Genomic DNA, 144,179 nt, shown 5'->3' on the forward strand with positions numbered 1-144,179 from the left:
TAAGGAATGTTGTAGTTGCGTGCAAACACAAGTTGGTTCAAAATAACTAGTGGGCTGAGACAGGGAAGTGTTCTATCACCAATCCTGTCTACAATAGTAATGGATGACATCATGAGAACAGCAAAAGCAGCATATGGAGGAAGAGAAATGAACATGATGTTATTTGCAGATGATATTGTGATTTGGGGAGAAGACGACAGGAAGGTTCAAGAACAGTTGAATGTGGTGAATGGGAAGATCGAAGAATGTGGATTGAAAATAAGTGTAGAAAAGAGTAAAACTCTTGTTATGACTAGAGGGGAGAAAGAAGGGAAAGGTCAGATTTGACTTGCAGACAAGCCCCTGGAAGTAGTGGAAACGTTAAATACCTGGGGTGTGAATTAATGGAGAATGCTCGACTGGATGCTGAGATTAGTAAAAGGATTCAAGCTGGAAGTTGTTTCTATCATAGTGTAAGAAGCATGTTATGGGACAAAGATGTGCCAACAGAAGCAAAGGATACTATGTACAAGATGTATTACGTACTCATAACAACTTACGGAGCAGAAACTTTGACAATGACAAAGGACGAGAGTCAAATACAGGCAGCCGAAATGAAGTTCTTGAGGAGTATGATAGAGAAGAGTAGAAGAGACAAAATAAGGAATGAGAAAATCCGGGAAGAAATTGGAGTGGAAAAATTGAATGATAGAATAGAGAAGAGCCGACTAAGATGGTTTGGGCACATAAAGCGAATAAGCGACCAAAGAATGCCAAAAAAGGTGATGGAACTGCAAATCCAAGGAAGGAGAGGCCGTGGACGACCACGATTGAGATGGAAGGATACCATCCAATGCAGCATTATAGAAAGAAACCTGGACTGGGACACAGTGTTGGAGGAGGAGTAGTGGAAAGACCGAAGAAAGTGGAGAGGAACCATATTTGCCCCTACCCGGCTACAGCTGGATAAAGGGAAATGATGATGAATTTGTGAATAACTGTAGATAGGATATACACCTACTTGGATACTAGAGGTGTGCATTATTTGAACCTGAGACGGAGAAGATGTCGTCATTGCCGGGAAAAAACCTCCTATGTGTCAGAATTTGTGAAAATGAGATTTTAGCACCAAGAGATTCAGAATGGCTGCCACTACGAAGTGGCAAAACCTCCAATGTGTTAGAAAATATTAAATGGATTAAATTCCACAAAATATTGCACCTCCTATGTGGCTTAGCATTTTTGTTGCTGGGGAAAATCTCCTATGTGCTTGAAGGACACATAGGAGTATTATACCTTGGTCCACACTGTTCACTCTACCGGGAAATATCTCCTATGTGTTGAGTCGAACACGTTAGTGTTATACTTTTCCGCCTTCTGCTCGACAATGACAACTCTATAGGGATTGTTTACTCTGTATGGTGCCAGATTGAACAAGTAGACGTCAGATCTTTTTCTGCCGCTTCTACTATTATTGCTGCAGGAACTTTATTGTGAAGAGAAATGTTCAGCCGTGGAAAGAAGATTCTACAAATGGCATTGGAGATATCTACAAAAGATTATCAGTCAGACAAAGGTAAGTCAATTAATAAACAGTGATGAAAGCATGATGCATTGCAAATCTTAAAATACCAAAAACACAAGGGCTATCCCAACTCTATGCACATTTAAATAACAACTACTATGGATTGTAAGATGACAGTAGTATGATCGTTTTATTTCCTTTAATATACCGCAGGTGCATTTGTAAAACCCACAACAGAGACAAATCACTATGGAAATGACGACACCCCTACCATGGAAGAAATATTGGATGACGTAATTGATGTTACAAGTTCTGCAGCAGGTACGTATGAATTACGATACCAACTTGAAACACATGGATATCATAGAAACTATGTTCAATATGAATGTTGTATTATTGGTAAACAAATAGTCATGTGGCCTCTAAAATTTATCTACAAAATAATCCTCATTTCCCTTTCATCTAGAACAACTTACTGCATTCATAGCGGCGATGTCTGATAATGACTCTACCAGCACAGCAAGAAATGTGGAGGCAATGGAAATCGCCTGCCCTATAATAGGTATGTTTGAAGTTTTACAAGCCTTCTACTTAAACATAAAATTGTGACTAATACGAGTACAAAGCAATTAGTGTAAAATCTGTGACGTTGACAAATGGAGCCACACGAAGGATAAAAACTGTGTTCTAATATTAAATCATTTATTTCAGATTTAGAAGATCTACATGACATGTCTTCCATTAAGTGGAATGTAGAAGATCTCCAAAATAATACTGAACTCTCATAAAAATAGAGGGACACCGAAGACCGAAGATACGTCTAACGAAGGTACGAAAACTGTGAGTGAGGCGCTGGATCATTCCGAAATGTCTGTTGGTAATCCTGATATACGAAATATAAGCGCAGAGAAGAGACTCGACCACAAAGCAAAGGAAAAATCCCGTTCAAATAGAATCTTTGGCAAGCCTTACTTAGGCTTACAGCAAAAGGCTAAAGTAATCACAAAACAGGCAAGAAAATTAGGTAACAGATGCAAACATAAAGAACTTATAAAGAAGACATTCCTTTGCGGTACAATCAACGAGGAGCACCAATGTCAATTGTTCAAAGATTTCTGGCAGATTCCATCCTGGGCTGAAAAGAAGGCATACATCAGAGGGCTTGTCACCACTAGGAATGTTCTCAGGAGGCGCAAAGAAACAGCAGGCAACATCAAAAGAAAGAACGTAGGCCATGACATACATTTAACTAAACCTGACGGAGAAAGTGTGCGTGTTTGCCGAACATTTTTCATAAACACTTTGGGAATTGGTGAGGACAGTTACAAGAGATGGACACATGTAAAGGACATAGATATCAAGGATAATTTAATAAAAAACCACCTATTCAATACTTTCCACATGTAAAGGACGTCGAACATATTTCAACTTCTACTGGTAAGGGAGCAGATAATTCAGACACCGATGCCCGAAGCAGTCCATTGAAGAAACGTGCCCAAGAAAAGCAGGATGTACCTATGTCCATCAAGAAGAAAAAGAAAATTGAAAAATTGAAGACAAGAAGACAATTCGTGAGTGTCTTGGAGTTTTACCTAAAGTTCCCAGCCATTATTGTCGAAAGTCCACGAAAAAGGTATACGTTGAGCCAACTTTTCGATCAAAATTACATATGTTTTCAGTCTACAAGGAATGGTGTGACGAAAACAACAAATCTCCGAACTGTAGAACCCTTTTCATGGATACGTTGGAGAAGACAAAATTGATATTCATCTAAAAAAGACCAGTGCGACATTTGCTGTGCATATAAAGTTGGTCAAGTAGAAGAAGAATAATATCAAAAACACCTAAGGAAAGACGAGGCTCGGGAAGCGAAGAATAAAGCTAAGGAGGCCAGTACTGATTATCATGTTGTGGTAACAATGGATCTTCAGTGTTCTTTTGTGTCCTAAGTTGCTAGCATCCAAGACATACTACAGACAGAAACTTCAAGTACACAATTTATGATCTAAGAAACGGTGATGTTACACTTTATGTATGGCACGAGGGCAATGGTGGTGTAAGTGCAAATGAATTTACATCATGCATAGTTAATTTTATTGAAAATTTGCCACCTCCAACCAATAAGGTTACCTTAATTTCTGATGGCTGTAATTATCAGAATAGGAACAAGGTTTTAGCCAGCGCCTTAAGTAATGCCGCTAGATCTAAGAACATCACCGTGGAACAACTGTATCTGAAAAAGGGGCACACTATGATGGAATGTGATAGTGTCCATGCCACTCTAGAGCACTACTTCTCTCCACCAATTAATTCGCCCATGGATTATATAGCAAGAATGAGGCAAGCCAGACCCACGAAACCATACAATGTGAAAAGTGTCAACTTCAGTTTCTTTAGGATTTTGAGCATAAATCAAACCTCCCATCATTACGGCCTGGAAGAAAATCTGGCGACCCTGTAGTGACAGATATCCGCCAACTGCAGTACTTACCTGATGGAAGAATAAATTACAAATTGGAACACACAGCAGAGTGGGAAGAACTTCCACAAAGGAGGAGAATGAGTTTTCCAATTGGTGAACCACGCAGTTTGTACACTGCACAATTGCCAATCACAATATCTAAGTTCACTCATTTGCAGGAACTGAAGCAGGTAATTGAGCATGACCACCACTCTTTCTATGATAATCTCTCTGTAAAGCCGGACAAGTGAAAAGTTCCTAGAAGAGGACAGTGATCAATATGCACAGTATACATTTAATAAAATACAATTAGGAACAATTGATGTAATAAAATTCAGCTGAATAAACTGTAATGATTCATGTGTTTGAGTAAAACTTCAATATAATAAAAGCTCCATTCTTAAAGCAAAATCTCCTATGTGTAATTTCGTGGAAACCATAACCTCCTATGTGTCAACGTAATGAACAAAAATTATATATCTGGTGAAATAATTGATATTACTGCAGTTAAACAGTACAGGGTTATAAAAAGACAGGTACAGAAGGGAACTAGATTACTTCGATTATTATGAAGTTAAGTATTATTATATGAAATAGTTTTTTGTCTCTCCAGAAAAATTTGTTATTTTGCACATAGGAGGTTTTTTCCCGGCAACGACGATGTGCTTTACTACATACGCAGCCCCCATTACACATGAGTGGAACGTGCAACAGGGGTGATGGGCAACGCTCTCGAGACCGATTCTCGTGTTCTGCGAGCTGTGCAACGTCCCAGTAAATACGAATCCAAGCTTGATAGTTATCATCAGCAGTTCACACATGGAAACGTGTGCGACAATAAATTTTGTCAAAATTTTATGAAAGCACTGTATGTTGAACTGAGCTCCTTACCATTCACGAAAGTGAATACAGAATGCCAGTATCTTGAACTGTTCACGAGTTATGTCAAGTGGACTTAGCTGAATAACCCGTATAATTTGTTAATAATTGTTATTAGGATGTAATCCTATCTGGATGCCTCACAATCGTTGTCGGCAGGGTAGCTTCTTGTGATTCAGACCGGGCCAGAGGTGTTCTGTGACGATTCCTCTTCATTGATATTATGTGTTTGTAAGTGCTGGATCATCCCAGAAGTATTCCTGCCGATGTATTTTACTTTTGAATAAGCAACACAGTGGGCTGTGCTATGTGACATCTCTTAAAAATAAACGACATCCACGACTTACGTTGCGTTTCGGACATCGTCTTCAAGTTGTCGCGTACAATTCGACACAGTTCACATTGCACCGTCATATCGAAGTACCTACCTAATTATGACGCGAATACTCTACAGCAATTTAGATTGCATATTCCACTCATGCGTTATGGTGATTGTACATACAGCAAGGCGCATCTTGCCTCGTCTCGAGTTCGAATAATGTATGCTTCTAGTATCCAGTTACGTGTACCTACAGTAGCCGTCAGGTTCTGTACTTAAACCACTCATTGGTGTACCTACCAGTGCATACAATGCCTGAATGTGTATCCTTTATAATTAGCTATACTTCGCTAAAATAGACCTCGGTATAAATGAACGCCCTAGTCGCTTGTTGACACGTATTTACGAAAATGAGAAGGTCCGTGGTTGGCTATTCGCATATTGGGAATAAATAACATTCAGCTCCGACTACCTGCAGACCTACGACACGCTGCTCGCCGCACATTGTGGGAACAACGCTCTCGAGATTTCTCGCGAGAAATAATGCCTGCGCTAGTCTCGAGAAATCCCGAGACCTCTTCTCAGACTGCCCATCACTACTGCAGCCCATCCGGGAGATAGTAGGTTCGAATCCCACTATCGGCAGCCCTGAAGATGGTTTTCCGTGGTTTCCCATTTTCACACCAGGCAAATGCTGGGGCTGTACCTTAACCCTTTCACTACCAATTTTATTTTTTCATAATTTAGGTTATTTCTTTGCATTTACTGGTCAACGAACTTCCAGTTAGTATGCAATTTCAATATCTAATTCATATCTGATACGTTGTGCCTCCGAGAGAGGTGGGACATGTGTGTCCCACTGGTATTTCTGTGTGGGACATATATGTCCCAGTGGTATATTTTAAAAGATCCCAATCCTTATTTATAATACCACTATGTATAAGAATATGACATACAAAATATAGTACACAGAATACTAAATAGCCAAACTTAAAACGATGATGTACAAGATCAAATTATTAGGTTTAGAACACTTCACATGTAGGTTAGATTAGGTGCAACAGATCAAGCGTGATAAGGTGCAAAGTCGTTCTTGCACAGAGGGAGCTTACACATTGTACAGAGAATTTTGGTTCTTGTTTCTTTCTTCAGCTTTGAGCACCTCACACATCGCCTTCCACCAGCAAGTAATCTCCGACTTTCAACATCAATTTTGATGTCGAGGTAGGTCGCCCGGATGTTCTGTTCCTTTTTACTGTTGCATTTGCTTTGCCAACAGCCATCATTTGTTCTGCAAGGGGAATAATGTACTCCAGCAACAGAATCTTTTTATGCTTGGTTTCTTGATACAAAATCCAAGAATTGAGAACGGCCATCATGAGGTCCTTGAAGAAAACCTTTCTCCACCACTTTTGAGATTTTCTATCAAAATCGCATGTTCCAACTTTCCGATCTGATAGATCTACACCTCCCATAATTTCATTGTAGAATGACATTGATTCTGGGCAGGCAACTAGTTCTTTACTTCTATCTTTCTTCTTTTTTAGCACTTCGACTTTGTTTGCCATATGGCAGTTGCTAAGTACCACCACTTCGTTAGAATCCTGCCATCTAGCAGCAAGCATTCCAGAAGCATTAGCCAAATACTGACATTGGCTCCTGTCAATTTCCCTGCTTCTGAGGCTGTATCACCACCCAAACCTACCGAATCATTGTCACTAGGCATGTAATTTACATCTGCAACGACGCTGAATCTTCTCCACTGGTCTCTAAAAACTCTGCCAGTTGGTTGTCATTCGAAAAGACATCCTCCCAATGCCGTCCTTTTGAAGTCATCTTAGCTACAATAAACAAAAGATATTCTGTAAACCAGGTTATAAAATACCACTGGGACTATATGTCCCAACGAAGACTACCAATGGGTTATGTGTGTCCCATTGTAAAGAAATTAGATATAACATTGTACTAACCTGATATAATATGTAAGATGCAAGAAAGTGGTATTTATTATCGCTATAAGCACCTCGTGTATTACACAATGTACACAATTATGTAACCTCTGAGAATTGGCGCGAAAACAGTGAGCCGTATCGATAATCTCCCGTTTTATGAATAACACTTAGAACAAGTGCCATCTGTTGGAAATTTATGGCAATGCTATAGCGAACAAATATATAATCATTGGGACATGGTCCTGAGCTATTATAATTGAATTAAATCCCATTAGCATTGCTTGATACCCTTGCGGGACATATATGTCCCAGTGGGAGTGAAAGGGTTAATTAAGGCCACGGCCGCTTCCTTCCAACTCCTAGGCCTTTCCTATCCCATCGTCGCCATAACACCTATCTGTGTCGGTGCGACATAAAGCCCCTAGCAAAAAAAAAAAAAAAAACCACTACTGCAGCCCGCTTTTGCTGGAACCATGTGAAAAGTGCTTTCTCCAAATTTATGTACCTTCCTTCTTGCTGACGGCTGCGGTTTGTTGATTTTCAACCCAGTTTTAAGAACTCGTCCAAAATAACGTTTCTTTAACTGATGACTGTACATAGCGTGGTATAAGCAATCCCTAAATCTGAAGCAATTTCTGTTTTTGTTTTGTATAGATTAGTGTCCACTTCTCGTATGTTTACTTTTTCATCTAGGGTATAACTTTTACTTTTTATTGTTCTCCATGGCTAATCAAAAGCAACTGAATGACAAAACTACTGTTCTGTTCAACAGTAAACACCAGATACCGGCATCGTGGACATTTTACTTCTTCGTTGTTCCCACGAAAGAAATTCTGATATTCAAACAAATTTTCTGTATTTTCTTTTGTTTCCGCACCGAAAACGCTCACTTTGCTTGTAATGTATCTTAATCTTTCGCGGCATTGTGAAGGTAAAAAACGACGAAGGTAGAGGAGGAGCAAGAAAGAGAGTGAAGGGGACTCGCTAGGTTGGCTTTTGTTATGCAGCAAATAAGTAAGGGTCAAACAATGTCACTAGGCCAAACTCTCTTCTGTTTCAGCACCGAAACCCAACCGCTCTACTTCCGCCTACGCCGACAAAGAGGAAACTTCGTAAATACAGTAGTTTCTTTAAAAAAAGCACGTGTTCATTACAATTACGCACAACTCAGTTATATTTCACTGACTCCTAATACGTATAACAGCGATTTACATATAAACGGATTACGTATAAATAAGGTTTAATAAACGCTTTTAAATTACATTTTGGCGGGACCTAAGGGAAATTACGTACAAATACAAATTATGCAGAACAGAGTTACGTATAAAGCAGGTTCAACTGTATATATATATAGTCTTTTATCCAGTCTTCTCACGAACCTGACCAGTATTCAACCTTCAGGCAATACATACCGTACATATCCACTGGGTTTGATACACTGTACTTGTTATTTTGGTCTCGTACTGGATGGCTTAACACTGCTCTCTGTCCCATCCTGCATAGAAACTATGATATTTGTAGAGAAAGCAGAAGCAGCCTCATCGTGTACAGAAAGTGTGGATCTGCCTCCGACACACTGCTCTGGGCTCGATTTCTGGCTCATCCAAGGATTTAAATTGTGGATCAAAAGTTCACTAGCATCACAAGAACTGTTAAAATGACTGATATAAGCAATGGACCTGGTCAAAAAGGCAGACCATCTGGCTGGGCAGCAACTGTCTTGGCAGACCATGGCTCATACAGAGTGGTATGTGCAAGTTTTTACAGTGAAAGCAGAACAGATTGTCTTGGGAATCACTGGTTCTCAGTTCCCAAATCAACATAATTAAAATCTTTGCAGTCCGACTACTACTACTTCCTTAGGTTGAAGTGCTTTGTTAAATTTCATCTGTACAGCTGATTCCTTCAAGTGACTAGCTTCATCTTCCAGTTTCATACATACGTGAAGGAAATGAACCAGCATTCACAAATATGATTATTAGATTTCATTTAATAATCAAAACTGGAGTGTTGGTTTCTTTTAAACAAGGTGATATTAAAGAATGGGAACAAAATTATTATAATTCTCATAATATAATACAAGTTTATTACACTTAGAGCCAAGGTTGCCAACCATACTTCACGAACATTGTTTTCCCTACCAACTTATTTATTACAAGAGTAAATATTTTCAAATTATCACATTATTGTAGCATATAATGTTCATGACAAGCCACAAGCGCCAATTCAAGTGTCAGGCAAGATTGAAAAGTACAAAAAGAGGTACACGAATGAAGATTACAAAGTTTTCAGCACTGCAAACTTAATGCCAGGTAAGAAAGCACAAACATGACCGAAGATGGCAATGTAATTTCCGCTCAGCAAAATGATTTCAAACATAATTTCAGTTAGGTTTATTTCCCCCACTTTTTATCTAGTAACAGCAAAACTGGGAAAGTGAGAGGCATTATAATGGAGTGGAAAACAAACAATTTAAAAAAGAATATTACTAAATTTTTTATTTTATAGATCAACCATACAAACTTTGTTTGAAAACAGATTTTCATGATATTACTTTTACACGAACATATCGAAGTATACAGATCCCATTCAAGTTTATGTTTATGGTTTTGTTAACATAACACCACAATCCTGTCTACTGCTTTCAGAATAAGTCAGAATTTTTCACTGATTTGCTAACTATGCAACATTCCTTTTTAAGATCATAAAAATAAATCTTTATAAATCTGAAGTAATTAAAATCTACAATAATTCAATGTAGCCTGATGTCTTAATAGAAGGATCTGTCAATTAAAATCGAAGTATTCAACTTAGCAGTAGACAAGATTGCAACATCTTTAAGAACAACATAGATCGTCTTGTCTTCAGAGTGGGATCACTGAAATATCACAGCAAACATGCAGTTCACCTAAGAAGCTCTTGTAATGATCTAATTCAAGGATGCATTGCCACACATTTTTTGTATGATTCTATAATACCCACTTAAAACTCAATATTGGACAGAAGATAAGGTCTAACAGTCCTAGTAAGAAAAATCTGATTGAACATGCACTGAAGAATGCACACATTTTTCTTAGAATATAGCAACTTTTCTGAAGTTAATGCCTTCTGTATTGTTCTATTACAAAATATTTTCAAACCAAAAACCAGTTAACTACTGGAGTAAAAGCATACATTAACCATACTGGACCAAAGAAAAACAGACTGTGCACAGGAAATCAATTCATACAATCAATTAAAGAAGAGGATAAAATGCTACACATTTCACTGCTTTTTCAGACTAGAAGATGCATCCTTTCATTAGATAAATTTTGTGAATGAATTTTCAATGGCACAATGGAAGTATAGAAGGAAGAGTAATTGGATATCAGCACACAACTCGTATGTAAAAAAACCCTACGAAAAATGATCTCAGACTGGAGCAGCAATGCATATAACACAATTAACTTTGAGATACTCCCACATAATACAATAAAGAACATGTTCAGTGTTCTTGTTTTTCATACTGCAGTATCATTCAAGAATTTCTCCGAACTTCGTGAAACCCTTACAGTTCTACACCGAAGATTTCCTTCCACTTTTCTCACAGTACAAATAAAATCCACATGCCATCGTACGATCAATGTAGAGAGAAAAAGAATTACAATACAGAAGTCTATCCTGATTGAAATCAACATAAAAACCCACAAAAACAAATTGTCACCAGTTATTGTGGTGGCAACTGCTAAGTAGAGGTTCCATAAATCACACCAGGTCATTTCCTCTTTTTAGAAGTGTGCATAGTGAAAACTTTACAAGAGTGATTTTTTCTTCTTTGAAACAATCTTTGTATTCGTTATTTCCTAGCTGTATATTTCTAATACAGCATATGAATTTACAATTTCAGAGTAACTATCCAAAATATCATTCAAAGCTTCCCAGCAGAACTGCAATACACCACAAGGTGTATGATAAATATGTGGTTCATCATTACTGCTGCAGGGTCCATTCACTTGGAAATTTTTAAAAAATGTTATGTCCAGGTATTATTCCTTGATTTACTTTTTTGTTTGTACATTCCACTTGCAAACAAAATGTAATAAATTAATTTAATAACACTAACAAATATAATTCTCACATTTAAATATAAAAAACGTGCCCACTAGCATCAATTTTGAAGTAACTGATACACAAGACTGACATTTATATTCTTAAAAAAAATCTTTCCACATTTTTAATACTTCTCTAGGCATTTCATTAATCTCTCGTCTAAACAGTTGTTACTACATGGCTTCATGTATCATTAAAGCTACTCAAGATTTGCACAAGTTGTTACAGATAACAGTACGTAGTTCTCATTTAGAATGTTTGATGATTGACTATTTCAGGTAGATTTATACCTTTTCAATGAAAAGTCAACAACAAAATTGTAAAATAGTCCCAAGAACAAGTTAAAAAGAAACAGTATTTCTTTATCAAAGTTGAAACCTCAAGCAAACACTTCAGGATATTTCAATAACTTCCATGCTTGCATAATCGCTCTTACAGCTCTTTCCTCTGTGAAAACTAACTCTGTATAAATTTCTCTTCTAAATGGTACGTTATTAGCCACAGCAAGCTGCACCAACGTTTGCTCTAGTACAAGTGTGTTCCTTTAATCAAAGAACCTGTGTCCATGTATCTTGTCTAAGTACAGGCACATTTTACAAACATGCATTAAAATGACTAAAAAGAAATTTCTCCTCTAGTAACTAGTATTATTCTCATACTAGGGGATATATAACAACTTATTTAATCCTCTCAATGCTAACAAATGAAGTTGTGCATTGATCTCCAGAGCCGATTGTTTCTTTTAGCATAAACTTTTGAAATTAAATCATCATACACAACAGCTATTGTAGCAGTTGGAAGGTAGTAACTCATTTTTACTACGGAATGCAATAATTACAGATCAGGTAAAATATTCTGCTCCTGATCCTAACCCTGACACTGAATGCTGAACAATATAGTACTCAGCCGAGATGCCTGTGTATTTCATGTGGTCTCTGCAGAGTTGCTAGTTAGTATTAGGAATTACAATATAAACATTCTGCAAAAATCTTTCAAATTCTTGAAATATGGATGTACTTTTCTTCGAAACCTTAGCACGCAGAACTTCATAAATGAACCAAATGACTACACTAACAATCCTTTTTGCTAGTTACACCGACTTTATAAAATTATTTAACCACTTCTCTGTATGATAAATACTAAAGAAACTATTGATGCACTTCGATTCTTAATCAAATGCTCATGAGCTGAAAATGAAATGCTCGCTTGAGTCTATCTGAATAAAACTTGAAATTATGATTTGAGAAACAGGAGCAGTTTTACACATCACATGAAACGGATCAAAAAATGTTCCTACTATTGGGATAATGGATAGCGAAGGGAGGATAGCTTGTTTAAATGCGGTAAAAACTGTAACAGCATCCCAGCAAAGCCCCCAGGTTGTTGTAACTTCGTAATATTAAAATAAAAGCTGTAAATTCATCTCAAGGATGTATAGGAAATACACTTTTTAACAATTACATTACAATCACCAAAGAGGAGCACACCTTATATAAAAACAGAGATAAAATCATTAAGAGCCATCCATGGGAGATGAAGCCTGCAATTCTACTTCACTGATCCTATCAGGATCTTGTAGAAAGGTTTTCCAAAAAGAAAAAAAAAAAAATTACAATGGAACCAAATATCTGAACTTGGATATCACCAATACTGTTTCATCTACATGTTACTTTGGTTTCCAAGAACAAAAGAGAACCAACAAAATTTCATTTAGCAAATGCGATAGCGAATACCACAAAATGAAAGCTCAGACTACAAAATTTCTAATGAAGCATTGAGAATTATTAGCATGTCTCAATATCCAGGTACTATATCAATGATCTATGTCAATAGTATTTGAGGATAAGAAAGCTCACTAACATTCCGGAATGTAACTTGGATGAAACTGAATATACAATATGTAGCAACCTGGAATTGACCGTTATGATTCTTACTCACATTTCACGGACAGTGTTTCAACTGCTATCAGGAGATTTTGCTTTCTTGTTTACAAGAAAAATAAATAGTCACTGATTTCTAGCAATTCTGAGTCCGTTTCTACAGAGCTGCAAAATATAGAAACTGCCACACCTTCCCACATCTTACACAATTCCTAGAACCGTTTTGAAATAGTTCCGATTATACCTTCTTGCAACTCTGGCCTAAAATAAGTATTGTTTGAAATGTCATTCTCGCCGAGTCATTGTCGAAACAAAGGATATATCGAGCGAACGCTGGTGCAAACGAGGGCAAACATTCGCCGTGCCATTTCGGCTTCCTAACTAAAGATTCCTACCAAAAGGTGTAGCCACCATCACTGCCACCAGCAAGGAATGATCCTTTCTTCTGACTCAGCACGGCATTATGTCCAGCCATGGCTGCAAGCTGGGCCGCATTAGCAGGTACACCTGGTGGGGCAGGGGGCAGGACTGGCTGTGCAATGCCATCAAACCGTGCTCCAGCATCAAAACCATTCTGCAATGTGAGAAGCAGCAGCTAGAAACATTTCAATATAACACAACAAATTCATACGTTCTTAATCGAAGGCTATCAAAATTTTTTCAAGACCTTTAGTTAATCTCTATACTTGTAACATACTGACTTGCAAAACCAAGCAAGATTCTCTAATAACATTTTGTAAGTGTAGATTTTCATTTTTACATACAAACATGCAATATGTTAAAAAATGTTATTCTATAACAAGCTACATTCTCTGGGTACCTCATGAAAGGTGTAATCCACCCAGTTATATAATTCCCCCCCACCCCTTCCTAATCTGTATTCCTAGCTAGCGATTCACACCTTTTAACTATCTTTGTCAATGAACTCCTTAGGAAGAGGTGGTTAACATCTACATACAATTGGAAAGTAATTAAGAGAATTGTTTACTATCACAAGTATTAATAAGTGTGCACATCCTTCTGTCTGTGTTAAAAAGAATATTTTTTCCAATGCAGTCCACATCACGTTCCAGCCATCAATTTTCCATGAGAAAAAGCCAAATCTTTCCAGGAAATCGGGAGGAATGGTATGATTATATGCCAAGAAATGTTGTAAATGAAAATGCACTCAATCCCAAAAACTAAATCTATATATATAATAAGAGTTTTGTCTGTACATTGTTCAGAATTTGAAAAGAATGGTATTTCTGTATTGGTCATGTCCACAGTAACAAGAAAATGCATTTTTTACTTTTCCGTAATTTCTGTCTGTCTGTATGTATGTATACGCATCACGAGAAAACTGCTGAAGAGAATTTAATGAAAATCGGAATGTAAAGTCGGGTGATGAACCGCTACAATCTAGGCTATAAATTATTTTAATCACGCCGAGTGAAATGGTAGTTTAGGGGAAGGCCTGAAATTTAATTCTCAAATATTTATGTTATTAGTGGTCGTGTCTTAATGAAAATCGCTAGACAAAGATGGGAAATAAGTCGCTATAATACAGGTAATACACGCTGAGAAAAATGGGAGTTTAGGGGAAAACCTAAAATTTAATTGTCAAATATTTATTTTATTAGGGGTCGTATCTTCACGAAAATTGGTATGCAACGTTGGGGAATAGGTCGCTATAATCTAGGCTATCAATAAGGTTATTTACACTGAGTGAAATAGTAGTTTAGGGGAAGGCCTTGAAATGTAATCTATATATATAAAATAAGAGTTTTGTCCGTACATTGCTCAGAATTTGAAAATAATGCTATTTCTGTATCAGTCATGTCCACAGTAACAAGAAAATGTACTTTTTACTTTTCCGTAATTTCTGTCTGTATGTATGTATGTATGTACATGCATCACGAGAAAACGGCTGAAGAGAATTTAATGAAAATCGGCATGTAAAGTCGGGGGGATGAGCCGCTACAATCTAGGCTATAAATAATTTTATTCACGCCGAGTGAAATGGTAGTTTAGGGGAAGGCCTGAAATTTAATTCTCGAATATTTATATTATTAACGGTGCTATCGATAAATACTATATAACTTTAGTTATATAGAATTAAATTTCCAATCAATTATGTCTTATACATTTTTACCTACCGGCTCTGATAACACAGATACTAATGAATTTGTAGTTTTGTTGCCAAGTCCATATCAATGCCTAGCCACGAGAAAATGGGTTAACAGAATTTAATGAAAACCGCTATATAGAGTCGGGGAATAAGAAACTGCAGTGTAGGCTGTAAATAATTTTATTCGCCCGAGATGAAATGGTAGTTTAGGGGAAGGCGCCTAAAATTTAATTTTTAAATACCGGTACCTATGTTATTGGTGCTATCGAAAAGTCTCATAACAAAAGTTATCGACAATACAATTTCCGATCATTTATGTTCAATTCAGTTTTACTGTACCGACTATGATAAGAGTGGGGGAGGCCTACAATATCGAAAGCGCATAACACTGCTCAACAATAACTTTACATTGACCATTGTTTGTTACTGATCAACAATAACTTTACATTGACCATTGTTTGTTGTGATGTTCTTCGTTTCTTATGGTCCCGCTCAGCTCCGATAGATGGGATTACTACTGCGTACTGAGTATAACAGCCCGACTGAACATTGGCGGGAAATAGCTGGGGAGTTGGAAAACTGTCTTTAGCATGCCATTCCTCTGGTTCATGTAGCCTCCGTGGCTCAGACGGCAGCGCGCCGGCCTCTCACCGCTGGTAACCGTGGTTCAAATCCCGGTCACTCCATGTGAGATTTGTGCTGGACAAAGCAGAGGCGGGACATGTTTTTCTCCGGGTACTCCGGTTTTCCCTGTCATCTTTCATTCCAGCAACACTCTCCATTCTCATTTCATAGCATCTACCAGTCATTAATGTATCACTGGGAGTGGCGACCCCATTGTACTAACAGCCTATATATATGCTTCATTTATTACATCCCTGACCCCGGCCAATGACTGGAAAACAGGTTGTAGGTTTTCATTTTCATTTTCCTACATTTTCATACATTTTCTGATACTGGAGGTACGTAACACACTGGTTCATCATAGTATTCCCGTTATTTGATCGCTACTCTGACGCGCTGTTTTGAATGAGCTGTATGCACACTTACGGCAGAGGCTCACTTAGTAGTAGTAGTAGTAGTCGTAGTAGTATGACCTGGTCTAGAATTACTATTTAAGCCTATTTCAAATTATAGCAGTAGTATGACCTGGTCTACAATTACTATTTAAGCCTATTTCAAATTATAGCACCACAATTCACTAAATAACTCAAAAGTCAACCCTGAAAAGAGCCGTTTAAGAAAAGCTTCTTCCTCTTCACTTTCATTAAATTCTACATTCATTTCATTCCAAATTAGCAGTGAAGAGGGGGCTTCTCCTCTGGCTATGAGGAAGAAATTGCCTCTAAATCAGATAGGTTTTTCCGTTGCCACTGTAGTGAATTGAGATTTTCCGACTCATCAGGTAGCCTACTCCTCGGAAACAGATTAGTAAAAAGGCATAGTTTTTGCCCTGGGACTCTCCACTATTCGCCTTCCCCCCCCCCACTCCCCCCTGCACAGCAGAAAAAAGACTAAGAGTGTTCACGGATCAGAACTGTCTGCGACATGGTCATTCCAGCTTAGTACTGTTCATTAAAAGTGAGAAAGTGTGTGGTCTTTCATTTGATGGAGTATTTCATATGAAAGTATTGCTTTTAATCGTGCCATTCCTACTGACGCAGTTGCAATGACCTATGTCCATTTCAGTTGGAAAAACCACTAAGACAGTCTTTCTGAGGATGTAAAATGGCTGGTGGAGAGTGAGTGTCTGCCATTATAATGAAAACTCCCCAACCTGGTGGTGACAATGAAAATTCCCTAACAGTATTCATATGAGAAAAGACGTTTGGTGACTTCCCCGTCGCGTTTCTAGGGTAACGTTAAGAACTATGCAATTTAATACAATCTTGCTCACAAGGTGTACACTACCTAGCCTAGAATTCTATATACAATGTAGAATTCCGTAGCGAAGCACGGGTACATCAGCTAGTCTATATATAAAATAAATGTTTTGCCTGTACATTGCTCAGAATTTGATATGAATGGTATTTCTGTATCTGTCATGTCCACAGTAACAAGGAAATGCATTTTTTACTTTTCTGTAATTTCTGTCTGTCTGTATGTATGTATGTATGTATGATTGCACACGCATCAATAGAAAACGGCTGAAGAGAATTAATGAAAATCGGTATGGAATGTCGGGTGATGAACCACTACAAGCTCGGCTATAAATTATTTTATTCACGCTGAGTAAAATGGTAGTTTTGGGGAAGGTCTGAAATGTAATTCTCAAATAAGTTATTTATGTTATTAGTGGTCGTATCAATAAATACTACCAGACAACTAACATAACTTTAGTTATGTCTTAAGTTAGTAGTAGTCATGCAAGAGGTTATTAAATTTCCGATCACTTATGTCTTATACATTGTTACCATACCGCATATAATGGGTATATTCATGAATTTGGATTTTTGTTACTAAGTCCATATCAGCGCCAAGTCACGAGAAAATTGGTATGTAAATCGGTATGTAAAGTCTGAGAATAAGGAACTACAGTCTACGATATAAATAATTTTGTAGGACACCCTAATATCACAGAGTCCAAAGAAAACTAATGTGAAGGCCTGCAATATAGAAAGCTCAAACTTTATCAACAATAACATTACATTGACCATTGTCTGTTGTGATGTGCTTTTCGTCTTCTGTTTCCTCTCATCCCCGATAGATAGGATTACTGCAGCGTACCGAGGTTTTTTTAATTTGCTTGACGTCGCACCGTCACAGGTAGGTCTTATGGCGACGATGGGATAGGAAATGAATAGTGGTGTGAAGGAAGCGGCCTTGGCTTTCAGGTATAGCCTGGTGTGAATGGTGTGAAAATTGGAAACCACGGAACACCATATTTTTTATGCTTAACGTTGCACCGACACAGATATATCTTATGGCGACGATGCGATAGGAAAGGTCTAGGAAGTGGAAGGAAGCGGCCGTGGCTTTAATTAAGGTACAGTCCCGGCATTTGCCTGGTGTGAAAATGGGAAACTACGGAAAACCATCGTCAGGGCTGCCGACAGTGGGACTCGAACCCACTATCTCCCGAATACCATCTTCAGGGTTGCGCTCACAGCTGCGTGCCCCTAACCACACGGCCAACTCGCCTGGTCGTACCGACTGTAACAGCCTGCCTGTATATTGGTGGGAAGTAGCTGGGGTGTAAGATAACTTTCTTCTTTAGCATGCCATTCCTCTGGTTCATTCATTTTCTGATATATCTGGTACATAACACACTGGTTCATCATAGTATTCGAGCTATACAATCCCTACCCTGAGCCACTGATTGGAAAGAGTAGTGTGCATATTTAATGGAATAATGAAAGAGGAGTGTTCACGGCAGTCTGCGACCTGGTTATTCCAGCTCTGGAACTTTGGACTCTTAGATCGACACCGTAGTACTGTTCGTTGAAAGTGAGAAAGTGAGCGGTTTTTCATTTGATCGAGTATTTTATATGATAACATTGCTTTCAATCGCTACATTCCTACTGATGTTTTTGTAATGACCTATGTTGAATTCAGTTAGGAAAACCACCAAGTCAGTCTTTCTGAGAATCCCGTAGCGAAGCATGGGTTCATCAGCTAGTGAGGGAATAATTTTAAGTATGCAAAGGCCGAGTTCTGGGTTTTTTTCTTCTTTTACAACGAAACCAGTGTGGTGTGTGAATTTGTACATCAGTATAATACACAGGACGAATACATGGATAATATACAAGATAATGTCTCGCAGAAAGCACTGCTGGGGCTAGACAACTGTACTTGCTGGACATTCTGCCAAGGTTTAAAAAAAGTGAGACCGTCAGAATTTGTTTTTGTACAGGTTCTATAATATATGGAAGCCAAAGACAAGGTTATTGCAATTAAATGCACTCAAATGCTTACGCCACAACTGGAATCAAAACCATTTATGTGAACAGAAGGTTAAAAAAAAAAAAAAAAAACTAATGTGTGTGTGTGTGGGGGGGGTTCAACATCTATCCAGCAACTTTTCCGAACAGGAAAGCAAAGTTATCTGCTCAACAAACCACACTTTATAATAATAATAACAATCCTCAATAAGTGTACACATTCTTCTGTCTGTGTTAAAAAGAATATTTTTTTCCAATGCAGTCCACATGTAGCAGCACTCTTATGAATAGACATTCAATTAGTGGGGATAAGAATGTACTTTGATCTTGTTTCAGCAATACGTTTCTGACAATGAGAATAAGGTGAAATTGAAGGAATTTTACTTTCCTGGTCAACCTAACCTAAGCTAACAGTAGCACATTGTTAGTGTGTGTTACTCTTGAATTCATAGTTTTACTGTTTTGCAGATCTATGTCTTTCTGCATTCTTATTCATTTACAGCATGTGTGTATGTAATGTGTTTGCTTGTGCATATTATTAAACCATGGGTTCACTACGGTCAGAGTGATAAAGAATTCCAAACTCTTAATTCCTCAGTGAGCCAGAATACAGACAATTTCTGTGATTGAGTTAGAATGAAGTCTCCTGTCTGTGGATATGCATTGATGGTTCTGTGCAGAGAAAGAAATTTTTTTAGATATAGCTGTTAATTATTTTAGAGAAGATTGTGGCATGAATTTAAGCTTGTTCAGTGATGTCACGTAATATGTAACAGGGATTCTGTTGCAGACTGATGGGTAAGAGAAGAAAGTATGAAAAAACGGGTGGGGGAAACTTAGGAGTCAGTAGCAAAAGCACAGTCGCCGCACCAACTTGGCGCCTGTCTTATTAAACACAGACTGTACCCGCCGCTAACTGATCGATTAGCTGGTGCAGCAAAGCAAGATGCTTGTCATAACCGTTACAGTGGACTCGTGCTTGTCTGTGTTAGGTTTCAAGCAGCAAGCCATTTGTTAACCTTTAAAATGCTACCGCCACCATCCAAGGATGGAGATGAACCCTCAATGTTCAACTCGTCACCAGACAACGTTCTGGAGGAGTAGAGGGTCATGTAAGGCCTCCTAGATGCTTTCCTCCTACAAGGGAAGTGCGCTGGCTTTGGAGCAGGTACTCCAGCTTGCCCTGATATATACCCTCCGGATGGAAGGTATGTTTCCTTCATAGAAAGGGTAAGGGATCACTTAGGGAGTTTCTTTGTCTCTGCCTTCTGCTCGAGTTTAGACAGGCTACGAGAAACATTCCCAGCTCTAGTTGACAATGCTGCCTCCATCTGTTTGGTGATGAAACTTTGCCGCCCTCCCTTGGTGTGCCAGCTTATTTTTATTCATCGGCACAAGCTTCTTTTTTGGCTGAAAGTGGGATGCTCACCTTTTGGCCTTTCCTTTTCGCAGTGTTACTAGCTGGAGCCTTGGGCGCAGCAATCTTCACAGGTGTTGCTGGAAACAAACTTGATAAATTCTGTTCTGTAATGGTGAAGACTAGCGTTTTGCCAGGAGTATATGAGGAATTAAACTTATGGCGTGGTTCCTGGTATAAAGGACTACCCAAGGTCTTAATCTTCTGGATCTTCTTTTCAGTGAGATAGACAGGACAATTTCTATCCCTTAGAGAATGAAGACCAGGGCAGTAAGTGCACCTGCTTAGGGGTGTGCACTGCTCCGTGCCATGCACTTTTTTTTTTTTAGGCATGTAAAACACAGACTGATTTGAACAAGATATCATGTATCTGAAACTTTGGCAGTTACAGCAATACATGGGAGGAAGGATGATGTACAGTCTCTCACTGCAACAATAGGCTGTTTCCTTGACTTTCTCTAGTACCACCGACAACTTGAAGGAGACAATGGCTATGTCTTCGCCACTGACATGTTGCTTAATGTGCCAGACGTGTCATGTCACGGTTCTTTCAAGTCTTTCATCAGCTAATTGCCAGTGTTCAAAATCAGGTGATGGTGGAAGATCACTCCATGAATCAGATTCTGAGAGCTCTTCCACTCTGACAGGGACTGTGGCATTTAAAAAAAAAAAATTAACATGGTGTCGGCTTTCATGTTTTCAGACATTAACAAAACATAAGGTTCGGTGAAAGATTCGATGGTCCTAGGCATAGAAACACTTCTGTATACTGCTTTTGGTAATGGTGATTTGCCGCAAATTGTTTTTTCCATCGTCCTCGGGTCTTAATTGCTTTTATGGTTAAACATCCTGTTATTTTATTATCACAGAAATAGGCTTGCACTATGCGACATCAGCAACACCTTTCAACACTTCCGTGTTTTGTAACAAAAGCAGGCAACTTATTACCAAACCAAAGGTAACAGAACAAGAATTGAAAGCATACGCCAGGAAAGCATTCGGCAAAGACGTTATACTCATGGTCAAAAGTTGTAAACACGTCCTATCTCGTAATTTTTTCCATGAACTATCTTTTAATAGTCTCCTACGCAACATGCTGTACAAAACTTAAGTTTTTCATATTCGTGGGGAAAATGGAAAATTTGAAAACCAGAACTTCGAATTACGTTCCTCATCCATGATACAGCTATCCACAGCAGCACGTCAATGTGATGAAATTTCTTTTTAAGAGTTTCCTGAAGAGTACAGTTCCTAGTAAGACGCAAGCGCATAATTTCTTCTGAGGCAGTTGGTAAACTGTATTTTCTGCATTAAGGTGTGCAAGTTTGAAATGTTATTTCTTGTATTGGATTACCATTGCTTATTCCACCATTTTATTCGTCCAGGACTTCATTGTTGCAGAGCTGGTATACAACTGCATTCCTGGAGCGACGCCATTTCCTTCTAAATATCAGCCAATGGAATTGAGTCTTTACAATCGCAAAATGGAAAATGTTGCACAATTCTTATCTATATAAAATAAGAGTTTTGCTCAGAATTTGAAAGGAATGGTATTCCTGTAGCGCTCATGTCCACAGTAACAAGCAAATGCACTTTTTACTTTTCCGTAATTTCTGTCTGTCTGTATGTACACGCATAACGAGAAAATGGCTGAAGTGAATTTCATGAAAATCGGTATGTAAAGTCGGGGGATAAGCCACTACAATCTAGGCTATAAATCATTTCGTTCATGCTGAGTGAAATGGGAGTTTAGGGGAAGGCCTAAAATTCAATTCTCAAATATTTATATTACTAGTGGTCCTATCGATAAATACTACATAACTAAAGTTACATAGAATTAAATTTCCGATTATTTATGTCTTATACATTTTTACTGTAATGGCTAGGATGACACAGATATTCATGAATTTCGATGTTTGTTGCAAAGTCCACATCAAAGCCAAGCCACAAGAAAATGGGCAAACAGAATTTAATGAAAATCGGTATATAGAATCGGGGAATAAGAAACTATAGTCTAAGCTATAAACAATTTTACAGACCCTAGATGAAATGGTAGTTTAGGGGTAGGCGCCTCAAATTTAATTTTTAAATACCTATGTTATTGGTCCTATAGAAAAGTACTACATAACAAAAGTTATAGAGAATACAATTTCCGAACATTTATGTTTTATTTAGTTTTACCATACCGACTATGATACGAGTAGTATTTCAGAGTTGGAAGAAAACTAAATATGAAGGTCTACAATATCGAAAGAGCATAACATTGAACAATAACATTACATTGACCATTGTTTCTTGTGATGTTCTTTGCCTCTTATGGTGCCTTCAACTCTGATAGATGGGATTACTGTTGCGTACCGAGTACAACAGCCTGACTGAACACTGACGGGAAATAGATGGGGAGTTAGAAAACTTTCTGATTATGCCATTCCTCTGGTTCATACATTTTCTGATACTCTATTTCAAATTATAGCACCACAACTAACTAAATTCAAAATTCAACCCTGAAAAGAGCCATTTCTTAAGAAAAGAGTCTTCCTCTTCACTTTCATTTTGTTCCTAATTAGCAGTGAAGAGGGGTTTTCTCCTCTGGCTTGGAGGAAAAATTTGCCTCCAAATCAGATTTCTCCACCGCCAGTGTAATGAAATAAGATTTTCCGACTCATCGGGTACTCCTAGGAAACATATTAGTAAAAGGACATAGATTTGCCCTGGGACTCCAAAAAAAAAGAAAAAACGAAGAGTGTTCACGGATCACGGCTTGGTCATTCCAGCTCTGGAACTTTGGACTGTTAGATCGGCAGCGTAGTAATGTTCGTTAACAGTGAGAAAATGTGTGGTTTTTCATTTGTTCGAGTATTTCATTTGAAAGCACTGCTTTAAATCGCGCCATTCCTAATGAAGTCATTGTAATGATCTATGTTCATTTCAGTTGGGAAAACTACTAAGACAGTCTTTCTGTGGATGTAAAAAGTCAGGTGAAGAGCGAGTGTCTGCCATTATAATGAAAACTCCCAACCCGATTGTGACTGATGGTAGGCAAGGGTGAATGCTGAAAACTGTAACTGAGGAAGACATTCCAGCTATTCATTCGTGACTTTCTGAAGCGTTGTTGATTATACATGGATGTAAACTGGGAGCAGTTTGAGGTTATAAAGTGTCTGTAATTCGTAATACTGTGTATTGTTATACAGTTTTGAGAATTACCTTTCCAATGATAATGTCCCATTTCACATAAGTGTAATACTGTCAACACGAGGCTATCAAACTTGTAGCCGTAATTGTGACTCGCCCTGTAGAATCACAGCTGACGTTTTGATGAGTAAAGAAGAGATTATCTTCCGAGATTGTACGCCATCATTGACTTGTGTTATTAGTTTCTATTTCTGACCTTTAGAAAGGGCAGACTTCTTGTGTATACGGCATGCAGCTTCTGGTGAAATTTTGGGAGCTACGAACACAATTCGACTATGGCCTACATTCCCCGAAGATAATTGTTTCAAACAGTTGAACCTGTCCTAACAGACACCTTTACTCAGCGGACATCTCCCTACATATGGACATTTTTCCACGAAACATTTTATTTTACATATGACGTGTTAAATAAGCCTTATTTAAGCGGACAACTTGAATTCTGGACATTGCCATTAGTCTCGTCCACTTGTCTTAAGCGAACATGTTACGCATTCCAGTACACTTTCTTTACACAAGGCTATGTCATTCTTTCTCTTAACATCAATCTGCAGACATACTGGAAATCCTTTTGAATATTTGCATTATTCCGAATCCAAGGAAAAGAGATGAAACATACATAGGAATGCTGAAGTAGTAGTGAAGTTTCATTAGGGTCGCCTTGTGTTCTAATTTGTGTACATTCTGAGAAATCCAGTTGCCTGGGAATGCTACCAGTGACTTTACTCACAAGTTACCAAAGGATTTTCCAGCATATTTTGCATCATTCTATACGTAACTCAAGATTGTCGCTGATAAGGCCGAGGTCAGAACTAGACTAAGAAAAGACTTTCATGAGCCAATTGTTGAGGGAGAAATACCATTGCATTTCAATCGCCCCCGATAAACATGAGTAGGAGACAAGAAAAAATGTACTGGGAAAGGACTGTAAGAAAAGCTCCCTGAACAATTAAACTGAGGGAGAACACAATTAGGAAGTATAAAAATGACACTTTAAGCGAGTGGGAGGAAAACGGGTATTGAGGAATGAAAATAAAGTGGGAGTCAGTTTTCGTAGAAGTGAACATTGAGGTATATGAGCGGTTCAAATGTGTTCAAGCAAAGAAACAGTGAGTGGGCCAATGCTACAAGAAAAAGCGCGAGAAATAGCAAATAACCTGAAAGTTGAGGTTAAATGAATAATTAAATTGTATGTCACACTGGGAAATGTGCTAAATTTGTACACCCACCTGAATGATTACCTCCTGAAGCTGTAATGAATGTAAAGGCTGTCAAATCACTTCTAGTATATCACAGGCAAATATTTAGTTATAAACTATAATAATCAAAGTCAAGATGTATGCTTATATTTAAAGCGGATGTTCTTTGCCGTTAATATGATCGATTTAAGTTTTACAACCTTGTTTTAGCGGACAATTTTCCACAGAACTGGCGGTGTATGCAAAAGAGGCTCGACTTTATAAAACTGTAAACATCTAATTCCCTTAACTGATACTATGCCAATTTTATTTAATTTTCCTGCAGTCTTTAAACCTATTCACACATTATAATCTGTTAAATACAGAAAAATTCCATGCAAAATGTCATCACATTTAAGCAAAGTATTTCCAATAGAACTGTGTAATAAGTGGAAGTCTACAATCTTGATAAATCAGCAGTATACTTACAGGCACCATAATTGTGGGCCTGAGCTGGGCAGGCTGCATGCCAGGGTATGAATATGCCGCTAGTGATGGGTAGTATGCCTGCATTGGACTGTACGCAGGGTAGCCTAAGTATCCAGGATATCCTGGAGCAGCATACATTTGTGCTGCAGCTGCACTCTGGGCATACATCTGTCATAAAAAAAAAAAAAAAAAAAAAAAACCACACACACACATTAATAACATTTATATGAAGGGTCACTTCAAAAATAATGCAGCACATTTTTCCAAGTGAATTTTTATTCTATATCTTTCAATTTTTACAGTACATTGCTAATCACTATTCCTTTCAACTGCCTTATGCCATAAAGAATGGAATGACATAATGAAGCTGAGTTGGTAGATCACTTTGGCTTCAGAAGAAATGTAGGAACACGTGAAACAATCCTGACTTTACGTCTGATCTTAGAGGATCAAATTAAGAAAGACAAGCCTATGAACATGGTATTCATAGATCTAGAAAAGGCATTTGATAATGTTTAAGACCAAGCTATCCGAGATTCTGAAGGTGATCTGAAATCGAGAAAAAGGAATGATCTACAATCAGGACAAAAATCAGTCTGCAGTGATAATCTAAGGCTATGAAAAAGAAGCAGCAATCCATAAAGTGAGACAAGGCTGCAGTTCATCCCCTCTCCTTTTCAATAAAGGCAATAAAGGAAATCAAATAGGAATTTGGAAAAGGAATCCGAATCTTTGTTAAAACCACACCACGCAATAGAAAGATCGCAGCTGGCGTGTTATACATTGCTTAGATCCAACAGATTAAATAAGCCCTCCGGGGGTACCGCTGCATATGTTATGACCAGTCTACGTCCTAAAATAATATGTAGGTCTCCAGGTCTGTACGAGCGAAAACCTGAGTTCATGTTCCTGGAAATAACTATGAGTGAAGTAAAATGTCTTCTGGGTGTAGTATATAAGCCACCAAATGCGGGTTTTTTATGCGATCTAGAAACTCAAATACAAGATTTAGTCACTGATTATTCAAATATAATTATTATAGGCGATTTCAACATAAACCTTCAACGTAACTCTCCTCAGACTACCCAACTTTTAAGTTCTTTTAAAGCTTGCAACTTAACGTTTCTCCCTCTCGGTGCCACACATCACACAGACACATCACACACATTAATTGATCTCATTGCCACAAACCAACCTGAATTAGCTCTTCACCACGGTCAAATTAGTGTCCCAGGTATATCGCGACATGATTATATATTTATGGCCTATTCCAGTAAAAATCCCAAGTTCAAACCGAAAATAATTTCATATCAAGATCTACGACAAATTGATAAGAATAAACTTTTACAAGACGCAGTTGCAGTGCCATGGCATGACATATTTAAACTTAAAAACATAAATGACAAAGTGGCATGTTTCAATCAACATATGACTGAGCTGTACGATAGACATGCCCCTGAAAAGACGGCTCGAGTTTCGCGGAAGCCAGCTCCCTGGCTCTCAGATGGGATTAGAGCACTAATGGCTGACCGCGATGCTGCTTACAGACGAATCAGAAAACATTGCACTCCTGACAACCTACTTAACTGTAAGTGACTGAGAAACACGACGACCCAACAGATTAGAAACGCAAAATTACAACACGCTCAAATGTTTCAATAGCTGTGTTGTGAAAATCCATAAAGAGCTTTGGCATTACCAAAGGACGAGGCGATGACGAAATAAATATACCCCTGGAAAAACTGAACGATCATTTTTCATCCAACTGCACATTAAATGTAGCCCTGAAACAGGAAGCTCTTGACGGGAATTATGCAAAGTCGCGAACAGATAGAGAAAACTTCTGTCCAGCAACCCACTCATAAGTCAGGTTTGCTATAAATCGGATAACATCAACGGCGAAAGGAAATAACATAGGAATAGAGATGATAAACATTATTCTGGATGTGATATTACCTGCACTAGTTAATATAATTAACTCTTCCCTTGTAGACAGCACATTTCCCGAAGCATTGAAAGCGAGCATTATACGTCCTCTAAAAAAGTAGCTTCCCCTTCTGAACCATCTGACTACAGAGCCATCTGCATACTTTCTGCTTTATCCAAAGCGCTCGAGTTCATTGCTCATAGGCAAGTAACAGACTACATGACGACTTACAACTTACTTGACCCACTACAATCTGGTTTTCGTCAAGCACACAGTACTACAATGGCACTACTGAAAGTCACAGAAGACATTCGAGAAGCAATGGACAGCAAAGAAGTGACAGTTTTAATACTACTAGACTTGAGCAAAGCTTTTGATTCTGTTGACATTGACATTTTGCTCTCGAAATTGTATTCCCTCCATTTTTTGACCAGTGCCCTCCTTTGGGTGCATTCCTACTTGCATGGCCGTCGGCAGTGTGTTACAGATAGGTTAAACAAATCAACTTGGCGGTCCGTGCAGTGTGGTATGCCCCAAGGGTTGGTGTTAGGAAACCTTTTTTTCTATTCACATTAATGATGTCTCCCAAATCCTAACGCACTGCAAATACCATATTTACGCTGATGTACAAATGTACTTCCATACATCTCCAGATCGAACATTTTCGGCCATAGACAAAATCAATCAGGATCTGACATCGTTTTCTTCTTGGTCTTTGAGATGTGGTCTTACGTTAAACCCAGCAAAAACGCAAGCCATCATCCTTGGATACCCGAAACTACTCGCGAAGGTTAATCGACCAGAGATTCCATCTATAAGGTTATGTAATACTAACATACCATTAACGTCACCAGTAAAAGTCCTAGGCGTTACTTTCGATGATGTCATGGAAAACGCATATTATGAACATCACTCAGGAAACATTCTCTGCATTGCACATGCTGTGCAGGTACAAAGTACATATTTCCTGAAAAACTAAAAAAATTTTGGTAGAAGCTCTGGTTTTCCCTCATTTCGACTATTGTGACGTGATTTATAGAGATGCTGGGTGCAAGTTATTGAGCAGATTACAACGTGGTCAAAACGCATGTGCGAGATACGTCTGTAACCTACGGTACTATGACCATGTAACTCCTTCATATAAACACCTGTCTTGGCCCCGACTAGAAATCCATCACACTGTTCATACCCTATGCCTTCTTCATAAAATCCTTCATTCTTCACAGCCATTTTACCTTACTTCATATTTTAAATACCTATCTTATCACAGTCTTAACACTAGATCTACTAATAATTCCATCCTTGCTTTACCTACCCATAGATCTGCCATCTACAATAAATCATTCATTGCCTGCCGGGAGTGAAACCTCCTTCCCGAAAGTATCAGAGGGTTAAGCGCTATTCGCACTTTCAAGGAAGCTCTGTGGAGACATTTTATGCATCAGTAAGGTTCATCTTTAAACTTGATGCTGCTACTTACGACCATTCTATTGTCATGGATGTTCTGGTAGAAGATTAGTCTAAAATTCTTACCAGATCTGTTTTTCAAATTTTATTAAATTTTATGTACTACCTCTTTTTACACGTAGGATATTAGTTTTAAGAATTTATCCTTTTATTATACCTAATTTATTTCATCTTCATTTAACCTGATCACTTATCATTCACATATTACTATTAATTTAATTAGTATTAAATCTATTATTGTAAAGTGATACAATGTAATATATGCATATTTTAGTGCCTGGTTAGATGGAAGAGAAGGCCTGAAGGCCTTAATCTTGCCAGGTAAAATAAAACATTACTAACTACTAACCCAAAGAGAAGAAATCAAAACTCAGATTTGCTGATGATACTGGTATTTTGTCTGAATATGCAGAAGATCTGGAGAAATTGCTGAATGGTATGGACACTGTCTTAAAGGAAGTAGATGAATATTGTTACTTGGGTAGTGGAATAACTAATGAGGGCAGAAGTACATAAGCAGGACATAAAATGCAGACTTGCACAAGCAAGAAAGGCATTTTCTTAAGAAAAATTTGCTCACTTCAAACTTTGATATAGGAGTTAGATGTTCTTGAAGACTTTCGCCTGGAGCGTGGCATTGCATGGACGTGAAACATGGACGATAACTAGCTCAGAAAGAAAGAGAATAGCTTTTGAAATGTCGTGTTACAGGAGAATGTGGTGAGATGGGTAGATCGAATGACAAATGAGGAGATACTGAATCGAATTGGTGGGAGGAGAACAAGTTGGCAAAATTTGACCAGAAGTGACAGAATGATACGACATCTTAAGACGCCCAAGACTTACTCTGTTACTAAGGTAATGAATATGACAAACAGATTGGAGTAGATGTAGGATATAGTACTTAAGCAGAAATGAAAAGGTTAGCACAGGATTGGGTGGCATGAACAGTTGCATCAAACCAGTGGTGACCCAAACAACATAAACAAACCAATGAATGTCTGCATGGTAAAAGTTTGATCCAGCACATCTAAGCCAATGTGCAGCGGCCACATGAGTCATTGAACTTCATAATTCTTTCAACAAAGCAAGTTCTTCAGATTACCAACAAATAGTAATCAGAGGGGGGCAGGAATGTCTATGCTGTCCATCCTAATTTTTGAGCAATACAATTGGTTTTCTGACAGACATATGGTTGAGCAATATAAATGGTCCAAGAGTGAAAATTAATTTTCAATAATGGACCATTTGTGTTGGAATTACAAATTTACTCATTCAGAAACAAATATTTCAGGTTCCCTACAGGAATCGAAATCTCTATTGTATGATCGGGCATTGTTGTGCAACAGCAAAACACGACATCGCTGGGATAGAACAGGATTCAGTACATTGAAAAGTTTCTTCAGGATTGAAAGGTATGTGTTTGAATTAAGAACGGCTAACAATTTTCCTGTCAAAGTCACCACTCTGAATTTCCTTCTTTGAGGCTAATTTGCAGGATGATACTCCATTTATTACCTCTTTGCTCCTCATTAAAAATGGAGGAGCCTTATTTCATCTCCCCTCACAACCCTTGAAGGATAAGTCTCTCCCCACCATTCTTCGACAGTACCGAGAATTCATTCCACACAGTTCCATTTTTCTTGTCTGGTTTTGATGATGATGATGCTTGTTGTTTTAAGGGGCCTAACATCAAAGGTCATCGGCCCCTAATGGTACAAAATGAAAGAACAAAAATTGCAAAGGCATCCACTGACCAAAATTAAAAAAAATATGGCATGAAGAATGAATGGATGGACAGGAACTCAACAAAACACAAAACAAACAAAAACCAGTGGATCGGACTCAATACAGATCGAAAATAACATTACCAACCAAGGAACCACTTATAAAGCACAATGATGCTTGGTGTCTAAAGGGGGTGCAAAATCCACGTCTAAGGCCCCACAGAATGGTACGTCGCGAGTAAAATAGAACCATGGTATGTGTCATGTTGGGGTATTAATCAGAAGTAGCGAAGACTCACGGTGTTCCACAAAAGATGGTACTACTCACAAGTATTGCAATACGTACTAGTAACGCAGACCTATGGTGTGTCTCACACAATGGCCCAACTCAGAGTCAACGCAAACCGAGAAGGTTCCCCACCTAGGTGTACTAAACACGGGCGCCGGTATTCCCGTGGTGTTCCTCACATAGTGGGTACTAATCACAGGCAACGCAGACCCACGGTGCTGCTCATATAGTGGTACAACTCACAGGCTACGCCCAGACCCGCGGTGTTGCACACATGGGAACAACGCACGGGTACTGGAATCCACCAGGCCAGGCTTTTAGTGCTACTAATCACAAACCTATTTCGTACCGAATTTAGTGGTACTACTGGCAAGTACAGGCAACCTATGGTGTTCCCCGCGTGATGGTACGATTCAAAATTAGTTTCATGGTTCTAATTCAGTCAGCCCTTGGTCGCCCCTTTTAGTCGCCTCTTACGACAGGTGTATTCTACATGTGCGTCCCCCACCCGCAGGGGGTAGTGTGTTTGGTCCGCGAGAGGTATTTTATTTCCCTCAAGTCCGCCGGCAAGCCGGTTAGGACCCCCCTATCCGCCACGTGGGAGTATCACCTCTCCCCCTGCTACGCCACCGTAGTAGGTTCGTGGTTGTCTGGTTTTATGAGCAGCTGTGAATATCCTCAGCTGTTGAGTCATCAGTCCATACACTGGTTTGGTGCAGCTATCCATGCCACCTTATCCTGCGATAACCTTTTTATTTGTACTCACTACCTACATCCTTCATCTTCTCTAATCTGCTTATATTCATACACTGGTCTACCTTTACCATTCTTACCACCTACAATTCACTCAAAAACCAAATGAACAAGTGCTGGGTGTCTTAAGATCTGCTCCATCATTCTACCTTTTCGCCTTGTCAAATTCAGCCAATGATACAGATGTTGATTCCCATATAATGTCCAATAACGGACCAATATATTGGTATTATAAATTCAGCCAAATCGATTATCTCTTCATTCAAGATTCGATCTACCCATCTCACCTTCAGCATTCTTCTGTAATACCACATTTCAAAAGTTTCTATTTTCTTTCTCTCCGAGCTACTTATTGTCCATGTTTCGCTTCCATACAATGCCATGCTCCAGACGAAAGCCTTCAAAAACCTCTTTCTAATTCTTATAGCAATGTTCAAAGTGAGCAAATTTCGTAAGAAAGGCCTTCCTTGCTTGTGCAAGTCTCATTTTATGTCGTCCTGCCATTATCTTACTTTTAACGTTAAGAATTTCATATTTAGGTTCCGTATTGAAACAAGATTTACATCAAAGAAAGGACAACCATAGCCAACTTAGTCAACTTGAAATAGCTGACTTTATGTCTATCTTGAAGCTTTTAATCAATAACAACTACTTTACATTCGATAAAATAATATACAAGCAGGACGGCCTAGCCATGGGCTCACCAGCCTCCGGCATTTTAGCAGAAATATATCTAGATTTTTTAGAACATGCAAAAATAGACAATAATGCAACATTTAATAACATACATCTCTGGTCCAGGTATATCGATGATGTATTTATTATTATGGACCAACGCACTATAGACGCAGCTACCACTCTAACACATCTTAACACTATCGACACAGACATTAAATTTACACTAGAATCCGAAGTCAACAATACCATCAATTTTCTAGATCTCACTATCACTAGACTCCCATCTTCCTTTAAATATAAAGTTTATAGAAAACCCACACATACTGCTACGACAATACAACAGGACTCTACTCATCCCCCTAATCATAAACGGGCTACCTACAATAGCCTAGTACACCGAGCATTCAATATTCCTATGTCAAAATCAGACCTTAATAAAGAATTAAACACTATACGCAATATCGCATTTCATAATGGCTACAATAAGAATTTTATAGAAAATATAATCAGCAAATTCAGACATCGCCCAAAATCGAACCTAATTAAACAAACTACTAAATCAAAAACTTTTTCAACTTTTACCTATAACCGCAATATCCATAATATTACAAATATATTTAAGAAGCAGAATATTAACATTTCCTTCAGAACTAATAATAGAAACCTAGACATTCTACACAACTAACTCAATCAACCCTTCCGACCCCTTTGAAAAATCAGGTGTCTATAGATTTCATTGTAACGACTGCCTCAGTACCTACCTCGGACAGACCGGTAGATCGTTCAAAATTAGATATACAGAACACGTAAATGCAATTAAATACAGAAAATTCTCCGCAGTAGGCCAACATATACACGACTATAAACACAAATTTTATGGCATAGACCACGATATAGACATCATTGAAATAATAAATAAAGGTCCTATACTTGATCTCACTGAACAATTTTACATCTCACTTGATCAGTACCATAATTCAAATTTTAATCTCAATGATTTATCCGACAAACCTACGATTTTATTTGATACGTTTATCAAAATATTGAACAATCTTAAAATCCCCAAAAATCGATCTATCTTCAAAACAATCCATAATACGCTTACATATTACCCCTACCGCCGTCCGCGCCCACCCGATTATAGCCCCGCCTCCACCGCGCTCCCTCTTCCCCTCGCTCAGTAACTCCGCCCCTCCTCGCTTCCTTCTGAGGTCCGTCTCTTCACATTCAGCCTGTTAGTTCTACTCCGATACATCCACTACCAACTTGGCACCTGAGGTGAGTCCTTCATTTCGCTAATATTTCGCGAATTTTTACTTCTTCCGATTTTCTTATAACTTTAAATAGTATTTTATTTCTTATAGGTTCCGACTTGGATCAGGATCTTTCCAAATCATTCATGTATTCACAACTTACAACACAAGATCTTCAAGTACCACCTTAGCAAGAACCTCAGTTACTATTTCTCAAAATAATGTAAACCATTCCAGAATACAAATCGACATATCGAACTGTTCAACGGACATTCTAACTATCAACATCAATACATAGTGAAAAAATTAACTCATTTATTTCTGCTTGCATGGAACATTAATATAATTCTTCCATTCTTAAGTCCAAGTTGAAGCTCCAATCGAATTTTATTGTACATATTTTATGTGGAACACCATTCGACTAAATGTTTGTTTACTTTTTTAACGTGTCAAACATGGCTACATAACTTCAATGAATTGACTGGTCAAAAAGTAAAATATTATAGAATTAAGCCTACAATCAAATTTCACTATAGGCCCTAATTATATATTACAAGAACAATATTTCTTTTAACAAATTAACCGTTTAATTAGAAATATTAAGGTGTACACCTCATAGAATAATGACCATTCCCATTTTACTTACCTTTTATTTGTGTATATATACATATATACTATTTTAATCATATAATGTATATTTTTAATCCACCATTGTAATCACACCATAAGAATCATGATCTATACTTGTCTTTGTTTAATTATTCTCGGCTGATGATGACAGGGAATCTGTCGAAACCGGTACCGAAAGTATAAAAGTTGTGATGTTTTAACTGTAATGTAAAACTTTCACACAATATATAGTATTGAAAAGGTGGAAATATTGTCCTTTCTTTGATGATTATCTTACTACCCAAGTAACAACATTCATTTACTTTCTTTAAGACTTCATTTAGGGAATATATATTTTCCATATTACCTGACTTTGCTTGACTGCACTCCATTATTTTTGCTTTGGATTTATTTATTTTCATCCTATACTCCTTCCTAAGACTCTATCCATACCATTCAGCAGTTTCTCCACATGTTCTGTAGTACCAAGTTCCAGTTTGAGTGAAATTTTGGTTACAGTTAGATGTATGTTGTCCATAACTATATTGTGCATGGCACAAATTGTCTGATGTTTTTGTGTGGTGTAACAGTATAACACTGCAAAGAGATTCTTGAATTAGGACATTCTTATTGTTCTATCACCTCAGTGACACGAGAGAAACCTCCCAGTAGGGTGTATTTGCATATGATATTGTTATACATCCAGGTGTCTCCTGGGCCACAGACTAGGACTCTTCCTAGATGGCTGATTCTCTCACACCAAAAGAAGAACTAATCAATCTTAAAATGTGTTTTACCGGGCGAGTTGGCCGTGCGCGTAGAGGCGCGCGGCTGTGAGCTTGCATCCGGGAGATAGTAGGTTCGAATCCCACTATCGGCAGCCCTGAAAATGGTTTTCCGTGGTTTCCCATTTTCACACCAGGCAAATGCTGGGGCTGTACCTTAATTAAGGCCACGGCCGCTTCCTTCCAACTCCCAGGCCTTTCCTATCCCATCGTCGCCATAAGACCTATCTGTGTCGGTGCGACGTAAAGCCCCTAGCAAAAAAAAAAAAAATGTGTTTTAAGAAACGGCTCTTTTCAGAGTCATCCACGACAATAATATCCATAAATATTGAAGGCTTGTCAGCTGCCAAAGAAGAACTCTTACATAAACTATGCCAAGATCAGAAATGTGACGTCTTGTGCATTCAGGAAACGCATAGGGATGAACATCAGAAACGTCCACAGATTTCAGGAATTATTTTAGTTGCAGAAAGGCCATATGCAAAATATGGCAGTGCTGTATTTGTAAAGCCAGGTCTCCAAATCAGCAGTACTCATTATACTGAAGATAACAACATCGAAATAATCACTGTGGAGCTTAGCAACATGACCATTACATCTGTGTACAAGCCTCCAAATGAAAAGTTCTCTTTCTTGCCAGCTGCAAATTTTGCTGATGATGCTTGTTGTTTAAAGGGGCCTAACATCGAGGTCATCGGCCCCCTGCAAATTTTGGTAAAAACACGAAGTTAATAGAAATCGGTGACTTTAACAGCCGTAGTCACGCCTGGGGATACGCTGAAGAGGTTGAGAATGGAGAGATCATTTTAGGGGCTGAAACTCAGCAGCTTTCCCTTATTCACGACAGTAAGCTTTCCTCCTCCTTCAACAGTGGAAGATGGCACCGAGGGTATAACCCGGATCTTCTCTTTGTGAGCAACTGCTTTGTGCAGCAATGTTCTAAAGAAATGGGCTCACCAATCCCAAGAACACAACACTGGCCAGTAATATGTCACCTCTCTTTCGAAAGGCTGACTGGAAAAGGTTTTCCAGTATGTTGGATGAGAGGATAAAAAATACCCGAAGATTATGATAAATTCATTGATATCGTGAAATTCTGTTTACGGGCATCAATTCCCAGAGGCTGCAGGACACACTACCTTCAAGGTATAACTCATGAAATAACTGCTCTGCTGCACGATTACTATAGGCTTCACGAAGAAGACCCATTTAGTGAGCAAACTATTCAAGCAGCACAAAGTGTTCTTTCCTCTATCTCCCAAGCAAAGAAGGAGACTTGGATGAAGTTGATGTCTGAAGTTGATATGGGTAGGAGCAGTCAAGAAGCTTGGAGACTTAAGATGCATGGGCAATGATCTTTCTCAAGCTAACACACATGCCAATGTAACTGCAGATCAAATAGCACACCAAGTTTTGCTTAATGGAAAACCAAAACTTTCTATGAAAATAGGGAAGAATCGTACAGTCCGACAACTAGACAAGAACACTGAGTTATTTAAGAATTTCACACTAAGTGAACTGGAATTAGCTCTCAGAAAGTGTAAGATTGGGAAGTCAGCAGGACTCTATGACCTTCGAATGGAACAAATTAAGAACTTCGGTCCTACTGTGAAGTTATCACATGTACATATTTCAATGTGTCACTACACCAGTTTTAATTAATGTGTCCTTGCTCATTTGTTTACGATTTGTTTTATGGCTGATGACATTTAAATGTCGAAACCGGTCCCATGTTGAATAAATGTTGTGAATAACATCTATACAACACATAATTAGTATTGAAGAAGTTGAACCTTATAAATATCTCATCTCTGAGATCATAATAAGTATATGGCAAGAAGGGAGATGCAGAGAGCATAAATGCTGACTAGAAGAAATTAACCCGATGAGTGCTACGCCCGTCTATAGACGGGCTGATGCGGCCGGTCCACAAGTGCTACGCCCGTCTATAGACGGTGCGCAAGATTTTTTTTTTAGTTTCCCGGTTTGCTTTCGAGTGCGAATTTGATCTCTGACATGTTTTGCCATCTGTTGGGCATTATGAAGAACTATCTGATCAGAGATTATAGCTTCTGGAAGTAACTTACAGAGCTTTTTGTAGACTTCTGTAGAGTTCATCTGTGATGTAAACAAACATGGCAGAACAACAATCTATTTGATCTTGCAGCGATGTTATTTCGGTTCACAGAATCTTTCAGTTATTAACCACAGCGGAAAGTGATGGAGATGATCATTTTAAGAAACTTTTAAGCGATTTTGAAAGTGAAAGTGATATAGAGTGCCGAAAATACTGTATGTGAGAGAGAAACAGAGCCTCCTTCTAAACGAAAGAAAAACACAGCGAGTACAAAAGCAATTTTATCACCAATTTCATGGCAGACTGATTACTTTTCTTCACCAGAGTTTCAGGTAACTCTGACAGGCTCTGAGGGCCAAGTAGTGTTTGATGACAACTCGAAAATGATTGAGTTTTTAGAAATTTTGTGCTAGTAAAGTTGGTGCAGATAGCTGAACAAATCAGCATCACAAACAACCAGTAGAAAACATTTAGCTATCACCACATTCCAGGTTTGGAAATTATTTTAAAATATCAACTTATATACTTCTAAGAAGTTGCATGTATTAGTTGCCTACTGATTTTAGGAAATATTATTAGGGGCTCTTTACTTTATATAAAGATAATGCACGCATGGGCACATAAGTGTAATTTTGTTTTCTCTGAAAATAATGAACACAAGTGTAGGATTTAAAATTTGCAACCAACATTTATCAACATTTTAAGCTAATCACCCGACTGAAAAGTTAAAAAATTAGGGCTTCTACAAATTTTTTTACATACGAATGAAAAAACTCGGCACTGAGGTACCAAACAGTCAACTGGTAACTCAGCACTTAAAAGGTTAAGAGAATTACTCAGGAATGGCTCAGATCTTAGCACACACAAACACAATGTAATGCCAGATCATCTCTCATTCACAAACAGCTTAGAACACACAATGTAATGCCAGATCATATCTCATTCACAAACAGTCTACATAAGGGAAAAATAAAAATATTGTTCATTTAGTTCATATTGTGATATAATTTATTTGTGTGATCTCTTTGACATGTCTTAATCCAGCTTTAAAGTTGCCTTATTTGTATATTTTCTCTGACACTTTCTAGTCAGATGTTACTGTTGCCACTGAATTTGTTTATGCACCAGTTGGTCGTCTTAAGTTTAATAAAACCTTATAAAAGGTGATTACATGTTCTTTCACATCATATTGATACTTTGAAGAGGTTAACTATTTTAGAAACAATCCATCCGTATTTCCTTTTTCTTCATAGCTGCCTCATACATTTTTTTATTCCTTTCCAGAACTGGTACATTTCATGAAATCTCTGAAAGTGTTACCTTTGATAGCTATTGGCAACTTAAAAGCCCTGATACCAAAGGAGTGATCTAAAACTCAGAATATCCCTAGTCAATTCCGGGGAAAGAGATGTTATACACAATATTCTACACAGAAAGGCTATAACATGGTCGGATGACTCATTTGCTGAGCGAGACGTTGCCTCATGCCTGGCTGATATGATCTAATGCGGGAGTGATCAAGTGATAAGTCCCATGCCTTCACCGCAATAGTTTAACGTCTGTGGTATGAACAGTGTGTTCAATGTGTTAGCTTTAAAACGGCGTAGTTCCTGTATGAATACAAAAGTTATCGTGTGTTTAATGAATAATGTACACAGTAGAATATGTATTCATTGTGTTATGCTATGCAAAGCATTCTTCTGTTAGTGCCGCTTTCGATTCATTCTTGAATTTCCTGGCATCCTCCCTCCCCATAAGAATGAAAATGCAAATCCACAGCCTGTTTTCAGTCATTCAACCTGGATACTTAGGCTACCCTACTTATCAGAGCTACTTATTTTATTGAGCAACTCATTGTCTTAAATAGTCACAAAACTGGTTACAAGTGAAGTCTCATGTTAAATTTCATTGACATCAACCATTTCACAGAGTCAACACTTAACCTATTTCTTTCTTTGGTCCACTGTGCATTTATTGAAGAAAAAATTCTTTCTACGTTGGCATTATGTGCAGGAATTGCAAAATACACTTCTGCCAATTTCAGTACCTTGGAAGAACATGTAATATTAACACTATTCAGAAAACCAGCCCATTTTTTATGGACTGTTTCCTTCAAGAAATTTTCATTCTGCTTTTGCACTTGCAACATACTTTTGAAGATTTACAAATTAGTCAAATAATCTAACATCATCAATTTAGCACTAAGATATTAAACAGTATCTTCAAGGTCAGTCCAGTAGAAATCTGAAGTTAAGGTCATCCATTTAAAAGTACTGAATTCTTCAAGTGGTTGTAACCATTTTCCAAAGTACTCCAGGCATGCATTATATACATCATGGACATCTTTCATGAAGGAATCACTGTCTTCCCGCAACCCTTCATTCTTCAAAGTTTTCATCATTTCTTTCAATTTCATAGGAGCAAAATTATTTGAAAAACAAGCTTGTAAAATGCCAACAGTTTCTTCAAGTGCCTGTTTCACTTCCATAATGGAATTATTCTCCTTTTCAACATGAAAAATGTTCTCTTGAAAGCCTGACAAAATATTAAATACATTTCACTTAATTTATCGGTGAAAAACTTGTTCAAAATTGTTGGCGGGTTACCCACAGATAGAAAATAAGACCGAAGTGCTGGATACAGTTCAAGCATCCTTTCATCAGCTGGAAAAAGTGACAGCCAATGAGTCTTTGTATGCATCAATAGGGATTTGTAATTCACATCACAAATTCACCAAAAGTTTTTAGCTCTTCATTCCTTACGGTGAATGTAGAAAAGTAGTTTAACACTTAACACAATGCAACACGTGTGCTGGGCAGCCTACTCCAATCAAGGTTTCATTAAGCTGAGATTTGAGGTTAGAAAATACATTATCTCTTCTTTTCAGGCCTCCAAAATTCGTATTGCAGTTATCTCCTCCAAAAACAATGAACTTCTCCAAAATTCCATTTTGTTGCAGGACACCTAACACCACTGAAGAGATTGTTGCAGCTTTTTCATTACTAACGCTGTGCAGGTCAATTAACTTTGCTTGCAGCCCTCCATTCCTTCAGTTGAAATAATGCACAAGCACAGGAAACAGTTTTATATTCCCATGATTGCTGCCATCTGTACAAACACCAATGTATGATACGTCTCAGACTTGTTTAATGGCACTTTCTACACAGAGAGGTCCAAGTACATTATTGACAATGGCCTCAGACTTTGTACGAGCACAGTGAATATTTTTCCCCATTTTAAGAATCAGGAAATAATTTAGATGTAAGCTTAGACATACAATCCATAGTTTCGTAGCTCCCATGATGAACAGTATTGTAGTACACAAGAACTCCCTCTGCAGCAGTCACATTTTCGTTTAGTGATGTGTTCTTTTTTAAAAATGTCAACACATTATTTAAAGTTGAAGTTGATGCACTTTGAACATTAGCTTTATGTTTGCCCGTTGTAATGTGACTTTCTAAATTTATAGCTCCACGATTGGCCACAGAAACGTATGTTCCTGGTTTACATGCTAGGAACATGGCTTCTTCATCGGTAGAGCCCTTTTTGAAGCATTTAGATCTTTTCTCCAATTCAGCAGTGAACTTACACTTTCTTTTCCCCATAATACATTTAACGTACCAACAGATCAAAACAGATATTGTAGAGTAGATCACAAGGATTGTGGCACAACTAAGCAGCAATATGGGTGAAAATTATTTGTCTTTAGCTTCCGTATACTATCGCCAACTTCAACTATCGACTTCGACCATCGATAATATACTAGTCAAAGACTACAGGAATTTAAGAAGTTCAAGCTGCAGGTGAAGTCACAGGTTATGGAATAAGCGAGTCTAAGTTTACGAAAATGGATTTCCAGTTGGAAAAAGTTCATTTTAATATTATTAGACGAAAATACGGACAATCAGCAAATAATTAAAACATAAATATGGACGCCAGGACAGACGCTAAAAATAAGGGCATGTCCTGGTAAATACAGACGTCTGGTAACCCTAGGTACAACCCACAATAAGACAAATATTCTGACCAAATAAGGAAAGCCTTGTGAAATTGATGTTTTATTAGTGTGTGTTGGATCACACTACAGTAAAACCTCATTAATTCGAAGTCGTTGGGACTCAAAAATCGGACTTCGAATTACGTGATTTCGAATTAACCGCCAATTCGCAATTCAGAAGTACCAACCCTTGCCGCGTTAAGAAATATTCTAAGGCCCGTTACTGCATGCAGTTAACCTTGATTCACAGTGTACAAGTTTCAAATGCCATGAAAAAAGAACTGTTTCCAAAATGGTGCATTTACAGTATTCAAATAATACACTTGCATATCTCACTGGCAAATATAACCTCACGCAACGAAAAAAAAAAAAAAAAAAAAGAAAAGAAAAGAAAAAGAACGATTCAGAGACGAGGAGAAATCTATGCCGGCTCCCATGTGCAAGTGCTTTATTCATTGGAGTACTATACTGTATGCATTTTAGATGCCTTGTATTTACACAGAAAGTACCCGATGCCTTTAAAATCAAACTTTCCTATGACTCTATCCTTGTACGATTTCCCGCCATGGCACGTCTCTCGTACCAAATACTGTAGAGAGTCTCTACTGTATTTGCTCGTACTTCAGAAATGTAAACACTTGCCGCGTCACGAAGTATTCTAAGACCCATTAATACATGCAATCACCTCGATTCACAGTTTAAACCTTTCCAATGCCATGGAAAAACTATTTCCAAAATGTATCCAACAAGGTGCATTTTCAATATTCAAATAATGCACTTGGATAAATCACTGACGAACATAACCTCACGCAACGAATGAAAAAAAAAAAACACACAATTCAAAGACGAGGATAAATTATGCTGGTTCCCCTGTGCAAATGCATTATTTTTTGGATCTCTGTACTCTTTGCATTTTCAGATGCTTTGTACTGGCATGGAAAGTGCCCGACGCCCTTAAAACATTGTAGCTTACCGAACTTTTCTATGACGAGGGGATAAAGTTTCTCGCTTCCATGTCCATTGCAATTGTAACGTACTACAATGACCCCCATCCCCAACCCTTGTACGATTCCCCGGCTGGCTTTCTCCTTTAAAATCATAAGACCGTTTGGGCTCGCATTAAAATAAAGCAATGCAGTTTCATTGGCAATTACAGTATTGTTCGGTGCCTACGAATTTATTATATGAGCCATGCTTTTTCGTCAACTGTCGGCATCGCCGGCGTTCGCGCATTCTGTTTTCCCGCACACTGCCTGTTGCGTGATATTACGGCGTTCCTTTAAAAGGTTGAATGCAAAAGAATTCCGATTTCATTCAACTTGGCAATCATGAAACGCACTGTAGACCCACCGAAGTGAGTGTGAATGCGGAAAGCTACCCCTCCACGTTCCGGAACACGCGTTCTATTATGACGCGGATAAATTTCGAGTTGAAATTGCCCTGTAACATACTATTGTTTTAAAATGTAAAGGCAGTTTCGAATTAAAAGTCTGTTTTTCGGTAATGGGACCGACATTGTACTTCGAATTACGAATCATCCGTATTTCGAATAAAACAATTTAAATAACATGCAAAACTGTATCTCATATTTCCGGGAACGAGAGCTTCTTCGAATTACGTGGGATTTTGAATTAACCGATTTCGAATTATCGAGGTTCTACTGTAATGCCATAATGATTCAAGGCTGAGAATGTACTGGTCTTATGAATTAAATGTTTTTTCCGTGCAGATAATATATTAGTCGATACTTTTGTACCAACATGAAAAAACATACCTTGTAGTGCCATTCATGACCTTTCAGTTTAGTGTAAATAAAACAAATCGTTCAATTTGCATCAGAAGGGACAATCTCCAAAATAAAATTTTAAATATCTAATTAACTATTAATCATATGGTTTGCTTTCTTTGATTATTCGTGTACAACCCGTTTTCTGTATATATAACGCAAAAACAATTCAGGTAGAGTGGAGAGAAACGCATTAGGTAAAAACTGATTTCTAGTGTAAAATGTAGGAAGGCTGAGATTGCTCCTTTTGATACCAGTAGCCTCATAATTAGCGTATATATGAGGCGTCTATTTGCAAAACCGGCCATCTCCAAATGGTTAAATTTTTCAGGAGACCAAAAAAACGTATAAAATCTAAATAAAGAGATTTAGAATTATTTGTATTTGTTTTATCACTTATAAATAGCATTGTAATTAATGTTACAGAATGCCAGTGTTTTATTCCTATAATTATTTGAAATATTTAAATTTCAAATTTGGAGATGGCCGGTTTTGCACCAAACTAAAGAAACTGAAGGAATAAAAATGTGCAAAAAATGCTTTATTTAAAAGTTCACTTAAAAAATCAATGCAGTATAAAAAGCCAATGCATTTACACAAAACGAACCAGAAATAAATTTTAAAAAATTAAACTTTAAAAAACATTAAACATGAAATTAAACATTAATGCCATTGTCTACACTGTGCTCACATTCATCTCCATCATCTTCTGGGTTGTTTTGTGGAAGGTTATTTTTATCAATCAGTTCTTTGTAAAACTTAAGCACTTCAACATTTCTCCACTGAGTCCCAAAATGTTTGGTCAATAGAGATTCAACATCTTTTGCCTTTAAATTGTTTACTATTTTACCAGCATGTATAACTTTTGGATTCATCATCAAAACATTCTTGCCTTTCTTACAAACTCCTAATTTTGTTCCAACATCTATTCTGTAGTTGGGTTCACCTTGAATTAACACTGAATTGCCTCCTTTTGATTTGGTCAAAATAACCCTTTTTGCAGCAGAAAATTTGAAATGCTATTTCCCTGTAGGCTTGAAAATAGAAATACATTCTGTTTTCCAGTCGAAGTCGGGAACATTGTCATCTCTTCCTAGTAAAAATAATTTGCCATACTGAGAATGAACACTATGAAATTCCTCAGGTTGTATTAAAGTTTCTATTTTCTTCGTTTGTTTTTCAATAAGCCCGAAAACGTTAGAGCGTTAGAGGAGATGGCCGGTATTGCAACTCATAACCATACGCAGACGGCCGTGTTTGCAACTAACCCCAATTTTCGATTAAGTAAATAAGCTGATTGGAGGCTGAGCTTGCAGCTAATAGTTTGCCACCTTGTGTAAAAGTGGACAGAGAACACATTCAGCACAAAAAGTGGATTTCAATTTTTTTGGGAGATGGCCGGTTTTGCAAATAGACGCCTCATATGTTTTAGCTCTATTGAGCCATCATTAGTACAATGGAGACAAAATAGTTATCAACTTATTATCTCTTGACAATTCAACGTTGGTATTCTTAAAGTACATGTCACCGGGCGAGTTGGCCGAGCGCGTAGATGCGCGCGGCTGTGTGCTTGCATCCGGGAGATAGTAGGTTCGAATCCCACTATCGGCAGCCCCGAAAATGGTTTTCCGTGGTTTCCCATTTTCACACCAGGCAAATGCTGGGGCTGTACCTTAAGGCCACGGCCGCTTCCTTCCAACTCCTAGGCCTTTCCTGTCCCATCATCGCCATAAGACCTATCTGTGTCGGTGCAACGTAAAGCCCCTAGCAAAAAAAAAAAGTACATGTCTGTTAAAATATGAGATCAAAAACAACACAGATAAAATATGATGATAGTAGTATAAAAATGTACAACTTATTTGTTTCATACACACTAAGTGCTTAGCTTCAAGAGTACATCTTGTTATATTTACACTTCCCTTTGTGTACTACTGTCAGTACGGAATTGAGTATTATCTGCTGATTGTTCTTGATGGTCCAGAACAGGGTCTTCAAATAATTTTGCAAACTGAATTTTGTCTTCTATGTAAAGCCTAGCCTTCCACTTCTTCAGGGCACAATTTTGAAGGCGTCAAAGCCAATGTGCATAGGATCAAGTGGGAACACTACTGGACAGCTGGCAGAGAGACCAGCTGTCTTGAGTCTCAAATATACAGTTTGCCAAGAAACCAAACCCTAAAGTAGCTACAAACTCCAAGAATAGCTTTCTTGCATGCATTTTACATCATGCAGATAAGTCTAGAAATTAGTCCCCTTAAGGAGTAACTATTCTTGGACCTTTTCTGGTCCACCATGAACTGACCTGTTCCCAGGCATCTGATAATTCTTCCTTTCAAAAAGGGGTCCAACCAAGGTCTTGGTGCCATGTTCTTACTTTACCCTAAGATTGCTTTCTAACCACCAGAAGATAATACCGAAAGTGATTCTATTTTCTAATTTTGTTACATTGTTAGTTTATGTCTGGCTTGCAGAAAGTGTATTTTCTGAGTTAGAGGTAATATATTCTGTATAGCATCTGATCCATCTTATTTACAATTTAAAAACACTGGATCTCAGAAACCTGCCACACTAAACATGTTTCTTTATTTTGGCACATTTATGTAACAGTTAAAGAAAGAAATTCAAGAAAGGCTGAAAATTGAGATATCCTACGTCTTGCACACCACATGGTGACAGGGTAATACAAGACAAAAAATAACCATGAGAAGAAGAATGAGATAAAAGCAACAGGCAGACATATGTAAAGGGAAATAAAACTAGACTCAGCCAGGACCTAACAACTGCCAAATATATTCCATAAACTGTTACCACTGTCACCTATGGGTACACAACCTAGCAAAGGGATGTACAGTTGGTAACTTTTTTTTTGCTAGTTGCTTTATGTCGCACCGACACAGATAGGTCTTATGGCGACGATGGGACAGGAAAGGGCTAGAGTGGGAAGGAAGCGGCCGTGGCCTTAATTAAGGTACAGCCCCAGCATTTGCCTGGTGTGAAAATGGGAAACCACGGAAAACCATCTTCAGGACTGCCGACAGTGGGGTTCGAACCTACTGCCTCCCGAATACTGGAAACTTTTTTTTTTTAAAATGAGCACAAGATACTGTATAAATTCCTCACAGGTACACTGTTCTCCGAAACACACATATCAATATGTTTGTTGTGGGTATCCACAGGATTTGTATCTATGTGCGAGGTTAATTATATTTTGATTACTGAAATTAAGCCAAAATATTTGAAGTGAGGAACATACGAAACCAAGCATTCATTATTTTCAACGACTGTACACCTACCAATAAAATCTAAGACTAATGTTTCCGAAAATAGTTTCTTATAAGATTCTTAGAAAATACTGGATGTAAAATTCCTATTCCCATCTTACAGCAGAGTGGATTATGGGTGTACATGTATTCTGAAATTCTAAAATAAGAAAGAAATAAGATGACACGAGACTAACAACACTTACCAAGTTCACTCTCTACTTTAGAGCTCACCTGCTGATTGACTGCTGCAGGATGAGGCAGGGACTGATCATATGTTGGCCCTGGTCCCTGAGCAGCTGCAGCAGCAGCATATAATTGGGCCTGAGAGGGAAATACACCATATGGTGCAGCTCCAGGCACTGTATAAAATAAAAGAAGAAACTTTAAAACATACAAACTACGGATATTCATTGATCAATAACAAATGGGCCAAAGGAGAAATACTAAGTTCGCCATAATACATTAACCTGAATATATATAACATACATTTCTGACTGTTATGTAATAAACCTGTACAACACAGAAGGAAGAAGATACATGAGAGTCCAGAAATTACTTCCACTTCATGATTTTATGTTATATAGCAATCCTAAACTCAGGTAAATTATACCATAATACAGTAGAGTCTCGCTCATCCGACCTTCGCTTATCCGACATTCCGTGTTATCCGACACTGGTAGATTTAATTTGAACTTTTGGTGGAGACTAAATTCAGCCACACCCGGTGTCCATGGGACAAGCACTGGCCTGACCGCTGCCGGTAGGAGTCCTTGTTCATTGTAGTATTGGTCGAGTGCGGATGTTATAATTTTCATATCCTCTGTGAGTATAGCGAGTACATGGAAGAAAGTGATTGTTTTTATGGAAGACAAGTTGAGTGCATTAAAGACACTGGACAAAGGGGAAATTCTTCAAAATGTGGCTTCAGATTATGGTGTTGGATGTGTTACGGTGGGAGACTGGAAAAAAACAGAGGGAAGAAATTGATAAGTCGTGATCTACCAGAGCAGAGAAAAACATTTTAAAAAATGTCAGTACGAAAAAGTAAGTGAAGCACTATTTCTTTGGTTATCTCAACACCGGGAATAAGGCCTGCTAATATCTGGCCCCATTCTGCAGGAAAAGGCTGTGTGTTTCCGGAAGGAGTTTAATTAAGGGGACCCTAATTTTCCTGAAAGTGCTGGGTGGCTTGATCGGTGGAAAAAACTGTACGGCATTCGGCAGCTTAATATCTGTGGAGAAAAGTTTCTTTTCGTGAGAGATCTGGAATGTTTTCGTTCAATACTCCATGTACTGTACAACTGAATTGATAATTCAATAAACAGAGTGCCGTAAAACATGTCATTGTTTTAGTCTTCCTGTTTGTTTCAGTTCATTTTCAAAGATATTCTGTATTATCCGACATTTTCGGTGATCTGACTTACTCCAGGTCCCGTTTAGGTCGGATAATCGAGACTCTACTGTACGTACAAAATTACACTGATTAACTGGAATAATAGAAAACAGGAATCTTGCAACTGGGGATAAAATTCAAACATAATTGTTGTTATAGCATTATTGCAAACTCATCTCCAGCACAGTACAAAATTATGGATAAGTAGGGTTCGGATATTCAGGAAATGTCATTTTCCCCCCATATTCTGTTTTGGCTATTTGATGGTATTAACCTTTCAAGTGGTACATTTATTCTGAGTAGCTACTAACACAGTGGCACATTTTCCGTAAGGTACTAGGAAGTAACATAGTGAGGTACTCTTGTGAACTAGAACATTTTCTTCAGGTTCAAAAAGTGTGGTTTTTTTTTGCTATTTGCTTTACGTCGCACCGACACAGCTAGGTCTTATAGCGACAATGGGACAGGAAAGGGCTAGGACGGGGAAGGAAGCAGTCTTGGCCTTAATTAAGGTACAGCCCCAGCATTTGCCCGATGTGAAAATGGGAAACCACGGAAAACCATCTTCAGGGCTGCCGACAGTGGGGTTCAAACCCACTATCTCCCGAATACTGGATACTGGCCGCATTTAAGCGACTGCAGCTATCGAGCTCGATAGGTTCAAAAAGTACAGAATATGTATTAAGATGTCAAAAATGATCACAGTACGAAGGACAAGGCGTCTGGCTCGCAGAGGAAAGCAACGGGAACTTATGGCGAGATACTTTCAATTGGTCAGGTATTTTCACCAGGTTTAAAAGAACAAAGTCTCACTATCAAGCTATTAAAATGATTACAGTGCCAAGGGCAAAAAAAGAGAATCTGTCTCAGTGAGGAAAGCAATGGAAAACAATTTTCGATCCCAATGGTTCATTTTTCAGAGTGTCATCAAACATGTAACCAGACGTAGATTCAAACAATTAAAATGATTTGATACCGAATCTTGAGCGCTTAGACGGTATGAAAACTTTCCACGACAAACGTCCCTTCCACAACATGACTCGTCTACAGACCCATCGCTTTCGGGTGTGTACACACTTCGGAATCTGCTATTCAAGTGGTCCAGAGTAGGTTTCAATTTGTAAAGTTACTTCCAACCACATGTGGCTTCATCGTATGCTTCGTTATCGACACAGTGTAAGAATTTGAGAAGGAGATGAAATCTTATTTCAGAGAACAGCTCCAAAAATATTGCGGTCTCTAATATCTATGAAAAAAGTAGTTCTTGTTGTCAGGTAACTGATGAATGCCTTGCAAAAGAAAGAATGCAAGTAAGCCATAATTTCATCTTTATTCGTATTAGTCCACTGATTCACTCTCTAATATAGTTTCAAGGTCGGTGTGCTTTCTAAAAACTGTTGAGCATATTAGTTCCGCTAATTCAGCAGTGATAAACAATTGATAATATCATAGCGGATTATTTAAGTCTTCAGTTTGTACATTTAGTCCCGGATGCGCCATAAATGTAAATCTCGGCCTTTTAGATCCGCATTGCGCTCGCATCTCCTGACATTTCAACATTAGTCTCGCTATCAGATGATACACCACTCTCCAAATTGTCACAGTGCAACAAATCAAACACTCTTTTTCTCGCAGACGTTTCCGAGTTCCGCTTGCACCTACCATAATGCACCATCACTCTCAGAAGCCTGGTGGCTGGTACTGGCTGGCTGCCAGCTGGGTGCGAAACGAAAGCATTTTGCAAGGTCACGTGGCTTTAGGAGAGTGATGCTGTACGCAAATCTCTGAACTAACATACACGCACAAAGGAAAGCAATCTCAAACAGAATCTAGAAATAGACTTGAGTTAGGTGCGGACTATGAGATAAGCAAGCGAAGTTAACGAGTTGTATGCACTTAAGGAACCACAAATAAAACCACCATCTGAGAGAATATCCATTTACTCGTGCAATGGCGCTGGGTGTGCATGTAATGAAATGGCCAACGTTGTCCAATGGCACTGAAAGATCAGCGGATCACAGGTGCATATTCAGACTCTCACAGCCATCTACCGGCAAATGCAATTGAAATACCCACAGCACAGTATTTTGCAAATAAATTAGTCAAATATAGGACTTTTTGAAGTACAGAATATCCCGGGATGGATTCCTTTCAGTTTCTCGCTTATTAGAACCAACATAGACCAACAACTTACATTCTGGTGATAACACGATCTCACAAAGCCATCTATCGGACTAACATAGGATATGCATAGACTATCAGAGTCTTCTATAGCGCTGGCATAGAAAGATCAGCGAAGACAACTTTCATAGCGCCATCTACCGCAAATACAGTTAAATGACCAATGCATTGGATTATTCAAATAAATGAATGAAATAAATTTTTTGCTTGCAATCACGAGATAGAGACCTTTCTTCTGATATATAAAACGTAGGCGTTAGTATTGCAGTTTTCCCACAATATTGAGTTAACACGTTCAAATTATACACATAGAATAATTTGTGAACCAAAATTTACATGTCATTTTATCTAGGTGCCAATGGGTTAAGGAAGAAGCCATACTTTTCAGTGTCAACTCAATTATTGTAACTTTAAAGCTTTTTAATCTGTGAAAAACACTAACACTCCTGTAATTACTTTACACTAATAAAGAACGACATTCTATAAAACACCCTCAAAGTCTTATCAAAAATCACTTTAAATCATGCATAAATATGTACAATATTTTTCAAGTTGCATAAATTAATTTTTGAATTGTGAATTGGTGAGGTTATGAACAAGTGAGACATGATTTTAGTAGCCTTCCACCGTATCACCTCAGTAACTTTCAGGAAGATTTCTGTATTTAACCTAAGCTGCTGATTGCATGTTACCTCCAGAGACTATATTTGGACTGAAACCAGTTCCCTTTCTTTGACTGTATTTGGTATCTGTAGTGTTCATTGGCACGGAAATTGCTTTGTTGTTTATTTTATTCAGCCCTGCTAATTTCTGTGTAGATAGACAGTAGGATTCATTGTCAATTGTGTTCAAAGTTTGAGTGGGTTTCCTGTATTGCATATGACGAATTGTCATTCCTATCAACTGTCTTGTCTAAAAAAAAAAAATCGATTTTCTTGTTAGTTTCTGGTTCCATTGTGAATTTGACTTGCATAAGGAATTCAGTGTGTTTTTAATAACTTGCATGTTCGTAACTTCATTATCATATAAGCATATTAAGTCACTACATGTCTGCACTGGTGTAAGATTCCTTTAGGATGCTGGTTGGTTAAGAAATTGTTTTTGAAGTTATTTAGTTATTTGCTATTATACTTGATAACAGTGAACCCATGACAAACCCTTCCTTTTGCAACAGATTTTGTCGAATGTTTTGGTTGGAGGTTATATTTGTTTCTTGTATGAATTGACATTTGGTTGATTTTCTGTAATTTTCAATTAATTCTAATTAGTACATTAGTGTACATATTGGTGATTTCAAAGGCTATTCTTGAGCATTTATTTTTAGCTTATTTAGTTCTCGGGCATTTTTAACCGACTTCTTTCAGTGGGTTTTTTTCTTTTAGCATTTGTTCGAGTAGTTTGCTTGCATTATAACTTAGCACAACTTTCAAATTTATTATTGATCTTATGGGATATTAGTTTTTATGTATTTTGGACAGGGCTCTTTGGTGTGGGAAGTTTGGGATTTTTGATGGTAAACCTTTCATTTTCCTGTTTAGTGAGAGTAAGGTCAATTTTCTTGATTGCTTGCTTTATCTTGTTTTGAAATGTATTTGATGGGTCGTGCCATAACGACTGAATTCCAATGTTGCTGTTTAATTCGTTTATTTTTACTATGTACTCATCCTTTTCCATCATGACTGTTCCCTTTATCTGCTTTTATAACTACTGTATTAGGTTCTCGGTTTTTACACTGCCTGACAAAAACTGTTAAGCACGCAGAAGTGGTTGAAAGTGAATGAAACTACATGTGCCATGTGCCTTAATTGAACTGATTACAATATGGGATGACAGAAACAAGGCTGTTGACAGTTCTATGTGTGATCTTGGCACCAGGTGAGTAGGGTGTCACACCCCCATCGGCCGCAATGCTTGCCCTTATGCAGTTCAGAATGGTGTCAAACAGCCTTTGGATCCTCTTCTGAGGAAAGTTCGTCCGCAGTTCTTGTCCCTCCAGATCTGCAGGTTGGCACAGGGACGGAGTCCCATTCCAATGTCATCCCAAGTGTTCAATGATGGAGAAGACCGGGGATCTTGCTGGCCACGGGAGGACCTTAACATGCTCTAGGTAGTCCATAGACACACGTGCTGTGTGTAGAAGTGCATTATCTTGTTGAAACACTGTCTCAGCATACTGTGCCTTGAGGGATACGACGTATGAACGCAATGTCTGACGTATTGCTGTGCCATCAAAGTCTGCAGAAGCACACTTAGGTGACCTGAACACATACAGTATTATATAGCTCGTCACACCATGATGCCAGGTATAATGCCTGTGTCTTTCCACAATATGGGCAGGATCTGCTCTTGATTCTACCAAATCTGCACATGAGGGTCACCAGGAGGTTGTGGAGAAGCTGGACTCATCACTGAACATGAGCGCTACCGGATGTAGCTGATTTGAATAGAAGGATCCATGTAAATATTGGCCGGTATCCCTGACAATGGAGATACCATCACCAGTCCCTTAACCTGTTTATATACCTTATTATTAACACATTGCTGACCGGATGCTTGAGCTTGTCACATACCCTGTGGACCGGACATTTTTCTACTAAGCGTACTAGGGTGCACGTGATTATAAAAATGTACACAAATATTAAACCAATCAAGTTTTTATCTTTAAAAGTTGGCAGATGTGCCTTATCAAAACCATCTTCAGCGTCAATTCCTAACACATCATTAATGTTTACATCGTTGTCGTCATCAGAGTCACTTGAATAAATAAGCACACTAGGTAAATTACGCCGTGTAGAGGCTTGAGTATCACTTCCACTATCACTCTCACATTCTGTTTCCACTAATTCATTATCACTATATCCATTTGAACGATCATCGGCATATAATTCTTCTAAAATATCATCATCAGCTAACACCGTATTGACTGAACCGGCAGAAAGAAAGTTGACGTTTCGAAACTAAATCAAAGAATAAAAGAGGCCGTGAATGAAAGAAAAGTAGCAGATATACACCCACGATTTAGTCTACTCAATGTGCCAGTCCGAAATAGTTCAATATATAGTCAAGAGATGACACAGGAAGACCGAAAACAATGTCGTGAATAAAACAGAGATTTCTTGGGGCCCCGTCACCCATGTGTCAAGCTAAATGTAAAATAATGATTGTCCAATGCTCCTATTTCTACTTTATTTAACTCACAGTAATTTGCCAAATTCTCCCTTATTATTGCTATTATTTTAGATATTGATATGTTTGAATATATGTCTTATGTCTAGACTGAGAACTGTGTTATATTCTTCTAGTTCAAAGACATTTTATTGAGATTGTAAATAGTATAGTGTAGTTTAGGGCTCATCTATAACATTTTATTTATGATGCATATTAACTAATGTTTACAACTAAATATGCAGTATAAGTTAGTAAAGATTGTGTAACCCTGGTAAACTGTGCTAGGAAACTGCAAAATACTCCTGTTGACAGCCAAATTGAAGAACCTTAGGGCTTTCAAAAATGTGAAAAATCGTCCCCTCTTTTACAAGAATCATTTAAAAGCCTGGATCTCTGCTGCTCTATTTACCACATGGTACAATGTTTTCATACTAGACGTAAAGAAACATCAAAATGCTCTCAAAAAAGAAGGCAGAGAACACTTGGTGCAACCAAATGGACCAAACTGTTATCAAAACTATAAAGTGTCATTTGAGAAGACAGCTGTTTAGGAAACTTCTGAGAGAATATGAAGGGATTGTGCCTCACCACAAAAGCATTTATTTAAAGCAGGGCCTCTCAGGGTGCATGCACGGTGCAAAAGACGACTTGGCTTGGTTGACCAGAGTGCAGATCCCCCACTCCTCGATATGGGGCAATAGTGCTTACTCTCTCTTTCCTCACGCCTCTCGCTCGCTCCGCCTGTCTCCCTCTGCACCACTTGCGCTGTAGCGCTCCAAATCCGGGCTGAGTTGAGCCGAGTATTGCCGAGCTTAGCCGAGTAGCCCAGAGACGAAGCGTTGATCCGAGCCATACCGAGCGGCACTGATGCACAGTGCACGGAGCTCTTGTGCCTCGCTCTGCGCGCGAGAGATTTTGGGCGTTTGAGAGGCCCTGATTTAAAGGACTGTTCTTATATGGTGGCAGAGGAGTTTGGTGAATTCAACCATATAAAGAGTTTCAAACAACCAAAGGCATTTCATCAAAGCAGGAGAAAAAAAAAACAGGGAAAAGAAAGGGCCATGAAAAGCAGGATGATGAAAATTCCTGGATGTTCCAAGCGCAGTGCAGAGGACAATGGCGAGTGGCTGGTATGGGATTCTTTGGACCCTGGATTCCAAATTCTGTGACATTCAAAGCATATGAAGGGTACACAGGAAAAACGAACAATGTCCAAAAATTCAAAAAATGAGTTATTAGTCCCATTCGTTAGCTTAGTAGTGAAGCTATCAACACGAGAAATATCAAAGAGAAACAATGAACGATTTCCGAGATATGCAGTAAAATAGAAATGGTACACAGAGGAAGAACGAACAATGTTTGCGTGGAACTACATTAAAACGAACAGAGTCCACCAACAGCTCGAATGCGCATGCGCGTGTCGCAGTCATTGCAGTTTAAGGTGATTGATGGCTATGTCAGTTGATTTGTTCTGTCTCTGTATTGTGTAGGTTTGTTACACTAATATTGTATGTAGTACGATGGATGCTGTGATGGACACTCATGTCTACAATTCAAGTGATGAAGAGACTCAAGTAGCAAGCATGGGGAATTCTACAAAGAAGAAACGTAAATTTGGTAGTGTGAAAAGTGTTATGAAGAGGTTACGAGATACTACGTATGAATCCGGTGAAGACTGTGACTGCAAACGATTACAATGTTTTAAGCGGGTCACTGCAAGTGAACGGAAAAAGCTAATACATGATTTTAATAAGTTAGGTGACAGAAATGCCCAGGACTCGTATTTGGCGGGATTAATTACCGTAATTCCTGTTAGCCGAAGGCGACCACGGCAGCCAGCACAAGAGGCCCGTCTGCATGATTTTTCTTATGTGTATAAAGTTCGTGTCGTGCGTGAAGGGACACTCGCTGAAATTAATGTTTGTTTTAAAGCAATCTTATCTTTTTTTGGTGTAACTGCCCGCCGTTTACACACAATTAAATCATCCCTGGCTACAACAGGACACTCCCCAATTGACAAAAGGGGAAAACATGAGAATAGAGGCAAAAGTAAACTTCCTGAAGAAACATATGAAGCAATGACTACATTTCTCAGTTCTCTTAAGGGACGCAAAGCTCATTATAGTTTACAAGATACAGGAAACGTTTACCTACATGAAGAACTGAATGTGAAAAAGCTACTTTTCATGTTTCTGGAACGCTATCCGCATGTTCAAATTTCTTATGAGACATTCAGAGTAACATTTGTCACAAAATTTAACATCTCTTTTAGGTATCCCCGAAGTGACACGTGTAGCACATGCGATGAACAGCAAGCATCAGCTAGTAACTTAGAAAAGGCTAAAGAAACGTCATCTAATCTGGAGGAAATAAAGAAGATTGAAGAAGATTTGAAGAAACTGCATAATGAAATGAAACTGCACAAAGTTAGAGCTGACTGGTTCTACAAAAGGAAGAGAAACGCAAGAAGAGAAGCTAGAAAAGATGCAACATACGAGGGAATAGCTATAGATTTTGGTAGAAATATTCCGTTACCAAACATATCGACCAGTGAGGCTTATTATCGTAGACAACTTCCATTTTATGTGTTCAATATACATGTTTTAGCAACTGGTATGTCGGTGTTTTACACTTACGATCAGACAGTGGGAAAAAAGGGAGCAGACGACGTAGTTTCAATGCTACATCATTTCATAACAACCTACCTAGATCATTCTGTACGTAAACTCCACATTTTCTGTGATTCATGCAGTGGACAAAACAAAAACTTCACCATGATTAGATTTCTCCACTATGTAGCAATAACTTTGAATCGCTTTGACCAAGTAGTTGTCATATTCCCAATAAGAGGACATTCGTACATGGAGTGTGACAAAACATGGGCCTAATCCAAAAAAATCTCCAGCAGAAACTCCAGATGACTGGCGGGAAGTAATTAGAAATGCTCGAGTGAAACCTTCTCCTTTTGAGGTAGTCGATTGTAAAACAGATATGTTCAAGTCCTGGGGTAACTTCCTAACACCGATGTATAAGAAAACTTTCCCTGCTGCAACCCGGCCCATCTTGGAACTTCGAATTACACCCAGATTTCCACAGACTGTTGAACACCGTGAAACATACAATGGTCTCTTCGATTCCACCGTTATTACAGCAACAGGGCGTAAGAACGTGTTACACGGCCAACATGAAGTTGCGCAAGCATATTCAGGACCAATTCCTTTGCCTGAAGAGAAGTACAAGGACCTTCAAATACTGAAGAAGTTTTGCCGAGATGATGCACAGGAGTTCTTTAGTCGTCTACCTGTCGTAAAAGGGTCGACTAAGAACCAACCGAACGATGACGATAATGATGTTTGATAAAGTACTGTCGTAAGGTGATTAAATTAAATCAATCATTACGTAAGAGGACAGAGAAGTATTAAAATGTGTATTACGTTTCATATGTGTACGGCCACATTTAGTTATAAAAATGTTCAAATTATTTTAATTTTTGAAGTCGAAAGCCAAACTTTTACAAACTGAACCATTTTTAGAAAGACATTGATACAGACATTTTAATGTGAGCTATTATGTGCATATTTAAAGTAACATAACACATTAAATTCATAATTCACTGTAATGCTTTTATTTCAAATGTGTGTTAATTTGAGTTTATTATTATTATTATTATTATTATTATTAATATTATTATTATTATTCTAAAACATTGTAAAATACCCTCAAAACTATTTTTTTACATACTGAGGTATTGTTAATGCTATATTGGAGGAATAATCAGTGTAATATCGTGCAAGTTCCCATTCTTTCAGGAGAATCCAGAGGAAAAACGCACATAGTCCTTGCACTAATGAACTAAAAAATTTATTACTAGAGTACTTGTTAACTTAGAAACATCATATTGATGGATGAGATACACATATATTTGACAATAATTTAGACACCTACATACAAAAAATTATCTCCTTAGTATTTTGTGTAGAAGTGTTCAAACTTTAAAATGTCTCTCCTGTAAAATTTGCTTTTTGTGACAATGTTCGTTTTTCCTGTGTACCCTTCATATGAGACCAGCCAGGCGGAGTGGCTCAGACTGTTGAGGCACTGACATTCTGACCCCAACTTGGCAGGTTCAATCCTGGCTCAGTCCAATGGTATTTGAAGGTGCTCAAATACATCAGCCTCATGTCAGTAGATTTACTGGCATGTAGAAGAACTCCTGTGGAACAAAATTCCGGCACCTCAGCGTCTTCGAAAAATGTAAAAGTAGTTAGTGGGACGTAAATAACTATTAAGACGAGACCAAATGCGAGACATTTGTATACTTTTAAACAGCGATACAATGGATGGAGTAGTATCATGAGTGGTGGTGGTGATTTTTGTTTCAAGAAGTACAACTAGGTAATCACCCTCTCTGAACAAATTAAGTGGAAAAGAAATTTAACATAAAATAAAAGTATTTATTCAACGAAAGAATTTTGAAACGAAGTACAAAATGAAACAAAAAAGTGTTGAATTAAGCTGAAAAAACACTAACAAATCAAAAGGGAATGCAAGTTCCCTGAGTAACAGATCATTTGCAATTTACATATCCTTGATTCATCCACTGTCCCAAATAAAGTGGACGAGATCAGCAGTGTCGCGCCATCATCTAATATGCGTTTGAGTGTTTCCTGCAGGCCAAAGCTCAGTCTTAGGCCACTCTGTGAGGATGTGGGCCACGAAGTCGGCACCACAAGAACACACTGGGGGGGTTCCCTCTTTAGGAGATAAGAGTGCATAGATCGTCCACGACCTGTCCTCAGCCTACACTATACTATGGCCCTTCTTCGTGAAGGCCGGGAAGAGGACCGCCACACAGTAGTTGTCTTCTTAATTGCTGTCAGCTTGTTGGGAGTTTGGATAGCTAGCCACTCAGATTTCCACGACGCCAAGATGGTTCGACGTAGCTGAGAAATATCTTTAGCAGATAGATTCATAGGTCTTGCAGGCTTCATCCGCAACTTCATTTCCCCAATCCAATGTGGCTCGGAAGACATGCGAAAGTATTCTGGTGCCAGCATCACTTAACCTGGCTAGAAGGTTATGAATCTGCTGCAAGAGTGGGTGTTGTGAGAAACAAGTTTGAATAGACTGCAGAGAACTTAACGAGTCGGTACACATGAGAAAATGGTTTGTCACCCAGTGCAAACTGCAGAGCTAAGATGGCGTAAAGCTCCGCAGTATACACACTACATACATTGGGAAGAGAGATCTTCATGCTTGTATCATCAGTGATGAAAGAGCAACCAATATTTTCTCCGACCTTAGAATCATCCGTGAAGGTATGTCCTGCGGCCGGATACTGGTGAATGAAGTCTTAGAAATCCCTCCGATAAACGGAGGAATCTGAGTTCACCTTGAGTCCACGGAATAGATATAGCTGTATATCCGGTCGCGGAACTAACCGAGTGTGATGATCTACAGCCACTTACCATCGAGCAGTTGCAGGACTTGTCTGAAAAGAATTGGGTTCAAACAGCAAAACAACTTACTTTGGCCGATAGGTTGAGTGTGTAAGTATATAAAACTTCAACTTTGTGCTTGCAGTCAAATACATCAAACTTTGCTTTTCTTATAAGAAAGGACCTTTCCTTTTTTGTAAATTATCCCAATTATGCAAATTAGTCTGGTCCCAACTGATCAAGATAATTTACATTCTATTGTAATTAGATACGGTATCTAAAATCAAAAGATGGTATTTGGACAGCATCATAAGTGTATGGTAGAAGAATGTTAAAGTTCAGAATGTTGGCCAGAAAATGGTATCTAACCACCAGATAGTGTGCCAAAACCTGGATTCAATTCTAAACCTCTCTGCAGTGTTCATATGAAGTGAGGGCATCTGATGCTGTTGATAGCATTTCATCCATTGGAGATAGGGCTCCTCGCACACAGATGCACAGGTCGCCCAAGGGCGTCAAACAGGAAGACCTGCACCAGGCAAGCTGAACATGTCCTTGATCACTCCTGGCATTAAAAGCCATATGCTAATAAGTAATAATAATAATAGTAGTAGTAGTAGTAACAGCATTACATCCTCTCTGTAGTGGTACCCAATACTTCTAATGCCCAAAAATAGCCAAGTCCCATGGAGACAGGCTGAAATGAACTTTATTTTCATGTTTATTAAAAGAGGTCACTATTGTTAATTTTGGAGCAACACCTAGAGGCCTGATTCGTGTACAACTTAGTAGAGAATTGACGTAAGTATTCTGTTTATAAGTTGCCACAACTGCTAATCTTATATTTAATGACCAACCTGGATTTTTGATGAGTGAACAAGTGAGGTTCTCCTCATAGGCGGCTAGGGTCGTACTGGGGCAGTATATAAGGTAGGCAGATTGACTTCTCTAACTGGTAAATAATGGCATGTGACCTCCGATGAGGCCTTGTGTAGGTCTTTTGAGTTGAAGCTGTACAGGCAACCTGGGAGTATGAGGATGGGGCCTTACCTGTAATGAATTCTAATGATGAAAACAGCACACACTCCCAGCCCCCAAGCCATCAGAATTAACCAAGGAATCCATGGAGCCCAAACTATCTAACTGGTGTGGTGATGGGAAGAAATCGGAATTCCCCCCTAGCATGTAACAGTTAGGGTGTGACATGATTACCTTAGTTTAAAATGTAGGGTTTCGTATTTCAGTTGTGATATGCCTTTGCTGGCAAGACCTAGTGTTTACAGTGCACTATGTCTTCTGGTATGGGCGAGAGCAATTTTGTAACTTTCATTGATCTGTCTCAGTCTTATCCTTGGCTTTGACAATATGAAAGTGACTGAGGTATGAGCGATGCTAGTAATGCCATTCCTTGTGCAGCCAGTCCCTGCTATGAATGGTGTGAAAATGTTGCTCATAGGGTCGGCTGGTGCATGCATTTCAGTGGGCTTGGCACACTGATATGTAATAGCAAATTCTGGCTCAGTGGGGAAAGCAACGAGAAACTACCTCGCTCCTCATTTCCCTAGTACGCCTCTTCAGTGATGCCTAGGCCATCTATGACAGCTGATGGCAGAGCTGTTGAGGATCCAACCAGCCTTAGGGCTGAAGACTGAACATACATACATGTAGATTTCTAGGCTGTATGTGGGCAGAGTGTAATTATGCTAGTGGGTATCGTGTAATTAAGATGTAATTAAGTGTGCACCCTTGTTTCCCTTATTCACTTTGATTTTTGGTGACGAAGCTTACTTAATTTTGTTAAATTGTCCTCCAAAATTTAGACTAGGTCGTCATCACGAAAGTAGTATGGCTTATCCTCTGTGTGGTGGTGATAATTGTTTTAAGAGGAACTACAATTAGGAAACCATCCTCTATACTCTTGTCACCAGGCCTTCTGCCCCATTAGATTCTAAGGCAGGTCATGTCATTGCTACAGTGGTTCAGCACCCGAACATATTTAGTTTCTGGCAATTTCTATTTAACTTTTTTAAAATTTATTTATTTGATCTACGGCTGTGTAGGATGAGCTGCTCCTGTGTTTTAGATCATTCTGGTTTTTATATTGCTATCGCTTCCTCTTGGAGTAAAGGCAACATTTGTCATGCTGAACAGTTTCAGCGTTTCCTTTGGAGTGAAGTCTATGTAAATGTGAAATCTAAGGCCAGACAGGCCATGACAATAAAATTTATGAGTGTCTCCTCTACCTTTTATTCTTGAACTGGAAAGGAAGCTTCAGCTTCTTGGGTTAAAACAAAATTATCTGTACCAAAGACTAGCTAGTCTTGCTATATGTATACCAAAGATGATCTACCTATGTATGATGTATCCAAGACCAACAAGTCTTGTAGAACATGAGCACTTTCTCCACTATTAATTATCAAGTTCTTAAACTTTATCTTTGTAATACCTTATCCATTGTAAATTTCTTTGCTTTCAAAAGAGAGAAAAAAAGGAAAATTTTGGGAATAATTTAAATTTTTTGGTGTGGTCATTTGTCCAAATGTCGCAGCCCTGCTGCTTCTTCCCCTGAACTCAGTAACAATAATAATTGAAAGGACAAAAAATGACAAAGCCCACCCAGCTTATTCAACAATACAATAAATTAGGCCTAAGAACAATGCGATGAAAAGAAAAATCTGACTTGCACAACATGACTAACTCCTGCGATGCCTACTAATTCTGATTCACTTCTTACAAGGAATGAAATGCCACCAAGTTTAACTCTCAGCAAAATCACAAATCATGGAAAGGCTGATTTTGTAAACTGCACCTCCATTCCTAAGTCTGTCACGACAACCATGTCATTGGCATGAGTCAAACTACTACCAATACTTTAAAAATCACAATCACGCCTTACTCGTAATCCTTTCAGAAGGGAACCACATATTGTACCGTGCCAGCCCCCGGATATCCCCTTTTGGTACTTCCACGAAGGGGCTAGGGACTCCGACGACCAGGTATCTCCCAGCCGGCTTGTGGGATGGGGCCAGCCTTCAGTGTACAGTAAAACCTCGTTAATTCGAAATCGTTGGGACTAAAAAATCGGACTTCGAATTACGTGATTTCGAATTAACCGCCAATTCACATTTTTTGCCGCGTTACGAAATATTCTAAGCCCGTTACTGCATGCAGTTAACCTTGATTCACAGTTTATACCTTTCAAATGCCATGAAAAAAGAACTATTTCCAAAATGTATCCGAAAAGGTGCATTTACAATATTCAAATAATGCACTTGCATATCTCACTGGCAAATATAACCTCACGCAACGAAAGAAAGAAAAAGCACGATTCAAAGACGAGTAGAAATCTATGCTGGGTCCCACGTGCAAGTGCTTTATTCATTGGAGTAGTATACTGTATGCATTTTAGATGCCTTGTATTTACACAGAAAGTACCCGATGCCCTTAAAATAAAACTTTCCTATGACTATCCTTGTACGATTTCCCGCCATGGCACTTTTCTCGTACTTCAGAAATGTAAACACTTGCCGCGTCACAAAGTATTCTAAGACCCATTAATACATGCAATCAACTCGATTCACAGTTTAAACCTTTCCAATGCCATAGAAAAACTATTTCCGAAATGTATCCAACAAGGTGCATTTACAATGTTCAAATAATGCACTTGGATAAATCACTGACGAACATAACCTCACGCAACGAAAGAAAAAAAAATCACACAATTCATAGACGAGGATAAATTATGCTGGTTCCCCTGTACAAATGCATTATTTTTTGGATATCTGTACTGTTTGCATTTTTAGATGCTTTGTACTGGCATGGAAAGTGCCCGACGCCCTTAAAACGTAGTTTATCGAACTTTTCTATGACGAAGGGATGAAGTTTCTCGCTTCCATGTGCAATGCAATTGCAACGCACTACAATGACCCCCATCCCCGACCCTTGTACGATTCCCCGGCTGGCACTATCTCCTTTAAAACCATAAGACCGTTTGGGCTCGCATTAAAATAAAGCAATACAGTTTCATCGGCAATGAGAGTATTGTTCGGTGCCTACGAATTTATTATATGAGCCACGCTTTTTCGTCAACTGTCGGCATCGCCAGTGTTCGCGCATTCTGTTTTCCCGCACACTGCCTGTTGCGTGATATTACAATTATACCTGCAAAGGTTGAATACAAAATAATTCCGATTTCATTCAACTTCGCAATCATGAAGCGCACTGTAGACCCACCGAAGTGAGTGTAAGTGCGGAAAGCTACCCCTCCACGTTCCGGAACACGCGTTCTATTATGACGCGGATAAATTTCGAGTTGAAATTACTCTGTAACATACTATTGTTTTAAAATGTAAAGGCAGTTTCGAATTAAAAGTTTGAATTTCGGTAATGGGGCCCGACATTGTAGTTCGAATTACGAATTATCCGTATTTCGAATTAAACAATTTAAGTAACATGCAAAACTGTATCTCATGTTTCCGGGAACGAGAGCTTCTTCGAATTACGTGGGATTTTGAATTAACCGATTTCGAATTATCGAGGTTCTACTGTATTGTTCTCTTCGGCTGGCTTACCTGCGAGTATCTTGAAGATTCATCAGGAATGTTCCGCCTCTACTAGCCACATCACGAATCTTCAGGTTCCCATCACCCGAGCTATAAAAAGGAAGACTAGCCGCGGACAGTCAGAGTTGCTCTCTGTTGTGGAGACATGGTGGGCTCCATGGTGAAGTCAGAGTTGGTGCTGGACTCAGGGCCAGGGTTGGACTCCATGGTGAAATCAGTGAGAGACTGAGTGCATTAGGTTTTGGTGGCTGGGTTGAGGGCGACAGAGGTGGTGGCTGTTGCTAGCATCCCACTGAGGTCTGAACCAGGAGCTGTTGTGTCGGAAAATCCAGTGAGTAGGTGGGCTGGAAATGACTGTGTTTGAATATTTCTGTGGACTGAGGAGCACTGTGAGTCAGCAAGGGAAGCTGCTATCATGAGTATGAGGGCAAATAGACCTGTGTTAATATTCGCTGTTGAGCAACATCCTGCTGTTGAATAATATTGAGCTATTGAGTTGTTCACTGCATGTGTATGTGAATTACTGAACTGTCTGTGGAGGCCGAACCAACGAACAGTCATGTGTCGAGTAGCCCGTAGCCCTGTGTTCATATCCAGTGGTCTACACACAGCTGCTGTATGAGGTGAATGGACTTGCAGTGAAAGTAAGGATTAACCGTCCTCAGGTATAGCGACGGGTCGGACCACGGACCACCTGCTGCGGCGTAAGGAAGAGACACTTGTAAATAGACAGCAATTAGTACATGTGGGCATTCATGGTAAATTAGAATTGTGTGTTTATATATATGTGTGTGCACATTTATTGGATCATCCTGAAATAAATTAGAGTAACAAAACAGACTTGAGTTTTATTTGTAACAATATTATGAATAGGGCTTATCCCTGTAACTACTTGAAACCAAGACTTCATTATAGTATGTACTTCAGCGAAGTAACCATATACATTCCTACACCAGTACGACCCAGCTTTGATACCATAAACCTCAAATGACTAGTATAATTGCAAACTATTATGTCCACCTATGGATAAAATTGTTGATGTGGTTTTGTGCAGTTTATGTGGTCTTTCATGCTGCAAAACCAAGCTGTCAAACCAGGGGTCTGTTCCACGAACGAACTTTGCAACTTTTCACTTAGCACTTTTCAGTTCAGATTTTGTTCCACCATCACTTTTCAGATTTAGCTTGCAAAGTGAAAAGTTAGGAATCTTCACTTTTCAAGCCTGTTATGTTCCTCCATTGGTACAGAAATGGAAAGTGCAAAGAAATTAAGTGAAAAGTTTTCATAAATCTTGCAAAGAGACGATTCCCTTTTCATATGTTAATTAACAAGTATGTACACTAGTTTCTCGGCGTAGAATTTGGTTTCGTGATATAAACACGTTACGACGTGAGCTTTTGTTAGCATCAAGTGAGGACAGTGCTGAAGAATCCAATAAGAGAACGTACAAAGACAGGATTAATTTTCATAACCTCACTTCGATGGAATTTCGTAAGTGATTTCGTATTATCCCAATAGAGGCTGACTATATTCTTGAAATGATCGGTCATTTATCGAAACATAAAGAAGTAAATTCCTTTCTGAAAAAGAACAAATTCTTATATTTGCAGAACTGTTACCAAAGTCGTAGAAGTTGGAGTAAATGTAATATTTCTTAACAGTACGTTTGCCTGATAAACCACTTAATCGATGGGATTTCTAATGAAGGGTGAATTTCCTTCTTTGTGCGGATGTGTTTACGGTAGCCTACTCTCGTTAACACTGATGTGTGTCATCATTTGAGAGGTTATCTTTAAAGTTGTCAAAAAAGGATGTCACGTTTCTCCTTGACAAGTTCCAGCACAGCCAGCTTCTTTTCTTACCCATGATAAAAACTAACGGTACCACAATTATACCGTCAAGTTCGCCACAAAAAGTAAAGCATTAAAATCGTAGAGTATTAGGCCTATACAGTTTGCTCATGGAATAAACTTGATTGGATCACTCATTCGCAAAGACTTTTCACTTTGCGAAGAAATTGAAAAGTACAACCTACATCATGGTGAAAGACAGACAGACTTTGCACTTTGCAAGGATTGAAAAGTGAAAAGGGCAAAGTTGAAAAGTTGCAAAGTTTGTTCGTGGAACAGGCCCCAGATGTCTTACAAGTGTAAATGAGGCTTGAAAAGTGATTGTCATTTCAAATCTTATTTTGTCCACCAAACTGACCGGAGCTAACTGGGTTATGTCCACAGGCATATTTGGTTACATTGGATACAACAGAACATTGTTGCATTTGTACGTAGGATATTATGCAAATTAAGCACCATTCACTTATGAGAACACTGGACAGACAGTTTAGTTGCAGTATCATAATGCAGCAAGATCTTTGTTAACAGAAGAGAGTAAGAACACCTGAACCAATATCAGTATCAGTCAGTGTAACGTTAAGTTTCAGGGGGCTTCGGACATTCTAGGACCCCATATTTTGTTTCCCCCCCCCCCCCCCCAACTCTTGTGATACTAGGGCATTCAAGACCCATGTGCTCTCATGCCTTCACCTCTTTAATGATGTTTATGACCATGTGTTGCAGCTTGTAAAAACACTCGCAACAACCACCACAACTGCTAGTTAGGTTGTTACTATGATGAATAACCTCCACATCAGCAATTTGTGGTTGATGAACTTATTCGCGAATATTGTAGTTCGTATGGTTTTAAAAAAATCAAATAAACAAGATTGGAAATTTGATTTCCTATAATTATGGTTAAGTAAATGTTTTGGATAGAATACACTGTTCAAAGATATTAGGGAAACATGTTTTGTAACGTCTGGTATGTGAACGTTAATTTGGTAGATGGGGTTCCAATGGTTGTAAGCATACCTTGAGACCTTAGCTACTCAGGGTATGTCAAATAGAAGTTATACTCCACCTGTAGGCATAGCCATGCATCAAACTGTCAGGTGATCCCTCAAAACAAAGTGAATAGTGGTGTGTCCATGTGAGGTACACAGGCTAGTGTAGTCATTTCAGCTCGTTTTACATCAACCAACACATCCCATGAGACATCTTAACAAGGTTGACATGTCATTGCGTGATATACTTTCGTTACATATACACAGTTCAAAATAATTAGAACATGTTTTTGAACATATGACATGCTCCACAAAACAATACCTCCCACCCAAGTATATTACCAACTAAACCTTTATTCTTCACCGTTGAACTATCCGGTCTACATGGGGTAGCATCCTCTGTTTGGGGCCCGTCGTCAATGTGTTAAAATACTCTGTCCTTAATGTTAACACAGTACTGAAATATTAGTTTCATTTTTCTGCATTTATCTCTGTCAATTATCCTTTTTATTGTTGAACAACCAGTTCCTTTCTTCTTCTTTAGGGATATTAACTCTAAAAAAAAAATCTTGTTGGTTTCCTAAGACATTTTGTAATACTGATATGTTTATACAATTTTACTACTTTAAAACTGTGTTATCCTTTCATGATAACTTGTGAACTATCCACTAATTTTAGCCGAAATTAACTTAGATAATTTTTAATTGAGGTTACAATTGCAATGACCCACAATGACCTTGCCTTCCACATACTTACCCCCTTGAGGTAAGTTGCTTCTTTTGCTTGTCGTTGCATGTACGAATTCTTTTATGTTCTTTTTCGTTTGCTGCTTTAGGTCTTGTGACACTGTATTACAATCATAGGTTACAATTTATTGTTTGGTTTATTCTAGGTGTCACTGTCAGTGTATTTGCACAGTGTGTTAATTTCTATCTTGCCTGGTCTCTGTGCACTGTGAGGCGTTACTGTGTTTACCTCCACTATTGTGTAATTAACTGCCTCCTCTCATGTTACTGTTAATATTTCATTTCTGCCTACTACCACGTTACTGTGTTTGTGTTATTCATTCTGCCCACTATACATGCTGTTGCAGGGGTTTTATAGAAACCTAAATTAGGACATTTTTCTAGCAATCTATTATTGGCCACGCCTATTTTCTATGAGCTGACGACAGAAAAGGTTTTTGCTCCTCCTCAGCTTTTTACATTTCTCTGACAATGAGGCATTTAATGGACAAATTCCTCCCAAATTTAGAAGATAAAGCCAGGCTTTGACCACCTGGTAGCAACATTTTCAGAAGCTTATACCCCTGATGGCTAAGTGTCAATTGATAAGAGCCTCGTCATGGAAACTGCGGCTAAGGCGGGGACTTTACATACCAAAAATGGGATCACATTTCAGAATGGAATCATACAAATTATGTGAAGCCGGGATAGGGCATGTATGTACAGTAACATTATCTGCTTCAGTGTGTATCATATGGAACAGCAGTAAAAGATATAAAGCAGTGAAGACTGTAAATACTACCTGTAGTGTAATGTATATAGCCCGTGTGTGTCACCTATGAACAGTAGGAATATAGCTGGATCCCCAAAAGTGCTAACCAACATAACAGAAAATTTTGTATTATAATTTATTCCAGTCTAAATATTTTAAGTGCATATAAACTTTGTAAATCTACTATTCACATGTACAAACAATACTTTCCAGGCAGAGATTGTCAGTAAAGTTACTCTAACCCAAGTTTTGCTATTAAGAAGAAACGAGCTTGGTATCACAGTGTGAAAGCGCTTAGTATGTTCTTGCACAAAGTATTGAAAAATTAAAATAGTGGGATTTTTCAACAATTAAATACACTATACTCAAGTAAATATGTCTCCTAGATTTGCTTTAACCTAAGATTTAAGAAAATATTTACTTGCTTAGAAACAATCATGAAAATCACACCCAATCTGGGAGAGAGGCAGAGTGTACTGAGCTCCCCACTGAAGAGGTTAACCCCTCAGCGTCCCAGCCATTTAAAGAGCTTCATACCCCGCGGCCGGATGAGATTTCAACTACGCGCGACTGAAATACATTGATTCACTTCAAGCGTTACTACAAGCATAGGAGTAGCCCAATATTCACGAAATTTTGAATTCCGCATGATAGAACTATGTACATGCAGATAATTACACAATTGTTTCACATTTCCTTAGTAATTTAGTTTCATGTGATGGAGTTCGAAGCACTCTTCGAGACATAGACCCAGGTCACACTCCTGGCAGCAGTACGACGACGTCTTTTTGCCGTGTTTTGAACATACGATGCAACGTCTCTGAGGTTTGGATTTCTCACTCCTGGGTGCTAATTTCCTAATAAAATGTCTTTCCTGCAATCTTGGAACTGTATTATCTGATGCGCGCCGGCCTTGAATACTTCGTTCCCCACCCGAGCGAGCGTATCTTGTAAACAAACCTTCCAACAGCTGAATCCGATAAGATAAATGCTGAGTGTTTGTCCCTGTGACTTGTCTGAATATTATTAGAGAATTAAGAAATCAGAATTAACTGTTGAAAACTTTCCTCTGACCTGTATAGTACTGGTTCCTCCTCATCGTCGCTCTCATCATTTACCACTGCATCCGCTACAGCCACATCTATTTCATTATCACTGCTGGTAATACTGTCACTACTACTTCTGACTAAACTTTCATCTGAATTATACAACATTTCAAGCACATTTCTGTCAGTCAAACCATGGCTGTAGTTGACCATTGAGCGTGGCGCGTCACACGGACTGATGAAGCTGCAGCGAAACCGAAAAAAGCAGGATGAAACTGAATGAGGGGAATAACATTTATGACGAAAAAACCAACTCGATATAATATTTCAGATAAAAGGTCGAGACATCGTCTTTCAAACGAGATATATACCACGAACAACTGCTTCCCGTATCCTATGACAAAGCAGCACTAACTCATGCCTACACAGTGCGCTCGTGCAGAGTTACGAAAATGTTACAAGCTGAGAAATAAAGGCAAATACAGTGTCCTCCCCAGGAATTTTCGTCAGCCGGGTGCTGGAATGAGCAGCCGGGCGGGGAATACTACGTGAAAAATGATAACATTTAAATGTAGACTATTCCCCTCAGGGCATTAACAATAATATCGGACAGGTAAACATCTGCAAAAGTGAACTATTTTAGTGTTATCACAAACAAGACATAACAGAGTATTATGAACTTCTAGTGTTCTACTGCTCTTTCACAATTATGTAACATCGGGGCTCACCACTCTCTTGCCGTGGAATACCGCACGGGTTTGAGACGTCGAGTGGAATCGAGTGTTCGCATGAGATTTGACGGTAATGCAGACACCGCTCGCACACAATAGTACGTGACAGTCAAGCTAAACCTTTAAATGCCGATGTAATTGATGCAATTATGCTGCAAATAATGAAGATTTATCATTTAAGCAAAAGGTTGTACAGTATTTACATTTTAATTTGGAGCACCCATTGACTCAAAATATTATGTTACTACCACACATCTCGGTTATCTTAGCCGGGCGGTCTGCAAAAACGGCAGGGCGGTGCGCCCAATAAAAAGGTCCTAGGGAGAACACTGCAAATATAATAAATAAACCGCACTCTTACTGTAAAATTAGAGCAAAGAACATCACGTAAAAAGACAAACTTCTCAGAATATCACTTCTTTACTTTATTCTGTGGGAAAGAATGAAGCAAACAAGACTTTTTAAAAAAAGCAGAGATTAGTGCTCAGACTTACTTGACAAATACTTATCCTTGCAAAAACAACTTCATTTTAACGATTTTCAATTCTTATTTACAACACTCATAAAACCAATGATGTCTTCTTGGAAACAAAACAATTTGCATATCCGTAGCTCGAAAACTCTTCGCGCTATAGCCGTAAATGCGAAACCATGTATGGGTCTATACCACGTATAGAGGTCGGCAGCTACGGAAGAAAAGAGGGTCTATACCATGTATAGAGGTCGGCGCTGAGGGGTTAAGAGACTGAAAAACTAAGACCAATCAATGTGAGCCAAACGGTTTGCTACATTCTGACCCAACTAAGTTCCTCCATAACATTTTACAACTTTCCATACAAACAATGAAAAGTAAGGCTGAAAGATAACAGTTGTCCAACTTTTGTAACCATTTTGATACAAGAAGTAATTCCACCAACAAATCTCACTGCTGCCTTATCGTCAACAAATTTCTTTGACTGCTTGTAACAACCTATCCTTAATCCTATAACCCATCAGTACAGCCAACATTCTTCCTCAGAGGAACTGTCACACCTTTCATAGCTTTACAAAGCATTACTCTCTAGTACAGTAGCATTTGAGTTTTTTTGATGCATAATGAAAAAGCTGCTACAGACATCCCTCCCTGTGGCCTGAAACACAATTGGTCTTTATGTATCTTGATTTCACCACTAATTCTTTCTTCAGTGTTCTATTATCCACAACAAGTTCTTGACCGAGATAATTTTGAAAATATTGAATGAACCACATGAAGTTAGTAACAAATTTATATACAAAGTGTAATCAAAACAAAACTATTTCAACATTTAATTTAGCTATGCATAAAACCCAAGGCAAAATACAAAAAGAACTCCAGGGAATATGGAGCACCTGCTCATCCCTGGGTTAGTTTATAAATATACAAGATCATCCTGTAGAAACCTGTGTGAGACACACACACACACACACACACACACACACACACACTCTCTCTCTCTCTCTTGTGGTATTACATCTAGGCTAAAGCAGCACACAATGCTCACCTCCATATGGACCTGGAGGTGGAGGAGCAGGCACATATCCTGCTGGTGGTTGCCCGGCAACTGGGTAAGCTGAAACAATTAGGCTAAGGAGTTAACCTTCCACTCTTTACAGACTTAAGGGCTGCTATTATCAGGAAACCAAAGAACAAGGGAGGATAAACTGGGGAAATAATTCATAATTAAAGAAAATTAAAGTGCCGAGAGTATTCCGAAAAGTAAATTATCATTAAATTTTTTCAAACTCAAAACAGCTTTATTTCCACATGGCAACAGATTATACTGAAAGCAAAATGAGAGAAAAGAAATCCAGAGGATGTATGTATGAGGTTGTTACTGTGGCTATGTACCCAGACAGACTTGAAAATGGATCACAAGCCACTAAAACTAATGAAGAAACATTGAAGAAAATAGATACACTAAGATCAAGTAAAACTTAATTCTGTTAGAATTAACATTTTACCTGCAACAATCTCTTATTTGATAAAAGATTTGTTTTAAAAAAGTACCCAAAACTACACTTAGTAACTTCACCATATTAAACTTGCCACACATTTTAATACTGCTATTGAGTTTGAAAAATCATAAAATTTTGAACAAATCTGAATCTACTTTATGGAAAAATAAAATTTAGGAAAAGTCAGCAACCCTTTGACAGTAAATAAAAAGGAATCAGTGAATCTAATTTTTCCGAACAAATAAAATAAGTCATTAAGGGAAAGGAACACACAACAGATCTATTGTATATATATATATATATATATCTCAAATTACTTGCTTAAATATAAAAAACGATCCGACATCAAAACACATCTAGGTGCGACAAACAGCTCAAATTTGCTTTTTATTTAGTTGGGAAAAAACTGTTAGTTTGGTTTCCAAAAAAGACGCATCTTGCCAATCTTTTAACAGCCCACATTTAAAGAAATTCAAACAAAGTAAAATAAATCAATAAATGTACAAAATAAGATGAACTCAACGATAACTGTGTATCGCTATTCAAATCCACCAACAAAAAAACTCAAGCATACAGAACACCATTCTTTTCCATGCCACAAACCAATCAGAATAAGCTAACTTATTGCATAAAAATAAATTCCTCATAACTTAAAAAGGATGAAGAAATCAAACTCAAAAAACTTGCATGCAAACAAGACCAAGCTCAATGCTAGACATTTATGCCAAAAAACATGCAGTGTGCATAATATGCATGAAGTTTGTATCATGCCTGAACACGAGACAAAATCAGAAGTGACCATCCATCCCAATAATCGGCACCACACTGATATCATCAGTCAAACACGAAATTTTGTTCTTTGAAACAGTAGCATAAAATTCAATTTTGCACTTTATTTTTAAACAATATTAAGTAATTTTTAGGATGTAATATTCATAATCAGAAAATACATTTTTAATACTGCAGAATCAAAAATATAATCTTTGTAGAAATGCAACATTTTTCTTCTGTAAAATAATTCACCACGGTCCTTATTAAGAAAATATTTGAAATAATCGATGTTAGCTTTTGAGGGAGGCCTTCAACAAGTACGTTAACTGCAATTACACAAGAATATTGTGTGAAGTCAAATGGGGTCATGATGCTCAGCAATGAGACACACGATTCATAACAACCCCCTTTTCATCTATTTTTCCATCAATTTCATTAATTCACCGCATGTTATTTTTCCTTCATTGTACAAAAGTATGTACTTACGAGTTCAAGACACATAGCCTGCCCTGAGGGGAGGGATACATTTACCAGACTGCTTGTGTGACATGATTCTGAAATCCATATCTGAACATCAAAGATGTGGAAATTGCTGAAAACCAATGTTAAAAAAGAGGGATGTGATAAGGGGGAGGGCTGTATTAGTAAGTTTTTGAGTTCCTGTAAATTTTGAATTCAAAACACCCAAGGAAATCATGTCCAGTTACCTTTGTGATGTTGCAGGGCCATATTTGGGGTATCGCAAGGTGAGATACAATCCAAGGACAACCTGAATGACTAAAAGGTGCGTAGTGTAGTGGCTAGCGAGTGAGTCTCCAGGCTTTGAACTGCCACTGCCTGCAATCCTCCACTCAGGCAATGGGAGTATTGACATCTGCAGGCAGCCCCGATAGCACTCCTTACAACAGGATGCATGGGTGGAGGAGTGGAGCAGTATGTAAAATCAATGTCAAACTGCACCAATTGATAAAAATAAGCTTTTTAAACCATTACCTATTTTCAAAAAAATGCCAATAGTTTTGAAGCAATGCACATTTTATATAAACTGATAATGACTTTCATTAAATACTATACCTTATCACAATTACAGTGATAAAACTATCATACAACATGAATAACTTGACTATAGGTCACCGAGTGGTATTTCTTGCATGCATGTATTTCTGAAAAATAAACTACCCAAAGTTTGCCGGTGGCAAGATTGTTCGATTAATCAAGTTACTATGCTAATCACGCCAAGGTTTGCAGCAAATTGACAATTCCTTCTTGTTGCGAGTCTTTTTTGTCAGCGAGTGTGTATGACTAGGTTATATATAATGTTGATCAAGTTAAACTTAGAAGGAAAATATGAATTACCACCTAAATGACCTCTTCCTATTCATTACTCAAATCATTTGTTCAGCAGCATCCACGTAACTGTTTGGCAATGATTTTTGTTTCAAGTTTTTTCTTTTGTTTATATATAAAATGCATGTGTGAAGACTTCGGTGTGTCTAATCCAGGAGGCACCAAAAGCCAAGGCAAGTAACGACTTGTCATATTTGTAGCAAGAACAAACAGCAATAGTGAAAACATGTACGCATGTTGAAGAAACAAGGGAATATTAGATTAAAAGATTTCCTGTCCATGAGCAGCCACACAAAGCATCCAGCAGTTGACGAAAAAATGACACAAAAGAGATCCCTGGTGTACGGTCAAGAATAGTGTGTCAAATAAATCTGCTGTTAATGATATTCACAAATGCACCGAGCATGAGTTTTCAAAATGAAATAAAAAATTGATGCTGCACGCCACGCCAACACATACTGAAACAATGCCATGTTTGTAGTTTCCAAGTACTCTTACCTCCTAAGCAGAAAAGCTGATCCAAGATATTCTCGTCCTAAGAATTAAAAATTTTATATCATTGCGAGTATGATGACCTCACTTCATACAATGGAAGTTATAACAAATGCACTGAAGGAGATCTGAAATTAACTTCACACAATTTATTGGGAGTTCACTGAATACATAGACATTTTTTGTTTACTTTATACCATGGTCTGTGCATCTCTTGACTCTTTATTAAAAAAATATTTTCTCATTTCCTAAAACTTTTGGACATTGGTATGTAACATTACAATGCTTGAAGTGAAAGTTCAAGCAGACATCTTCTGGTAACTAGCAAGATCTTTTCAGGAAAAAGATGACTTATCTCGCCAAGTATTCTGTGGTATATATCAATTTCAGGTACAAAATCATTAACTTCATACATTTTAGATGGGATGTGCAGAACAATTCAGGCATTATCTTCTATACTACAGATTGTGGGATTGGATTTTGCCGTAGTCAGTCGGCATTTAAGTATGCCTAAATAAGAGATACGTACCTCATTAGACAAATAAAGAACGTCTTCTCAAGGTAATGTTCCTGTACTTGAGCATCTCTTACAATATATCAGTTCTATTTTCTTCCCCTACAATGGTGCCGAGTCCAATCGTGCACCTTCAATTTTTCCTTTCAAAGGCATCACGGTGAATTGACGTCTGCAGTGAATGTATCCTCCTTAATTAGACCAAGCCACTGTTTCTTGGAATGACACTGAAGCCTATTTTCTTCTGCTTTGTACTGGAGGACGAGTGTCACCACTGATTGCATTGTATGTCCCTACCACGCGAGGTATGCTTCACACATCTTACTCGAAAAAGGTCCTGAAATGGACAAGCTTTGCCAGCATTAGTGAAGAATGCAGCATTTTAATCTCCATTTCGTTGAAGGTTTGTTCATACTTTGTGGAACAAACCTAAACGCTAAGCTGTGGAGTGCCACACATGAAATCAAACCTTACCCTTGAATTGGATGGGTATTTTCCTATCACAGTATGCTAGTGACTTGGTACCATTTCATCCATGCTTTCTTTCTGCAAGATAGTGCAGCTCACTACACATCTCACCTATCCAGGGCGATTCCTCAGGAGAATTTTCCACATGGAAAGATGCTGGCAAGGGATAATGATCACTGTAAACTGCCGACTCATCAGTATAGAATTTTGTGTAATATATAACTATACAATGTTGCAATGAATGTTCATGAACATGTTTAATATAGATGCACGTGTATGAATGTACAAGAACATTTTTGTCATCTCCTGTGAAAGAGACTACCAAACTCATTCTTTCATATGCAAGGGTTACATATCATATCGCTGGAAGTACAAACGGTATGTAAATAAGGAGATTCCTCATTTGTTCATATAATCAAAAGGTGTAAATGAACACCTTGCACAATAGTTTTTCCAGTACAGTTGTAATAAGCTACAATTCATATTTCATTACAGTATCTCTATAAAAGGATCCATAGTCATTTCTGATGAAGCTGATTGAAATACGTAACGTGCTCTTACTGGCAATGATACCTCCCACATGCCTTTTCAACCCTCCCTCCCCCCCTTCTGCTCTCTCCCCCCCACATGCACTTTGGTAGGCTACACCAATCAACTAAACAAAATTGTTGCATTTTCCTAAGCAGCATGCTGTGCATGTCAAAGCTGACAGTCTGCATACAATAAAAAGTACTATACATATATTTCAATGAAAATTTTAATGAAAGTATCAAAAAGAACCTAGTGATAATATTCAGACTGTCAACCTGGTTCTTCCTGGTATATTAGTTCTGAGCAAGCTCAAATCAAGCCATGACAATCCTTACAAAGCACCTGTACTACTTCAATTAACTAACATGTGTTCAAAAACAGAACAGCATGACCTTTCCTATCCAAATGCTCTTGTAAAAAAAGAGAAAAATACTACAATAAACCAACAAAATAATACTGAATCATACCAAGATGAAAAGTCAAAACTGAGAAATTTCCTCTTAACAGTATTCTACTACAATTAATTCAGTTCTTCAGAGTTGATAATTTCCAGCAATGTATTAAAAAATAACTCCAAAGTGAGACCTGGTAGTGTCAGATTATCACTAACAATCCCTGCACAGCAAAAGCCAAAACAAAGTACAGAAATGTCAGAGGCTTGACTAGAGCTTAATCATTTGAATTTAATAAACATAAAAAAATAATAAAAGGACTATCACCTAGTTGCATCAACAGCAAAGATCACACAACTATTAAGAGAAACAAAACATGAGTATATTAAATATTTTAAAAATTGTGAAGACAATTTCAGAGGAATATTGTATGAATCCTGTATTGTTGGTGCAACTACTAAGGCTAGGCATATGAATACACATGCATGTGGCACATTAATTGTGTGTGCTCTAAACAGTAAGTAAAAGAGGTGTTTAAAGACATACAAGTTTCTCATTACAATGTCCTTGAATATTACTGCTACAAAAAAAATATATTACAATATCAGAATAACTGGTAACTACAAGAATACTTGACATAGTTACATCACTTAACTATTTGGGTTTATTTACCATTTGCAGTAAATATTGGAAGGACATTCTTTTGTAAACCTCTACTCTCCAAATCCTCTACTTTTTTTTAGGAGTGAATTTCAAGATAAATTGAAAATATGTAAAAACATACACTTGCAAATTATTTTCTTTCCTTTAGTTTAATAGTAGGTTTCTAAGAATGAATATACTCTTGTATTCTCACTCAATCTTATCTTGAAAGCACTGGTAAAGCAAAGCATGCAAGCCTATTAAATCGGTATATACTAAATAATGCACCTGACAAGCATCATACTGAACTGTACAGGTTAGCTATAATACTAAATAAAGGCATGCACATTCCAGAATAAATAAATGTAACCAAAATAAATAAAAACTTGTTTTCATTAAAAACCATTTAACAATAAACTTTCCAAATTGACTGCCAAAAAAATTTTACGTTAGTTCACAGAAATAGCTAGCAAACTGCCTGGCATGGAAATAAATACAGAAAAAATATTTAAATTTGGCAGAAAAAACAGAAATATATGATTATCTTTCCTTTCTAAACATTCAAGTATAGCTCTATTGCAGTTATATTTTTTTTTTTACTTTTCTGAAAGACAGTAAAATAAACCTGATGATAGTCAGGAAGCTGCAACAGTGGCCAAAAGGTAAATGGAACACCAAATTTGGTGGACTTAATTTGTGTGCAAGTCCTTACATTCACCATTATTCTTATAATTGCAAGGAAACCAATCACATTAATGATCCTTCAGGGCTATGCTGGCCAAATATTAGGAAAGGCTGTGATACTATCCAGTAGCAAAAATCAAACCTTATAGGTCATGAAACAGGTCAACTAACCACCATAATTCTACTACATGATTGAAATCTAGGGAAAAAATGTTTTGATAGTCTAAATAAAAACTATCATGTAACTTCAGTCTTTAGTCATGGAATTGTGGTTCCACGAATTACAGTACTACTGCCACTCCCTTCATAGCATACATTGTAGGAACTATTTCTAGTGACCTATGTACTTCCAACTTAAGGTATCCACAAAACTTCAATCGGTAATTACTTGCAATTGGCTGGTGGGGCAGTTCAGTGATACTACAGTGCTATTTTTTAAAATTGAGACACGACAGCCAAATGGCTAAGATCAGGATTACACTAGAATGTTGCCAGACCAGAAGACTAACGCTAGCTGGTCATAAATTTTAACTCTGATATGTATAATTGCTGAAATTCAAAAATGAGCAAATTATTGTATGTTCCTCGAATGAAAAGTGCTATCGGCTTTAAAAGATGCCGAGGTGTCGGAATATTGTCCTACACAATACGAGGCTGATGTATCCGAGCACCTTCAAATACCACTGGACTGAACTGGGAGTGAACCTGCCCACTTGGAATGACAAGGCTAACACTTCAATTATCTGAGAAACTCAGCCCAGCACATGTGAATATGGCAATATATTTATTCCCTGTTACCATGGTATGAAAGGTATCTGCACTGCACAGAATTCAGCACTATCACCACCACCAATATTATGACCTATGCATAGAAATTAGCAAAATAATTCAGTTGTAAATGCAATAAAGAGACCTATACAGCAAAATTCAATTGTTTATGCTGAAACTAAGCAGCAAACATCTTGGCTTGGACTTCTTGGTCTCAAGTTTGCTGAATATGATTTCTAACAGTAAATAGCAGAGGTAGGATTGATGATGTGCCAGGGCCCTATAAGCTTCAAAAATACCAATGAACTGTTTTGTAGACATAGCAGCATAACAGTGAAGGAACAAGCACATAATGTTACAATCACTCCTTTTAAAATATATTTTACATTACCCACAAACTCCCAATATTTAAGAACACCTATCATATGTTCCATTCACCTTAGGGCCAGGTACTAGGCAAAAATGTTCCTAGCTATAATACTTAAAGAGCAAACATTGGACTGCATTACAGGAGCAGCCATTATTTCTCCTCTTGATGCATGATCTGAAATGCAATTCAAGTGATTTAAGTATCAGCAAAGTATCCAGTGGTCTTACAATGCACAGAGTTAAAGAAATTCAGATGACTGAAAAATTTTTACCTTCCACTAGTCCATTTATGTCAAGCTAGGTGTTGAACCAGTCATTAACAAGATAGTTTTCGTTCAGCTGCAGCGGTAATGCAATCTAGCGGAGATGAGCGGCAGCAAAAGAGAGACTATACCACAACTAACAACACTAATCAGTCACTGCAATATTATTGTTGACAAGTTTTAGGGACTTACGATCTTGCAGCCATCAGATTTGGTTTAATTCTGGTACAGTGATATTAAAGCAGTTCAAGGCCTAGGCTTCCTACCCCCCATCCTCATCCTTTGAGTGACTGTTCCTCCAAGCTTTTTGCTTTGAATTCAATAATCTTCTGGATTAATACGGGGCAATGAGCACATAGATTTTGGTCAACATACACCATCAGTGCCAGCTAGTTCGTTATTATACTGAAAAATAACATGTCAGCGATGCTCATCATTGGACTTTTGGCAATAAAATCCTTAATTTGTGAACATCATTATTATAGCTCAGACACTAAAAAATGATCATAGATAGAAAAGCAGGTTTCCAATAACTATAATGCATACTTTTTGGATAGAAATAATCTTCAAGATATCTGGAAGTTCACGAAAAATGTAATAACTACCTATATCTGCGGTATAATTCCTGAAAGTGCAAAGCCATTGCTTTGGCCATAAGCACCTGGGGCGAGGTTCTGTGTGGTATTTAAGGAAGAGAATCATTTTATAACCTCAAATACAGAATTTAAAAAAAAGTTTGAACATTTGAACATTCTAAGTTCACAATGTATCTCAAACATGTTTATGTAAGCACTATAGGTCAATGAGAGAGACAGTGATGCTAAACCCAAATCTGGTTTGATTTCTGCCCAATAGACATTTACCATGTCCAAGTTCAACACCACTTGTAGGGTTTGTGTATAAATAGCATGAGTAGGGCTGAGGTAAATATTGCATGAGTACCCACTTCTGCTACAGACTGCATCTGAATTGTGACACTATTGCAAGAAGGATGGCAATGAGTGGATGTTGCCACTCATGTTGGAGTGATATCTCCAAAGCTTGGAAAAAAGTTCACAGAGCAGCAATTGGTTGCTGAGTGACTACAAAAGAAAACACGCAAAACAACTCGTAGGAAGTTCGGTATTTTTGCTTTCGCGGTCACAGGTCCACCTCCACTGCCATCTTGGTCCATCAGGATGTCTGGAGGACCACTAGAGTGAATGTACCATATCAATTGTGAAATCAGCTGTATGATGGAGGACATATCAACAAAGCCTGTGCAAAAGCTTCCTTTAAACCACACCATAGGGAGCTAGTGAGAGGCAGGCAACTCTACCCCATAGCAGCAGGAATATTCTTTTCTGATGAGGTCATCCTAAACTTGCACCCATACAACAAAAGCATCAGAATCTACACAATCTCGAGAGATGAACGGAGCCCTTCATCCTGAAGCATTACCAGCTGCAGCCAGCCAGGAGGTTCAGTCGTGTCTTGGGGTAGAATCACATTTGGTCGACTTACACCTCTAATCCCTATTTAGGATAACATAACTTGTCTGGTATACAGAGACAACATCCTCTAACATGTATTTGCTGCCACTGCGGACGAGGGCTTTATGCTAATGGACGATAATGCTTGTGGCTATCAAGCCACATTGAAATGCATGATGCGGCCGGCATATTCTACAGACATGAACTATGAACGTTCATGGCATGAACAGAAGAGAGCAACTGCCCACCTTCCTAATCTACCTGCTGATATTCAGCAAATGATTGAAGGACTAAAGCTGCTATCCAAACGTGAGATAAACTGCCCCAAGTAGCTCCGACGGTTGAGGTACTGGCCTTCTGACCCAAACTTGGTAAGGTTTGATCCTGGCTCAGTCCGGTGGTATATAAAGATGCTCGAATACAAGAACCTCGCGTCGGTAGATTTACTGGCACATAAAAGAACTCCTGCGGGACAATTCTATCACCTCGGCGTCTCTAGAAACCGAAAAGTAGTGGGACGTAAAGCCAATAACACAATAAACACATCAGGTTTCCAGCAATACAGGATTGGAAACTGCTACGATTGGGAAGGCAGTGCTCATTGCCTGGTGTGAAACTGAGAAACCACAGAAAACCATCTTCAGGGCTACCGACGGTGGGATTTTAACCCACCATATCCGGAATGCAAGATAACAGCTACGCAACCATAAACGCATGGCAAACTCGCTCGGTAAGTTTGATTCTTTGCAGTTAAATATGCCTCGTTTCAAGCATGCCTCAGGTGGCTATGTATGTTACAGATCAATCACTACTGATCTGCATTTAGGGCAGTCACTCAGATGGCAGATACCCTATCTGTTTTCTTAGCCTTTTCTTGAATGATTTGAATTTCAGCTTTATCTTCATATTCTAATCTTTCCCACTTTCAAAGATACGCCATCTCTCCACTGACAGCTCGGAACATACCACTTATTACATGTGATAAATATCATTTTTGATCCGTATTGATGATATTTGATTGAAAAAATAATAAGTTAATTTATTAATTTGACCACATGTACCATATTAATTAACATGTCAATGTAATTCAACAAAGACAAGATTTATTGTATTGATTAGGTGGTCAAATTAATAAATTAACTTATCGTTATTATTTCAATCACATACCACTTATTAATGGTTATGAATTTCATGTTTTTGGTCCGTATTGAACTGAGAATAATATATAAGTAATAATAATAACAACGTAAACGTTTCCACCTTTTCAATACTAAAATATATTCACAAAATTATAAATTACACGGTACTAGTTTCGACCCATCTAGGGGTCATCAGCCGTATTGGAGCAAAGATCACTTTTGGCGAAATCCTAAGAAAATGTTATTTTAAAGAATAACAAGTGAAATGAGATGTTATATGGTAATAGTTAATAATAAAAGGAATATACATACTAAGAGGTTTTTAACAAAGAATAAAGTATAAATGGGGTGTTGTAAAAATTATAATCATGTAAATCAGTAAGTTCTTGTATTGAAATGACATATATAAAATTATATATGGCTTAGGAAGAGGGCTTAAGGTGGGGCTGAAGGGTGCGGGAGAAAGTGTAATTGTCTTGGAAAAGTACCTTTGATTAAATTTAGGATTGAGTTTAGGTTGGCTGCATTATTGTTTCTGAGGAAAGTGATAAATAGATCGAAGAGTATGTTGGGTTTCTCTGAGATTTCATTGAGATTGTGACTGGCATTAAAGTATTGGTCTAGGTGTATGTAGTAATTTTCCATTATGTTGAGTAAAGGGCGTATATGCGCTTTTGTTCAGCAATTTTTTTTCTATTATTGAGGTTATTTGCGGGGTTGGTTAAATTGGGGAGGATATTAGTCAGTTTCCTTTTAACATCGGTTCTAACCTCATTTTGCGTGTCTTCCGGCATTTTGCTGATGGCTAGCTCTGATTCTGTGATCACAGTAGCGGCTATGTTGAGGCTGTTCAAGTTTGGCCAGTTGTGTTTCGGTCCTTTGGATAAAGTTAAGTGTTCACTTTCACGCCCTCAAGAAGAAAATTAAAGACAACGAACTCATCGTAACCAAAGCTGACAAAGGCAATGCAACAGTTATCATGGATAAAAAAGTATATATTGAAAAAACAAAAAACTTTTCACAGACAGCTCATTTTCCATAATCAAAAAAGACCCCACCCAAAAAATTCAAAAACTACTTAAACTCTTAAAAGCACTTCATTTTTATTTACCGAACAGGAAAAATCCAAACTCATACATATGAACCCACGACTCCCCACTGCTAAAGCTCTTCCCAAAATTCACAAAACCGGAATACCCATCCGGCCAATTATCAACTATAGACCGAGCCCCTTATACAAAATATCACAATTCATCCAATGTTTCTTAAGAAAAAATTATCAATTCTTATCCAAAAAGTATATTAAAAACACATCTGAGCTAGTAGAAAAACTAAACAAGTTCAATTTGTAACCGGATCACTCCATCCACTCTTTCGATATTGTAAACATGTACCCAAGCATACAAATATCAAAATTAATTCCGATAATTATAAACAATTTAAACAAAAACAGCCACTTAAGCAAACTAGAGATACAAGACTTTATCACAATATTAAAACTTATCATCGACAATAACTTCTTCACTTTTGACAATGTCATATATCAACAAAATGGTTTGGCAATGGGGTCACCGGCCTCAGGTATCTTCGCAGAAATATACCTGGACTTCCTCGAATACACCAAAATTGACAACGAATTCGAAAACATTCACTTTTGGGCCAGATATGTCGACGATGTCTTTGTAATCATGAATGAGAAATCAATTAACGCACCCACCACCCTCTTAAGACTCAACAATATTGATCCTCATATCAAATTCACACTAGAATCCGAATCAAATGAAAAAATCAACTTTCTAGATTTAACCATCACTAGAAACTCAGATTCTTTCAGTTATAAAATTTTCAGAAAACCCACTCAAACAGCCTCCACCATTCGCCAAGATTCAGTGCACCCCCAATCCCACAAACGAGCCACATACAACAGCCTAGTTCACCGAGCCTTCAGCATACCTATGTCCAATAAAGATCTAGAAAACGAACTCAACACAATCCGCGGAATCGCAAAATTCAATGGCTTCAGCAATCGTTTTATAGAAAGGATAATCAATAAACACAAACATCGCCCAAAAACTACCCTCAAAAAAGAAATAACCAAACCTCTAACATTTTCCACCTTCACGTTCAACAATGATATCTACAAGTTAACCAACATCTTTAAGAAACAAGGCGTTAAAATAGCCTTCAAAACCAACAATAAGAACACAAACGTTTTATACAATACTTCACACATCAACAAGACCAGCAGTTTTTTAAAATCAGGAGTTTATAGGATCAAATGTACCACCTGTAAAAAAACCTACATCGGGCAAACCGGGAGAAACTTCATTATCAGATACGAGCACACTAACGCAATAAAATACAACAGGTTTTCAGCAATCGGCCAACACATGCAAGATTATAACCATAATTTCACCAATATTGAACAAGACATGGACATCCTCGTATTAGCAAACAAGGGCCCTTTACTCAACATCTTTGCTCCAATACAGCTGATGATGACCCCTAGATGGGTCGAAACTAGTACCGTGTAATTTATAATTTTGTGAATATATTTTAGTATTGAAAAGGTGGAAATGTTTACGTTGTTATTATTATTACTTATACATTACATACCACTTAGTCAAGCAGCTCGTCTTTCTCCCCGAGTCTTCTCAGCCCAAACTTAACATTTTTGCAACGCTACTCTTTTGTCGGAAATCACCCAGAAAGAAAAAAACCTAGCTGCTTTTCTTTGGATTCTTTCCAGTTCTTGAATTAAGTAATCCTGGTGAGGGTCCCATTCACTGGAACCATACTCTAGTTGGGGTCTTACCAGAGACTTGTATGCCCTCTCTTTTACATCCTTACTACAACCCCCTAACACCCTCATAACCAGGGAACGGATTTATATGTAAATACACGTCTCTTTAGAAAGCTAAAATTAATTATATTTTGCATTATCTTTACGAATCATGACGTGTGGAGTTGAAAAATGGAGTATTTATTTTCCATATTTTGGAATTTAGCACATGTTCCATGTTCTTCGTCATTAAAATCAATATAGTCCATATTTAGGCTAAAAAGTATTAAATTATATTAAATTAGCAGTCCTCTCAATAATGGAGAAATAAATTAAAAATCTACATTCGAAAAATTAATATTTTAACTGGTGTGCAGGTCATTATCACGCCTGTCCACGTCTGGGCTGATAAAATAAGTTGATAAGCAGTGCGAAGAAAGAGAGAGGTTAAGCCCGGAAATGATGGAGATCAGCCGGTCAGTGTTATCTGAATCACACTTACAGCACTGATAAGCTGCATTACATAATATCAACTGTGTCTATGCCATAATTTCGTAACTAGGGAAATCTCATTCATCGACGATGTGCTAGTGATTTCCGGATTAGCTCGTAATTCGGGCATTCCCTTTGATGGCTTCATAACTCCATCTAGTTCACTACCAGTCATTCACAGTTTGAATTAGCAGTGAGACAGATCATAGTATTCTTGTACGTTCAGTGTGTGCAGTTGAATATTGATATTCATTGAAGACATTAATGTTGTTACAATATGCCTAAAGTAGCTCAGTCAACCAGTTTAAAATTGAAAAGTTACGTATCAGAATTTAAAGAAGATGGTTTGTCAACTGACAGTAAGATATTATTTTGTAATTTGTCATTGTACAGCGACATCTACTCAAAGGTTTCTTGTGCAACAGCACGTTTCAACCAGTAAACACCAGGCTAACAAACAACGGGATTCCAAGCAGAGACAGTTGTTTCTGACACAACCATCAACTTCCAGTGTAACGTCCGAGTTCAACACCGATCTCTGCCGTGCTCTCATCTCTGCTGACATACCTCTCTTCAAACTGAATAATCAGTGCTTCAGGGAATTCCTTGAGAAATATACGAAACGATCCATCCCGGATGAGTCAACGTTCAGAAAAACGTACTGTTCAGCCATATATGATGAAACTGTTCGGAAGATAAGGCAAGAGATTAAAGACTGTCCAATTTGGGTTTCCATTGATGAGACAACAGACAAAGAAGGCAGGCTAATTGGCAACGTAATCATTGGTTTGTTAAGCGAAGATTATTGTAAACGGATTCTCTTACACTGTGATGTTCTAGAAAAGTGCGATAACAAAACTATAGCAAAACTGTTCAATGAGGCTATGGGTATCCTCTGGCCACAGTATAATAAAGTGTTACTTTTTATTAGCGATGCCGCACCTTATATCATAAAAGCCGGAGAAGCATTATGTGTAGTATATCCTAAGATGACTCATTAACATGTGTAGCACATGCCTTTCATCGTGTGGCAGAAATGGTAAGAGGCAGTTACCCCAAAGTAGATTTATTGATTTCCTCAGTGAAAAAAGTTTTTCTCAAAGCCCACAGAAGAGTTCATCTTTTGAAAGAAATGTACCCAGAGATTCCATTGCTGCCTAAGCCGATTCTAACTAGGTGGGGTACATGGCTGCAAGCGGTTGAATATTATGTTGAATATGTAGACTGTATTAAGAACATTCTGCATGCCATGGACTCTGAAGATGCAGCCTCAATTGAAGCCGCGAAAACAGTTGTCTGCGATACAAGTGTGAGAAATGACTTGTGTTACATTCAGCATAATTTTTCATGCATCACAAAAACACTGAAAAGGCTCCAAAACTCGCAACTGTGGAACAACTAAATCGTGGTACAGGTAAAGTTGCACATGTAGCAAACATGAAGATGGCCACTGTACTTTCAAAGAACCCTGGATATGAAGAAATGACAAAGGTTGCTGCAATTCTGTGTGGAGATTTAAGTGTAAAATTAACACTGGATTTAACCCCAGCAGATATTGTGAAGTTGAATTATGCCCCCATTACCTCTTCCGATGTTGAACGCAGTTTCAGTCAATATAAATCTGTCCTTAGAGATAACAGGAGAAGATTCACTTTCCAGCACTTAAAAGAACATTTTGTAATCCATTGTTTTGGTAACAGAATAAAAGATTGTGTGTTCTTCAAATATATTAAAATGAGAAGTGCAACATTATGTTGCATGTAGATCTACTTCGTTTAGCTTCTTTGATATTAAATGGAAATTAATGTTATATGTGTAATATTAAGTCAATATATAATTCCATATTTCAATAAAAATAACTAAATATATATGTACATATTTCAATAATTATTAGTACATATAAATCCGTTCCCTGCTCATAACCATGTGCAGAGATCTGTACCCTTCCTTTACAATCCCATTTATCTGAGTACCCCAATGAAGATCTTCTTATTAACACCTAGGTACTTACAGTGATCTCCATAAGGAACTTCCACCCCATCAACATAGTAATTAAAACTGAAAGGACTTTTCCTATTTGACAAACTCACAACTTGACTTTTAACTCTGTTTTTATCACCATACCATTGCCTGCTGTCCATATCGCAACATTATCGAGGTCATTTGGCAGTTGCTCACAATCCTGTAACTTATTTATTATTCTATACAGAATAACATCTGCAAAAAGCTTTATCTCTCATTCCACTTCTTTACTCATATCATTTATATATGTTACAGGAAAAGTGGATTCTTAGTAAGAGTTGACTTTCCCTAGGCAGATTAAACTCTTACTAAAAGTATCCGTAACAGTTGATTGAAAACGGCAGAACAGTTGTGAAAAATGAAAGCAGGAATGCTCAACTTCCAAGGTAAATTCACTGACCAAATTGAAATGACAGCTTCATTCAAAAAGAGAAAAATCTAAAAACTGCAACTAAAAATGAAAGTAACTATCAGGTTCTTCAGACAATATAACATTGAAATAAATGGTATTACAAAACTAATACACCCCGTCACAGACCAAGACAGCATAAGGTATTATGTTTTGATGAGTTGTTAGTTCTTAATGAAGCACACAATATCCACTGAACGTGGAGGAAGAGATCATATGATTCAGCAATTGAAAGGAAAATTTCAAAATATTACTAAAAAGGACATTTTACTACTTTTAAGCTTGTGCGAACCTTGTGTTCAAAAACTGAAACATAAGAAGAAAGGGTTGGTTATAAAGCCTTTGTTTTATTCAAGGAAATGAATTCACAATGTCAAGTGGATTTGACTGACTCTCAGTCGCAACCTGATGACTTCAAATTTATAATGGTGTACCAGGACCACTTGACGAAGTTTGTTGTGCTAATACCAATGAAATCAAAGACTGCAGATGGTGTAATAATATCATTGACATTTTCTACTTTGTTAGCCACTCCTTGTATTTTACAGTCGGACAATGGCAGAGAATTTGTTATTAAAAGTATCGACAGTCTGGTTAATACAGGACCTAAATTCAAAATAGCGCATGGCAAACTGCAACAGAGTCAAGGTAGCATAGAAAGAGCCAACCAGGACATAGAGAATATAATAAGCACCTGGATGCAAAACCACAAAACATCAAAATGGAGTGAGGACTTATTCAACTTATGAAAAACAGTGCATTGCATAGTGGGATAAAAAGATCCCTGTATGAGGCAATGTTCGGTTGCCCCTCCCCGAGACATGCCTTAAACTAATTCAAAAATATCAACTGAGGTACGGGCAAATTTAGAAACAGAAGATGATCTTCAATGTGCAACTGATCAAATTCAGCAACAAGAAAACAAAATTCAAAGTAACGGAGAATGGAAATCCTGATGAAATTTATCAAGAAATGAAAAGCTTTTTATCTTTTTCTACCGATCATAGTTACTTTTTAACCCTCCAAGTGCCGATTGTTTCACTCTTAAGTGCTGAGCATTCTTAAGGGCAGCATGCAGATATATTTTTAAAAAATTATAATAAATACAAATTTGTAACTACATATGGCATATTATATATCAATTTGTTCAGGAAGAATTAGGAAATAATATAATAGGATGTTTTACTTACAAGTACCCAGTAAAAGTATAGTGGATAATGGATGATTAATCATTTTTTTAAATCAAAAGATATTCCAAATTTTGAGGTTGGTACAAGAACTACATTATCTGAAATTAAATTCCAAGATATACAAAATGTGCTAAATTTCATTGATGTGCCTGTTAAGGTTAACACGTTTGGATTGTCTACATCACTACTTGAAGCATAACTATAGTTATGGGTATCTAAATTAGCATCATATTCTTCCCCACTTCTAGAAGAAAAGTCATCTAATGATAAATCAGGAAAATCCACATTACCAATATCATCTTCACTTTCATCACTCATAAGCTCGCCCAATGCTTCTCTAATATTGCACTTGAACCACTTAGTTCACTCATGTTTATATTATAATAATCACTAAACTAGAATAAACCAAGTAAAATAGAGAAAATCAGGCACAATTATCACAAACTGGCTAGCAAACAATCTTCCAACGCTCAAAGCAACAGGACAGTTTGAGTAGACGTAAACAGAGACCTGTTCACAATTGACAAGATTGCCACTTCCTGCCTTCCTTCCCCAACCAAAGACCAACTTGCACTGCCTACCATATAGAGAATTTCATTTCGCAGCGAGAATATAGCACTTGAGATGGGATCCGATCTTCTCGTAGCGAGACGATAGCACTTTGAGGGTTAAAAACTCCATGCCTGCCTTATCAGCCATATGGTTGTGCATAGTAGAGTAGTCCTACTTTTAAAACCTTCCTTTTTATCATATTTATTTTTAACTATGACAAACAGCTTCGTGATCACTAATACCATCTATTACTTCGGTTTCTCTATAAACCTCATCTGGTTTTACCAGCATCACGTCCAGTATATTCTTCCATTTAGTTGGTTCTATCACTTTCTGAATCAGCTGTCCTTCCCATATTAACTTATCTGCCATTTGTTGGTCATGCTTCCTACCATTTGCATTACCATTTCCAATTGAGGTAAATCGAGATCGCCTGATACAATCGCATCCCTTTCCACGTCATTTCCCACATAGCTGATTATCGTATCAAAGAATTCTGTATCAGTGTTACTCTTTCCCAGTCTGTACACTCTAAAGATACCAAGTTGCCTATTCTCTTTAGAAATGATCCTTACACCTAGAATTTCATACTTTTCATCAAACTTTTTTGTAGCTTACAAATCCTTCTTTCACCATTGTGAATAATCCCCCTCCTACCATTCCTAACTTATCTCTACTATACACACTCCATTCGAAACAATTTCAGGTTCCCTATGGGAACAACATCTTGAAAAACACACTCCAGTTCCATGAGAAAATTTCTGCATCCACTATATCATTTCTCAGCCATGATTCAACTCCTATTACAATATCTGTCAAATATATATCTATTATATTTTATTCCTTTCTTTACAACTTTACAATACTCTTACAGTTCAACACCAACATTTTTATGTCATCCCTACTTGACTTCCAGATCCCTGTACCCATATCACTGCTCCCTAGACCACCCCATTTCCCTGAATATACCTTCCCATAACCCTTCTAAACAAATTTCAGCTCTGGTATTGAAGTAGGGGACTGGAAATGATAATATTGCATTCACAATTACTCACGTGTATTCAGCAGTCCATTTTGAATATTTTCAGGTCCTGAAATGTAGCATTTTTAGTGATTTTGTGGGTAATATTTGTAATAATTTCTCTTATGAAGTACGAGGATGTATTTATGATAACCATCTTTGTTTCCAGAGATGTTATGGGATAGACCGGTCACTTTGACTTTACAGCAAAGCATGAAACTTACAGTAGGTGAGGAAAGCATGCAAGTTACAATGCAAAAATGCAAAGCATGGATGTTACAAGTTTTGGTTATGTTATTGATATAACGCAATATATTTTTCATAGGTTATGGTATGGTGTTGAGAAGAACAATGATCCGTGGACAAGCAAAGGGTTCTGGGGGCGTAAGCCCACAGGTTAGAGCCATGAAGCAGCTTTAGGCCACTAGTTTGCAGTGCAAGGACCAGTGGTCTGGACTGGTTAGGATATGATATGGACAAGAGCAATGGTCTGGACTGGTTAGGATAGGGGCCGGATAAGAGCATTGGTCTTGATAGACCTGTCATATGGGGAGAAGCAAAGGAAGTCTGGGGGGATAAGCCCCTAGGTTAGAGCCGCAAAGCAGCCTTAGGCCTCTAGATTGCACTGCAAATACCATTGGCCTGGACTGGTTAGGGTAGGGGCTGGACAAGAGCACTGGTCTGGATAGACCTGTCATATGGAGACAAGCAGTTGAAACTAGAGACCTGAGGCCACTTCGCGGCACTAACCTGGGTGCTTACGCCCCCAGACCCCCTTGCTTATCCCCAAATCATCGCTCTTTTCATCACCATATCATAACCTATGAAAATATTCGAATGGAGTGCTGAATACATGCAAGTAATTTTCAATGCAATATTATTCTTACCAGTCCCCTACTTATTTACCATTGCCCAAATTTCCTAGCTTATCTGCCACAATGAATGAAGATAAAGTGTTCAAAATCCCACATTACCAACTTTGTGCTTTTGTTGCTTTCACATAGCTAACTGCATATTGTTTTTCTCTGTACATATCCTTCGTAATGTATGTATCGATTAATCACGGATATGCATTAAGGGCTGTCATCCAGCTAGATCGAATATTCTTTGTGATAAAGCATTCCAATCCTCAATTTCTCTCCTATACATGAATATTTACCCCAATTTGCCCTTTTCTTTTTTGCCAGTCATTCATCAAACACATTTAACACATCGAAGGTTTTGGTGACAAGGATAGGACAGGGCTAGGTTTGGGAAGGGGCATGAACTTAATTACCCAAGCATTTGCCTGGTGTGAAAATAGGAATCCAAGGAAAACCACCTTCATGGCTGCAGACAGTGGAGTTCAAACCCATGATCTCCCAAATATTGGTTACTGGCCGCACTTCAGCTATCGAGCTCTGTACCTGTACATCCTTAACACAACCCCTCAATACCCTCATAACCGAATAAAGAGATCTATAATCTTAATTGACAATCCTGTTTGTGAGGTTATCCCAATGAAGATCACTTATTAACACCTAGGTACTTAGGGCACTTCCCATAATAAACAATTTCAATCACTCCAACAGTGATTAAAACAGACGACTTTTCCTCTAGGTGAAACCTACAACCTGACTTCATCCCGTTTACCACCATACCATTGTCTGCTGTCCGTCTCTCAACAATACTGAGGTCTTCTTGCAGTCGCTCACAATCTTAACTCATTTACTATTCTATACAGTACATCATCTGCAGAAAGCCTTACCTGCGATTCCAGTTCTTAACTTGTATTTTTGTAAATAAGAAAACAAAGGTCCAATAATACTGCTTTGTGGGAGAATTACAGGATCAGTCAACGTTTGATATTACCCTTTATGATAACCCCTCTATAAGACCAATTTTGTGAATTTTTTCATCTGGTCAGCTTAAACAGGTTTCACTGTGTAATATTTTCCATTCCTAGGTTCTTAACAGTAATATATTCACAAGTGGAATCACTGGTTTAAAACATCAATTATTCTCACACTGGTGTTGCAAAAGAATGCTGAAGATAGATGGGTCAGATGAAGAGATACTAAAACGAATTGGAGGAAAATGATTTGGCAAAATTAGATCAGATGAAGAGACAATGATAGGGCACATCTTAAAGTCACCCAGGTCTTGTTCAGTTAATTTTCGAGGTTAGTATAGATGGTAAAAAAGGCAGGTATGAATTTAACAAACAGATTAGAGTAGGTGTAGGATTTTTCTTTGCTACTAGCTTTACGTCGCACCCACACAGATAGGTCTTATGGCAAAAATGGAATTTAAAAAAAAGGCCTATGAGTTGGAAGGAAGGGACTGTGGCCTTAAGGTACAACCTGGTGTGAAAATGGGAAATCACGGAAGACCATCTTCAGGGCTGCCGACAGTGGGATTCGAACCCACTATCTGCCGGATGCAAGCTCACAGCAGCGCCCCACCCCCTAACTGCATAGCCAACTCGCCCGGTGGTGTAGGATGTAGGAAAGTAGAAATGAATAAGGTGACATGGACAGTTGCCTCCAACCAGTCTATGAACTGATGACCCAAACAACCACCTCAATTTCAGACTGTCGGTCTCAGGCCACGAACGGAACAGGCGTACAATTGACAATGAGCAAAGACAATAAAACTAAGCTGAAAGTTGCTACACATTCTTCTCTCAACTTTCTAGGAGACTTGTGAATCACTTAACATGTCAAATCAATGAAATTTTGCCATAAGCAGGTTGCACAATATTTCAAACCTCTGGGATCCATCTGTGGTGAAATGTTTTTAAAGAAAGTTGTCCAGGCAACAGAAATTAACAATGCAAAACACCACAACTGACTTCGATAACCATATGAATCCTGAGCAGTAGGGATTTTACTAGGCTGTAGAAGTATGCAACATGAATTTTCAGCCACTGACACTGAAGGTCCTTAAATTTTATAGGAGAATGTGGATGCCTGTTTGTGTACTTCAACTGCTGTTTCAGAAATACCCACAATTTCCTAGTGGTTTCAAATTTTGGGAATTAGCAAGCCAGTCAAAATGAGAATGCTGCATTTGAGTGCAAGTCTAGTGGACAAGCAACTGCCATCCCGGATGACAGACATTCATGTGCTTTACTGAGATGTAGGCTAAAGGACCTGGTAATTCAAAATGCTGGAATATCCATATTGCTTCAAACCTGAAACAGCACAGACGAAAGATATTGGCATACTTGCCATCCTGCACTACTGAGCACATGAAAACTAGATTCATCAGACCAAAATTACACATTTACGGAACTCAACAGTAAAGTTATAGCGCCAAGCCCATTTCAAATGTATTTCGTAAAATTCTGTACGTCTGGTACTTGGCACCACATGCTCAATGCTTGTTGTTTTCTTTATCTCTTTCCAGAATTGAGACAGACCTTAAAAATTCAGTCAGGAAAAATTCCTGTCAGGTTTACTTCTACTAGGCATGTAACATAACTCACTGTACACCTTTGTAAAGCCCACCCTACCACATCAACAAACTGGGTCACTTCATCCCTTGTCTTCTTGACCATGCCTAGTGATGAATACCTCTCGTTTGTTGCTCCTCATCCAATTTGCCATCCATCTGTGGACTTGCTTGAATACACTTAATCTCTCCAGCCAACTGTGAAGATTGTAGCGAAGGTTACTGCTCTCTGTCAAGCTGCCATTTGTGTTGTAATAACCTGATATTCCCTAGTCATTATCATCTATCATAATTATGTACTTAACATCTAGACTTGCATTTTCATAGAAATTATCCATACTGCCTCATCCATTTTTGGCAAGACTATTTAACATTGCACCGATGTTGACTACGGTAATAGTAAAAAGCTAGGGCTGGGAAGGAAGTGACCGTGGTGTTAAGTAACGTACAGCCCAATATTTGCCTGGTGTGAAAATGGGAAACCATCTTCAGGGATGCCAACTGAGGTTCAAACCAACTATCTCCCGAATGCAAGCTGACAGCCATGACACCCAAACCGCATAGTCACTAGCTTGGTACAACAATGTTTACAGTCTTATGGTATGGGCCAGACCAAATTTGTTACTTTGATTGAAGTAGTGATGGTAGTGATTATTGTTTAAAGACTTCCTCAGTCTCATCCTTGACTTGGACAATTTGACAGCGACCAGAAAAACAACGGGGTATCTAACCCACTCCTCGTTTCCCTAGTATGCCTCTTCAATGATTCCTACGCTGTCTATGACAGCTAATAGTGGAGCTGTTGGAGATCCAACTAGCGTTCGGGCTGAACTTCCCTAGTATGCCTCTTCAATGATTCCTACGCTGTCTATGACAGCTAATAGTGGAGCTGTTGGAGATCCAACTAGCGTTCGGGCTGAACTTATAACTATAATTTATATTTTGTAATATTGTGTCTTATAAGGCAGCAATGTTCAATATCTTGGTAACAAAAAACTATGAAGAAAAATATTAACTTTTGTTAATAGCCAGCTAGTGTTGGAAATAATGAGTGAAAGGTAATTTGAGCGAGTAGATAACCTGTCTTCAGAGAAAATTTATTTCAAAGAACTTGGAACTTGCACAAAATCTCCTCTGAATAGACAACTTGCAGTAGATGCAACAATTGACCCATGCTTCAGTAAGAGATACCGTGAGTACGCCTGTCCCCCAAAGACATGACGAACATTGTTGGAGTTACTTGATTAGAGTACAGTCCTGTAACAATTTAAACCTGTATCTGGAAAAAAATTGATTTTCTGTAGCAGTATACAGAAGTTTGTTTTAAAGTAAAGTTTTATTTTACTACAACTTCTCGTGCACAGAATTTTACATATTCAAGAACTCAAAAGACTTCCTAATGCAAAACTAGCAGGCTACTGTTAAACCCCATTTATAATCTACTTTTCATAAATATTATTCACTAGTTATTTTGTGGCATATTAGACATTTCATTCAATGAGTAGGGATTTCTTAATTTTTTTTACATACAATGTTAATTCAATCTCCATTGTAGATTTACTTGCTCATTTATGTGATTTTTTTTAAATCCTCAAAACCATGTTTTCAGGTGAGTGTAAAGTAAGTATCCAATTGCTGGACATGGGTCAAGATCTATTAACTTAAACTGTAATATAATATCGTTCTTGAATTTACATTTATTCGGAAGTTCATCCTCCTGGTGCACGAACCAGGGTAACTAAAATTTTGTCCAAGGAGGTTTTTAATGTTACATTTCTGCATACTTTTTTTCATTACTCTTAATCCTCGACAACCTTCAATTTTACTTCACTACTTACCAAAATTACTTAACGATTGTATGTTTAACCTTTTTTTTATTCTTATTTTTTTTTACACAATTGGCTTTAATTGCGCCAGCACACAGGTCTTATGACGACAAGAGGATAGGAAAGGGCTAGGAGTGGGAAGGAAGCGGCTGTGGCCTTAATTACAGTACAGCCCAGTATTTGCCTGGTGTGAAAATGGAAAAAACACATAAAACCAATGCAGGGGCAAGTGTGGGCAATTGAAGTTTAATGATCTAATATAGCCTATTCTAGAAAAAATATTTATGAAAAGAAGCATTGTTATGCTGATTCAAAATCCGATGATATATCTAGATTAATGGCATTAACTCCATCCCACATCACGTAAATATTAAATCACTTGTGAAACATGCCTGTATTAAAGTTAAAAAAGAAACCTAATACGTAACAGGTGATAATTTAAGTGTTCAGGAACATTACTTCAGTTAATTTTCTTTAGTTAATCCCAAGTATTTCTGGGGTTGCTGGAGCCACCTGGCTCATGTTGGGCTTCAGCCAGGAGTTTGCCTTCCGGACATTTTTCAGGTGAAAATTACAACTAGGTATTGACCAGGAATCGCACCTCAATCATCTAGGTGGAAAGAAACAAGTTAAGCCACTATGATAATCATACCCCCTGAGAGCATTACTTCAGCTATTCGAACAAAAAATATGGATCATGAGAACGTGGAAACCTGCACACTCCGTGCCAAGGGAAAACTGATCAGAAATATTTGTCTTCTTGAATTACATGTTATCACACCTGGAATAAAACTGTGCATTGCAGACCAACTGAATACATGCTACAGAAAGTAAATACATCAAAGTTTGTTATTAATAGCTGCTCCATACCACATTAGCAAAACTTATAATAAAGTACAGTTCTGGTGTTTCTGCCAGTGGGCGGATTGATATAAGTGCCAAGAAACACCACTGTGACATATCCTTTAAAACAGAACCCATCAAAAAAATTCTACTGTACAGCAAAATCCACTGTAGACTACAAGAATGGACGCTTTGAAATTTCTGCCATAAGAAAAATGGAAAGAAAACCATGCACAGTTGCCAAACTGTGGCAATGCCTAGGTAAATTAAAAAGAATTACTTTGTAATAAGTAACATTTCAGGTTGATAAGATGCTGATCTTTTATTAATATAAATAAAAGGCACTGTGCGTTCTGCTAAATGGTACTCAAAATCTTAAGAAAACAAATGTGTAACATATCGAGTAAAATCTTTTGATGAAAGACCTCCTAATTGCAACAAAAATGGGATAAGTTATATACATTATCCTAGAATAAAGTGTCCATTCCTGCAGTTCCACCCATGCAAAAATCTCTCACATCATATTGACGAGAAAAATAATAAATATAAGTAACAGACGTTTGCACTCCAATTTGCTACACTAAGGAGATATCTAGTGAAGGTAGAATTATAAAAGACAAGCAGCCAGCCAGTTCGGATAACACGTAGAAGAAGAATACGTTTTTTGTGTTTAAATACTGCTGCCACTTTTCTAGAACAGGCCAACGAGATTATCCCCGCCAAGAAACATCCACAACAGGAAAGCTGCAAGGAATAATTATACAATGTTTACCCTGGACAAAGTTTTGTTTTTAAAATGCATAATTATCTTTTCTTTCTCTCTCTTTCTCTCTGTGTTCAAGTTGTGAGAGGCCACACGAGGATCACAAAATTGCCAAGTAGGCTATTTGATCTGAAGAACAGGCCTAGATCACGAGAATCTCTGAAATAAAAAGACAACAAAAAGCAACACCAAAAAATATTTTAAATCTTAAAACTGATTCAATGCAATTTATTTCATTTCATTTTATTACCAAAATCAGAAATTATTAGATGTAGCCTAGCCAGAAAAGCTGACTTTGGTCAAATTCACAATTGTACTGTGATATCAACAGTTCATCATAATTAAATATAAGATTTATTACATACAGGTAGATTCAATTTAATGACAAAGTCTAAACGTTCCATTTCTTCACAGTTAACTTATATTCAAAGGCATTTTGACAGGTTAATTCAAGGAGCCATTTTGTTTATCCTGAAGTATTGATTACCTCATCTTCAGATATATATACCTAACAAATGTAACATTAACGCTCCAAATTCAGCTCTAGGAGCTAAGAAATACTCATCAAATTAAATAACTCAGTTATACACACATTAGAACGTCTTCGCAACAAAATTTAGACCTCATTAATAATTGGGCGTAAAGGAACTTAATTGCTTAAATGGCGAAATTTTCAGACCTAACATTGAAGAAACTACAAATAACATGAAGGAACTGTTAAAATATTGTTCCCATTTCACCTTACCTTTCTTGTCAGACATAATAACAATAGCTTTAACTGTACAGGGACTTAAAACTGATACAAAATGCAACTTCTTTCAGAACACTAAATGGCTGCACAAAAAGTCGAAGCACCAGCGCTTTGCATAGATGATATTACTGCAAGACATTGACTGCAAGTTCACGCGTGCGCTAAAATGCGACAGACTATCGATAGTCGAACATTAAACCACAACGATTCAAAGAATATTAACATCGACAACGTTTGGAGTAAAAATATGACTAGGTGTAACAAAATAAAAATTGCTGGTGTTGAATAAAACGATATGTCAATAGAAACAATCAAATAATTCTTAATTCTCATTTGTCTTAAATCGTTGTGCGTCCAGGACCTTCTTTATTGGTTTAACCAAGTACACAATACATTATATACTGTACTCTATAATTTAATTGGCTTAACGAACTGTAGGCCTAATGAGGCGTGAGGTATATTTCAAAAAGTTAATATACAAACGAGTCCAGTGGGTCATGATACATTTAATTTGTACACATAAAGTGGTACATTAGCAATACATTAATAAGAAAATACAAGGCATTATTAATTCATCAGATATTAATAAATCGATCCTACAAGTCCTGAAAGTGGATCAATTTTACCCTTTGCTCGTTCATGTTTTGACACACGATGTGGGATTTTTTTTTTTTGGGGAATAATAGGGTAAGATTGTACATGAACGCTGCAGATATAGCGCTGGAATCGGATAGCACTGTAGAATTACAGCCAGGGAATAAAGAATGCCCGCTACACAACTCTCTGTGGCTATCGCTTGAACTTAACGGCCACGCCCCTTATGCTAACATCCCAAAACATGGCAATTCTTAAGGCCACCACCACCGCCTGCTCGATCTGCATCCAGTGGCTGCTTATACTGCCTGCTCATTACAATATTTTAACATGGCATTATATGAAACAGTGTGTTTACAAATACCCACGGTAGCCGACAGCAGCAAATAGACCCAGTCTATCGGAATTAAATAGCGGAAAATAGGCTAGTACTGTACTTCTCTTTAGTGTAAATGGCGTATTATACAGCATTGTATTTGTTAGCGGATTGCTTCTCCAAAAGATTATGAGTATGGGCAGAGATTAAAATTAATATAATCACTTTCACGTAGTACGTTAGATAAGTATCCGGGAGCGATGAAGCTTGGAGCAGGTATTTCACCAATAATAAAGGGAGGATTGCAAGCAGAAGCTACTAATTTGAATGATCGGAAGAATGTTTGCTCTCTTATTTGTGCCGAAATGACAACTGAAGTGCGACTGCTCTATAATAAAGAAGAGGACAGATTCTATGGACTTATCAAAGCAGAGGGAGTCTGTAAATAAATTGGAATAAACCATAAACTCACCAACGAATTGCTGTGCTTTGTAAACCATGGATTGACGAAAAAAACACCGATTTCGCCTACCTACTTCATGGTGGAAGCATTACAAGGAAATGAATTTTCCTCCTGGTTCAGCAGGATTCTATGTTATTCGTGTTATGACGGACAAGCATAGAACAATAGTTCTCCCATGTTCCAAAAATTTTGTGACGGAGAATTAAGTATTGCATTTCTTTTTAGTGTAAATGGTGTATTATACAGCATTGCATTTGTTGGCGGACTACTTCTCCAAAAGATTATGAGTATGGGCAGAGATTAAAATTAATATAGTCACTCTCATGTAGTACCTTAGATAAGTTCATCCATGCAACTCCACGTGACACTTTCTGCCAATATGTTGAAGAGATACAACAAGAGTTCAAAGATCCCAATTAAAAATGACTTGCCAAAGAAACACGTCGAGCTATTATTATCACTCCGACTGCTTGGCTGAAAGGTCGGCGTTAAGGTCCTTGGTTCAGAAGGTCCTGAGTTCGATTGCCGTCCAAGTCGAGAATTTTAATCTTGTCTGATTAATTCTCCTGGCTCAGGGAATGGATGTTTGTGTCTGTCCCAACACTCTTCTCTTCAAATACAGACAAAACACTACACTACCAACCATGACAGAAACACCCAATAGTAATTAAGTCCCTCCACATAGGGTTGCGTTAGGAATGGCATCCGACCCTAAAACAGGAGACAATCTGCATATGCGTGTTACAGTTCGTCCCAGCAAACCGACAGGTGTGGGAAAACCGGTGGAAGAATATTAACTACTTCCTCTTTCATTGTTCATATTCTTCTTCTTAATCTGTTTACCCTCCAGGGTTGGTTTTTGCCTCGGACTCAGTGAGGGATCCCACCTCTACCGCCTCAAAGGCAGTGTCCTGGAGCTTCAGACTCTGGGTCGGGAGATACAACTGGGGAGGATGACCAGTAACTCGCCCAGACGGCCTCACTTGCTATGTTGAATAGGGGCCTTGTCGGGGATGGGAAGATTGGAAGGGATAGACAAGGAAGAGGGAAAGAAGCGGCCGTGGCGTTAAGTTAGGTACCATTCCGGCATTATCCTGGAAGAGAAGTGGGAAACCACGGAAAATCACTTCCAGGATGGCTGAGGTGGGAATCGAACCCACCTCTACTCAGTTGACCTCCCGAGGCTGAGTGGACCCCGTTCCAGCCCTCGTACCACTTTTCAAATTTCGTGGCAGAGCCGGCAGCTAATGACATTAACCACTACAGAATGATTTTTTTAAATGTGCTGACTCAGGCCTTTCAGGAGATCCATTTGAAGCCATGTTTAGGGCTACCCTTAAGAATGGAAGAGGGAGCAGTGACATGACTGAATCACGGACTGCTCAGAATTCGGTAAAGAAAATTCTAAAAATCCAGTATTTTAATTCCACCAATGGTTATGCACAAGCAAATTTCACTATTTTCTGCCTCAATATCTTCTTCCAGATTTGACTAAACAGAATTAGTGCTATTTGACTTAACGGAGGATGTTCGTGAGCCTCCTGAATCAGTGTGTGCCACTTTGGTAACAGCTTCGCAGGCATTAGTGTATGTGTGTGTGTGTGTGTAGGTGGTTATTTGGTGCGTGTAATCCAGGAAGAAACTGAATGCAGTGCGTGCTTGAATAATGTTTACACCTCATTTAATGCATCCCGATTGAAGAACTTGATCAGTCACACGGATACGCCTGCGGTATCCCCAGCCGCGATTTACTGGCCTAATTACGGGGCTATATGAATGTGTCGAGGTTGCTCTACCGTACTCCAAGAACTCTTAGAGTCATTTAAAGTGTATTAGTAACAATAATCACCAGGAACTTGCGCCATAAACTGCGGTGGCCAAAATTATGAAACCTCAGTAAAGTAAGAAAGTATAATATAGATGATTTTGCAGGTTTTCTTGTTGGTCGGAACCTCCTTCTTGAGAATACCTGAAGCTATAAATCTCTATAAATCTGTTTATAAGTAAAACTCTTTCTTTTTTAAACTTTATTTTCAGAGTTTGAACTTCGCTTATGTGCTTGTCTACTTGTATTCCCGCGCTAATTAGGGCCGTTTGGTGCTGCCAACTAGCGGCGGATTATTCGCAAGTCGTATTACACGTTTGAGTATGGAATGAGCAGGCAGTATAAGCAGCCATCGGGTGCATATCGAGCAGGCAGTGGCCACCACACACAGAAAACTAAGCTAAGCTAAGCTTCGCTACGCTATGCTACGCTAAGCAATGCCAAACTGTGGTGTGCTATGACACGAATAAAAACTAAGCTAACTACGCTAGGCAGCACATTTATTGTCTCACTGTTGTAAATAATCAATTACTCTCTCTGCTCAGTGGCATGATTTTTCTTTTTTTTCTTTTTTTCTTTCGAAGGGGTTCGACTGGCTGAGATTGTGTAGGTGCGGGAGCGGACGGAACAGATGCCGAATCAAATATATGTGATAAAGAGTGTAGGTCTTCACATTCCGGACTCTGTCATCTGGGTGGTTACATCAGTTATACCTTGACCTCGATATGTTCCGTGCCTGTCAATGTTTGAATGTGTGCTGTAAGGAAAATTAAGCTATTAATACACATCCAAAAGTATATTAAGAAATGACACATGGAGATCTGTTTCTGGAGAATGAGCATATTGAACTGTCCTAGTCCATGTGCTTCAAACACAATTATTCATGCTACTCATTTTATTAGTGACATGTTTATACTGCCTTAGCTGCAAAACATAAGAAATCGAGACGTTCTTATTTTCGTATAACCTCGAACGAATTACATGCGAGAGATTGTAGGTTTGAACCCCACTGTCGGCAGGTCTGAAGATGGTTTTTCGTTGTTTCCCATTTTCACATCAGGCAAATGCTGGGGCTGTACCTTAATTAAGGCCACGGCCACTTCCTTCCCACTCCTAGACCTTTCCTCTCCCATCGTCCCCACAAGACCTATCTGTGTCGGTGCGACGTAAAGCAACTTGTAAAGAAAAGAATTACATGCGTTTTAAGTTGTACCATACTCAACGTATGAATTCACTTATAACTTCATCGATTTTTAATATTTAAAAATATTTTGAATATTAGCCATACTACGTTAAAGTGACAGTTCACCTTCCTGTAGAAATATAAGGCAGAAAGAATTCCATTTGCTTGTGGAATTTACACTTCTTCAGTTCTTCTCTTTCTGTTCACTTCTACTCACTTTTTGTCTCTTTAGTGCCTCCCTGAAACATTCTCTCAGTCTTTCCCATAAGTTTTTAATTTCTTTACTTAAAACAATATATGTTATTATTTTACCTTTTACGTTCTTAGAAACTGTTGATATATTTAAGAATATGGTATACAGTTACAGAACAGGCGCTTGAACTGTATCTGCAAAATTGTTAATAATGTGCGTAAAGCCATGCGAAAAATGCATTCTTCTCAACAAATTAGGACTGTCAATATTGTGATTATATAGCTAATTTATAAATGGTAGCCTACTTACAATCAATTTGAAGTACTGTACTTATTTTCTGCCAATAATTTTCCTTTCTTGTCAAGTCTCTGTAGTAATTTGGTGACGTATCATAAAGGCAGGGATATCTTTTTACCTCCTCAGTTAGTCGTTCTTCCTTTGGTCTGTTATCCATTGTATTAAAATAACGAAGTACTACCAGAAGGGACTCGCACGACACGATAAAACACATACGACAGCCCGCCAGACCAACTGCTCAGAAATGAAAAGCGCATGTGCCAGGCCAGCTACAACCAAGAAAATCGCCTGCCTAGCGATCTGTCTAGCTTAGCTTAGCTTAGCTTAGCATAGTATAGCTTAGCATAACGATCTGTGTGTGTCTTCCTACTTAAATGCAATGGGAGCGATATTTTTCATAACACCGCATAGCTTAGCTTAACTTAGCCTAGCTTTCTGTGTGTGGTGGCCTTTACGTTGTGGAAATATATAAACTAAGACATTTTCTCGGGGGGTAGGAAAACATCGAATCACTCAACTAAGTACAATTGTTTTCAAAATAAGACGGCGATTAACTGTAACAAAATTTTCTGGCAAACAGACCTATTAATACTTTTTACTGAGGTCTAAGGAGGCGTTTCTCATGACACGCAGGCTTAAATCTACTCTCTCGCTAGTTGCCTATCGGTACTATTGTAACCGTCCAGGCTTCTCCAGCCCTACTAATTTAATATAATATAATTTTACGCGATATCATTTGATATCAAGTTTATCCGCCATCGGCAATTATTCGTAATAACATATTTATTCTACGTCAAGCATTTGTAAATTAGGTTTTTGCAATCATATTGTATATATTATAACATCATTTATTATTTATTATTATATTATGAAAGATAGGAATTTATTATGTATTGGATTTCGTTAATATGTTGAAATATAGTTGTTGTCATTTCATCTCATATTTGTGTATACGGAAAGGTTATTCTTGAGCGTGGAAATTTGCATGACTCACTGGGTTTAACTCATGAGCCAAGGCTAGTAAACAGCGACCCGCGCGCGAGGCTTGCAAGCTGGTCAGCTACATCATCGCCACGCCTACTGGACTTGTCAAGAAAGAAGAGAAGGGGAGTTGATAATTCGATCTGCGAATCAGATACTTCGTTGTATATGAGTTTTGAGATTGAACTGTTACCAAGAGTGGGGGTGAGCCCGATATATAGAGATTCTCACCACGAGAACGGCACCTAACTACCACTTCTGCTGTGATCCTAACTACTATTAGAACTTCTAATGTGAACATCTACTGTGAACGACTTTTTTGATTTTGAGACGGTATGTGCTCGCTTCGATACAGTACTTAGCTGCGGTTATATTATCGGATCTACGTGAGACGAAACAAGCTTATGGCTTGTGTTATATTCAGTATATCTTCTGGACGAAGAACTATGTTTAGTTCAAGTCCACGGAATTTGGTACAAGTCTGTACCGTATAAATTGTATAGCTCATTTGGACTGAGATTTCTTCTAATATGCAAAAATTCATATCTCTGAATTTTCTCCTCTTACGATCAACGCTGATCAGTTTTTACAAGTATAGGTCCAATGTCTAATTTAAAGACTATGCAATTAGGGATTGCTAGTCCAGATAGCGCGTACCACATCAGAGAAGGAAGGAAGGATGTCCATGGAGCCAATTCTACATCGAGAAGAAGAGAACGATTAACCACGGAAACCCGATGACTTCAACGAAAGTCACACTATAAACCGAGTATCTCAAAAACAGGAGATGCAAATCTTCACCAGATATCAGTATGGACAACCGAGAACGAACTTCAATTAAATGAAAACAAATCTGTGTCAGTGACTTTCAGAAAAGGAGGCAAACCGGCAGCTAACGATGTTATAATTTATAAAAGAGACACACTATCGATCGTAACACATTACAAGTATTTGGAACCACATTACAGACTCACAGAAAGGTATACAGTATCCATGTTCGGGAGAGAGTTATCGCCGCGTTATCAACTTTGAATAGTTTACCGAATTAACGGAAGTTATCATTAAACACTGCAATTGGTGAGCTTCAATTAGATAAAGCAAGCAATTAGTAAATTCAGTAAAGTAAATTCTAAATCCCTCCATGCTTTAAGGAACTTTTCCGATTCATCTCATTTCTTGTATAATAAATTCATTTGTATTTTATATTGCGTTAATTTTCTTTCTTAAGCGATACTTTAATGGTTAATTATTTAAAATCCTACCCCTGTGATTTAAGTATAAGTCTCTATGCTAGTAAATATAAATTTTGGTTTACAGTTTCGTTTAAAACTGTAATCCTGGCGCCCAAACATCACACAGAGAAATGGGAAACCATGGAATGCTAATTGTTTCTATTTGCGTGGCAATTTGCGGGCAAGCCACATATAGTTTATTTGATATTCATGTGTCCCAAGGTAATAACTTTCATCTCCCCAAGTGTCTTGATGAGGGGTCGAACAGTCACACTATAAACCGAGTATCTCAAAAACAGGAGATGCAAATCTTCACCAGATATCAGTATGGGCAACCGAGAACGAACTTCAATTAAATGAAAACAAATCTGTGTCAGTGACTTTCAGAAAAGGAGGCAAACCGGCAGCTAACGATGTTATAATTTATAAAAGAGACACACTATCGATCGTAACACATTACAAGTATTTGGAACCACATTACAGACTCACAGAAAGGTATACTGTATCCATGTTCGGGAGAGAGTTATCGCCGCGTTATCAACTTTGAATAGTTTACCGAATTAACGGAAGTTATCATTAAACACTGCGTTAAAAATTTTAAGTTAAAAATCACCCCAATAGTGACATATGGTTTGACATTAATCCGGGACCAACTAAGGAAAAAGTACCTCAAGAAAATCGAAAAATTAAAAGCAAGATTCCTGAAAAAGACCTTGTGTATTTCAAAGTTTACACCCTCACGTCTGGGGTATGTTCTCGCCAGGGAATCCTTCTACATTGAGGATTTGAGATACGATTTATGCCTGCCATCAACAGAAGCATACCAGAGTCTACTCCGAGGACTGCAAGGAAAAAGAGAAAAAAATATTTCTTGAATTTTACGCTACAGATGCTGTGGTCAATAGAGAATGGATAAAAGCCAATTATACATTGAGGCACATCATGACGCGTTTTGCTGTTCATGATTTTCACTACCGTATCTGCACGTGCGACATCTACCACCAACCGGATGAACTATGTGTATGCAAACTTTGTGATAACCCATGTGACAGATATCACATAATGACGTGTAAGCGCAGAGAAATATCTCTGACAAAATTCTGTGAAAATGCTTGAGAGTACCGGTCGGTCCTCTACTTATGCACATTGTGCCAAATTAAATTAAATTAATTGAAATATCAGGAGTAGGCAATTAATGAGAGCATACCGCAATCTGAAAACTTTCAGGGAATATGCAATAAATTACCAAACTGGGCATAGTAACATTGCTTACTACATATTTTGGAGTGGTGGTGGTGTTTATAGTTTTAATAGGACGTACTACCATCAAGTAAATATCCTCTGACACAGGTGGAAACAATGCAGGAGTTAGCTAAGAGCCCATTGGGTGCCAACCCACACTCCGAAGCAGGGTCGTCGCGTGGTATGTAGGCGCCTAAGGCAAGGCTTAAATCGGCGCCCCCTACCCCCGTTAAAACTCGTAATTTTCTTCGTTCCAGTTTTGGTTCGGGGGGATGATACCCTAGCTCTTTAGAGGCATTCCATTATCCACCACCTACGGACCCGCCGTGTTGCGTACTGGAGAAACAGGCAGCTATTATAAATAACAGCATCATGGACCACCCACCCTCCACCAGATATTCGATAAACATATACTAAGATTTGATATATTTATATATAAAATGCAGTCTTTTGATTTTTCATTATTTGTTCTTGTCTTTGGTGCTCTTTCTTGTCGTCTATATACAAACTACAAACATTGAAAGGCATTCGCGTGGCTTTTGCATGAGCGAATGTTGTCAGAATTTCTCTAGTTTTTGCAGTGTCATTTTCTATTGCTAGAATGGTGAGAGAGTTCAGCCTTTCCTGTGCCACTGTAGAGCGCAAATAAGATTTTATAAACTTAAGCTTACTAAAGCTTCGTTCGGCACTAGCAACGGGGTAAAAATTCAGTACTTTTCACGCAATTTTATAACATAGTAATCATGGCTGACGGCGGGCAAATGGACTCTGCCATTGGTTGAAGGTTACGCCAATGAAATGTCGTTCCCATAATTCAAAACAGGCAAAAGTTATGCGAAGAAAAGACCTAAGAAAATGAGGCAATGTAAAAGAATAAGCATATGAAATAAATAATTATAACAATAACTGGCTGTCTTGAATTATGGGAATGACGTTTCTTAGGGCAAATATTCAGGCGATGACAGAGTCCATATGTGCCACCTCCAGTCACGATCATGTATGAACACACACCAAAGAGCATAGCTGGTGAGGCCGCCTGGGCAAGCTACTGGCCCTCCTCCCCAGTTGTATCCCCCAAACCAAAGTCTCACGCTCCAGGACACTGCCCTAGATGCGGTACAGGTGGGATCCCTCACTCAGTTCGAAGGAAAAACCAACCCTGTAGGGTAAATGGATTAAAAAAAGAAGAAAGGCAAGAAAATTGCTTGTAAATAGTAGGGGGGATGATTTATTGAAGAAAAATGTGAACTATTTGTACAATAACATCACGTTATGTTCCAATCATTTTGGATATAGCCAGTTTATGTCAGCAGTGAAGAAGTAATTAGTATGGAAACTCCGCAGATTTCTTCGAACCGAAAGTTATTGATAAGAGATGATTAGCTCGTCTCAAAGGAGCACAACACACAGTCATACGTTGCACCGACTCAGATGGTCTTTTGGCAACAGTGGGATAGGAAAGGGCTTGGAGCGAGAAGGAAGAAACCATGGCCTTAATTAAGGTACAGACTGTTTTGACAATGGGAAACCACAGAAAACCATCTTCAGGGCTGGCGACAGTGGAGTTCGAACCCACTCTCCGAAATGTAAGCTGATAAGCCGCCCAGCTACTTGCACGTTTGTCAGAGGAGCCGAGAGAACGTGGGCTGTATGCTCACGAACTTCGATGTAGTATACTATTAATTCCCTAATGTTAATACCTGATTTCCCACATTAATGCTCTGAAGGTACTAAGTCATTAGTGTTGAAATTATTTGTGAAACTAAGATTAGATTACCTTGTGATATTTTGCAATGAATGTTTTCAGTGTCATAAAACAAAAAGGCTCAAAATCCAGCCATTTAGGTTCCTGAGATGTTTGAATATTATTTTAATTGTTTTTTAGTTCATTACTATTTTTATGATTTATGTGAAATTACCAAATTCAGTTCAATAATAGGATTTTCAAAATGGCTAAGACCTTAACTACAGTGGTATGATCAATTGTTCCTTCGAAAATAAACTATTGTTGTTTTCCTTCGGTATTATTACCTCGCTCTAGTCTAGTGTATCAACGTATTTTATTAAAATGTGCGATTAATATAGTTATCGAGGTGGTTACAGTTTATAATTTACGTGGAAAACTGCATTCAGCTGTTGGGTAGAGAATTGTTCCGGACAGTTAGAGCTTGCCGGCCGCTACGAGCGCTAGTGTCGTTCCGCCTGGCAACAGGATGCCATTTCAATACTAAGGAGCTTCGCGACTGTGTATATTAGACTGTGATCGAAGTGGTCACACTGAAGTTCAATGCCGGACCGCTAGGATCGCTTTATTGCCCTCTGTCTACCAGGTCGCGCATTTAAACATGTTTATTGAGTTGGTGGTGAATGTATTATGTATTCATCTGATCTTAAGTGTACCGGGTGGTACACCCCCATGCCGCTAATTCAAACTTTGCGCCAGTTGAAACTCCCCTACTGGCGGAAGCCTGAACTTTATCTACGGCGTAAAATTTTCAAGTTTCTCAGAAGATGTCACTACTTGTAAATTTTGAAGTTTCTGAACTGGGTCGTTTTCGATGTATTTTTGTTTTGCCTGTAGTAAGAAGTGTGGACATTCTCTTCCAGATGGCACTACTGAAGAAATACCATTATGCACCCTAGTGCGAAGTGAAAGAACTATGTTTTTGAAGAAATTTTGTGTTTATAAGTTTGTTCTTTGTTAAATTTCTTTCAGTTATTGTTTATGTTGGCAATATTAACCCCTTCCTTCCGCCAGGTTTTAATTTAGCCAATCCAGAATTTCTTTAATTAATTTATGACCAATCAGGTGTATCTTCTTCAACTTGGATATGTCGCTTAACCCTAACCAATAAAATTCTTGTGGGAGGGTGTTCTCATTCTTGAAACGCCTCGAACTTTCCGCAAGAGTATATAAACTGCTGATTTTCTGGTCTCCGCGCCACTTCAGTAACATCTTTCAGTGTGTAAAGTACGTAGCAGGGGGCGGGAAGGGCCTCTTTCTTCGGGCAGCAGTTCAACCACAAGGTAATGGCCTTTTAATAACTTCTTTTCTTGCTAGCTCAGCAGTTTAACTCTCGGGGCAGGTCCGAAGCCTATTACCATGTAACTTTCCCTTAAAATGTAAAGACACTTAGTATCTATTCTATCTTTTAAACTACATATTGGGATAGAGAGTGCTTAACCCTCTCGAGCTCACACTCATATTGCATTGAGGTGAACTTATTTTTCACAACCGTTTCTTCCTTAACGTAATGTAAATTGTCTTCTCATATAAGTCACCTCTTTAGTATGGGATTAGCCCTTGCATTAACGGCCTAGTGCCAAGTAGGTTTTAAACAAAATGTATTAGGAGTGCAGCTTCGCCTCCTTTTAAATTGGTATTGTCGAGGCCATGTAATATTCCTGTTTCTTTACTTGATAGGCCTCAGTAGGTTGGGTATTTTTTACCCCTGTTTTCATGTCCTTGGAGGACAACTTGAATGTGGAGTTTGGTGTGGCCTTTGATAAGCTTAAATTTTGAGAGCGAGTTGCTCTTTCTTGAAAATTGAGTTGTTGTATGCCTCGAGGAGGCTTTACTGTGTAATTGGGAGCAAGTGCTCCTGAACATGATTGGGGTCTTCTACCCCTTTGTCGAATCTGGTTTTTTGGGTAAAGTTGGGCGAATTGCTCAAGAATTGTGAGTCCGGGGCTCGAAGCCCAAATCCTGTGAATACTGTAATTGTACATTTGGTGCCTTGCTACTCTGTACCTGCCATTCTTGTTATTTCTTGATTTTGCTAAGAAAATATAACCTTGTTAAATTTTATCTTAACTTTAATTTCGTATCTTGAGACCTGTTCACCCCCGCACCTTCTTTCACTTCTGCTGTTCCACAGATACCTCGGAACAAGTGGTAGCAGAGCGTGGTTGAATGGGTCTCAATTTAGCCCCTTTTGACGGCTAAACATTGCTTTGATCCGAACTCTAACAATTTTCTCAGTTGCTGGAATTTTTTTCTTTTTCTTTTTTCTAAATCGCTTTGTCATCATGCCCGGCCCTCGCGATGTTCTCCATCTTAACTATTTGCGCAAGGAGGAGTTGATCTATGAATTAACTATTAGAAATGTGCAATCTGGAGGCACGGTTGCGGTAGACACAAATAAGCTTAGAGAGTCCCTTGATTTGCCCATTTCCATCCCCACTTTGGGAGAGAAAGAAATTGACGACTCTCTTTCCACGATCACCGACAATACTACTGAGCTAGCATCTGTAGTTAGTTTTTTTGAAGAAAATGATCCTTCTCCTAATCAAATTAAACGTGTGCAAGCCAGGTTATTTCATTTTTCTAATAGAGTTAACGATCTGTTGTCTCTGAAGTTGAATGACGTTCAGAGGAAGGAAGCTAGTGTGGTTCTTGAAAATCTCTCTGAATTGTCCAGTAAGGTTACCCAATTGTTAACTGGGGAAGTTCCTCCCAAAACTGATCAACCCACCACGGTGAATGTAGGTAGCGAGGAAGAGCCTCCTAAGGGAGAAGTCAATAAAAAAACCGTTGGAGCTCAAACAATCTCTGCCCCATTGGACAACGAGTCTGAACGCCCTACCTCGTTGAATAATGTACGTTCTGAATTAACTTCTTTGCCACTTAAACCTTTACCTACTATGTCACCTGGGTTCAGCAGCTTACCTCATCCATTAGCAATGTTGCTCAGAGGTATCTCTAAGTTTTCTGTTAATACCACCAGTGAAGTAATTTCTTTCTTAAGGTTTTTAGTTGAGTTTCAGGACCATGCTCTTGTTTTTTCTCTTTCTCCGTGTCAAATTTTGCAGATAATTTATCCCTATGCAATCGGTGTTCTCTCGGACAAAACTGTTAGGGCAATAGCGGAACAATCATCTATTGAAGACTTCCACGCCCACTTGCTAGCTAACTTCATTCCGGCTAGGGCAAGGTCTTCACTTCAGAAGTACTATTATCGTGTACAACGGTTGGATGAAAACTTGGCAGATTTCATCCAAGATATTAAGTTCTATACTAGGGTGTTTGCTCTTCACTTCCCTGACGATCAGATTGTACAAGCTATTGTGGAAGGTATCTCACCATCCTATAGGTCATATTTGTGTTTTGCGGCGTGCCCGCAAACCTTCTCTGAACTTGAAGCATTGGCCGTCTCAGCGGAAGGAGTTAGATACGCCAATTCCTTGCGTGTCGCGAAAGAACCCCCTCCTTCTTTTAGTAATCCTCGGCCTCCACCTCGCCGACCAGTCACACCTCGTAAATGTTATGCTTGCGGGTCGCCTGACCATCTTCGGAACAAGTGCCCATTGATCAAATCTAGTAGGGCAAATAATGGAGCTGGCTTATCACAAGGCTGTTTTAAATGTGGGGCTTTCTCACATATCGCCAAGAATTGCCCAAATTCAAAGAGCACCTTCTCCTGCTCAACTTCTGGTGCAACTTCCACCAATGTCACTAATAATAAGTGAGTAGCGGCTTCGGCTGAGTCGACTAATTCAGCTTCCCAAGGCTCAGCCCCCGGTAAACAGGTCGAAAATTCAGGGAAAATTCAGTCTTCAAAGTCATCTTTTGAATGCCCCAAAGAATGCCTTAGGATTGCGGCGGACTCCTCCCACCCGTACCTTTTCTCAAAATTGAGTTAAATAATGAACCTGTAACAGCTCTATTAGATTCAGGCAGTGTTTGTTCTATTATTTCGGCTGAATGGTATTCAAAATTGAAATCTGTTTGTAAGCTTCCTGACTATTGTTCGTCTTCGGTCCAATATGTTTCGGCTAATTCATCTCCATTAGAAATTCTAGGTTCTTTAAATGTCAAAATTCGTATTTTTAAATTTACATGGAAAATTAAATTGTTTGTGGCCAAGCACCCGTCTTGTCCCATAATATTGGGAGCTGACTTCATTTCTCACTCCGGTCTAGTGCACGACCTTCAGAGTAAGGCGTGCACATTCAAATTTGCTTCCAATTGTAAAATCCCCTTGTTAAAGTGTAATTCTGTGTCATGTTCCTCTATTTCGCCTAGCCAGGATGAGATGTTGTTAGACCTTAGACATCTACCTGAGGAGCAGGCTGATAGTATTCGCAAGTTGTGTCAGTCGTTTCCAGAGGTGTTCTCGGATACTCTTGGTGTTACTGACCTTATTGAATACAAAATTGAGGTCACGGATTCGATTCCTGTCCGTTTTCCACCATATAGGCTGTCTCCACCTAAAATGAAGGTTCTGAAGGAAATCATTGACCAAATGTTGAAGGATGGTATTATTCGGCCCTCTAAGTCGGCGTATTCTTCACCTATTTTTCTAGTCCCGAAAACCCAAGGGGGCTTCAGGCCTGTCATTGATTATAGGGCTCTCAATCAGAAGGTGGTGTTACAATCTGTGCCCCTTCCCGACCTTCATTCTTGTTTTTCATGGTTTCGTAAGGCCAAGTTCTTTACTATCTTGGACCTGAATCAGGCCTACAATCAAATTCCCCTAGCAGAAGAGTCTAAACACCTTACAGCGTTTGCCACGGATTGGAATTTGTATGAATACAACCGCGTGCCTTTCGGGCTCCCCACGGGAGCAGCTGTACTCACTAGACTGCTAGATAGGGTCTTCTCCGACATCAAATTTGAGTACTTGTATCACTATCTTGATGATGTCGTATTTTCGGAGACTTTCGAAGAACATCTAGATCATCTGCGAGAAGTTCTCAATCGCCTTCGTAAGGCTGGGTTGGGCCATCCGAATTTCTGCCTTCCAATTTGATGTTAGGCATATCAGAGGTACTGAAAATGTTGTCGCAGACGGACTCAGCCGTATGTTTTCCAACGACGTCGAGACCCATGAACCGGTCGATAGTTCATCACCTCCCGAGTCCATACTATCTGATGTTAATGCCATTTTAACAGATGCTCCCATGCTCTTTAGGGATATCGAGAAATACCAACGTGAAGATCTGACGCTGGCTCCGATAATGGAAACCCTTTCTTCTGGGGAACATGTCGTCCCTTATGTACTGAGGAATTGTGTTTTATGTTGCCCATCGAGGCATGATAAGTTGATGAAAGTTGTCGTTCCAGCTGTTCTTGTACCTATGATCTTTAAGTACTATCATGAGACCCCATTGGGGGGGCATCTAGGCATCTTTAAAACTCGTGAAAAGATTCGTGAAAGGTTCATCTGGAAGGGTATGGACGGTGAAATCCGTGAACTAGTAAAGGCTTATAAATCCTGCTTGATTAGTAAACCAACCATGTCCACCAAGGTAGGCCTGTTGTCTTCTCATCAAGCGTCGCGCCCTATGGAACGCCTGTATATTGATTATGTAGGACCCTTCCCCCAGTCAAAGGGAAATGCCAACAAGTTCATCTTTGTATGTGTAGATGGTTTTACTAAATTTTCCTGGTTATTTCCGACTAAGCTGGCTACCGCTCAGTCCACCATTACTTGTCTAAATTCTATCTTTGCTTCTTTTGGTCCGTGTCAATATATTGTGTCTGATAATGCTAAGGCTTTTACATCTAATCTATTTCGTAAATTCTGCTTTGACCTGTCCATCTCTCATGTGACAACTTCTGCTTATTACCCTCAACCATCTCTGGCTGAACGGGTTAATCGTAATCTCAGGTCCGCGCTTATTGCCTATCATCATGACGATCATTCTAGGTGGGACACGTCCCTGCATTGGTTAGCCTTTGCTTTGAACTCGGCTGTTCATGAATCTCATAAGTTTACTCCAGCTTCGTTGATGTTCCAGTTTGTTCCCAACACGCCGCTCTCTAACCTCTGGTCTCTGAGTGATATTCTACCTGAGACAATAGATCCCGATAACATTAAAGATCTTTGGAAGAAGGCTAAAGCCAATCTTAAAGTGTCTCATGAAAAGGTTAGGGAAAGATATGATCGTGGACGGAGACCCACCAATTTGAAGGTAGGCGACCAGGTGATGGTCAAGAATTTTGTTCCCGCGGGCAAGCTTGCCCCCAGATTTCATGGGCCGTGTACTATTCTCGATTTCCTTACTCCCGTTACCTTACTGATAAGCAATCCAGCCACCGAGAGGATATTTAGGGTTCACCTGTCACAGGTGAAACCGGTGTAATTTCTGTGTTAACTTGCTTCATATAATTTTGAAAGAAATATGAAGGTTATATTTTGTTTGAGGGGTTTCGCTTTTAAGGCCTTCTGCCCTTGGAATCTGTTTCTGTTTATCTGTTTATTGTAAACCTCCCCCGATCAGTTAAACTGCCATCCTGTCCTTACCATGGTCATTACCACGCTCCCGTCTCCTGCTAACATAACACACAGTGGCTTATATATGAAATGAATATCTTCACGCCGCTGGTCCCTCAACCTCCACAAAGCCTGTGCCCTCAAAAATGATGATGGTCCAACAAATTCTGCCTCCGAGCTTTAATGTTTCAGTGCCCCCGCAGCAGCGCGGCGCCGTACCGCTACTGAGGCAGGGTAAGGGCCCGCCCTTCTCTAGTGAGGCCAACCTGTGTACGGCGAGCCGGAGTCCTCCTCCCGGCCAAGGCTGATGTGCGGCGCAACAACCTGTAACTGGCCCACGACCTGCTTGTTCGCCGCGGGCACGGCGTGCTTCAACTCCACGGCTCCTCTCATAGTGCGGGCGAGCGGTATCTCAGGGTACTTGAGGGGTCCGAGCGGCCTCCTCTGGACACAAGCAGCAGCGGCCGGTCTGGCCGTCTAACTTAATCAACCTTGGATATATGTACTCAGCTACATGGACATTTAACATCAACAATTACTACAGTTTTGAATCCAACTGCAATATCTGGTGGACTTAAAAAATTTTCCTCAACTTTAAAAACTAAAAGTTTCCTTCTGAATTCACCTTCTACAAGCACAAAGACATTACATCAATAGTAATCAAAGAATTATGAAACTGGATCCAATCAGTTTAAGAAAATTTGTTGGTAAATACTTCTGCAATTAACTTCCATATCAACATCATTACTTGGACCTTATGTTGAAACAAAGTTTATTTTCTTCTGTGTTTCCTCTTGGAGGATCTTTTTGGGGGGGGGGGGGTCTGTACCGGGTGGTACACCCCCATGCCGCTAATTCAAACTTTGCGCCAGTTGAAACTCCCCTACTGGCGGAAGCCTGAACTTTATCTACGGCGTAAAATTTTCAAGTTTCTCAGAAGATGTCACTACTTGTAAATTTTGAAGTTTCTGAACTGGGTCGTTTTCGATGTATTTTTGTTTTGCCTGTAGTAAGAAATGTGGACATTCTCTTCCAGATGGCACTACTGAAGAAATACAATTATGCACCCTAGTGCGAAGTGAAAGAACTATGTTTTTGAAGAAATTTTATGTTTATAAGTTTGTTCTTTGTTAAATTTCTTTCAGTTATTGTTTATGTTGGCAATATTAACCCCTTCCTTCCGCCAGGTTTTAATTTAGCCAATCCAGAATTTCTTTAATTAATTTATGACCAATCAGGTGTATCTTCTTCAACTTGGATATGTTGCTTAACCCTAACCAATAAAATTCTTGTGGGAGGGTGTTCTCATTCTTGAAACGCCTCGAACTTTCCGCGAGAGTATATAAACTGCTGATTTTCGGGTCTCCGCGCCACTTCAGTAACATCTTTCAGTGTGTAAAGTACGTAGCAGGGGACGGGAAGCGCCTCTTTCTTCGGGCAGCAGTTCAACCACAAGGTAATGGCCTTTTAATAACTTCTTTTCTTGCTAGCTCAGCAGTTTAACTCTCGGGGCAGGTCCGAAGCCTTTTACCATGTAACTTTCCCTTAAAATGTAAAGACACTTAGTATCTATTCTATCTTTTAAACTACATATTGGGATAGAGAGTGCTTAACCCTCTCGAGCTCACACTCATATTGCATTGAGGTGAACTTATTTTTCACAACCGTTTCTTCCTTAACGTAATGTAAATTGTCTTCTCATATAAGTCACCTCTTTAGTATGGGATTAGCCCTTGCATTAACGGCCTAGTGCCAAGTAGGTTTTAAACAAAATGTATTAGGAGTGCAGCTTCGCCTCCTTTCAAATTGGTATTGTCGAGGCCATGTAATATTTCTGTTTCTTTACTTGATAGGCCTCTGTAGGTTGGGTATTTTTACCCCTGTTTTCATGTCCTTGGAGGACAACTTGAACGTGGAGTTTGGTGTGGCCTTTGATAGGCTTAAATTTTGAGAGCGAGTTGCTCTTTTTGAAAATTGAGTTGTTGTATGCCTCGAGGAGGCTTTACTGTGTAATTGGGAGCAAGTGCTCCTGAACATGATTGGGGTCTTCTACCCCTTTGTCGAATCTGGTTTTTTGGGTAAAGTTGGGCGAATTGCTCAAGAATTGTGAGTCCGGGGCTCGAAGCCCAAATCCTGTGAATACTGTAATTGTACATTTGGTGCCTTGCTACTCTGTACCTGCCATTCTTGTTATTTCTTGATTTTGCTAAGAAAATATAACCTTGTTAAATTTTATTTTAACTTTAATTTCGTATCTTGAGACCTGTTCACCCCCGCACCTTCTTTCACCTCTGCTGTTCCACAGATACCTCGGAACATTAAGTATTCGCAGTTCCAGTCATCGTTTATTCACGAGAAATTAAAGGTAGTGAAATTTCGTTTCTCAAGTTTCCAGTGAATGTTCAGTGTTCGAAAGATTATACAGGGGACGTATTACGCATGAGATACGACTTCCAGCTGATAAAATTAGGCCTCTGTTCCTAAGTTTTGATCCAAGTTACGTCATAAGAATCGGGCGATCCCAAAATTTGTCACTAAACATTTTTGTAAGCAATGCTACCGTGACCGGCGATCATTTGAGAGGCCTCTTCAAACTCAGAAATCTTAAATTAGGAAGCCAAACAGAAAAAAATTGCCCAACAAATTTCGAGAAAATGAATATAGCAAGAGCTAAAAATATTGTATTTCCCCCTGAAGCAATCTCTGGTTTTAAGAGTATGGAAGTGGTTTGTCCCGAAAGCATTAAATACAGTTTAAAATCAACCATTTGTTTTATGGAGCATTTTATGAAATTGTTCCATGCGCATGACGCCTGCAACGCCTCACATGTTACATATTCCAGGAATGAGAACAAACGAGCATCTTTTAGTACTGAAGTTGAACGCCTCAGTTGGTTAATTAATGATTTCCTGTCATATGTTAGAAAATTCAAATGCATTCAGAGAAAGTAAAAAATAAATCATGAGGCAAATGTATCAGGCATAGGTCTTGACTACCCAATCCAATGTGACCCGCGTAAAATACCTCATAATTATATATTTGCATTATGCATTGACGAGGAACCTAACAAGCGATGACACCGAGCTCTTCTTCAGCTACCTAAGACGCCAAGCGGAATACAATGACATTATGGTTCGTGTGGCAAAGGAACAGACTGTAAAGGCTGTTTGATCATATATTTTCTCCAGCTACTCAAAGTCCAACATTGTGTCTCATTCGTTTTCAAGTTCGAGGAGCCCTCAGATACCGAAAATCATCGTCTGTGGCACTTCTGCAGTGAACGACGAAATGTGTCACCTCCGCTACGAAGATACACGCCCGGAAGAAAGTTACTAAAAGGTGTACGTGTTTTTAAAGACATGTTCAACAGTGAAATTAAGTGTAGAAAGTGCAAAGACGACTAACCACCTCTTTTTCTACTATGAAAATTTCTGAGGCCTTTATTAGACAACATTGCTTCGAGCTACTATAGTAGAAGAGATAAAGTTTTGAAACTTGATAAGTAACCCTTCAAAAGTAAGTTTTGAAACTGCAATGACATATCCAAGCCAATGCAGCACCGCTCTGTAAGTAAAATACGATCAACACTCGTAAAACATCCAGTTTTTAATTTAGCATATAATTTACTTATTGACATATACGGCCATGTGAATACAAGGGGGTAAGAACGCGATCCTAGCGGTTGAATGATGAACTAGGTTGCCACCCGTTTCCATGCGTGCATTTCAAGGCGTTGTATTATAGCGTAGGCAACGGTTAAAATAGCTGAGACGTAGCGATGCAGTAATTACGATTCTGAACGCTGGAAAGCATAGATTTCGCTACTTATGCTTTAATAGGAATAAGAAATAGAGGCCTAAAGCCGTGCGACTTATGATTGAATATTAATAAGAAATAGAGGCCTAAAGCCGCTTCGCGGCTTCTAACGTTTGCTTGTTCACAGACCAATGGTTTTGTAACTAGCCTGACCTAACGAATCCAGGTCAATGATTATGTCATTAGCCGGACCTAACCCAACCAGACCAATCGCTTTGTCACTACCCATGCAGTAATTTTGGATCTGAACATTGTAAAGCTTCGATTTCACCACTTATGATTTAATATACATAAGAAATAGAGGCCTAATGCCGCTTCGAGGCTTCTAACGTTTGCTTGTTCATAGACCAATGGCTTTGTCAAGAGGTTAGAAGGCGCAGCGGCTTCTAATGTTTGCTTCTTCAGAGACTAAAGCCGGCTTTACATTTACGAGTAACTCGTATACGAGCGCTCGTATACGAGTAGGAAACGCGTTTACTTTTATGGTGCTTACTCGTATAAGAGTACAGTTTCCAATATGGCTCCAAGCAGACGAAAACGTCTTGCTATGGCTGCTATCTTGCTGTTGTGTTTTAAAACATGACAACAGAATGAAGCGAAAAAAAATCAGGAGCTTTTGGGTTAAAGAATTATTGAAGAAAAGACCCGTTTTTGGAATACAGGAACATTTATTAAATGAGGGAGGAGATGGTTATAGAGACTTCTTAATGATGGATTTTAGTATATTTGAAATGTTGTACCTTTTGGTAAGTGGACGAAATGACTTTTATAATACCGGTACCGATATGCTAAATACTGGCATATTATTATTAATTATTTTTTTCTAGGTTGCCCCTCATATCCCCAAAGAAAACACTCAGATGAGAAGTTGTATCAATTCTCAGCTGCAACTGGCAGTGACTCCGATTTTTAGCTACTGGAGATAGCTTCAAATCATTAGAATTCTTGACGCGTATATCAGCCTCAACTATTTCCTTGTTCATTCCAAAAGTTGTTGATTTTCTTTTTAACTAGATCCGTAGTTATGTTTAACTTCATAGGCCTTATTTCTCGCATTGATGTCCCGATATTGAGAACACTTAACATTCCACAGGCACTCCGCTCTGTAGTATAAATTAATGAACTCCTCCAGATTTTCACGAGACATCCTGCAGTATTTAGTCTCCGCCATTTTTAAAACAGTCTAACTCGGATGCAAGTCGGAAGCCTCTCTACTTTGATTGCTATTCGTATACGAGCTACGAGTACGTACGAGTCATCGTTTACATTTACGATTTCTTATCCGAGTCAGTCCGAGTAGCCTACTCGTATAAGGGTTACTCGTAAATGTAAAGCCGGCTTAATGGTTTAGTCACTAGACGGACCTAACGAATCCAGACCAATGATTTTGTCACTAGCCGGACATGTTTAAATGGTTCAGAAGTAGCGGTACATACTGATCCAGGGGAAAGAAATGCTGAAAAATTATTTTATATTTCGTCACTAGCCGGACCTAATGAATCCAGACCAATGAATTTGTCACGAGCCGGACATGTTTAAATGGTTCAGAGGTAGCGGTACGTACTGGTCCAGGGGAAAGAAATGCTGAAAAATTATTTTATACACACACATAAACAAGGATATAGGATATACCGACATTGAACGTGCCTTAATGGAGATCAGCAGCTGCCAGATAGAGACTTGTTGATTACCATAGCAACGAAAAGAATAATTGAACATCATGGGGCTGAAGGTGAGATACGACAAAAGTACAACAGCCCGTATTTCAGGTCCAGACCACTTGGAAGCGCTGCAGGGTGTAGAGTCGCGTCTTGATTGGCTGGCTTGCCTCGTGCTCGTGGCCTATGCTCGTACAATGCTGGTAAAATGGAAAATGGAGATTCAGTTCAGTACTGTTTATTACTGTTTAATTCTGTATGGTTATGACAAGAAGATGCGACGAAGAAGGAACCGGTTGAAGTTTTTAGATACGGTACGCTTAATGTCCAAGTGTTGTTTGAATGTTTGAGTTCTGTAGTTTTGCATTTTCATTGTAAGCTACATGTAATCAGAACATAAACATTGTTATTTTCTGCCCGAAGATGCTAAGTGCAGCGAAGGTAAGTTATGGAAATAAAATTGTAAATAGTGTATTAAATTATAATTTTCATTCCTTCCATTTCTTTGTTTTCGGTATTGAAACTTTGTTTATAAACGTCATGTTCTTTGTTTCAGAGAGGTAACACCTTGAGGTTAAAGTACTCCTGCAAGTTTTCAGCATGTACAAGTGGCTATTATGTCGATATGACTGGCAATCTCAATATCAAGAATAAGCATTTTTATAAATAAGGATTCTCTGAAGCAGTGGAAGCATGTGTGTCGTGTGAGTGAGGGTGTAAATTGTTCTAGTTTTTATGTTTCTGAAGTTCATTTTATTGAGAAGGATCTTATTAACTACCAGCACACTAGGCACCAATTAAATTTTAATGTTGTTCAATTAATCAATCAATCAATGATCTGCATTTAGGGTGGTTGCCAAGGTGGCAGATTACCTATAAATTGTTTACCTAACTTTCTCTTTAATATTTTCAACAAACTTGGAAATTTATTGAACATTTCCCTTGATAATTTATTCCAATCCCTTACTCCTTGTGCTATAAATTAATATTTGCCCCAATCTGTCCTCTTGAATTCCACCTTTATCTTCATATTAAACATCTGGAAACTATCCCCTATAATCCCTGTAACTTAGACATATCTGTGTCAAGTAATAGCATGGCATAAAATAGAAATGTATTCCTGAATTAAATTTCAGTAATTTCACAAACAAGATTTGTAATCTAGATCTTTCAGTATTATGTGATGTTGAAGAGATTGAGATTGGAGAAAACACACAAACTGGTGAGTACCATTTTTTTTGTCAGTAAATCATTTATCAGTGCTCATATACAGAATGCTAACAAAGCTCTATATGGTATGTGGTGGAATAAGGAGAAGGTTATGGCACTTTCAATTTATAAATGTGGGCCTCGCTTATATCAATATTTGGTTACTCGATAAGCTTCCCTCTGTCAGGCCTATTAACTCTTTACCATCTCAAATATCTTATGACACTGGTCTGAATACACCCATAGTTGAAGTGCTGAAAGTAGATGTTCTAAAATGTCTGATATTGACAAATACTGTGCCCTCCTATTTGATGAAATGCCTCTAGGAAATGGTTTATATTATGAGGCTAATAAACAAGGTATATGTGGGTATGAAGATCTTGGTCTTTTAGGAAGGTCATCTGTTCTAGCAAATCATGCATTAGTTTTCATGTTAAGAGGTATTCACAGAATTTGGAAACAAATACTGTAATTGCCTATTATTTCACCACAAATTCAGTACCAGCATGTAATGTAGCCTTACAACAGCTGATTGATTTTGTTATAAGTAAGGGTTGAAAGTTGTTTGCACAATTTGTGATCATGGCTTGAAAAATCAAAAAGCATTGTCAAGGTAATTTAGATAGACCCAGTCCATTCCATTTTCTTGTGAATAGTGAACCAATTGTTGTCATGTATCATGTTCTCCTTTTGAAAAATACCAGAAGTGCGTTAATTGAAAATAAGATTCAGGTTAATGATCACAGGGTGGTAAAATTTAAGTACATTAAATATTCAGTATAGACCAAGAGAAAAGATTTAAATCAATAAATAAATACTGATCTGCATTTAAGGCAGACGCCCAGGTGGCAGATTCCCTATCTGTTATTTTTCTAGCCTTTTCCAAAATGATTTAAAATAAATTGGAAATTTATTGAACATTTCCCTTGGTAAGTTATTCCAATCCCTAACCCCCTTCCTATAAATGAACATTTGCTCCAGTTTGCCCAGTCTGTCGTCTTTGCCCAAACTGAGAAAAAAATATTTAAACTTCCAGGATGGCTATGTGAATTAAAGTTAAATTTGCTGCTGCACAGTTAAGCCATAATGCGGCAGCTGTAATTGAAACATATGTAGCTACTCAAAGTGTTGCCCTCAGAAGCTATATACGGTACATAGCAGAATTTGTAGAAGCAAGTGACAACCTTCTGGATTCTTTGAACAGTTGTAACCAGAATGCCCATGAAAGTAAGGTGTATAGATGTGCCCTTTCAGGAAATTCTCCACACATTGAGTTTTGGAACACTATTCTAAAAGAGATAGGTACCTGGAAAATAAGAGACCTTAAAACTAGTAGAGATAAGACATGCACATTCAGTTTCATTGATGGGTGGCAGATTACTATAAGGTCTATTACGTTTTTGTGGAATAGGTAGAAGAAAGTACGATTCAGGTATCTTAATATGAAAGCTGTCAATCAGGAGCCTTTAGAGAATGCATTATGTTGCATATGACAGCATGGCATTTCCAACACAAATCCTAGATGTTTTCAGTTTGTAATACCTTTAAAAACTTGTATTTGAAATAATATGGCTTTGCCCTTCAAGGCTATGGGTAAGTGTGACAGTGATAATTGTTTTCCCCTTAGCAATTTATATCAGTTTTTAAAAGTGCTGATGATGACAATCCAGGAGTACATATGTGGCACTGGCTCTGTTAATCGTGAAGGTAAAAATTACTGTCTCAAGTCAGACCAGTAAATCCCACTTTTAAGAGGACAATCAAGCTGTCACATATGTAGGATATATTTTGAAAGTTTTAGGTATAAATAATGGGTGTGATGTGTGCAAGGGAAATCTATATTCACCTAACTTGACTGAAGGCCATTTATTTACATATTTCAAAGAAAACAGTTCATCAGCTAACTTGCAGTATGCCAGTGAACAAATGAGAGATTTTCTGCTTCATGTTCATGACCCATTGTATATATTTTTGGACAAATATGGTCATACAGAAGCATTAGAAGATAGCCTTAAAGGTGTATTTTCCAGGCCAGCCTACTCCTTTTGTAGGAAACATTGTCTTGAAAATGTAATTTTGCAGGCAGCTCTTCCATTTCTCATTTAAAAGAGTGTAAACATTTGGTTGAGAGAATGTATTCAGCTGGACATGACAAAAAGGTTTAAAAAAATTCAAATCCCAGTTTGTGTTTGTAAACAGTGTTAATTTTGCTAGAATTTATTATCAGGTTAGCTGTATGCAGGCTTAGGTAGTTTTAAGACTTGTGCAGTTGTATAGACTGTATGATTGCTTGTCCTATTTGCTGGCACCAATATATTTTTTTCATTGGTCGATTGGGTTTGCTATGGCATATGTTGGCCTAGGTAATTTCGTTTTAAGACTTGTGTGGTTGTAAGCATTATATATGTATAGCCTACTGTATAGGCCTACTGCCTGTCCTTCATTGATTAGGTTACACATTGTCATATGTAGGCTGAGGAATTTTAAGACTTGTGTGGTTGTAAATATTATCTGTATATACTGTACGGGTTCATGGTGTGGGTTTCTGTAGTCATATCCTAGTTTGTGAGCCCTGGGCAAAGGTTGAGTGGCCTAGCAAGTGGTCCTGAGAGTCCTGCGATATGACACTTCGAAAAATGAAGGAACCTGTCAAAGCAAGGAAAGGGCCATAAGGGGCAGGAAAATGAAATACTCCCTAGACCTCCATATGTAATACCATCAGAGTTAGAAAAGAACAAGTGTTGACCAAGGGAAGTTGGATAGGATAGATTGTGAGGAGCCTGTCCCAAGTAATTGGAAGCAATGCTAGGACTCAGGTAAGAGCCTCGTGGTCGCCAACCCACGCTCCCAATTCCAGGGCCCCTTTTAGTCATGTCTTATGACAGACAGGGGATATTGTGGGTGTTGTTCTATCGCCCCACCCACAGCAGGAACTAATGGATGAAGATGATTCCTAGGGAAATAATGGACTTGGTTATGGAAGGTAAGAGAGATAGGGTAAGACCAGGGCAATGATTAGACAGAGTTCTCAGGGATTTTAAGGTCAGGTTCACCTTTGGGGAGGGGGGATAGAATAACACCCACAGTATCTCCTGCCTGTCATAAGAGGCGACTAAAAGTGGCCCTAGTGGCTCCAAACTTGGGAGCGTGGGTTGGTGACTATGGGGCCCTTAGCTGAGTACTGCATTGCGTCCAATTACTTGTCAGCCTCCTCGCTTTCATCTTATTTTATCGGACCACCCTTGGTCAGTTTTTGTTCTTTTCGACCCTGACGGTACGAGGTTGCGAATCCTAGGGAGTGTATCATTTTCATGGCCGATATCTTCACTTTTCGAAGTGTCGGATCCCTTCCATTTTTTCTCTCTGATTAGTGTTATAGGCCTATAGAGGATGGTGTACTTCTTCTCAAATCAATAATCACCATCACCAACACTTAAAAGTCAGAGGTGTAGAACTAAACGAAACCACGGAGCTAGTTGCGAGAACTAAACAAAACTACAGAGCTAAATGCGAAAAGAGGGCTCTGAAGAGACATAGTTAATTCACAGAGGATTGTAGGGTGAACGGTGAAGGGCATAACCGTCTATAATGAAGATATATGTATTTTATTGATGATTGTACTTTTGCTGAAACCATGGTACTGTACTCTTCATTAACTGATGAAGGCCTAGGCAATTTGAAGACTTGTACGGTGGTAAACATTGTAATGAAACTACCACCTCTGCGACAACTCTAAACGCAGATCGCTGATGATTGATTGACAGACTGATTGTCTTCTTTCATGTACCTATCCTTTCTCTGATGGAAAGATCAGTTTCATCTGCTTTTCCTGTTGTCATTTATAATGTTTGTAGTGTTTTCAATGTATTAAGTTGCAATTCAATAAACTTCAAATGTCATCATGATTTTGTTTTTATTAGTTGATAAGATTATGTTAGTGTTTCTCCCACAGAATACAAACCACTCAAAGCTCCTCATTCCAAATTGAACACACAATGTCATTGTATGCGACGTTGTGGTCCTGTTCCCAATGACAAAGTTTATTTTTCAGCTTGTAGGTTTCCGAATTTAGTGAGCTGGCTGCGGTGATAGGTATGAGAATCTTAGCTTGCAGAGTACTTCCTGGCATGAAAACTTTCGTTTTGTTATTTAGAATATCCTGCGTCCCCACACGTTTCTCAATATTTTAACATATTGAATTCCGTTTCATTGTGTAAACGAAAGTCTGAAAATACAAAGTAATTTATGAACCAGTAGTAAAACATATTGCTCATTCATGCCATATTCATTATGAGAGAAAAAGTGTAGACTATTACATATTATTCAACATGTTAAGATATTTAGAAACGTGTGGGAAGGCGAGCTATCCTATATAACTAAACGAAAGTTCTCATACCAGGAGGTACTTTGCAAGCTAAGATTCTCATACCTATAACCACGGCCAATTTGATGCGTCGCTCTCGCTAGCGCAGGAAAGGATCCATTCGGCCGTGCTATCACTTAGCATCCAGACCACTACGAGCGCTGCTGTCATCTTTGTTTCCAAGCTCTAACATGGACTGTGCACTTCTGTTTGGTGTTCTGGGAACATCACGCGCAATCAGTCCCCTCCCCTTGAGGCCTATGCTCACTGATGGTCTAGTGCCTAAGTTCCTAAGTAGAGTGGTTGGTAGCGTTGTGGTTCGCTCGATCACGTCGTCTGCAAGTCATCTGCGAGAAATAAACATAGGACAGTCATACCGCACATAGATATTGCCGATGCAAGCGGTAACCATGGTACTAATGTTGAGTGACATGTACTGAACTTTTAATCAAACACTTATTGAACTTTTCAGAACAGTCACGGATGTCTACCTCTTTCCCTTGAATGCTGTTACTGATCAAATTAACTTCAAAAAGAATGTCATTCCACAGGATCAAAGTTACGATGAAGGAAAAATCTTCCATCTGATTAGTCAATATTTAGCTTCAGAGGCTCTTTGGGGGTCATCAATTTTATCGCCTAACTCAACCAATGCATATCTAACATCCGCGTATTGGTGTCTAACAGCCTGAACAGCACTTATGCGAGATTACCAACGCGTTTCACACACTTGCTTTAAAGTAAGTGCTTTACTATGGTCGCTTATTACACACCAGCATTTTGTTGAACTCGAGATGATGGTAAAGAGGCGTTGTAAACTACCAAATAAAGATGTATACTTAAATGAAGATTTTGCTCCATCAGCAATTACTAGGTTTAGGCTATGGCACCCACAAGGAATGAACACAGCAAAGGGAAGTTGGACAGTACACCGGCTTGAACTCCATTACCTACGTCTGCCATGTTGGTGCCGTTACCGTATCCTTGACCATATCAGTTTGTCATGTTCAAACCACAATCTTCAATTCTTTGAACAACAAGTCAGAGCTTCTCCAGTGGTTTCTTTGGCAACTCGATAGGCTATAAAGCCTTTTCTATGATCCTTCCACCATCATCTTCAGTGACGTAGCTAATCGTTAATGAAACTTGCTCCTTGTGAATTATGTGTGTAGTACAATCAAGGATAACGGAAAAATATCTGGCATCCTTTATTTTCATCAAGATATTTTGCTTTACTGAGTCACCTAGTGTAGTTATTAGCTCATTTTGTATTGACACACTTAATCAATGAAATTGTGTTTCTTTGTTAGTTATACATCTTAAGTGTTCCATTACTACATTATCAAATTTTCGTAAAAGATGCACAAGTCCAAGAAAGTTTTCATTATTTTTGTGAAAACTTTGGAAGATGACCCAAGAAAAGCCATATTGTGCTCAAAAAGATATAATAAAGATATAAAGTAACTTCCACTAACCGTCGCAATACTTCTTCTGAACGCTGACCCTCAGTTTCAATTTGTTTCATGATGTGCTGGTTGATTGATGTGTCTCCTTTAATTTTTTTCTGCTTCAAACCATATAGCCATATTTTTGAAATGGTTTGGTGACAACTCGTGGCATTTTAAACGGTCTGCCAAATTTTTCCAGTTGTTAAAACCCATTGCTTGACCAAAATGTTATTTTGATGAGGGATTAATCAATCTACAACAGAAAAAAATAGACAGAATCTGATTTTTCTGAATAAATCAACAATCGCCTTGGTATTTTTTCTCCATTTTCTAAAATCCAACACCAAAATTGGTTTGAAAAGTGCCTATTTTCGTAATTTTTGGGTAATCATGGCCTTCTTTAGAGTATTCAGTCGGCCCTTTCAAAACAAACTCATCACGCTGAATGTGTATAATATGCACTGGCCACGTTGTAGTATCTAAAGTAATCACCGCCACCTGCTCCGATTTGGAAATAAATTCCATTTCAGTTTCAGTGTCTGTTGGTACTCTTTTATTGCCATTATCACTATCACGATCATTGTCGTCACGATCGCTTGTAACGGTATCATCAGTAGGGGAAGGTACAGGTACAAATTCAGTGTCTATGGCCTCTTGACTGCTACTTTGTGAGGAGGAACTACAGCTAGGTGCAGACGTACTGGTCTCAGCCGCGGCAACATCTTGTGTTGTATTAGTTTTTAAAAATCAGTTAGTTTTGGCTCTTTACTTAATTAAGCCTCATCCGCTAAGTGCCGGCCCCGTGGTGTAGGGGTAGCGAGTGTGCCTCTTACTCGGAGGCTCCGGGTTCTATTCCCGGCCAGGTCAATGATTTTTACCTGGACCTGAGGGCTGGTTCGAGGTCCACTCTGCCTACGTGATTAGAATTGAGGAGCTATTTGACGGTGAGATAGCGGCCCCGGTCTAGAAAGCCAAGAACAACGGCCGAGAGGATTCGTCGTGCTGACCACACGATACCTCGTAATCTGCAGCCTTCGAGCTGAGCAGTGGTCGCTTGGTAGGCAAAGGCACTTCAAGGGCTGTAGTGCCATGGGGTTTGGTTTTTTGTTTCATCCACTAACTCACTTTCCTTGTACAGCTTTCTCCTTTGCGCCCTGACAAGTTTTTCGATATAATTCTTGAGTTTTCCACTAATCACTATCACTATGCACTTCACAACAACATCCTTCAGTATAAATAAAGCTCGTAACGCACGGAAGAATAAACTATTAGCAATTGGCGTAAACCAAGTAACCCAGACAAGTGTAAACTGTGTCCGACGCCCACTGCGGATGGGGAGGGGTGTTAATGTCGACTCGCCGGCGTCGATGAGTCAAGATCCTACTCCCACCCTCACCACCTGCTACCACAGCGGACAGCGCTGCTAAGTATACACAGTTACTACAGTGCATTATGCACAGAGAGAATTTGTGCGCACTCAGCCATGCATCCATCGAATTAATGTATAACACAGAGACCAATACAGTCGTCTATAGAATTAGACTACAAATGAATGAAATATTTTTTTACCCACTGCAGCGCCCGCTCCCCCCCCCCCCCCCCCCGTGATCGCGGCGCTCAAGGCGACCGCATCGGTCGCCCCACGAACGCGACGGCCCTGCTCCGAAGTTAAGAGGCCCTTAGGCCATTTAGACGCCAAACTACACTCCGAAGGTAAGAGCCCCTTAGGCCATTTGGACGCCAAACTACACTCCGAAGGTAAGAGCCCCTTAGGCCCCCTTAATCACCTTTTACGACACGTGGTGGTGATTGTTGCTTTAAGAGGGAGTACAGCTAAGCAACCATACTCTATTAACACTAATCAGAGAGAAATAAAGATATCGGCCAAAAAAGTCAAAGGCAATGACGAGCGAGAAAATGAAAGACTCAGCCAGCCCTAGAATCCTCTTATAGCCTCGGGGTTGGAAGAGAACAAGAGTGACCACCGGAGGTCGGATAAGAGATTAAAATTAGCCTGGCACAAGTAAGTGGATCAATACCAGGACTCGGATAAGGGCCCCGTGGTTGCCAACCCATCCTCCCAAATTGAGAGCATCCGGGGCTCTTTCAGTCGCGTCTTACAAAAAGTAGGGGATACCGTGGGTGTTGTTCTACTACAGCCACCTTCACAGGGACTTTTACGAGAGTCAGGGGATAACGTGAACCTTATACTACCGTCCTCACCCATTGGGGTGTACATACTTTAGAGGTGGTAGTGATTATTGTTTAAGAGGAAGTACAACTGGGCAACCATCCTCTATTAATGCTAATTAGGAGGAAAAATGGAAGGGATCCGACACTTCGAAAATGAGGGTATCGGCCAAAGGAATACAAGGGCTACGAAGGGCGTGAAATTGGAAACTCCTAGGACTCAAGTGCTCTAATTCTGTGGGTAAGAAGGGAATGCTTCAAAAGAAGTAGATACTGCATTCTCCTTCAAAACAAATTTCTTCATGGACCGATCAAACAATTCCGGTTTGAAATGTGTTGAACATTTTCTGGTGTAAGGAGAAGGTTTCCAATTTTCCCTTCTAATGACCTTAATCCACACGGCTCTCCTTTCTTCACGAACAGGAAACCTCAGAAAATAGTGACGATAAACAACAAGTCTAACCTAAAAATTCTTACGAAATGTGGACGTTGATTCTGATACTCCGAAATACCAGCACAATAACAATGGAGGTGATATACTGTACTGCATATTACAAGCCATACTTAGAATCTTACATGTGCAATTTTATTCCAGGAATATTTTTCGATTTCCGATTCGTGCAACCGTGTGCACAAGATGACATTGTAAGAGCTACAACATCAACTAAATATTAATATCTCTTTTACGTTTTAGCGTGTCGTACAGTGTTCGCATCGGAAAATTCCCGCAATTACAATTTGCGTTCACCGTATTTACTTCAATGAGCTGTGACAGATTTGACTATCAAAAAATAGCATGCATTTTCGCGTCTATTTACGACCACGTCACCTATGAGGACCATTGTCTTTGGGCTTAACTCTCCGAGCTCCAAGACAGCTCCCTGTATTCTTTACTCCCTGATTACAGGTAGCAGTGGGCAGAAGAAAATTAAATAAATATTAATTACGAGAAGTCACAGGTAATTGTGTTGCGGAGAGGGAAAGAGAGATACGACATGCAATGGAAAGGCATGGAAAAAAGTACAGCAAGTGCGTGCGGTGACCTTCCGCAGTGCACACAAAGGAGAGGTTACTCGCAGCAATTCACCCCATACACGAAAAGCAAGGGCCTGACGTTGCTGCCATTAAGCAATGCAATGAAAGTGACGGTGATTATTGCTTTAAGAGGAAGTAAAAGTAGGTATCCATCCTTTATATAAAACTTATCAGAGAGAGAAGTGAAACGGATACGCCACTACAAAAATGAAGATATCGGCTAAAGAAATACAAGGATCACGAAGGGCGTGAACATTGAAGACTCCCTAGCCCTCGAATGCTCTAATAAGTACGTGGTCGGGAAAGAATAAGTGTTGACCAAGAGACGTCGGATAGGATAAATGAAAGTGAGGAGGCTGGGGCAAGTAAGTGTTTCCAGGAATCAGGTGGCAGGGTCACGTGGCAGCAAACTCGCGCTCCAAAGATGAGAGGCAAAGGATAAAGTGGGTTTATAATTCCGCTTCCCCCTAGTGGGATATACAGTGTGTTAGGGTATGATTGCAGATATACACTGACTGACAGAGCAAATGCAACACCAAGAAGGAGTGGTTCGAAAGGGATGAAAGTTGGGGAAAAAACAGAGACGGCACGGACGAGTAATTGATGTTTATTTCAAACCGATATGCAGGTTACACAATGCGCACGGCATCGACTCAATAGGATGTAGGACCACCGCGAGCGGCGATGCACGCAGAAACACGTCGAGGTACAGAGTCAATAAGAGTGCGGATGGTGTCCTGAGGGATGGTTCTCCATTCTCTGTCAACCATTTGCCACAGTTGGTCGTCCGTACGAGGCTGGGGCAGAGTTTGCAAACGGCGTCCAATGAGATCCCACACGTGTTCGATTGGTGAGAGATCCGGAGAGTACGCTGGCCACGGAAGCATCTGTACACCTCGTAGAGCCTGTTGGGAGATGCGAGCAGTGTGTGGGCGGGCATTATCCTGCTGAAACAGAGCATTGGGCAGCCCCTGAAGGTGCGGGAGTGCCACCGGCCGCAGCACATGCTGCACGTAGTGGTGGGCATTTAACGTGCTTTGAATACGCACTAGAGGTGACGTGGAATCATACGCAATAGCGCCCCAAACCATGATGCCGCGTTGTCTAGCGGTAGGGCGCTCCACAGTTACTGCCGGATTTGACCTTTCTCCACGCCGACGCCACACTCGTCTGCGGTGACTATCACTGACAGAAAAGAAGCGTGACTCATCGGAGAACACGACGTTCCGCCATTCCCTCATCCAAGTCGCTCTAGCCCGGCACCATGCCAGGCGTGCACGTCTATGCTGTGGAGTCAATGGTAGCCTTCTGAGCGGACGCCGGGAGTGCAGGCCTCCTTGAACCAATCGACGGGAAATTGTTCTGGTCGATATTGGAACAGCCAGGGTGTCTTGCACATGCTGAAGAATGGCGGTTGACGTGGCGTGCGGGGCTGCCACCGCCTGGCGGCGGATGCGCCGATCCTCGCGTGCTGACGTCACTCGGGCTGCGCCTGGACCCCTCGCACGTGCCACATGTCCCTGCGCCAACCATCTTCGTCAAAGGCGCTGCACCGTGGACACATCCCTATGGGTATCGGCTGCGATTTGACGAAGCGACCAACCTGCCCTTCTCAGCCCGATCACCATACCCCTCGTAAAGTCGTCTGCCTGCTGGAAATGCCTCCGTTGACGGCGGCCTGGCATTCTAAGCTATACACGTGTCCTGTGGCACACGACAACACGTTCTACAATGACTGTCGGCTGAGAAATCACGGTACGAAGTGGGCCATTCGCCAACGCCGTGTCCCATTTATCGTTCGCTACGTGCGCAGCACAGCGGCGCATTTCACATCATGAGCATACCTCAGTGACGTCAGTCTACCCTGCAATTGGCATAAAGTTCTGACCACTCCTTCTTGGTGTTGCATTTGCTCTGTCAGTCAGTGTATTTTATAGCACTGAAGAACGATGTGACGAACCACTAAATATGAACATTTTAGTAATCCTAGTAAATGACTTTCGTCAGCAAAGTGATACGATGTTTTAGAGTAGGTAATATACCTTGTTGTAGTGAATGGGTAGCTCTGCCCGTATAACAGCCATGCTTCGGACAATTCTTACCAAACTGGTATTGAATAGTTCTGGGCATCTGTTCTACGGTAAGAGCTGAAGGCTATGGTTACCAGGGCACGCCACGTTATGTAACATCCCCGCCAGACTGGTTTTGTTTATATTCGGGGGAGCTGTTCTACGATAGCAGCAGAAGGCTGTGGTTAACTGAGCAGGATATGTTACATGATATTCTTGCTAGGCTGGTTTTGTATTTGTTGATTAATTGTTAGTATTCCACACACTACCCTTTGCTAACAAGGACATTAATTGTGGACTGGTCGAAACTGGCGAAAGACAGTCAGGTAATGAACCCGGGTCTCTTATACAAATGAATAAAGCATAAAAGACAAGAACCCAAGGCAGAAATAGGTTAAAATAGATTAGGGATTATTATCATAAAATTGACTGAAGCAGATATGAGATGGGCACGTAACAAACAAAAGGATACATAAGGGAAAATGTTACTCACATACATATTCCTGCAGGAATAATCTCATCAACTCATCAAGGTACATTGGGAAGGATAATATCAATATATTCAGACAATACTAACCAATGGTACTCTGAATTTGTTACAAAACATTTCTTTAGTGAAAGTGGAAACTCAATCAAAGAATATAAGATTAATAATCATATATATATATCGGCAATTAAATCCGAAAACTAATTGCAGCCGCTCCAGAACAACTTCAATCCCCAAGACATCAACAATCTCCAAAGAGTAGCCTCTCTCAGAATTTAAAATGACATAGAACAACGAGCTAGAAAGAGGACTATAGGGTGGCTAACATGGCTGCTACAGCGCTCTGGGTGGTGCCAAGACGAAATAGCGACTCCATAGTTTAAGCGCCATTCATATAATTTCTTCCGCATACGGTGCGATACTTTTAACAGATTAGATCGCAGAAATTATGCTCTCTACGTGTGTGGCATGCAATTGCATAAATTGTAGAGAAAACACGAAGAATAAATATCATTTCAGATAAAAAATGTTTTTACTAATGTACACAGTTTTTGGCGATTAGCAGAATTACGTTGCCTGTGTAGCACAATCCAGCACGTGTACATTAGGCCTACTTTTATTTTCTTGTAGGAACTGGCAGCCAAACACGATAAAAATGTATCCTACCTGACTAAGTGGCTCAGACGGTGGAGCGCTAGCTTTCTGAGTCCAAGTTGCCATATTTGGTTTTTGAAGATGCTCAGATAGGTCACCTTTGTGTCAGTAGATTTTCCGGCCCGTAAGGGAACTCCGCCGGGGCAAAACTCCGGCACTTCAGCTTCTCTGAAAACCGTACTAAGTAGTCGGTAGGAAGAAGAACCAAGACCACTATTTATTATTACATTGTATCCTACAGAGCACATTTCCCCAGCATTTTGAAAATAAATATAAAGTGAACAACGATGTTACAAGTCCTACATCACCACTACTACTGAGCGAGTTGGCTACGTGCTTCGCGGTATATAGCTCTTAGCTTGCATTCGGGATATAGTGAGTTCTAATTCCACCGCCGACAGCACTGATAGCTGGTTTTCCGTGGTTCCCATTTTCACATCAGGCAAATACGGGGGCTGCTGTGCCTTAATGCCACTGACACTTCCTTCGCAGTCCTAGCATTTCCCTATCCCATCGTAGCTATAAGGCGTGTCTGAGTGGGTACTACATAAGGCAAATAAAAATCGGCGTTACCATAATCTTCTTCCAAAAATAACCGAAGTGAATTATTCAGGAAAGTTAACTTACATGATTTAAGATCATTATCACAAGAAGAACCGTTCTCTTTTTCAACAATTATTTCAAATTGTTTATCCTACAAATTCTTGTTATTTTATTATTATTATTATTATTATTATTATTATTATTATTATTATTATTATTATTATTATTATTATTATTATTATTAAGGGATACTTTATTACACCATTGTTCACTTCAAACCTTGTACCACCGGGCGAGTTGGCCGTGCGCGTAGAGGCGCGCGGCTGTGAGCTTGTATCCGGGAGATAGGGGGTTCGAATCCCACTGTCGGCAGCCCTGAAGATGGTTTTCCGTGGTTTCCCATTTTCACACCAGGCAAATGCTGGGGCTGTACCTTAATTAAGGCCACGGCCGCTTCCTTCCAACTCCTAGGCCTATCCTATCCCATCATCGCCATAAGACCTATCTGTGTCGGTGCGACGTAAAGCCCCTAGCAAAAAAAAAACCTTGTACCCCACGGCTCTAGAATACTTATTTTTCGTAAATTATTATTAGTTTTACGTCCTATTAACTACTTTATCGGATAAGCCGAGGTGCCGGAATGTTGTCCCGCAGGAGTTCTGAGGGATATGAGCACCTTCAAATACCATCGTACTGAGCCAGGATCGAACCTGCCAAGTTGTTTAGGGTCGGCTCCTTGGCTGAATGATCAGCGTGCTGGCCTTTGGTTCAGAGGGCACCGGATTCGACCGGGTTGAGGATATTAACCGGGTAGTCGACAGTTAATTACTCTGGATCCGGGACTGGATAACCTTCTTCATCTACACACAACAGAACATACTACAAACCACTACAAAAACATGCAATAGTAAATACATCACTCCACCTATGGTTGGCGTCGTCAAGAAGGGCATCCGGTCGTAAAATTAGGCTAAATCCATACAAAATTCCAATTCCAGGTAAATGGAAAGATACTAGGATTTATTATTATTATTATTATTATTATTATTATTATTATTATTATTATTATTATTATTATTATTATTATTATTAAAGTTATATGAATTATTTCTCGATGTTATATTACTTTGCTCAAGGTTTTCTGTTCTATATTTTCATTCCCTGTAAGTGGGTCTAAATTTTTGGCAATGTCTTGTGATTTGTTTTGTAATTCGGACTACTGGAAATGCGCTAATTTTCTTTCTTTATACAATATGTAAGTATGTAGCCTGTATATTGTATTTTTAATGTCCTTTTAAACAGACATTGCGCATCTTTGAGTGCTTCCCTAATTAAAAAAACTGTGAAACGGTATTTATTCCCGCAGCCTCTGTACTTGCTTCACAAGCCCACTCGATTTGATCGCTTACAATATGGCGGACGTGGCTTTCAAGTAGATTCAAATATGGTGGTCCAATAGCCACTCTATAGTCCTCTTTCTAGCTCGTTGACATAGAAGCACTTCAGACAAAAAGAATATCACGTAACACAAAGAGGTTATACCGAGGAAGAAAAAGGTGCCGTTGCCATAGGTACAGAAGTGAAATAAGCATAGTAAAAGATGATATGTCCTCTCTAAAGAACCGGAGAAATTGGTAAATTTCCTAAAAGAATTTGGTTTACGTCCAAAACTTATTCGCCTTATTGGAATTACCCTTAAGAACACTAAATCTAAAGTCAGATTTAGAAATGAACTCCCAAAGCCATTTGACATTAATACTGGACTTCGTCAGGGAGATGGACTGTCAGCATTATTGTTTAATTGTGTGTTCGAAAAAATCATGCGGGAATGGAATAAGATGTGTCAACCTAACATCAAGATTGGCAGAAAAATAAGACTCAATTGTTTAGCATTTGCTGATGATCTTGCACTACTTGCTAATGATATGGAAGGAGCTAAATTGCAAATAGATGAACTTGATAACATAGGAAGAAAAGGTGGATTGCAAATTTCATATGAAAAAACAGAAATAATGCCAACCTTCCCTGTTACAGCACCAACCATTACCTTACCCAATACCAAACAAATTAAAATTGTGAATAAGTTTAAAGATCTTGGTGAAATTATAACTGAGAACTCCAATGAAAAATCATCAATGGAAAGCAGAACATCTAAGTTTAAGAAAGCACAACGAATTACATGGCCAACGTACAAGAGAATGTCCTCCTGCAAAGCACCGATAAAATCATGGACTTAAACCACAAAATAATGGAACATGAATTGGATACTGCAGCTTCTGTTTTAGAAGACATCTTCAGATCCGCCTTCATCACAATAACTCCACGAAAATCCAAAAAGTGGTTCAATCAGACCTGCTATTTGGAAAGAAAGCAAGTCCTGAAGGCTCTTCATGTGGCAAAAACAACATTGAATATAGAAGACTTAAGTAACTACAGTCAGCTCAGAAGGAAATACAAAGAACTACTGAAGACTTCTAGAAACAAGTATATTGAACTTGAAGCAATGAAGATGGCTGACGAAGCCAAGAATTCATGGCATTAAAACCACGTAAAGTTCCAACAACTGGCAAAATAGACATGAATACTTGGGAAAAGCACTTCTCACTCATCCTAAACCAACAAAGATCCGTAACAGCCTATCCAAGAAAATACGTTGAAGTAGACAGGGGAGGCATCACCCTATTCTCACAAAAAGAAGACTCTGACACTATACTCAAACTAAAAGATGGAAAAGCACCGGGCCCTGATGGCATTTTCAGTGAACACATTAAAGCTTCAACAAATGTATTCCTTCCATCCATAACGAATCTCATGAACCTCTGCTTGTTACTAGGAGACATCCCCAAAGCATGGAAAACCTCCACATTGAAGGTCTTATACAAAGGAAAGGGTAACTTGCTTGATCCAAATTCCTATAGAGGGATCGCTCTGGAGAATAATTTGATGAAGATACTCACCAAGCTAATAACCACTCGACTGACGGAAGAAATCGAGGCCAAACTTCCGGAAGAGCAATTTGGATTTAGAAGAGGAAGAAGTACTCTACACGCAATAAGAAATCTACTGGACGATATACATGACACCTTACGACTACCAAAGGGTAAATTTCACACAGTGTTCATAGATTTCTCCAAGGCCTTCGATAATCTTAATAGAAATATCACATCGTCGAAACTAGATTCTCTTGTAGAGGACAAGGCGCTCACTCTTTTGATCCATAACATGTTGATAAATAACACTGTCATCATCTCAGACAATATAACCTCATCGAGGGAGATCACGCAGAGAAATGGCGTTCTACAGGGTGACCCTCTCAGTCCTCTATTGTTTAATGTAGCTACCTATGATGTGGTCCAAGCGATAAAAGAGGTGACAAACGAAGTAACCACGTAGCATATTTATATGCCGATGATATGGTTCTAGGATCACACGATGTTAAAGAGCTACAAAAAGCACTGGATGCACTGGATGCACTGGAGAAGTGGGCAGATATAAAAGAATTGCAGGTAAACATCGAAAAGACTGTCTACATGATTTTCAGGAAGGGTGGACGAACATCCTCAAGTGACAAAGTGACGTACAAAGCAGAAACATTAAACGACGTGAACAGTTTTAAATATCTGGGCTTGACGATGCAAACGACAGCAAACTCCTTTAGACTTCATATTAGACTACGTGCTGCGGCAGCTATGAAAGCGATATTTGACATCAAGAATCTAAACAGACTATCTCTCAAGACGGCCATTACCCTGTTTGACGCAAAAATAATCCCTTTAACATATGGGCTGGAAATCATTTGGGATAAGCTAACAAAGAATGACCTACACATTCTAGAAAAAGTCAAAGCCCGATTCTTAAAGACAACCCTGTGTGTGTCTAGATTCACTAGATCAAGACTGGTTTATGAACTCGCAAAGGAGCCTTTCCTAATTGAAGATTTGAGATTCAAGTTTGCTCTACCTTATACAGACCAATGGAAGAAACTCCTGGACGAAAGAGTGGCCAAAAGGAATGATATTTTTCCCGAATTCTATACGACTGAAGCAATGACGAACAGAACATGGACCAATACAAACCAGGACCTCCGACATTTTATCAATTCTATGGCAATTCGTGGATACCACTACAAACTCTGCAAAACCAGGATCTTTCATGAACCGGACGAGAGTTGTGTGTGTACACTGTGTAATTTGACTTGTTCTCGTTACCATGTCGTGGAATACTTTAAGAGAAATAGGCCTATAATTGACTTATGTTTAAATGACATGTAATCGCTTTATATACACAAATTGTGTGCTATTAAATTATATATATATATATATATATATATATATATTAAATTATATATATAAATGCTAAACGTCAACATTACTGTTCCGTCATTAAACCTGAAGCGACTTATGCTTGTGAAACACTATTTAAATTGAACACCAAAGCAACAACTGATACACTGCAAAAGGTTGACAAAAGGATACTCAGAACAATAATTAATAAAAAACATCAGGTGAATTAACAATGGAGATTATTGCCTAATGCAGTGGTTTATAGGGAAAGTGAATCTATAATAGGTACGATGAGAAAAAGAAGAATTGCCTTTTTCTGTCATATTTCTAGATTAAATGATAATAGGATAATAAAACAACTATTTAATTACTTTTGGAAAAGTAAAACAAAAAATAATTGGTTTAAAGAAGTTCAGAATGATTTAGAAGAGCTGAATATTATATTGAAGCAAATTGAAAATAGATAAGAAAAAAGGATTCTCAAGAACAAACAAATAAGATTGTCATTAAAAACTGTACAACACAAACAATATGTCATATCTGATGAAGAAAGGGCAGCCAGGTCAGCCAAAATGAAGAGGTTTTGGGAAAGGAAGAAGATGATGCAAGCTAAATCTTCAGTTAATTCTTTGTTAACATAAATGTATTGATTTAAGTGTTCCAATGTGGGCGTAAACTATGTAAATAAATAATAAAATAATAAAAGATGATTGTAAGGCATATAATAAGATCCCGATATCTACAAATACTTAAAACGGCTAAACCAGCCAGGAGCTGAGGCAACGTAATCAAATAAACAATCATAACAGAAAAATTTAAGGTTACATCCATAAGGTACAAAAAATAACACAGACCTGGCACTAATTCAACGCACCCACACATGCACAAGTAGAGACCAGATGCGCAAGGAAACATAAAATACAGAATCAAGACACACCGCAATAAAAACCACAGTAGCATGAGGGAAGTGAGTCAAAGGCTCATGAGCTCGATCTGAGAGTCCAGATCAAATAATCAGGGCGGCTGCAATAATTAAACCACAAATATACTATGGAACATATTCATATCACTCTTGTTAGCGAACATTGTACGGAATTAGAGTTTTAAATATACATCACAACATGACCTCAAGAAAGAAGTCGCAGTAGTAGAGAAAGAAACAGGTCTCAAATAAATAATCTTTATAATCAAACAACATCACACACACCTCTATCAAAACGGGTCAGTGTTACTTTTTTTTACGTAGGAACAAGTAAATTATAAAGTAAAGGAAAAAGTGAAAACTAATCCACCACAATAAAAATAAAGAACAAAGAACATAACAGGGATCACAAGGAACACTAGCCTACCATAGTTGTGGCAAGCCAAGGAAAGTAGTAAAAGAATTAAATACCTGAAATAAGAATCCACACATATTAACAGATCCTGTACGTTGACTCAAAGCAGAGAGCCACGTATGGAAAAGTATAAATCTTTTTAAAGTACCATTTAAATGATACGAAACACATTTCTTAGCTCTGCCTCTCCATCCTTTTAACCAAGGCTTCCATTCTTTTCTCAAAGAGATCATACAAAATATAAGTTTGGTTAGAAAATAATGCTTTGGAAATTCACAATGTAATGAGGCGCCATTTGTCATAACCGGGAGGAAGTAGATGTCAAGTCAGAAAACAGTTACCATATTCAAATAACAGACATATTATTATGATATCGATATCAGGGAATAGAATAACAAGACCATTTGAGGAATAAAATATTAAGACCACTCGGTGTAGCACAGTATTATGTTTCCGATTTGGAGATGCAGACACACTTGATCATCGATCATGATTACAAGAGATGTATAGGATAGCCGGTGTTAATGCGGTTTCTTTCACTGTTACGTACTTTAGGGGATTGGAACATCTGCGGTCATCAGCCCTATCCTGAAGTGAAGGTGGAAATGACCTGACAATCTGTGTAGGTGCAGAGTCTGTGCGAGTGTGTGATATAATAACTATTCGAGCGTAAGTTTGGGATATGCGCTCCGATACGTGAAATATGCGACGATATCCATTTTGCATCGCATTAAGGTAAAATGATAATCGCAAATTCGTGTTAACGTGTTCAAAAACATAGTTCTTTACGACAACGAAAGAATGTAGTTGCCACCCCTCTCCTACATCGTGGAGAAAACATTACATTTTATTCCATTTATCCGGACGAAACAAAGAATTATATCAATTATTAAAACAAGCAATTTGTACAAGCATTGTTGTCTTGTATGTTCAACCATTGTCCCGTTTCCCTACGGGATCGGGTATGAGGTTACATGAATCTGTCGTGGCGGGTTTTATGACCGGATGCCCTTTCTGACGCCAACATCATTAGAGGAGCTAATGAGATGAAATGAATGACGTGATATATTACAGTAGGGAGAGAGTGAAACCCGGTGCCGACACATAGTCTACTCCTGTCGAATAGCACCAAGGCGTCTGCTCAAGTCTTAACGTCCCCATCCGATGGACGAATAACCATCAACAGCGTCATATGCACTCACTCCCTATGAGCACTGCGGAGAGGCTTTTGGCATGCAATCTAGTGATTACAAATTGAATACCACCACCTCCCCTACCCTGCCGGCCAACATTCTGATGGTGAAAATGTTTTCGAACAACGGGACGCGAACCGGCTAACCTTGGTGTCAGACCATTTAGACTTCAGAGCCTTAACGATCATGGCCAGGTGGGCCGACAATCCTTGTTGTCTTAACAGCTAATTATTTCCTTTAGTTTATTTTATTATTAAGGGGAGTATAAATGGCCAATTTGGTGAAAATGTTTAATTTACGTTTTTATGCGGAAATATTATTAGAAATTTGCCGATTAATCTGCTGGATGATTTATTAAATTCGGTTGAGTGGAAGTATATTTAATTTAATTTAATTCAATTTAAATAGTTTCATAGGACAGTTTTAGGATTTCATAAACCATTGGTCAGTTATACATTTATATCTCAAGAAGGCTGTGGCTTTATTAAACTTCTAGCGAGAATCTTGCTGCACAAGTTGGTAGAACTGTCATAAAAGTTGTGTTTCTTGTTTAAGTTGTGCTTGAGAGATTATAGGTGTGGAGCTGGAGTACTGGGCCGTTGCCTACGAGATATACAAGGCCTGGAAATAGCTACTAATTTGACGCTGAAAAAGCGGCCCGACCGTGTTCACTGTTTGGCCGCTACATGTCAGGTTTCCGGTCTGTTCTTGGCAGACTTTAACATTGTGATATGCGGAGTAATTGTGATGCTGTGTTGATTTTGTGCAATTTATTGTGAATATTGTTTCTGTCGGTGAGTGTCTGTGAGTTTAAGAAGAAGGTGCACTGTTGTGTACCTTTCTGTATTTCGGATGACACTAAAAAAGCAAGAAAATTCACGTTCCATAGTTTCCCTTCCGAGTGCGGTTTAAGGGAGAAATGGAAGAAAACTATTTCCAGGCAAGGTGATATAGTAGGATCTGTTTAGGTACCTAGCAATTCTCATAAAACAGATTTCAGTGTAAGCACATCAATCAAACTTCCTTCTGTTTTCATTGTGTATCCTGTTCACAAACAGGAAAATGTCAAACGCAGGAAGCGCGGCTGTGAGCTTGCATCCGGTAGATGAATCCCACTGTCGGCAGCCCTGAAGATGGTTTTCCGTGGTTTCCCATTTTCACACCAGGCAAATGCTGGGGCTGTACATTAATTAAGGCATAAGGGGATAAACTTGGGAGGAGGACCAGTTCCTTGCCCAGGCGGCTTCACCTGCTATGCTGGAAAGGGGCCTTGTGGGGAGGGGGAATAGGAAGATTGGAAGTGATAGGCAAGGGAGAGAGAAGGAAGCTTTTTTTCCTATTTGCTCTACGTCGCAACGACACAGGTAGGTCCTATGGCGACGATGGGACAGGAAAGGCCTAGGAGTGGGAAGGAAGCGGCCATGGCCTTGATTAAGGTACAGCCCCAGCCCCTTAAGTTAGGTACTATCCCGGCATTTGCCTGGAGGAGAAGTGGGAAACCACGGAAAAACACTTCCAGGATGGCTGAGCTGGGAATCGAACCTCTACTCAGTTGACCTCCCAGGGCGAGTGGACCCGTTCCAGCCCTCGTACCAGTTTTCAAACTTCGTGGCAGGGCCGGGAATCGCACCCGGACCTCCGGGAGTGACAGCTAATCACACTAAACACTACACCACAGAGGCGAACACAAATTTAATTTTACGGGAAGAAAAAAGAGAAATATGGGTAAACGCCGCTAAATATAGCGTAACGGGCATAACATCGCTCACCAAACAGCGGCTTCGATGCGAATGTCAAAATATCAGATGTGCGGAGGAAGGATTGGATCGCTGATAATTGGTGAAAGGGCGATTAAACCGAAAGTTATTTATGACCGCAATCACGATCTGCTTATCGGATACTCTGTGGCACAATTAAAGGAATCGGTAAGATGTGACAAACTCGCTATCAGATTTCTCTACTTCTTTCGTAAATTACTTATTTCGTTTAACCCGCCATCGGTATCGTTGTTAGGTAGCCCCTAACGAAAACATTGCTTATTAAGAAAAGTTTTTTGTTTTAAGACTCGAACTTTTCAAACTCCAGGTATTCTCAAATGAGTATATGAGTCACATGTTTTCCTTCGTTATGCGATGATTCCCGCACACGTGTCACGTGGAGGAGTGGGGGAAGTGCGTTCTGTCTCGCGTGTTAGTCCGCGCCTCGCTACGATACCTTTGGCGCCACAGTCTTTGCGTATTCCGTGCTGGTGTAATGTTTTAATAAATTGTATCACAGTGAAATTATAATGGCTAATATGCCTAGTGAATCTCTTATTTTGAGCTGGATTGAAGAATCTTGCCCTGGAAATCGTAAAGCCACATCTCTTGAAGTAGTATAATACAAGGATTCGGGCGCCACCACCTCCTCCGGGCTCCCAGGGGTCCCTCCACCACCCGCGGGAAATTTGAATTTTGGCGGGAAATTTGAATTTGTAAACAAAGCCACGTGCTTTTTGACAGCTGTCATCGACAACAACGCATCGCTAACCTCACTGCTGCCATCTTGACGGGCCTAAACCTCAGTAGTGCCAACTTAACCTAACTAGCGCGAGGTAAACAAAGCCACGTGTTTTTTGACAGCTACGTGCTTTTTGACAGACAACAACACATCGCTAACCTCACTGCTGCCATCTTGACGGGCCTAAACCTGAGTAGTGCCAACTTAACCTAACTAGCGCGAGGTAAACAAAGCCACGTGTTTTTTGACAGCCACGTGCTTTTTGACAGACAACAACGCATCGCTAACCTCAGTACTGCCATCTTGACGGGCCTAAACCTCAGTAGTACCAACTTAACCTAACTAGCGCGTGGTAAACAAAGCCACGTGCTTTTTTGACAGCTGTCATCCGCCATCTTTAAACTACAGAGCACCGTGCTGCCCTCTTTATCGCAGTAGCTACAAATTCGTCACCTGTCATCGGCAGTGCTGCCATCTTGACGGGCCTAAACCTCAGTGATACCAACTTAACCCCACTAGCGCGAGATAAACAGTTCCACGTGTTTTTTGACAGCTGTCATCCGCCATCTTTAATCTATAGAGCAGTGCTGCCCTCTTTAGCTACTTACCTTTGAAATGTGGTACGTCACAGCTGTCATCCGCCATCTTGCATCGCAAACCTCAGTGCTGCCCTCTTTAGCTAGATACCTTTGAAATGCGGTGGCGGCAAATTCCACGTGCTCTTGTTTGGAAACAAAGCCACGTGCTTTTTTGACAGCTGTCATCCGCCATCTTTAATCCACAGAGCACCGTGCTGCCCTCATGCGGGGCAATTTCGTTAGCTGTCATCCGCCATCTTTAATGAACAGAGCACCGTGCTGCCCTCATGCGGGACAATTTCGCTAGCTGTCATCCGCCATCTTTAATGAACAGAGCACCGTACTGCCCTCATGCGGGAAAATTTCGCTAGCTGTCATCCACCATCTTTTAATGAACAGAGCACCGTGCTGCCCTCATGCGGGGCAATTTCGTTAGCTGTCATCCGCTATCTTTTAATGAACAGAGCACCGTGCTGCCATCTTTGTGTTGGCATCTTTATTCTTTGACATGTGGTGGCGGCAAGTTCTACATCCACAATCTGAGAGCACCGTGACGTACTCTTCGTTGTGGCGGACAATTTAAAAAAGAACATCGAACACGCATTGCTGTAAAACATATTTTTAATCCCAAGAGAATCGAACCCGAGACTGCCGGGTGAGAGGCAAGCACACTAAACCAAATCGTAGGAGCTGGCAATTCTCTTTCTATATAATAATTTCATGTAGCTATTTCTAGCCAAGTGCAGTCTAAAAATAAATCCTAGTCTTGTTACATCAGGAAGGGTAACTGGCTAAATCCTGGTCTTTCAGCGTCAGGAAGGGCAACCGGTCGTACCGTAAAACAATAGTGTATGATGTAAGAGGCTAGATACTGCTTTTTAAAATTCTAAGAAGAGCATCTAGCTGTAAAACCCCAATTCTCGTGTTAAAAAGAGCATCTAGTTGTAAAACAGATTCTTAATCCCAGTTCTTTGACGTTAGGAAGGGCGACCGACTGTAAAACAATAGTGTATGATGTAAGAGGCTAGATACTGCTATTTAAAATCCTAGGATGCCATCCAATTGAAAAACAGATTCTTGTGTCAGGAAGGGCAACCGGTCGAAAACAATAGTGTATGATGTAAGAGGCTAGATACTGCTATTTAAAATCCTACGAGGGCATCCAGTTGTAAAAGATATTCTTGTGATTTAAAATCTCGCGTCAGGAAGGGCAACCGGTCGTACCGTAAAACAGTAGTGTATGATGTAAGAGGCTAGATACTGCTTTTTGAAATCCTAGAAGGGCATCCTATTGTAAAACGGATTCTTGTGATTTAAAATCTCGCGTCAGGAAGGGCAACCGGTCGTAAAACAGATTCTTGCGATTTAAACTCTTGCGTCAGGAGGAGGCACTCGGCTGTAAAACATATTTTTAATCCCGGCCCTGCTACGTTAGGAACCACATCTAGCTGTATAAACAGGAGCTCCAAACATTTACAGTTTTAAGCTTTAAGAACGGGTTATGGGTTACATTTTTTGTTCTACCCCATAGAACACTATCTTTGAA

At 38.9% G+C, this 144,179-nt stretch overlaps 1 protein-coding gene across 1 annotated transcript; it reads right to left on the minus strand.

Annotated features, from left to right (window-relative positions):
- Positions 1-9,592: 9,592 nt before the first annotated feature.
- On the minus strand, positions 9,593-96,855 carry LOC136873853 (DAZ-associated protein 2). The gene is made up of 5 exons (XM_067147137.2): positions 96,721-96,855; positions 70,335-70,403; positions 46,194-46,321; positions 25,352-25,519; positions 9,593-13,658 (listed from the first exon to the last, which is right to left on the minus strand). The coding sequence occupies exons 1-5, from the start codon at positions 96,734-96,736 to the stop codon at positions 13,476-13,478; spliced, it is 564 nt and encodes a 187-aa protein (XP_067003238.1). The 5' UTR covers positions 96,737-96,855; the 3' UTR covers positions 9,593-13,475.
- Between the last annotated feature and the right edge of the window lie 47,324 nt (positions 96,856-144,179).

The sequence above is a fragment of the Anabrus simplex genome, chromosome 5, assembly GCF_040414725.1.
Source record: "Anabrus simplex isolate iqAnaSimp1 chromosome 5, ASM4041472v1, whole genome shotgun sequence".
NCBI classification, from domain to species: Eukaryota; Metazoa; Arthropoda; class Insecta; order Orthoptera; family Tettigoniidae; genus Anabrus; species Anabrus simplex.

What these genes read in the sequence shown, in the direction of transcription:
- LOC136873853 (XM_067147137.2), bottom strand. An exon ending in ACCTCCAGGTCCATATGGAG is followed by an intron (nt 46,322 to 70,334) that starts GTGAGCATTGTG and finishes TATTTTATACAG; the next exon opens with TGCCTGGAGCTGCACCATAT. An exon ending in GGCCCACAATTATGGTGCCT is followed by an intron (nt 13,659 to 25,351) that starts GTAAGTATACTG and finishes CTCACATTGCAG; the next exon opens with AATGGTTTTGATGCTGGAGC.